The sequence below is a fragment of the Anarhichas minor genome, unplaced genomic scaffold, assembly GCF_050575085.1.
Source record: "Anarhichas minor isolate MPS153535 unplaced genomic scaffold, ASM5057508v1 ptg000017l, whole genome shotgun sequence".
NCBI classification, from domain to species: Eukaryota; Metazoa; Chordata; class Actinopteri; order Perciformes; family Anarhichadidae; genus Anarhichas; species Anarhichas minor.
The window spans coordinates 11,471,784-11,597,867 of NW_027466463.1; the positions used below are offsets into that span (position 1 = coordinate 11,471,784).

Below are 126,084 nucleotides of genomic sequence, written 5' to 3' on the forward strand. Positions count from 1 at the left end.
TCCGCTTCAGAAAGACACAGGTGAGATTAATCAACGATCCCCGTGCCAACACACATCGTTAATGTCATCAGTTACACCTGTTGCACCTCCTGCAATAACGAGCCAAAAACGTCCCCTCTGAAAAAAGGCCAAAAGTCGAACTTTGACGATGTCAATTAAAACCACTTTGAATTCTTTAAAAAAAAAAAAACATTGGGAACTTAAAGTGATTCCTCATGCTATACGTCTACTCTTCAGCTGGAAGAAATCAGTGAAAAGCCATGTTCAAATGAACTGTTACATAACATTCCCCATCTTCCTCTGGTTCACAGGAAAGCTTTTTGGTTAAAAGTGTGGGCACAGACAAAAGCACACAAATTCCCAGGAAGCAAAATCTCTGAATAAAGCCAGCCATGATTGTCATCCTTGAGGAGATGCCCTCAGGAGATAAAGACGGCTTTGTTTTAAATGTGAGAGGTTCAAAAGAAGAAGCTGAGGCTGAGGCCTGAGGCTGTTCGACTCTTGAGCAGTAAACCTTTGGCCCTTCAAGGTACATATTTTTAGCTCTCTTTATTTTGATATGCTATTTTTTCTATTTGTCACCAATAGCGAGTTTCTCAAAAGGTTTGCTTGTATTTTGAATTGAGCACTGCTCTTAAAAAAAAAGACTGAAAAAGTAGCACTGTTCTATAAATACATTCACACACAGACATAGGCAAGCATGCACACACACACAGGCACACACACACACACACACACACACACACAGTCACACCACAGTGGAACTGTTGATTTATTTCTCTAAATTAATCATCCTCAGAGAGAAAAATAAATGGAAATGCTCTGCCTGGAGGACGTGGAACCAAATGCCAATTTTCGTCTCTTTCTGTCTCTCTTTCTCTCTCCGTCCATAACCCACTCGTTTCCTCCCCGTCTATCCATCTCTTCCTCCCTCACGCTATAATATCACCCTGCCCCTCCCCGGCTGCATAATGCCAGTCAGATATACTGCAATTTAGAGAGCTTCTATTCCTGAGGGCTGGACTGAATAAAAGATGAAGCAACATAAGTATTGGCTGCTGGCTTTGAACTTCTCTTTAACTCCCTTAACCTCCAAAAAGAAAAAAAAAAACTTGGACAAGCCCTATACTTTAAAAAAAGTCCAATGTTTTGTTAATTACAGCCCTGAACATAAGCAAATACGGTATTTACGGAGATTACACATGCAGATGATAAACCTGACAGGTTGGAGAGTGTAAATATTTCCACCAAGCATCCTATATTCGTTCCAATCCTTCTGTAGTTCCTGTTCTCTAGGGAGTTTCCAGCTAAATCTCCAGTGATTAGAGAGCTAATCAATTATTGTGTGTGTGTGTGTGTATGTTTTTTAATTGTGTTTCTCTACCTGCCAGGCAGCCACAGGATTGCATTCCTTTTACTATGCAATGAAATAACGTTGCAATGATGATGAAAATCCTGTCAATCACCGAGCACGTGTAGTAAAGTGCATGCAACACTAAACAGGGCTACCGCCAAGTCCATAACTGCACAAAAGGGAAGCAGAAGCAGGTTGAAATGTCACACCCGTAATATAGTAATATGCCCCAACATACATATATATATATATATATATATATATATATATGCATATATATCTTTTACAACTCCTTATGGAAAATTCCATTCATTTCTGAGAGAAACAGCACCGCCAGAGGGAAAACGTCCCTTCCCCAAGATACACTGCTTATTCCTCTCCCTTTACACGCAGACAGCCACGCTGTGTTTGTTGTTCTCTCACCCTCTTCTGATGGGAGGCGACCACTGTTTCTGTTTTTGCTCATGTCGGATGTCCAGCCGACCGCCCTCCATGATTCATTATGCGGCAGTTCAGTTAGATTTGAGCGGCGCTGTGTGTCGCTCGTCATCGACGTCTGTAGGGCCATTAAGCTGCCGCTGCTGTATTCGTGTGTGTGTGTGTGTGTGCGTGCGTGCTTAAGTGTTTCCGACGTGAGGCGAGTGCTCCTCCAGGGGTTGACGCGACACCTCGATGCAATCAAAATCTCTTTTTTCGGTCTCGTTAAGAAAGCTCTGATTGATCCGAAAGCCAGCTGCACACGCTACAAATAAACAACTATAAGAAAGAGATGACAGGACAACATAATGACAAACAAAAAGGATCACAAAGGCTGTGTTAGTCCGTAGGCACATGTGAGTGTTTGTACAAGGTTTGTTTTTGACGGCGTGCTGAGATGGTGTCTATCTGCAGACATGAGACCTTCCAGCTATGCCTCGGAGAATCAGACTCACAACAAGGAAACAAAAAACACGGCCCGATCCCTGTGATGCGCCAATAATCTGTCTTCTCAACTCGAACGCATGCAAGCCGCCTTCCACTCAGTGTGAACGCATAGTGATGAGCGGAAGAGGACTGAACTCTAACAGATTACACCAACAGGCCGACTACAGCGAAAAAAACAACCGGTCTGACGTCAGAGACGTGAGACCGGACGAATCCTCAACCTGTGGCCCGAGAAGGAAGCTTCAAGTGTTCCCTCAGACCGCTACTTTGTGGAGGACGCGTTCACTTTTCTGTCTGTAGTGAAAGTAAGAAACTAGTGAGAACGCATTGTTATAAAGCTAAATGTGTGATTGTTACTAAAAAGGTGATTTGGGTAAAAAAATACTGCAGTGTGTAAGTCACGAAGGAGGCGTTGACAGCTGCAGCGCCCCATGAATCATCTTTAAAGAAGAAAAAAAACGATCCCAATAAACTGCTGCTGTGAAAAAGGCCAGATGTATTAACATCAACTTGTCTGTGCGCCCCGAAGCATTCTCACTCTGACAGCTCAGCCCCAAATGTCCAATTAGCCCCCCCCTCCACCCCCCTCTGTTTACCTGCTGACTGCGACAGGTGTTTACTCAGCAATTCAGAGTGAAGATTAGGAAACAAACATCTCAACCGTACACTTCCTGTTTGTTAACTTGCACAGCGTGAGTAAAAGCAACACGGCTACGCAAGCATGCGAGAGCCTTATGACGTTTGTGATGAGCGTACGTCCTACTCACGCACCAGCAGCCTAAGTGAGTCTTTTTTCTGTACGTTCTTTGTGTTACTTGACATCCTTTTCATCCTGATCAAAACACTTAGTGACCTCGGTAAATCACACTTTTCCCAAAATAGCCTGTGGTTATTACCTCTACCGAATAGCTTAGACCTCAATTTCCCTCCTCCGATTCCTTCGTAGGCTGTGTGAATGAATCCATAGAGCCGGAGCCCCTCATCACATCTCTGCCAGCTTAGCCGCAGTGCAAGTAATTCAATCCCTAGAAAAGGGGGACAGGGTAAATTTGTTCTGGCCAGCTGTTCCAGACAAGTGACTGTGATGTGAGCAGAGACATTAATGAGCCATTAAAGCGCCCAAACACCGCAGCACGACAGCCATCGCCTTTATTTGTTGCCCGAGGCGGACCACGACTAAACGTTGGACTGAGCTCCGAGGACGGGACAGTTTATAAGACGCATCGGGTGGAAAGGTTGACTGCTGCTTACAGCACGCAGTGAAGGACGAGCCCGACCAACGATCACACAGCGGCTCCATCGGCCACAGGAAATCCAGCACTGCTGCCCCGACAGCATGATGGTGATGGTGACGACGCTTTCATTGTCTCCGGGGGAACATGAATCATCTGCTATGGGCTATCGGTTTGCACACATTTCGGGATCCAACTCCAAAAACGCAATACACACAACCGCTTAAAACCACGAAACTTGAGAAAACGTTCAAGTCCTCCGCAGTTCATTCAAATTCCAATTTTGTTTTTTTACAAACAATGGCGTGGATCTTTAATGACTCCAGTGATGAGAGTTAAAAAGGGAATCTAGGCGCCATATTTAAACTGAGATTTAATGTCTATCTCCAAAGCATAGAAATAAGGTATGGCATTCTACTTCCTCTGACTGTAACGTGACTCAACGCTATGCTATATGTAATATCAGTGACATTGTGATGCAGACGTAGATGAGGTGCCCGCCTCTACAAAGATGTCACCACACACCTGGGTTTAACTGTCAACACATGACAGGTGGTGTCATGGGACATTAGACAGGACTAATCTAATATTGAGCCCCACTGCATGTATACATGTCTCATTTTCTGTGTGTTTGACTATTTCAATAAACATCCACATCAGCAAATGAGCCTCTTAGGAGTTCAATACTGCACGGAGACAGAGGAAACGTGAGAAGATGATGTGAGGCATTCAAATGAAGCGGCAGTATCGCCCACTCTCCGAGCAAATTCAACTCAAGTTGAATTATCAACTCAAACGAGTGACAAACCCCCCCCCCCCCCCCCAAAAAAAAGGGAAAGTGAAATATGACACCGCTATGAAAGTCAACATCAGAGTCACATGAAGACAATAATATAATATCATTGACTAATGCTGGAAACTAATGGTGGTGTCTCCCTCTAGTGGCCGAATGGCCGCCACTCTGAACCCAATTTACCCGTCCTCATCGTTACGATTGGCCTTTTCTTATCGACGCCGAGTCAGCAGAACAGTAATTGGAATGCACCAAAATGTCAAAACAATTACTGGTTCTGCTTTTTCCGTTGTCATCTGGAAAAAGACAAACTCTATTACAATCATGTTGATTGGTATAAATACTGCTGTGTGTCTGTGTGAGCGTGTGTGTGTGTGTGTGTGTGTGTGTGTGTGTGTGTGTGTAGTTGGACACAAAAAGAGAAAGGGAGGACAGACAAATTACATCACATATGTACACTTACACACACACACTCACCAAGATGAGACTCCAAAAGAGTTTGTCTAATAACGGAGAAGGTGTGTGTGCCACGAGTATAACTACGTCGCTGTTGCGATGACTTCCCAATGAGTCACAGGCCGGAGCCGAGAGCTGAGTTGCTCAAGTCAGGAACCCCCGGTTGCCGTTGTCAGTGACAGGTTGGCAACCTCATCGAGCCAGGGGCCAAAGGTGATTCAACAATCACCGATGCGTCACTTGTCAATACAAGACACGAGGTGGGGGGGGGGGGGGGGGGCCGCTGTACTGACATACTGTAAATGGATGGTTCCACTTGACAGGTCGGGGCGTAGTGAGTGGGAGGGGAAAAAGCACGTAGGCACGCGTCCCCTTCCTGGGTATGAATTATACATGTTGCATCTACTCGCGCCGGTGAGAGATGGGTATAATGAAATGACAAGGAGTGTGTGACTCACACACTCACACACATACTTGAATGAACAGTCACAGACAGCAAGCACTTGACTGTACTGTACGCGCACACACACACACACACACACACACACACACACACACACACACACACACACACACCCCCCGGAGACACAATGCCAATCCTGTTTGTACTATCTGCAGAATGTGCTGCTGAGAAGAATGGGGAAGAAGAGGACATGCAGTCGAGAAGAAGATACAGCTCCCCATGGCTCGTATCACGCTCGGCCCGGCCACAGCAGCACTGACGAGGAGGAGGAGGAGGAGGAGGAGGAGGAGGGGAAGGGATGTGTTTGCAATGGAGGCTACTATTTGGGGAAAGAAGAAAAGCAGGTTTTGAAGGAGAATAACACCACACGATGAAAGCCGAGTAGGCGAGAGAGATAGATAGTGAGCTAGCTGGATAAACAGCTAGATAGATAGATGGATAGATAGATGGATGGATGGATGGATAGATCACGTCTAGCAGTGTTGTTTAGAGAAGTCCCCCCACAGAGGAGGACCAGAGGTATGTAGGGTTAGATAAATCAGCTCCCCATCCCCCAACAGTGTGAGGTTGCCTGCACACAAGTCAGTTTGGTTATCTCTCCTCTGTGGCATCATTCCCCTTTCTTTCATTTTTTCCGCTGACTCACTGTTTGAAAAGGAGACGTGGAGTAAAAATGTTCATGTCTAATTGTGTGCCTCGGAGGATTTGTGTGTGCAAATTTACCATTCAAATTCATCTTTGTATTCCCTGTGACTGTGAAGTCGTGTGTGTGCGTCTAACCCTGATTTTCCAACAACTCCGTTCATGAAATCTGCAACCGCAACCTCTCGCAAGCTGGATGATGATAAGTTCTGTTTTTGCTCAAATAAATAAGTAGGAAATAACAGTCTTTTAAAATGCCCAGACATGTTGAGCTGTAAACCTTCAAGCTACCGATCCACCCGTCCCACTAAAACAGTGAGGAACACACAGCATCTGTTTAGATGTCACCAGCTGCCAAAGGAGGTGTCCATTAAGAACAGAGCGACTGGGCTTGCTTTCAATTTCTGTCAAGATGTTGTGTTTATAACAGTCAGTCCGATCTTCATGCTTCCTTTTCAAACGTCCTCAAAAACACTTAATTACAAACCTTCAGGACAGTTCTGTCTTTTAAAAGGTTCTTTAAAGTGGTTTTAGAAAACTAAAGGCTTTGGATTGATTATATATACATGTATTATGTTGTGAGGATTGCATTGGGACTTGAGAAACACTGCATATATGCATATATATATATATATATATATATATATATATATGGAGTAATCTATAATCTGCTATATATGTGGCTGAAATGCGTCTCCAGTCCCAGTGCAATGCTCACAACACCAGCGTGGGCAAAAACAGTTGCAGGAAGACCCAAAATAGAGACAGGAAGTTCATTCAGTAAACACAATAAAACACATGAACAAACTGTGTCAACGCTGCTCTAAAAATATTACACAAATAAGTATTTCTCTTACTCTATGAGTTGCTCCATTCCAGCACCCCGGGTCTCCAGTGGCTCCCCAGGTTTGGTTTTTGGTAGTCCTCCTCTTACAGTGTGAATCCTGGCTTTCACCTGGGAACACACACACACACACACACACACACACACACACACATATGTGTGTTAGCCTGGCAGCAGATAGACCTAGAAGTATGTGAAAGAGAGAGAAATGATGAATGAGCAGACGGGGTACTCACTCATCAAAACCATCATTTTTAAAAAAGCAGAGCTTTTCATTGATGTTTCTGGAAACATCCAGCACGTACAATCACTCAAACCATAGCCTCGTCTTTGTGTCGCTCTTCTCCATCCGCCGCCCCTCTCTTGTCTCTTTAAGGGCCTCTGCAGGCCTCTCACATCTTGAGGTGTTGAGTTTCAAAGTTGTCTTCATACCGTGTGATTTATGATGTAAACAGAGCTCGCCTTGGATTCTCTGACCTCCCTGTATTCACAATGACTATCCAGGATCTCTGTACTTAGACGTCTTGACTTTGAAGAAGTTCTCTCCATCTTTGACGATTCATCCTGACAGAGGATCCTGTTCAACTACCATCGGTTTATGTCTGATATTTTTACATTTGGAATATACTTGAACAGCAGTGACAGTGAATGACTTTTTGACACGCGCAATAAAATGTGCGTGAAAGCTGCTTTCCGACATAAAGAATGTCTTAATCACCGCCCACAAACCTTCCAGTGCGCCAGTAACACTGCGGCCTATTTCCCACTGAATCTAATGAATATTATGTTGTGTTAATGTGAGCTAATTATGCAGAGCTGCGGCACCTGGGTGAACCGCGTACGGGTGGCGACACCTCTCTCGCCCCGAGCCTGCGTGTTCATTAAGCAGAACATCTGGCGAGAAGGGAAACACATTGTCGAGTTGAACCGACGGCGCTCTCCCTCGATTCCAAAAGTGCCGAGTGGTTTTTGGAAGGTGAACTTCACTCACATTTGGGATGCGCGCGTCTCTCGGTGCCAAGAAAGTGCCACAGTCAGAATTGATGCGCAGCCGACCGAGCTTTCACTCATTTTAGAATCCTGGCGAAGCAAGGACAGCCGATGTCGACAGAAATGCATTTTTCAAGATATTAATGATGACATGTTTTGTATAAATGATCAATACAATACAGAAATAAGTTGTATTGGCTAATTTGACTGAATTACAAGAACTGTATTTATCACCTCAGGGAAATTCATATCTTCACTCTCTCTTGTTATTTTTTTAGAAGCCAGAATGTCTGATGTGGCATTTTTTGAGCAATTTCTTAAATGTCCTTGGACTGGTCTTAATCCTCGTCTGGGAAACGGGCCGATACACTTTTTGTAACTGTGTCACCAGAACGACGAAGTTCGGCCTACAGACTGACAACCGGACAAAAGGGACTTAAACCAGCTGCTCACGGCAAAAAAAAAAAAGGCCAACAATACATCAAACAGTGGGGACAAAAGACAAGTGCACAGAGAGAGTTCTGAACTCACTAGTGTCTCAGCTTTATGAAAGGCTGCGGCTCTATCCTCAGCAGTGAGCCAAAAACGTCATCTAACGCAATTGTACAAAAGAAAGAGCGTTCAACACATTCCTCGTGTTGCAGTGCTGCTGTCACACATCTGTTCTGTATCTACCTTCTGTCCCTCGAACAAAGTAGTCCACGTCCACGGCTTTGCTTCCACCGAGTCATGCATACTAATCTGTGCCGGAACTTGGAGCGGTGGCCAGTCGCTGCCTGCCTGTCCCATCAAACATGCATAAGGAACAGATGTATCTTTGATGTAGGCTTGTTCATGTTGCCCCATGTGCATGACTGTATGAGTGTGTGTGTGTGTGTGTATGTTTATGTGTGCTTCCAGGCCCCGCGGGTGAAAGCCAGACGAGAGAGATGTGGATGCATGCCCCAACACACAAGGAGCGCGGGAAGGCTGACATACATGGATACTTGGCGGGACGAATATAAACCAATGTTGCACGTCGTTGCCATACATTATCTTCAAATGCATAATTCATATGACTAGAAGTAATACTGTGGCTGTAATTTATTGCTATTTAAACATACTGCATATATTGTGGATTCTGTATTAATTCAGTATTTTCCGTTTTCTCTTGCTTTGATTGAAAAGATTACCATCGCAAATATATTCACACCTCCATTTGAAGTGGCACTGTTCTGATTTCTCGCATTTCATCCTTACATACAGTGTACTGTTGTGTAGATGTGTTGAAAAGGACACATCTTCACATCTAAAAGTGTCCTAACAAAGCTGAAACATAGTCGATCGGGAAAAATACTTGACTATTTTTATATACGGTTTATTGTTCATGTCAATAATTCAATCAAAAATCCCCTCGTTTATTCATTATATGTGACAGTAAACTGAATATCTCTGGGTTTTGGACTGTTAGTCGGACAAAACAAGCTAAGAAGAGCTCTCGATTAATCCATTAATGAATCCACTTTTTCACGGTCACAAATGATCTGCTGTTTATCTCACAGCAAGGTCCTACTGAATGCCTGAAGCTTTGTGGCTCTGGTGTGGTTAAATCTTCCCAGTGTTTTTGGCCACCCAGTGTTTTTATGTATGGACAGGGGGAGGATAGTTATCCGGCACTGGTCCATAAAACTGTCATCTTTTAGCATCTAGACATGTGAAAACTTCCCCTGCACGAGATTGTAAACAAGAATAATCGTGAGTCATGAGAGGTGAGAGCTTCTCCTGCTCGTCATTAGCAACATTCATGCCGGTAGCTGCCTGATTCTGTACTGTACTGCATGTGTGTGTGTGGTTACATCAGCGGTAGTGATATTAAATAAAGCCCCCGCACACACACTCCACTACCCTGGTGTCCCCTCATGTCCTCTCACGAGTCCATGACCATGTAAAGTGACCCTGACCCCACCTTCCTACAATCCACACACACACACACACACACACACACACACACACACACACACACAAGTGTAATTGTGAAAACCCTATGAAACACACACATTTTTGTCCCTCATGCTATCGTTGCCCCCCCACCCGCCTACACAGACATCTTTTTCCTTTTCCCCCTAAGACAATTGTGTTGTCCACTCTCTATTGTGGAAGCCTTAGTCACTTCCACACACGTGTGTTGGCCAAACAGAACAGAGCCGACTTAAAGCATCCCTTTCCTGGCTAGCAGGGTCACATTTAGTCTCCTATAAACACAGGACACACCTTAGCCCAACAGTTTGCACATATCCTTCTGACCCCTTGCTCTTCTTTCCTCTGACACAGGATCAGTTCCCTGTCTCTCTTTGATATAGAATAAAGGGAGAATAACACAACACTTTCTTGCGGTGTTGTGGCAGACTTTCTGTGAACTTTCATGGGAGTTTTTTGGTCGCGAGAGAAAGCCTTAAACACTGAGGCTGGCGTCTTTTGTGTCTCCCAACGTGCCTCCGCGCTGGGTTTCCCTAGCATTGTCATGACAACAGTCTGTACGCACCGACACTGGCCACTGAAAACAATAAACCCACGAAGAAGAGTTGAGTGAAGCGGGCTAGCTACAGCAACTTTCAGTCGTTTCTGGGAAAAAAGTTAGCCCAAAAAGGTAGTCCACACACAAATATAAGTCGCGACTGAAATTATCTCGCGAAGAACAAGTGCACACGCGTCTTATCGAAGACACACAAAAAAGTAGTGTACAAAGATGCATTCACTCGCATACCTTCTTGACGAAGAGTCCTTCCTTTTCCTTCCAGGCGCGTTTGTTAGCTTTGCTCAAAAGATAGTTTTGTCACACCGGTAACGTTACTAACATTTTCTAAAGTATGTATCCTGTAGACACGAGTACTACACGCGAGTACTACAGGATACACGTGAACAACGTCCAGCCGTAACTTTCTCCGCCCAGAGACTCGTTCTCGACTCCTCTGCTTCTATCTATCAAAGGATGCTTTGCTCCGCCTCGCTCAGCCCTGAAGATAAATCACTGTAATCACAGACATGCATAGATTGTGTTTCTCAGCTGATGGGAGGATGTATTCCCTCCACCCCCCCAACGGATGTTGAAGGATATTTCTGAGATTGATCATTATTATTCATTCGTTAACTTCCTTTAAGGTTACTATAATCACTCACCCAGCACAAACCCTGGGCTCATTCCCTACAATGATTCAAACACACCTCCGAGTATATTCTGGCGACTGATTGCACACAGGGAAATTATATTAATAAGAGATTAATAGGTTTTTAGAATTCACTCATTATTTCGATATTTAAGTATACTTACCCTTATGATATTGGCCTAATCCTCTGAATTTCCCCGGTTCAAACAACCCGGGTGACACCGGCATTAACAGAGATAATCCAGACTCGCTTTGTTTCACATGCTACTCTTTATCCTAAGGAAATTTACATTTCACTCGTGGTTTTAAAGGAATGGCAGGCAATTCAATTTGGTAAACAAAACGATTACAGTAAAACAATACATTTTTCAATAAAATTATATTGTGTGGACAGCTTTACTGTTGGAGTCAGCAAAAATCAACTCAAAATATTGTAAAAAATTAGGAAAGTTCTGAACAGGAATTAAGCTTAGTATAGTTTGCTGAAAAGTTAGATCCCTTTAGGGAAAACTAACTTTTCAAGGTACTAAATGAACCCAAATATAAAAATATAATCCATACAGCAATATCCAAGTAGGCATCTCTAGCTATAATACTCTGTTAAGCACAATATATTGCCATAAACTCACTGATTGGTATAAAAACAGTAGTTCCTTATTTTAGAGGCATATTTTAATACTTTTTATTTCTATTATCATGCTGACAAGGCAATTAGCATTCATTTAAGAAGCATTTGGCTCACATCCATACCTGCTGATGAGCCCACGAGCTCACTGCGTCGGATCGATGGGAATCGGCTACATGTGAAAAGCTAAGGTATGGCCTGCCACTGTGGTTGATAGAGTTAAGGCTATTAGAGTCCCAGCCACGTGATGTTATTCTGCATTCAGTAGAAGTAATACTCTCCACAGTAGTAATATACTACACTATGTCAAACAAAGGAACATGTTTCCTTGGAGCCAATACATTTTATGCTGCAGTTCAAGGGCTTCAAAAGCAATCACACTCAATAGATCAAAGTACAGCATCTACAGCATCAATTACACTTGTGGTGGCAGTGGTGGTTGCAACAGCAGGCATAACTACCCATAGCATTGTACTAGCACCAACAAAGGCAGTAGTAATATTACAAGCATTTTATAGGTTGTCACAGGGACTTATTTGTTGAGCACTTATATACAGTCTATGGTTGAGCCTAAATGTTACTCTTTTGTGGGTGTCAGTGCTCCTATTTACACATATTCTCTATGATCCCCGAAGTGATAGCCAGTGAGAGAGAGCCTTTATCCACTATATCGTATAAAAATAAAACTATCATTTTAGAAACATATATAAAGAAGCTTGTAGAGGACATGTACATTTAAAAAAGTGAAATGATGTTTTGAAGCTCCTCAATTTGCTGATACCAATGGCTCAGTTGAGACGGTTCAGATTGAGAGCCACTAGATGACACTAGAGCGCTACTATCTGACACTGGCCTGAGGCAGAAGGGCTAATCTACTCTGAGATTTGAAACTCAAGATTTAAATCTAGCCACAACAAGGGTATATGTACAATATATGCTTACTAGAGGAAGGGGAAATCACACATTTAAAGATTTTTTTTAGGTATAGTATACACATTTATAATTATATATATATATTTGGTTGTTTATGTTGGTTAAACGTGACGACACTCGAACCCGGATATCCTTGTTGAAAATGCCCGTGTTGATTATGGGAAATTGAGTTGCCTACTCTCGTATTCTCGATTGCATTTTACGTACGTTTACGTGCGCTGGCCGGCATCAGCGGCCGCCCCTTACGCATTTGACGTACGTGCGGTGCTCTCCTTGCTCCTTGGAGATTCCCCTTCCTTCCTGGGCTGTTTGAGGTAAAAACCGACGCGGTCGCATCAGTCTCGCGAATACCTGACTGAGTGCAAAATAAAAAAAACTGTCGCCTTACATGTACGCGTTTGTCACAAATGTCTGAAACATGCGGCGGCGAGCGCGGAGCTAAAGCCTGGAGAGGTTACGGCGGCTGAAGTACGACCCGGGGAAAGAACTTATCGTCTCCATGGCTGTGAAAAGTTAACGCACCAGACGAGCGAAAAACAGGAATAATTCCCCCTTCGACCGACTTGAGGTAAGACTAGCCGACGTGTGAGTGGACTTCACGGAGTCCACGACTGTCGGGCAGCGTCGATAACGTCGACCAAACGGCTGAATAAGAGTGTCTTTGTTTACAAGGTTCCCCCGGCGTCCTCGGCTCGCGCCGCCCGTCTCAATGGGATCGTGGAGAGAGTTTTCGTGTGGGTAACGTTAATGCCGGTGACAGGGCTCACGGGCTTACAGTTCGGCCACAAATAGAATCGATTATGTGACAGTGCCTCGTAATTAAAACGTGGTTTCGCTCCCCAACAGTGGAGATCGCGTTATTCCCGCCGCTTGGCTGCACATAACAGGGTAACAACAACATGGGCATGTCTTCTTCTACATGTCTGTTTAGGGGGATGTGGGCAGGTCAGAGGTCAGGTAGATGAACTGGTATCTGGAGATGCTAGAGACACATCAGCAGGGTGGATGATGTGTTTACCTGTGAGGCCTGAACTCATAGTTTATCCAGTGGAAGAATCAACATCAGAATATAATGTAATGTGTTCACATGATTTGGTGGAGAGTCTCATCGTTTGTGTTCAGGGCTTTTTTGGGGTGGTGTAGAAATGACAACTTACAATGTACCGTGAAATCAGCTCACATCCTCCCTTACCCTTCTTCTCCCTCTCTCCCTGGAGAATAGAAATGAAATCTAATCTCTCTCTCTCTCTCTCTCTCTCGCTCTCTCTCTCTCTCTCTCTCTCTCTCTCTCTCTCTCTCTCTCTCTCTCTCTCTCTGGCACTGACTGTGTCAGCTGCTGTGTCTCTGGGTGCTGACTTACAGTGGGACAGGTGGCCTCTGGACAGGTGCACCCCTGACAAAAGGGTTGCAGTCCTCTGACTTCCGGGGTGGTTTATGTGCAATTTGTTTCAGTGTAGTTTCTGCTGTCCCGTGTCTGCAATCTGTACAAGCTGCTTTTAGTTATCGTGTCCTTTTAAAATACGCTTTGTAATTGTGAGTGTGCTGTTACATGGTTAGGCTGAATTGAAACAACCCAAATGTGATTGCACAACCTGGACTTCCTTGTTGTCATTGAGTGGAGTTTAGGTTATACAAGTGAGCTGTTTGTTGCCCAGCTTTTCCGTGTGACGCAGGCATTCTTGACAGCAACAGCCGTGCCCTCTGGACCCGGGTTTGGACTTGCAGCACGTCTGTCAACAGCTTGCGTTTCTTAGCCGACGCTGTTCTCTTTGAATTTCAGTGGAAAGTCAAGTATGCCAGACAAACCAGTTAGGAAACAGAAGCGGGAGTCGTGCTTGAAGAACACACCCTTTCTGTGAAACCAAGCAGGAGTTCCAGACAGATGACGCCACGCAGCCGGCCCTGCTTGACCTGCATTGGTATAGTCCACAGTTAATGGTTAACCCACATGCAGCAAAAGATGCTTACAAAAAAAAAAAAAGTGGTATATGGGTATTTCCATATCATGGGTTAGGCCTGCTGTGCTCTGTGCATTGGTTCTGATGGTGACATGTCAGAGAGAGAACGAGGGATCAGAAAAGAGGTCAGCAGAGGGATATGAAGTGGAAGAGGAGAGGAGAGGGAAAGTTTGAGGGCTTATCTCAGTAATGTGAGGGGACAGTTGAGCAATGATGGGTGTTGCAGTCACCACTGTCTTCCAGTTAACTCTTTCACTTCCTCCTCCTGGCCTTGACTATGAAAGCTGAGGCTCTTATCAAAGAGGGCCAATTGAAAAAAAACAACTAAAAAACAGATTGTTAGACAGTTGTGTAAGGTTGACATGTGATGTGTTCTCCCGGAATGAGCATGCCGCAATCTGTCATCACACTGACTGGAGACCTCATTCACATTAATGAGTGAGGTCTCTGACACTCTGGTTGTGGTTTTACCTAAATCTCTTGAACGCAGCCTCCCAGCTTTTTCCTCTTTGCTCGCCGGGGCCAGTGCGCCTGCGCACTGCATACACTCCAGTAATCCGCTGTTATAGGAGGAGATCGCATCCTCGTCCACTGTGCTCACGCTATACCAGCGAGGGAGAATCAAAGCCCCCCCGTGGACGAAATACAGAACGGGGTTAGGGGGGTGGGGGGGGGTGAGGATAAGAACATGTAACGGGACCACAACAATGCCCGAAATGACACCATCACACACTGGCGTTGTGAGGATGGAGCAGCTTTGCAACACTACGAGCAGGCGACAGCGGGACTGGAGCGAGGCTGTCTCCTAATATGAGGCAACGAGGCTCGGCATCTACAGCCCCCCAAAAATGCAGGAATACGTGAGATGAACGCAGGCTGCGAAGGACCCGGCGGAAGATGGTGAATTGGGCTGCTCCCTGGACGAGACCTCCTCGGCTATTTGGACGCTTCTTCCGGCTGCATATGTCGCCTCTGGACCGCTGTGTGGGGACGGACACAGGCTAATGCTTTGCAGTGCTGTTAATGGGCTTAATTGACAGTATATGCGTTGTCAGTGATTCATAATTTAACATGCGGTGTTTGAAGCCCACGAGCTCACTGCGTCACTGTGAAATAAAGCAACAACAAACAAAAACCACGGGTATATCTCCCTACTTAGACTTTTGCCTCAGGGTTCCATAGCTATCGATACTCGTAAAAACGTGAATGCTGGGATACTCGTTCCCCGCAGAGAGACGAAGAGCCGCGACAGGCTGACGGGTCCACGTAAATCTCAGCGCGAGTTGATGAACTATAGACTGCCCGGCCTCGGCGGTGGGATCAGACAGAAATTAAGCCGTCTCTCTCTCTCTCTCTCTCTCTCTCTCTCTCGCTCTTTCTCTCTCGGACAGCGGAAACCGGGATCATCTCCCGGTTCTCTCACGCGCTGGCAGAGCACCGCAGCCTAAAAACGGTACATCCCTTCTCTCCGGGATTTTGTCGGATTTTACACAGAACTTGGAGTTGAGCTGTAAACACTTTCACGCTGTGGCGACTGCTGAGGGTTTAAAGAGCAGCTCTGTGCATCCGTGGTTCAATTTTGACGTTCATGTGAGGTGGAGGAAAATTCTGCAAATACCAGAAGTGGTGTAACTCGTGAGAAAGCCCCCCCCCCCCCCCCCAGCATGAGTTTTTATCCTGCTGGGTGTTTCACTGGTACACTTCCACAGCAGCTGTTAGTCCCACTGGAGGTCTGAAAGATGAGACCTGGATGCTAGCATGCTTCCCCAGCAAATGCAATGCATTGATTTTCACCGTTGCCCACATTGTAAATAACTCTGTGGATATATTTTGTGCGACTTTTATTCCTGCACGACCCATCGATCACTGTCTTTATGGACCGTGATGCTGTTGTGCGGTCCTGGATGTTGTTTTCTAACGATGTTTGGCTGCTGGGATTCTGACAGACCATGAAAATGTTGACGTCCGTGCCGCACCTTTTCCTGCTTTGGCCGATCGATTGATTTCTTTTTTCCAAGCAAAGGAAAGATGGAGCCGGCATGAGACTGCACAGACTGGGGGTGCGTGTCAGGAGGAGCGCCGGAGGAATTATGAGTGGCAGCGTGGAAGACGTGCTGCAGAGTGTTACGAGCTTAAAGTCTACGAGAGAGAGAATTACGAGCCTTTGCTGCGAGAAAACAGAGTTTTTATTTAGTTCTAACTCTAGCGCTCTCAGGGGTCTCTCTGAGGTCTCTCTAAGGAGGGAAACGCTTCCTATTTGAAGTAGAAAGTTGTCAACAGGAAGTTTACAACAAACACAAAACGCATGATCTCAGTTGTGGTCCGGACGAACCCTTTCAGTCTCAGTTTGTCTCGCCGGACGCAAGTGTGGATCCCTCGTCCGCCTGGGTGCTCGAAGGAAAAGCAAAACAAACATTTAGAGAGCGACTTCCTGTTGCAGCGGCGATGGGGAGCTCGGCCTCGTCTCTCACTGCGGAGACCGAGTCGGACCACGGCTTCCGCAGCACCCCGTACCCGTCGTCCCCCCCGGTGGGCTGGCTCAGGACCAGCCACAGCAGCCCGGTGTGGGGCACCACCTTCATCAGCCGTCAGCAGCAGCAGCAGCAGCAGCACCCGCTGCCTCACCGGGAGCGCAGGTAAGAGCCGGGTGCCAACACGTTTACTCAGCTGAGGAGATGAGACCAGGTGTTGTGTGACACGGGAATGCTGCCATTAGTGAGCGTAAGCGTACAGACTGCCATTACTGTCTAAGCTTCAGTATGAGCGTTGTTCATTTAAAAAAAAGGTTTTATTTCACGGGCTTTTAGAAAGCTCTACTGAGGATTCAATAACCTCACAGCGAAGGATCAAATCCCTGTTTCATCAAAGCTTATCCAATCAAAGCCTGCATTTTGATGTTTTTTTATTTCTTTATATGAAGCACCCAAAATCTGGCTAAGCCGGATTTGTGAACCAAAATCTGACCCCGTTGGCTCCTCCCAGCACAGCTGTACAGTATGTGCTGCCCACGCGCTGCTGATTGACTGGACAGATAGTGACCTGACCTCTGTGAGCCCAATGAAAACCAGCCCACGGGTAATTAGAAGATGAGTTTTGCTGTCATTGTTACCAGTATTCAAAACCAGCTTTGATTCAGTCTTATTCATTTTGGAAATGATTAAAAAACGTGGCTACACTATGTTGGTGAATGTGGCTACAGACTGTGGTATTGTTTCACTGTGGCACGATCTCAAATCTGTTTGTTTTGCTGTGGATAGAAGCTCTTTTTCAGAATGTAACTTATTAAGAGCGTCTCTAAAAACCGACAGTTTATTGAGCTAGCAGCAGCTGTGTACTCGAGTGAGGCAAACTATTTGTGGAGGCAACGTGCTATTCATATGCGGCGTTTCGTCAGTATCGACCGCTTTAAGAAATATGTATTCAGTCACTGTGACTACGAGAAGGACCTCGCTGCAGTGATCCATTGTCCCAGTCGCTGCCTTGTGAGGCCTATCGTCAGTAAGAAGCTCAGGTTGAACGTGCGGCTCATCCGGCTGTTTTGACTGACTTCCTTCAAACCGCCCTCACACAAAACCCGTTTGTAGGCGTTTCCAGTTTTCCTCCTCCTTCTTCTTCTTCTTCTTCTTCTTCTTCTTTGCGTCACGTCTCCCGGAACGAGAACGGGCAGTTTTGGTATCGACCGCCTGTAGCTGTGTCGAAGTTGTTGCTGAGTCACTCAAGGCATCTCGGTCCGGTTGTTAGTTATTGATTTTCAGAGAGCCCCGATCACATTTCCCCACAATGGATGTCATTACTTATTCAGCATCGGTCTCCAGTCTTTCATCTGTCTTGATCCCTGCTCGCCGCCGTCGGTGTGGTGTCCTTCCAGCTGCTCTGCGTGTACCAGTTCAGGCGGCCATGGTTTACACCGCTCGCATGAATGAAACTCTAGTGTAGCTCGTACAGCTTTGCATCATACAGTCAAGTTGTCTTTTTTTAATCAAGCAGACTCTTCCATTGCGTCCGTGCATCTCTGTAGCAACAAGCCTCTGCCTCCATCACCAATCAGACTCCACCCCCAGTCAGCTGAGCACACAAACACAGAGATGTACAGCACTCACCGAGGAGAGGGGCACACACACACACACACACACACACACACTCATGACAATAGATGTTTTAGAAACACCATGCAGTAGCACTTGAAACATGCCCTCTCTCTTTCACACACACACACTCACTCTCAGTCTTATGCATATATACACACACGGCCGTGTGAGCCTAACAATGTTAGGCAAGCTTTGCTGAGCTGTGACGGAGCATGAAATATAGAAACAACAGAACACTGTGGGCCCAGCTTAACGTCAGCCGTCCTCTCCCAGTTTATTCTCCAATATATTGTCCGACCAAAACGTTTTCTGTTTTTCTTAGCTGGGAGACCGCATGAGCGGTCTTGTCCTTGGGTAATTTAAAAATGTGTTTTCATCCAGCTGTGACCCGTTGACTCTGGGAAGTGTTTTGTGCGCAGTGAATCAGTACCTCGGCGGGGACGTTCCACTCAAGAACACAACAGCCGACAGAGACGTGCAGCAGAGGTGTGCCATCACTCTGGAATCTCTTTTCACCGCCCCCCTTTAATAGCAGCACGATGTTTTAAGTTAACAATGTGACGGCGCTCCGTGTGATCTCGGCCCCATCATGCTGTTGTGTGTCCCGCTGCACGTGTGGCCTTCGCAGCCCTTTTTTTTTTTAAAGTTGCTGCCTGCTCTCTGCAGAGTCCGTCCCGATGCCTCCACTGTCCCCCAGCATGATCGATGGGGGCGTTTATCGCAGCTCCATTCCACTGGCTCTCCTCCTCCTTTAAAAAAAAATTGGATTAAAACGACCAGCGTGGTCACCGGCCGTGCTTGTGTCCTCTCCGATGAAGACGGGACTGTCCTCGAGCCTCCGGAACAGATTCTTCCACGCTGGCGTTGTCTCACCGCGGGGCTCTCTTTGGAAAACGGAGCATCGATGCGGCAAGAACAAACAAGCCCACTGGCACTGAAACTGAAACCCCCCCCCCCCCCACACACACACACACTCTTGTTGCCATGGAAATCTGTAGCATATGTTCAGTAACCCATTTGAATTGGGCCCCAGATAACAGCACACACATGGTAACCTGGCAGCCTCTCACACAGGAAGCAACACGTGCTGGAGAATTGCCCTTCTGGAGGAAAACGTGTAACCAGCTGATTACCAGGTGGAAGAGTGAGCCGGAAAGGCAACCGGTCGGCCTTCCGGGGTTGAACGAGTGTCTTGGAAACAGGAAGTAAAGCTCCAACTCTGCGCTGCCTTGCCTGAGAAGTTCCCCCTCTGGCTGAAGGCAGCAAGCGCTGTGTCAGCAGTTCTCCTGCCCTCCAGGTACCGGGTGCCCTCAGGAGCCTCAGATATAATAAGCCTCTGCCCTTTCCTCCCCGTCTCTCGATGCTTCCTGCCGCGCTTCCTGCTCGCTCTCTCGCTTTGCTCCGGGCCTACTGATGTCTGCTGAAACCCAGTCAGACAGTTTCCTCTGTTTAAAGATTCAAATGTCTGAAGCCGTGTCTCCACCGCTGACACATTCACTCGTCAAAAATGAGCCCCGGTCGTGAAATATTCACAGAGGGCACAGCCAGAGGTCAGGAGCCTCTGTTATTCTCTCTCAGCTTTCCTTTCCCCCCTCTTTTGACCGGTATTTGCATTATTCGGTCTCTTATTCAGCAGAAAAAGATTGTTGGTTCATATCTTATTTGGGGTTATGAGGCCTTGATCGTCTGGGTCAGGCTTGCATAAAAACGTCAACTTCCCGTCTTGAAAAGCGTAACCAGACCCAGATATTCTCATGCGTGTCAGTTCCATGACATAACATTGACACAACAACACCCTTGTTTCTACAGCATCACACCCTTCTCGTGATACAGTCTCGGCCTGGGGGCGCTTTTTCAAAAGATCCTTTTTGTGTAATTTGCTCTGGTCTTTGTGCTGACACCATAACATTCTATAAATCTATTCTAGTCTCAGAAAGCGTCCTGCTCAATGTCAATACTCGCGTCAAAACTTCCCCAATTATGCTGTCGCTCCGTCCCTTATGACTCAGACTTCAGTGTCACCAATGTGGCCTCGTGTGACGCCAGCGAGTCTTGACTCCGGGCTCTCGATACTCCGCCTCAGATAAGTTGCAGTCGTTGACTCGGCTCCGTCATGTCAGCTGGAACTAATTCATGTAATGAGTCATATTAATGCCGTAGCACATTACCTGGCAGGTAGAACCGAGACTGTTGCAGTTAATTCTCAAGTCTTCGCCATTTTGCCCCTCGGCTCGGGGGAAAATTGCTTTTAAGTGGGGAAAAAAGGTCTTCTGATCTGACGAGCGAAGACAAATCCCACAACGAAAGTGACAAACAAAACCTTTTTGCCAGCAAACAGACTGCGTTCAATTACTTAAGTGGTGAAAAATGAGTTCTCAGTTGTGTTTGCTCAAGTGTGGTGAAGAATGTGTGAAGGCGCTGATCTGATCCCTGTCAGAGTTCTGGGTGTGTTCAGCTGCAGCACAATGTTTCAACATTTATTATCTGTTTTATTTACAGCTCGTCTGATCCAATAACCAGCTGTTGAACAGGAAGCATCATCGGTCTGTCTGCTAGTGATGTTTGTAGTAAAAAAAAATATATATATATATATATGTAAAAAATGGCATTTCTCTAACATAAACATTTCATGAGCTACAGTATCTACGTCTCCAGCTACACACAACCGCGCCTGTAAACGTTAGTCACAAGAGGGACTCATGTTGTTGGAGCGTGTTTTGTGTGCGGGGGGAGGGGGGGTGGGGGCGGGGCTTCATCTGGAGCTCAACACAGCTGGGCTACCTTGAGTTGTCTCACACCGCCTATTAGTAATCGCTGATACGTGTTGTTACACATCTGAAGCAACGGAAGTCGCAAAATGATTCATAAGCAGTTATAATATTGTCCTTAATACCTTTATGTAGACATTCTACAATACATTTAGGTGCATTGCAAAACACTGTGACGGTAACACTGAGGGAAGCAGGGGTTACTGGAGGACGTTGCTTTTTACAGAGTAAGCGTAAAGGTTAGGTAGTATTGATTATTTGCAGTATTGATTACTCTATTGATCATTCATTAGGCTCAGTTGACCCCACACGAGGGTCTTAAAATTGCTTTATCTTGCAGCCCAAATATCCAATAATCCAATCTAAACCTTGTGAAGCCGTTGGCATGTTTGATGTTTTAACTTTTACTCGTTGCTGTTAAAACTGACCAGTTTATGATAATAAAATGAGGAATTATTTAAGGTTTTGAATCGTTTTTGTTGTAGCAATCTGTTGTGCGAGTGGAAGTATTTGTCTGCTGGGCAGAAGTCTATCCAACACTGTATGGGTTGGTTACAATATTAATTAGGAGCTCCTTCATAGAGGCAACCACATTCAAGTTCAGCTAGTTGGCAAGTTGACTTCACTACGAGGATACTTTAAGTTGTACAAATACACACATGTACAAATACACACACCCTTTTCCTTGTGGTTAGCGTGCAGCTTTGGTCAAGATCCACAGTACAGTTTGGGAGTAAATGTTGTCGGGCGTGCTCTCATACCAGGAAGTTCACTCGGTGTGTTGCTCTCAGATACTCGAGCACGTAAGATAAGATGTGTTCATTCATCAGTTATCAGTCTAAAGCATCACTAGAGAATACAGTAGACAGTATTGGACTCATTAGTTTTATGGCGGTCATAAAACCAAACAGGTTACTCGTGTTTACAGTCGGGGTTTGGAAATTCCCTTTTTGTTTTTCGATATTTCCAGAAGGTAGCCAGTCACCAGATGACCCGTCATCTGACTGCTGTGTTGTGTAACGTCTGTGGAGCGCTGACTGACTCTGTGTGTTTGTCTGATGCCAGGATTCATTTATTAGACCGCCAACGAAGCGTTTGAATTGTTGTGGAGGAATTAATAGTGTGTCATGTTTTGTCCTTTTTGGTGTTCTTTCATTATTAATCATGTTCTTTGTGTTTCGTTTAGAAGGGAAACCAAAGGCACGTCTGTACTGTAGATGCACCATCATCTGGTGATGACATAACACAAATAGAACTGACGTGGAGGAGATGGTCGAATGGAAATGTTGAAGACAGAATATGAAAATACACATTCAAAACAGCTTCTACAGTTGTGTGTGGATGTTTGTTTTTGTGTTGAGTGTGTAAAGCAGATGCACTCTGCCTCCAGTGGCCAATGGCTCCCCCTCCCAGCCCTCGGAGAGGCAGCGCTAATGACTGTCGCACAGAGGCCAAATGTCTCACAGCGACGCAGGGAGAAGCTGGCGAGACTCGGTTCACTTGATCACACAACCGCGTTCAGGAATGAATCCAAGCAGCCGGTCGTAGGTGGCCCGCACGCACACACATGAGCATCCCTGCTTTTCTGTAAAGATGTCCTTGCTGGTGCCTCAGTTGTGGCAGTTACTTAAACTTTTTATTTTTTTGTTACCGGTTTGCTTGTTTTCACTGAGCGTTGTCGGGCTCTCGTGCCTTGTGATGGTCTGCTGAAGTGCTCCATGATTGCCTTCCAGCCAGCGACGCATTGAAAAGCTGTCGATGCTCTTACTTTAATTCATTTAGACCAGGAGCCGGTACTTTATGGGCAGCGGGCTGCATTCAGAGGTGAGCTCTCTTTCTCTTCTCTCTCTCTCTCTCTCTCTCTCTCTCTCTCTCTCTCTCTCTCTCTCTCTCTCTCTCTCTCTCTCTCTCTCTCTCTCTCCACGCTGTAAGCTATTGGCTACTCGCCCAGGTCTGCAACACTAAGGAACTTAGGAGCTGAAGTGGGCACTTTTAGAGCAGCTCCACTCTCCACTGAGCACAGGGCCAAGGACAAAAGGTTTGTGAGTGTGTGTGTGTGTGTGTGTGTGTGTGTGTGTGTGTACACACTCCTGGAGCATGTACACGCAAAGCATCCTTTTAAGTCGGCTTCAGGAACCACAGGCTGCAGTGGGTTCATCGTCCGCTGCAGGCATGTACTGTACATACAAAGGTGTGTGTGTGTGTGTGTGCACTCATAATACATCCTTTTAATTGGTCGACAGAATATCGGTTGTACAGTAGCTGTTCGTCATGTGTCGTGTCGATTACGAGGGATAATAACGAGATAGTTCAGATAAGATAATTGCGAGGCTGATCGCTCCAGTGAAAAGCTCGTTCCTCGGCTGCTGCAGACATAAATGAAATTGCGACGCCTGCACTCCACCGAGAAGCATCCGTGCGGTTGATAGTGTGGCTTTGCTCTCTCGCGTGAGACGAAAGAGGGCCTGACAGTTATGAAAATGGCCACAGGGAAGAACCTGTCATCAGACACGACGTGTTGACACTTGCTGCCGCCGCCGTCGTCGCGCCGTTTGCGGCCCTCGGATAGGCCGGCCTCTGGAGGGCTAAGCATGGTGTGAACGAGTGCCATCAATGCTGGCATGCTTACTTCACCCGCAGTCAGCTGAACCGGGGATGTGTCGTAGTATGAGGACGCAGCACATGGTCGTGTGGGGATGGATGGAATATTTTCAGGGCATATTAATTCATGTTTTCAGGAAATATATTTACTCAGTGACTGATACTGCTAATGTTTAAGGTTATGAACACTTATAATATTGCATAACTACCAGGGGGGGGGGATGAAAGACGAAGCAAAACAAAGAGCCGGGTGCTGATTTCCCAGTGTTTGTGTGTCTTGATGAAAAAGGTGTTTTCCTCGTTTCGCTTATTGTTGTCGTTGGCAGACTGAGTTTCCTCCTCACACAGCGGGTCCTGGTTTGTGTTGGAGTGAATGCAGTGCTAATGGCTCCTCACATGAAGCATCAGGACTTCTGCTTTCTGCTGCCCTGGGCACTCACACACACTCTCACACACACACACACACACACACACACACTCTAAGGCTCAAATATAGTTTGACATTATAACAAGCAACTATGCTACGTCTACAAATAGATGCGGCTACATGTCTGCATACACACAGCCAGCGGCAAGGACACACAAAGACACCCAGAGAGCCCCTGCTGTCGTCTTCCTCCTTACCTCCTTACCTTAGGGAGGAGCGATGATGAGAGGTGAGGACAGTGTGCTGAGAGGTGTTCTAAGAGGTTCCCCCGGGTTCTGAGGATTCGCCTGGTTTGAAATGGTTTAATGGAGTTGAACTAAGGGCAATTAGCAGGACACAGGCCAGCCAACCGGCAGTCGTACTTCATCAGTGGAATTAAAACGTCATATTGACTGTGAGGTTGTGTTTTAGAATATGTTTTTCAGAATATGTTTTTCATGGGGGGAAAAAATAGGCTGGTTCCGCAGGGAGTCTAGACATTTTACAAAAAGAATGCCACAAATCAATCTTAGCAGCTTTAGATTTGGGCATTGTTCTCTCTCTCTCCGACTAAAATATAATAACAAGGGACACATGTGACCAGATCCACAAGCCCCCCCCCCGGCGGTCATTTTGCGGGCAACATCTTTGCCCCGGCCATCAATGCGAAGAGCATCGCAGGAGTCCAGCTCTCGGTGCCACACCGCCCGACAATTCCCACATCACCATCTCCGTGTTGGCGTTCACACATGAGCAGCTTGAGTGACGGTGACATTTATGGGCTTGTCCAGACAGCGGCCCCATCCGTCCCTCGAGGCCGTCCCTCTCCAATAAACCCCCCCCCCCCCCCTTTGCTCTCTGGAGGTATCCAACTGTGTGGCCCTAATATACCCACTGTCAATAAGTCAGATTGACTGAACTGCAGGCCCACAGAATGAACTGTCTAGAAGTCGATCCATTATGTGTAGGAGCAGGAAATGATAGATAAAACGCTTCAAAACATTCTAAACTGGATTTATTCTCTTCCCCTCACATGTTCCTCCTGCACCACAGAAGTCCTGTAATAGATGTTGATGGTTGCTTTTATATTGTGAGTGTGGATGATTTGCCAGAATGATCCTCGTTCATTAGGAAAGGATTGACCCGACCCTTAAGTTGCCCCCATCTACCCTGCATTTACTGAGTCAAAGGGGAGAGAAGCGCTCATGTGAAGTGGAGGAGATCCCTCGTGTTTTTGCCATTCTAATAACTGTCAGTCAGGAGGACCGAAGGGAACGCTGTCCTTGGTATTCAGCCTCCTCTCCTGTAGCTCCTCCTCTCTATGTGCTTGTCTCCCTGACTCTAATCATGTGGCCATTGTGTGTGGATTTACTGCCCTCCGAGCCCCCCAGGAGGGAGATTTGATTTTTCCCCCTGCACTGGCTAATCTTTCCCTCTCACGTTCTATTATTCTTTTCTAATTCTGCCCGTCTCTCCTCCTCTTGCAGTCTCCGATATTTTTCCGCTGTGCTCTCTTCCTTTTTGAGATAATCCCCCTTAGTTGACTGGCAGCATTTACTCGTTCTCTGGCTTCCTCAGGTTGGCGTCTCACTTCCTTTTAAACATGGCACAGCATATTGGTGAATGATTTGAACAGTGCGTTATTGCTAAGCGATTACAGTTACATGGCAGAATGTATTGCTGACTCATGTGGTTGCTGAATTTGTTTTTGAGCCGTTGTTTTCTGTTTTCCAGCCACTCTCACTCTCCCGGCTCCATGGCAGCGACGGTGCGAGGTGGCGACTGGTCGTGTGGACGCTGCACCTTCCTGAATGCCGGGGCAACGCCTCGCTGCTCCATCTGCGAGGCGCCGCGCCAGAAACCCGACCTCAACCAGATCCTCCGGCTGAGCAGCAACGAGGAGCACCGCTGGGCCTGTCCCCGCTGTACCCTCAACAACCCTCAGGCATCAGGAGCCTGCACCGTCTGCGGCTTCGGGCCGTCCGCGCCCACGCACACGCCCCCCACGACCACCATAGCTGCTACTGCCAACGGGCTCCCGCCGGCCCCGGTCGAACCCTCGGCACCCCCCGTCGCCCCGCAGGTTCTGCTCGAGCCCCAAGGACAGCACCCAGCCAAGGAGGAGGTTCTGCGACGGTCCGAGAGCAACGGGGAGGTGTGCGGCCTGGAGGTGCAGCACTCGGGCTGGGCGTGCCCGCGCTGCACGCTTCACAACACGCCTGTTGCGCTGTCGTGCTCGGCCTGCGGTGGGCCCAGGAAACTGTCTTTACCTAAAATCCCCCCCGAGGCACTGGTGGTCCCCGAGGTGCACACTCCCGTGCTGGGGTTTCCCGTTCACACTGCAGGGGCTGCCCCGCTCCTCATAGACCTGACGGACGACTCTCCTCCCGCCCCTCCTTGTGATCCACAAGAGCCTCCGCATGTCCCCTCGCAGTCCCTCTCCTCCCCCTTTGCTTCCTTCTCCTCCCTCCAAAACAACCCCGTGCCTCGCAGCAGGAGAGAGGTGCCCCCTCCGGGGCGACCCCCGAACCCGGGCGCCAACACCCCCAGCCCCACCTCCCCGTCAGCAGCCAGCGTGCCACCCCAGCCGGGCCCACAGCGGCCGGCCAAGCCCAAACACGCCCAACCCCAGGAACCTTCTTACCCCAGCAAGCGCCTCAGTATCTTGGAGGAAGACGTTCCTCTGCACCACCCTCTGACCCCCCACCTCCCCGTTGCCTCCTCAGCCGCCCCCACCTGGAAGTGCCCCGGCTGCTCGTTGCCCAACACCGGGAGTTCATCGAAGTGCGACACCTGCCGCTCGTCACGGGCCGGCGCCGACCTCATTGACCTGGTGGGCTGCGAGACGGTGCGATTCACCCCAGCCAGCCCCTCCAGCCCGGACTTTAGCACGTGGGCCTGCTCCAAGTGCACGCTGCGCAACCCCACGGGGGCACCCAAGTGCTCGGCCTGCGGCTCTTCCAAGCTGCATGGCTTTCAGGAGCAGCAGGTGGCGCTGCCCCGCTGCTGTGCACACTGCGGCGGCGGCGCCGCATCGTGCTCCTGCACGCCCTCCTCGTCCTCCTCGGGTCACAAAGCAAGGAAGCAGGCCCGGGGCTACCCTCCCTCCTCCTCTGCTATTGCTTCATCTAGCTCCTCTTCCTCCTCCATCTCGTCGAGCCTTCAGGAGAAGCCGGGGCAGTGGAGCTGCCCGGCATGTACGCTGCTCAATGACATTAAGGCCAAGAACTGCGCGGCGTGCCACACGCCGCAGCAGTACCTCACCCTGCGCAAGGTGGTGAAGCCTCTGAAGAGGCGGGAGAGCATGCATGTGGAGGCCCGTCGGCGAAACGATGAGGGCGAGGCCAAGGAGCTTCTGGAGAACATAGTCACCTTCTGCAGAGAGGTAAGAGAGAAATCTGTTGCAGCTGGCAAACACGACACCGAGATCGTATAAGCTACTTTATCCCTTTTTTAAAAGTTATTTCTTTACATTTTGTTGAGGCTTCCTTGACCCCCCCCCCCCCGAGCAATCTGCTCATTTCGATGTGCGATGCGTCGCAGGGCGCACATTGCCTTTCAGAGCACAGCTCCCCTCATTGTAATTCCTCCTTTTTTTGTTCCGTCTCTGGCATTGTTCCCACTCCCTCAATCTCTCTAATTTCAGAGGAATGCTAATAGGCTGTGTCATCGCCTCTGTTTGCACTCGCTTCGTTAGCTGACTTTTAAACGGCCGGCGGGTTGAATCTTGAAAAGGAGCTGCAGATACAGAGTGCATCATACCGTCAAGCCAAGTCGCTGCGTTCAGATTCAGGATATCAGAAGTGTGTTTCAGAAGTGCAACTCACGTTTCAGTGAGTCCATTGTTTGTTGTCCACTGATTAGACTTACTGTATGAAAGTAGACCTTTCTGGAAATCAGAATGTAATTTCCCTTTTAATGTGAACGTCACTGCATCAATTCTGCGAAGTAATTAACTGAGCTTCATTTGAAACGAGACAGCATACTCCTTTATTTCAATCAATATACATCGTGAAACAGAACATTTTCATTAAGCTGCACAAATGTCAGATGTCACAAAGTTAATTATTAAGTGTTTTTTTTTTCTCTTTCGGGAGCAAAACGTAATCATGCTCGTGTAATTACGGGCTCGTCTGTAGTCGTAACAACCTAAAATAATGATGCGTTTTTTACACGCTCGAGCACATCTGCATTAATCAACATCAGGATCAGGAGGAGTTTCAGATCAATCGTGGCATTCATGAGCCCTGATTGGTCACAGTGTCACAGCTGTTCGGAGACACCGATATGTCTCTAGCAACCGTGATTAAGGAGACTTGATTGGTTCGATGGCGGGCTTCTATTCTCTGAATTGAATTGGTTGCTGTGCTCCTTTTACTACAGAGACACGGCACCTCTCACACCATGTTTACAATATCACGAAGTGTGCTTCAGAATGCATTATTAATGACTCCTTTGGTCTCGTGGCTGCGAGCGTGGGAGGGAAGCTGGCTCGGTAGGTAGGAAGGAAGGACTCCACAGATCCCTCCTCCCCACCTTCTCCTTCCTCTTTTCCCAATTTAAGATCAACATTTAAGCAAGTCTTTCTTTTACCGTCTTTCGTTTTCACCTACAAGTATTTTAGGCCTCGCTCTCTTGAGCTCTGCCCCTCTGAGCTCTTCAAAGTACTTTCCCCGTCTTCATCTCCTTTTTATCCCGTCTCCCTCCAACACATCTATCCTCGCTCGCTCATCCTGTTTTATTTTTATTTTATTTTTTCCCTCCTCCAGACTGCTAATATCTGAAAATATGCTTTTCCCCTTGCCACCCACCGCACCCCTTCCACCCCCATCCCACCCTCTCCACACGACTGCACTCAATTCTCCAGTGTAGCTGTCGGTGTGTGTGTGCGTGTGTGTGTGTGTGTGTGTGTGTGTGTGTGTGTGTGTGTGTGTGTGTGTGTGTACGTGCTAAGGTGAACACAGGGGCTGGCCTATTTTTAGAAGCAGAGCTGGAGAGGAGAGGAGCAGAAATGATTCCCTTTCCTATAGCGAACACAATCACTAACAGCATCAAGTGCTGCTGCTCGGTTTTAAGGGTCAGAGAGATGAGCGCGGGGGGGTCGGGGGGGGGGGGTTCGAGTCGGTGAGCAAGCGGATCCATCACTGCCGAGGCACTAACACTGTTGCATGCACCAAAACACCATTATTGAACATTTGGTAATGATTTAAAGCCTTCTGGTTTACCCTGCTACACGGCGTGTTGAGTCTACGAATACAGTGACAGTTTCAGGGTTGCGTTTTTTTAAATTATTATTAGTTTAGCTCAGATTTTCTTTCTAGATTATAGCAGATGGTGTTGCTGATAACGTACACTGTAAACATTACTCAAGAACAACGGTAGAGACCACAACGAGGGCTGGAGCCGTAGTGTAAGAAATATTATTCTCTCTTTGCGGTTTGTTTCTTCTGCCTCCTTGCTCTCTACTCTCCTTGATTGGTTTTCTAAGCGAGGTGTGTGTGTGTGCGTGTGCGTGTGCGCGTGCGTGCGTGTGTGCGTATGCCAGAGCCCAGAGCGTGTCCGCTTACTCACTGTGCCAGACGAGTAAACGCTCCTAACAGCCATCAGCGCCTCTTGTGAACTGTAAAACCCAGCGTGGCTGAAGCTGGTTCCTCTGTTGCCTCTCCATGCCACCCTCTTGGGGAGCAACAAAAAGATGCTACATGGCAACAGATTGACTTCGATTTGTTTTATTTCCCCTCTTAAGACCGCTCTTTACTTGTTGCTTGAATTTTTGCCACACAGAGGATTTCCCCCCCGTGGTTTAGGTCTTGCATGTTGGATTGTGAGTTCTGACGGCAGCCTGTGTTGTACGTACCAGGCTGTTCTGGGACGCCTTTGTTTCTGGTTTAATATGTGTGGCACTTCTCCAGCTCTATAGTTCCTTGTAAACACATTCTCAGAGATCAATAGGTTGTCTGTAACTTATAGATACATCTAGCTACGAGCTGCCGGCTCTGTGTGGTCCGGGAGATGGCAGGAAGGCAGAAGCAGGTTTTTTTTTCCTGAGCTCGGCGTCGGAATTGGCTGATCGCTGACTGGTCTGGTTTGCATGCTGGCGTGCGCCCCAGTGATAGAATCAGAGACAGCAGCACCGGGCTCACCGGAGGAGGACAGACGGCTAGACTTACGCCCGACAGACGTCACAACACGGCAACCTGAACGTACACGAACGATACTCATCCTCCTGTCAGCTTCCCCGTTGGTACTGATGTTATTTCATAAAGGCATATCCCATTTTACATACTCTCCTTCTTCTTCTCTCCTTTTTCTTCTTCTTCCTATTATTAATGCATAGAAGTATAAAGTCAAAAGCTCATAAAACCATTATGCACATATACCACCCAGAGGTGAAAAGGCTAACTGCAGCATGTGCAGGTTGTCCACACGATGCAACAGGATGCTCAGCACCTTCTTGGGATGCTAACATGCTATTGAAGCTAACTTGTACCTATCCATCACAACTAACAGACTTCTTAAATGCATCCTCTTACCTTCCCAAATGATGACGCTACTTTAATACCTCAGATTTGAATGCAGTATACATACTTCTGTGCTTGTTTGGAGCAGTTTAGTCTCTGTATGTGTCCAGGGCCAAAGCTCTCTGTGCTAAATCCACAGTGGCCCCTAAGCCCATACAATAAAAAAAAGCCAGCACGAGGGTCACTGATAAGCCCGTGAGCTACAGAATCGGGAAGCTAACATGGAGACCTTGGATGGGTGGGGTGGTGAGGTGATTCTGTCCGGTAGCTAGTGCTGCCTCCAGACCACAGAATTGGATTGTGGGGATGGCGGCTAATCAATTTGCTTCGCTGTGAGCCAGCAGCGGGCCGCTCGCATCACATCCCCCCCCCCCCTTCCTGCCCTCGCAACACGACTGGCCCGAGCCCACTTCTCACACCGCAAACAGGAAACCAGATAGGTTTTGCATGTGTGTGGCTGTCGGCCCTCTCAGGCATGTGTGTGTGTGTGTGTGTGTGTGTGTGTGTGTGTGTACAGGAGAGTTTAAGGCAGGCAGATCGTGTGTCAGATTGAGTGTCTTGATCCCTTAATGTATCCATGTAGTCCGGGTCTTGTGTACAGTAGAGAGGCAGCCACACTATTTCTAAAAGTGTCAAAATCCAGTGTGTCATTTCAAGTGCTTTTTGCTCCGCGGGGGGGGGGAATGTGTCGGAGAGAGCGAAGCGTGTGAAACGTTTGATTTGCATTCGTGTTCTGTATCCTGGCTGCTACACGGCGACACACTTGGACTCCCGCTGTGCAGACGTGCGACGCCACTCGGCAGAAGTAATTCCTCCCGCCACGCGACTGAATGCGGGAGGCAGTAGTTTGTCCTTGTTCCACCCCGAATCGAGGGCTCGTGTGGCGGCCTGTAGTGTCCCATATTAATCATCCTCCACCTGCACAATATGTCGTTTTAGAAATGCAGGGAGGAGATTAACAGTTGCTGCTCAAAAGTGTCCTTCAGGCTTGTGTTATGTGTTTGAAAAGCTTTATTTTTGATGTGCTCTCATCAACTCCTTTGGGAATGATTTTAAAGTAAGCTGTTGTCTCCTAACAAGTGACTGTTTTTTTCGAATCTATTTTAAATGTGAGTTCACAGTCGTCTCACCCCCTTTTGTCTCCCTCTCTCACTTTTTTCCTCTCGTCCCAGAACTCCGTGAACTTCGTGGACGACAGTTTCCCCCCGGGACCTCGCTCCGTGGGCTTCCCCGAGGGCGACAGCGTCCAGCAGCGCATCAAAAAGTGGCTCCGCCCACACGAGATCAACTGCAGCAACTTCAAAGACCGGGGCGTCAAGTGGTCCGTCTTCCGCACGCCGCGGCCCTCCGACATCCTGCAGGGCCTGCTCGGAAACTGCTGGTGAGCTGTCGGAAAAACCGCACGGGACACTAGTCAGCGTCGATAACAATCAGACACATTTACATAAAGATTTTGAAAAAGAAGGAGACACACGAATAGCCAAAGAGCCCCAAAGTAAAGGAAGAATTTTCATTCCGTTCAGTACCTGAGAAAGGTCAGAGGAATACAAAACAGACAACGGATAGTGTTTCATGTCGGGTTCAGATGAAGCTTGCAGAGAGAGGGAGAGGCAGACGGTGACTGAGAGGCAGCGAAACAGTAAGTTAAGAAGCGGAGAGCGATAAACTGAAAAATTGGGAGGCAGGGAAAAATAGAAAAAGAAGGCAAGCATTAAATGAAAGAGGGAGCAGGGCGTAGTTAGACAGATGTACAGATGCACCTGACAAGGAGATTATTCACGCAGATGTGAGTCTGGACACATGCTTTATCTCCCCGTCCTTGTTCTGTGTCCTTTAGGGGGGGCGGTGTGTGTATATATGTGGGTGTGTGTGTGTGTGTGTGTGTGTGTGTGTGTGTGTTACCATTTACCATCTTCCTCCACACACACAACAATAAACAGTCACAAAGTTGTCCCAATACAGCTTTTCGCTTCATCTCCAGCACATGCAGCTTATCAAAAAATAACTCTCCCCAGAGCCAAATCCTCTCACTTGCGAAAGGATATAACCCTAATTCATCTCTCTAACTCACACACTCTCTCTCTCTCTCTCTCTCACACACACACACACACACACACACACACACACACACACAATAGGACACTGTCCTAAACCAGCAAACAACCCGGCTCCCCTCAGCCAGCCGATGACAGCAGCAGTGCCAAAGTAGTGCCAGTCACCCTTGTCCTTGAGTACAAGCTGACATTAGAGTCACATTATGACACGCCTAATTGGATTTTTATTTGATTCTATGCAGCCGATTGGTTTTTCATCAGCCGCTGGACGTGCTGATCGGCCTCACTCAGCTGCCACTTGAACAGATGGGATATCACTTTAATAGTACACATTTCCAAACCCCACACAAACGGTCTTTAAAGGCTGCTTCACTGACATCAACAGCCGGCAGCCGGACTGAAAGGGATATTACTTTCATCTGTCATCTGCGGATGTAGCGGCAGCGCTACCACTTACACAAGTGATAAAGCGAGTCAGGATGCGTACCAGGAGAAATATTTTTAGCTCATTGTCCCAAAACCTCCGCTGTTTGTAGCCATTTCATCATAGTGTGTGATCTCTTTCCACACTTTCAGATGAACTAATGTTCACTTATATATATATATATTCCTTTTAAGTTGGATCCGCGCGTCCCCAGTCGCGCTTCTCTTTTGTGAGGAATTAACATTTTCTCATGTATCCGGAGTTTTTTTTATTCACTAATTTCTCTTGCAAGCTAATTAGAGGAGGCGAGCTAGTTTGTCTTTGCTGCGGGGGGAATTAACAGTAATGGGTCGGTAACCAGAAGGCATAGAAGCTTCACTCATCACATGTGATTGATTTTCAATGAGGGCAAATTATGTTTAAAAAAAAAAAAAACCTGCTTGAGGTACCTTTTTGGGGAAAAAAGCATGTTTTTAATTCCACATTTACAGCCTCACGGCTGCTTGTCAGTCTGTTTCTTTTTGTGTTCTCTGATCGCGTCTGTCAGCCGGCATTCCTTATCCCCGCCCGTCTTTCCGACTAAAGCAGGGATGCGTTCAGCCATCCAGCTGTCCGTCACGATCAGCCGATCATTTATGTTTGGTCTCCTTTTGTTTCCGCTGCTCAATTCCGCTTTGTTTCAGTCACATCCTCTCATTCACCCATCCGTCCGTCTGTCCCGATCCGACGTTTTCATTTTTTCCGACTCATCGAGTTTCTGTTCCCTCTCCAGGTTCCTGAGTGCGCTGGCGGTGCTGGCGGAGCGCCCGGAGCTGGTGGAGCGGGTGATGATCACCAGAACGATCTGCACAGAGGGCGCCTACCAGGTGCGGTTGTGTAAAGACGGGACGTGGACGACGGTGCTGGTGGACGACATGCTGCCCTGCGACGACTACGGCTACCTCCTCTTCTCCCAGGTCAGGAAACGAGCGAGGGATGTGGGAAGCCCTGGAGGGGAGGGATCTAGGAAAGGAAGTAAGGGATGGGGAAGACAGACACTCATAGATATTCAGTGAACGAGATGCACTGTCAATGTCACGGACAGAGGAAGTGTCTGAGCACTTTTTGTTTGACGTATATCCTCTTTGATTAGTAAGTAGTAAGCAGGGCATTCATAGGTTCCCCTGTGCTTGTTCTGGGCACTCATAATGACCTGATTGATGGAGTTGCAGCCTTACATCGCTGTATTAACTTCTTAATGGAAGTTCAAGCTAATTTAATAGCTATGTCTCAAAGGACCCCACAGAGGAGGATCGCACCTGGAGGTCTTAATTAATCAACAGTCAATTACAGGACGAATGGTAGTATTGCGTTATGCAACAAATAAAGCACACACACATCCAGGCACACAAACAAAATGTTATGTGTGGTGATGATATGAAAGAATAAGATAAAGCATAAATAACACCTTTCTTCTTTACAGTTTTTGTTCATAAACCTTGAAACATTTGAGTCACAGCCAACAGGCTCAGAGCCAACACCTCAAAACAAGCCCCACAGCAAACACAACATCCTGTTACAAGTGAGCAATACTCACCACTAAATATTTCCTCTCCCCCCCCCCTCTCCTCTGTCGTTCCAGGCCCAGAGGAAGCAGCTATGGGTGGCGCTGATTGAAAAGGCCCTGGCCAAACTCCACGGCTCCTACTTTGCCCTGCAGGCGGGGCGCGCCATCGAGGGCCTGGCCACGCTGACGGGGGCCCCCTGTGACTCCCTGATGCTGCAGGTCAGCTCCACCAACCCTCGGGAGGAGCCCATCGACACCGACCTCATCTGGGCCAAGATGCTCAGCTCCAAGGAGGCTGGGTAAGAGAGGGAGCGGGGGGGGGAGTTCTGGTGGAATTAGGGTGTGAAGGAACATTGTCCTTGTTGGCTTTGCTTTTCACTAATTCTCCACCGTGTCCCTGATAAATAGCCGAATACACACATCTACAATAGATTGTCCTGGTACAGCACAGACAAAATGATAAATAGCAAAACATCTCATTGGAAAATCAGCGGATCAGCGTTCTCTAATCACAACTACAAACACTGAGGTGTTTCAAAACGACAAAGGAGCCGAGTGCCAATTAGCGGCATGTGTTTCAAATAGAAGAGGTCTGGTAGTCAGCGCTTTGATATGTGAGCTTTCAAAGCAACATGAGGCAGCTAGCACAACTCCAAATCATCTGTGGCCAAACTGCAGGTCCATCTGTCAGAACAACCTGCAGGATTATTCCGTATGTCCAAAGGGGGGAACAGCCCGGAAAAACATGACAACATTGGTGTACTTTACTAAACGGAGACGAGCTGCATCAGCAGAGAAGGAGCAGCAGTCACAAGTTGAAAACAGATTGACGGCCGGGGATATTTGTTTTTCTGTTGTTTATCTGTAACTCTGTATTGCTGCCAATTCTGAGGCTCTCCTGGTTAAATAAAGATTGAATAAGTAAGTAAACGATTAATTAACGTAATTAGCTATGCAAAAGCAGAAGAAGCTCGAAAGGTGGAGTTGTTTCTGACCCTTTTAGTTATCTTTGTTACAGGAAATAAATGGAATAAGGGAATGATTTGCAAACACTGTGAATCTCATGTCTGTTAGGTTTCTGATGGGTGCGTCTTGTGGAGGAGGCAACATGAAGGTGGACGACGTTGTCTATGAGTCTCTGGGTCTGCGGCCTCGACACGCCTATTCCATCCTGGACGTACGAGATGTTCAGGGTTACAGGTATGAAGCCATGTGAACTAGAGGGATAGTCTCTCTCTCTCTCTCTCTCTCTCTCTGTCTCTCTCTCTCTCCTTCTAGTTCTTTCCATCCTTGATGTTTCTCTTTGTACATCTATCAATCTGCTACATCTCCCTCCGTACATCGATTTCATCTAATGTAACAGAAAATATAGTCGACTTTTAAATGAAACAGACAAATTCACCACCTGTACTTTGTCTGCATCCACATCTACAGTTTATTCACTAAAACAAATCCATGGGGTCACCTTAGCTGCATGGGAGGACATCCTATTCATTTCCTCCAAAGGCGATGTGAGGTAACTCTCCCACAGCTTGCAAAGGCATGAAACTCTCTAACAACTACGCTGGAAAACATCCGGTTCCTTGATTTACAAAGTACAAAATATAACACCGTGAGGTGAGAAATGAACCAACACTCCCACAGTGCAGTTTGCAATTAATTCAATTTATTTTAGATTTTGGGTGAATCCAGCAACAAAGGGATTCCTATTTTGTTCACAGCAGAGACAAACAAGAGATTTGAATTCCCTCTCGCTTCTCCCTAACGCCGGCTGAGGCTCATGGGTATTGTAGTATTTAAATACTTTATGGGAAGAAAAAAAAAACCTGATTTCTCAGAAACATCATTTAAATAATTAAAACTGGAGGCCATAACATAAACTTATTAATTCACAACATGATCCGCAGAGTGCTATGTGTCTGTGGTAACTAATCTTGAGGATGTCATAAAGAGAAATGTTTGAAATGGGAATAAGAATGCTCATCTAAGAAACATTTCCTCTAATTCCTCCTTTTTCCTTCTTTATCTCTCCTTTATGACTGTTGTAGATTTCATAGTGGAAACCAATGAATCATAAAATCTGGTCTTGCGGGTCTGTTTCATAGAGATTGTGTTCACTCATTAAATAAGAGTATATTCATAAATAAGCATCCTAGGTTTAGAATGGATTGAACAGAGGTGCTTGAATGACTCATAGGTAAATGGGGCGGAGGCTTGATGCCAACAGGTGCACACCAGCTCAGTGTGATCAGCATCGTGAGTCAACACAACGGAGGGATCCTCTGTCCTACCAGCGAGAGGAGCTCGAGAGGAGCCGTAAATCCCAGATGTAATTTGCTCAAGAGTCCCACACAAGCACTTTAATTTACTGCCATAGAGCAATCCCGAGTGGAAGATTGGGCCACAAGCCCTCGATCGAAAATGAGTTGGAGTCCTCCTGCTCGGAGCCGGAGGGGATGAAAAGCAGCTTGGAAACAGCCGCTCACCTGCATGGAAAGAGGGGACTCTCCAATACGGTTGTCCATTATCCCTCCTACGTTTCTCACTGTAGGGAGGATGCAGTAAAATGAAATGGGTTGTTAAAAAGTAGGCAACGGTCCATAAGAGGAGCCGAGATGGGGGATACTGCATTGACTGAAAGCTGATCCTGCAGTTTGCTCTTCCTCTCCTCCTCCTCCTCCTCCTCCCTAACTGTCACTCTTTGGCTTCAGGTTGTTGCGGCTGCGTAACCCGTGGGGTCGCTTCTCGTGGAACGGCAGCTGGTCGGACGAGTGGACAGAATGGCCGCAGCACCTGCGCCACGAGCTGATGGCTCACGGCAGCAGCGAGGGTGTCTTCTGGATGGAGTACAGCGACTTCATAAAGTAAGGACCACGTTTACAGAGAGATTCTGTTTACTGTTTTGGTGGTGTTTGTGTACATCTCATCTCTCTGAGAACCAGTGTTGGTCGGTGGTTTACCAGGACAGATGCAACCATAATGAAAGGATCTTTAATCCACATGGGGATCGTCTCATAAAGTAGTTCAAAGTAGCCTCTAGAGTCGACGCTGAACCGCTAAAGTGGCTTCGCAGTCAACCGCCGTGCCCACATGCTGCTCGTAATTTGAGCCGCTGTGGCTGCTAACGCTACACTTCCTGTGTTTATTCCAAACACACCACTGTTACAAATGTAAAATTTATGAACACCTGTGAGGATTTATCCCAGGGAAAGATCTACCTGGCACCAGCTGTTCAGCAAATGCCAAAGCTTTTGTTAACTGAATACAGGTGAATAATAACTCTTGAAAATGCCCTTTAATGGTGCCGTGATGGACGCCCCGTAATGTGCTAAAAGTGATTAAGAGATTGACACCGAACGGAATGACGGCGTTGTTTTGTCTTTAAGTACATTGTATTTGTTTGGTGCATCATACACTGGTTCCCACACACACACACACACACAGTGGTGTTATTATGGAGTTGTGTGTGTTTTTTACATCCTTTGCCAAGGATTTGGCAGGCAGAGACTTATGCTTGTAATGGGTGTGAGCGTTACTATTCTGTCATATTAGATTCATCCTGTCACTCAATCACACAGAGCATCGAGTATCGACTGCTCAGTAAACACTGTTGCCTGTAACAGCTTGATTGAAAAGTACATAACAGGGAGTTGTTGCCTCGGACTGCACTCAAACATAACTGACTGACCCATAATGGTAAAAAAGAATAAACAAGTTAGAAGAGAATCCGAACACCAGCAAAAAGTTCTCTCGTGTCACGGACCGCACTTCCCTTAGAAAAGTTTTTCTCTCCCCGTCAGCGAACATCTGATCAATGGGCGTTAGTAGGCTCGCCTAAAGATATACGATGTGTGTGTCGGGCTCTTATTCATGTCCCAACGTGGCTGCCCCCCCCGAACAACTCAAACCTGAAAAATGCGTGCGGCCGAGACCAGAATCCCATCCGTCTTCTGACTGTTTACTGTTTTCTCTGACAAATAATCTCCATTGTGCGATATGACAAAACGACAGCGTGCGCTAGTCGGTATGGGGAAAGAAGAAAGTGGTCGGGTAAATAGCAAGGCCCTTATTTTGACGCAGGTGATGGTGCTGATGTTGATTATTAAAAACACTTCAGAATGAAAACGAGACATATTTATATCTAGTGATATTCAGCATGTCCCCGTCTCTCCTTCCCGATTGTCAAGAAGGCAAAAGTAAGCCGTGAGACAGTTGTCAGTGCGAGGTTAGGAAGTGATGAAACCATGAAAAAACAGACTGAAAGCGAGGAAGAGTCTCTCGGGGCCTCTGTCTTTTAAAGAAGAAGGTCTGATGTGTTACCGAGGTAAATGGTGTTTGCACCGCAGCACCCTCAGAGGCTGCGCTAACGTCAAAGAGTTCCTTGTGATGCGCACAAATAGACTCGGCAGAGCAGCCGGTCAAACTGTCGGCGTCTCACGAGAGCGGCTCCTTACGCAACACTTCTCTGTTGATGCTGTATATACTGTTGTAGTAAAGAAGGCTCTATCCTCCCACAGGTACTTTGACTCGGTGGACATCTGTAAGATCCACTCAGACTGGCAGGAGGTGAGGCTGCAGGGCTGCTTCCCCAGCAAGGCCAGCGGGCCGGTCACCGTCACAGCCCTCACTGTGCTGGAGAGGACGGCGCTGGAGTTCGCTCTCTTCCAGGAGGGAAGCAGGTAAAATAGGACAGCCATCAGTCCTTTGCCTCCCCACCTTTTTTTTTTTTTTTGCGCTAACCCATTCGTCCGTCTCCCCCGTGCAGGCGTTCAGACACAGCCGACAGCCACCTGCTGGACCTGTGCATCATGGTGTTTCGTGCCTCCTTCGGCAGCGGCAACAAGCTGACTCTGGGCCGCCTGCTGGCCCACAGCAAGCGGGCGGTGAAGAAGTTCGTCGGCTGCGACGTGATGCTGGAGCCGGGGGAGTACGCCGTCGTCTGCTGCGCCTTCAACCACTGGCAGATGAACGTCAGCGGGACGGGAGGTCCGCCCACGCCCGGTAGGTGTTACAGACGCAACGTGCACGAGCGTTGCTTTCGTCGCTCGGTTCATCCAGACCCATGAACCCCGTTCACGATACAGTAGTAGGCACTTACCTTGACGCCTGTCTCTGTCCTGCAGTCTCCAGTCCTACCAGCGGGGCAGCACGGCGGCCCAGCCAAGACTTCCCCGGCTACATCCTCGCTATCTACAGCTCCAGACAGGTGATGGTGGAGCAGGTGGAGGCGATGGCCACCACGCTGGCCGACGCCATCATCCTCCTCACGGAAAACAAGGGCGAAAGACACGAGGTGAGACACGTGTGCACACGAGAACAAGAGAATAAGCTCACTTGTCTCTGCTCCCCCCCGTCTCTCTGTCTCACACCTACACACACACACACACACACACACACACTGTTTGAGTATAATGCTTGTGAAGCCGGAGAACGCTTGCAACTCCGTAAGCCACTTCGAGATAACTCTTTGAGATTTCCGTAGCAGAGAACGGAATCCTATTCTGCCTCGACACATGCAATTAAATGTGCATTATCTCTCACACACACACACACACACAGACACACACAGACGCTCACACCCAACCAAGCAAATTGTTCTGGCTCTCCTGAACAGCGCTTTCCCGAAAGTCCCGTTGGCTGGTATTTTAGAGGATGACAGAGCTTTTTAAACACTTGAGATCATCTTTGTTAAATCATTCAGCACTCGAGCTCTCCAGGAATTCACCGCTCACAGTAGGTGGGCCAAGCACCTCGCGAGTGAGTGCATGACAGCCGCTACTCGAACAGTAGTGCTTGAACAATATGGTTAAAAAAAAAAAAAAAGATAATATTTTTGTATTAATAAGTAATTTGAGCTGTCCTGTGTTATGAAACAAGATCTTTGTGTTGCGAGCACATGCATGTGTTGCTGACAGATATTGGGTGCAGTGGGATTACTGGATGCTGTTCCTGGTCCGTAGGACAGCAGCTAAAGCAGTTTAGCTTTTTTAAGAGTCATGCGAGCATACATCTAGCAGTCTCTCTGCTGCCTCAATAGACCAGAATGCACTGCAGCCGCAAAATATAAAAACGTCTTTCTTGCTCACATTTCTGCGTGTTTTTTCGGTGTGTGTGTGCTCTCAGGGCCGCGAGGGCATGACGTGCTACTACCTGACCCACGGCTGGGCGGGGCTCATCGTGGTGGTGGAGAACCGCCACCCCAAATACTACCTCCACGTCTCCTGCGACTGCACCGACAGCTTCAATGTGGTGTCCACGCGCGGCAGCCTCAAGACCATAGACAGCGTACCGCCTCTGCACAGGTACACACACACACACACACACACAGGTACACACACACACACACACGTCTTATTCTCTCTTCCTCACAGACATACAACTCTTCCAGTCTTTTTTTTTTTTTTTTATGAAGCTATATTTCACTTAGGAAGAAAAAAAAATAACCTGAATAGATTTCAAGTGAAGAGATTAAATGCTTTGGGAACATTTGGTGCAGGTGCAGCAAACATCTGGCCCTTAAGACGATCGTATCTGTGCACACATCCACACTTTTTTAAACGCCAGTGATCCCAGAGGATTAGCGCTCTGGATTTCTTTATCTACCTTACGGCTGGTCTCAGCACAGTTAGAGCTGCCTTTGTTTTCTATTGGTCCCCATTGTTCTCTTCACATTAAAGCCAATGATTTAAAGACCTGAAAAATGTCGTGCGCTCGTAGTCGCCGATGAAATTTAGCAGAGTGGAGTTGTTCACACGTCATTAGGTTTATCTGAATCTAGGTTCTTTGGACATCTACTGTGTGGATGTTTCAGGCGTACAGACTCATTTCGGCGTGGATTCATTTAAATTTACGACCTTATCACCTTGAAGTTATGTCCCACACATAATGGGAAACTGTAGCAAGTCACCATGCATGAGCGCCGTGTCTTTTGATGTCATTTCCTCTCATCTATCGATTATGTCAGTTCACCCTGCTGCAATATCGCAGGCTTGTTCTCCCGATGTTCTTACTCACTGGCTATTATACAATCAGTTCGCAGGTAGAAACATTTAGCAGCTTGGTAATCATATTCAGGATTCTCAGTGGGGGGGGTACCCAGATATCGTTATGACTGTGGAAGTGTGACTAACTGTCGCCATGTTACCTCATCTTGTTCTCTAAATAGACCGAAACAGAAAAACACTAGAGTGCTGACTGAGCACCTTGTCTTCCTCCAATCATAGCTTTGCTGAGTGGCTAATACACAGTTCCTAGATCAGTGGCATACTTAAGGACCAAACTACTTATATTTATTTTGATTGATTGGAATACGGAGTGGGGGGAAAGTATTGGTGGGCTCTAGTCCCTCAGCACCTGTTATCTGTTCCTGATTCACCCTTTAGTTAACTCTAATAACTGTTTATTCAGCAGCTCTTTATAAAAAAGGCTGTATTTTTTCCCATAAATATATTATTTGAATATATTAAAGAGGGGGCGGGGGGGTCTGAAGAAACTATACATTTCGCTAGGGAGGGTCTTGTTTTTTTATGAAATGAAATATAGGATTTAGCCCTCCTCCTCAGACAAGTCATTTCCATACAGTCCCTTACTTCACCACACAATACACAATGCACAGCATGAAAAGACCACATTTGTATTCAGAATGGTCACCTGTGTGCTACAGAGGCCTTGAACTGTAACTGCTCCATGTTTTTATTCCCATACGCTCTCTGTCTCCCCCCGCAGGCAGGTGCTGGTGGTGCTGTCACAGCTGGAAGGCAACGCCGGCTTCTCCATCACCCACCGCCTGGCTCACCGCAAGGCGGCCCAGGCCTCCCTGGGAGACTGGACCCCCACCAAGGCCACCCACTGCCCCCAGCTCACTCCGGACATTGACGGCCTGCACCGGCCCCGGCCGCTATGACCACCGCCCACCGTCTCGCACACACACGCTGACTATTATCCAATGAACTGTCAGACCACTGGAAAAACCAGGCAAGGGAGGGCGAGTGGCGTGTGCGGCCCTGAAAGGCGGAGAACACGCACACCTGAATGTAAAGCATAACCGGGCCGCGTTCATCAGCTGTCCTCCTAATGCTCCATAAATGCTTTCATCCGGTCGCTCTCTCCCTTGCCAAACGGATGTGCCATGTCAGGATGAAATGAGGGAACAGGCCACACGGGGTGACCTGCACTTACTCGCAAAACAATTTTTCCCCCGGGCCACCTAACAGGATCTAGCTCAGACTACTTAAAATTCTGGGTGTTTTTTTTTTTTGTTTTTGTTTTTCTGGTACGAGCGCTGTACGAGGAAGGGATGTCATCCCTGAGTTACGAATGCTTGGAGACGACCCTGCTTCCCTCACAGAAGTCGGGGGCGGAGTGCCGTAACTACTGAGCCATTTTGCCGGCCCACAAACTTTGAGCCAATCACCCGCAGCGTTCAGACACTTGTCCCTGTGTCGCCCGCAAGGACGGCGAACACGGCAGCAGACTTCAGGGGGAGTTAATCTCGCCTAGCCCTCAGTACGGTACTTAATGAGCCAAAACCCCCATACTCTAGTTTTACTCACAGTCCTACATGTTTTTCTATTCAATACACGTCAGTCTTACTTGTTTTGTACACGGCCCTTGTTAGCGTCTTGCTCATATTTGTGTGTTGTTTTTTTTTGAGGCCGTAGAGAAGCCATCATTCACACAGTACTGTCTGTCCCCACTCTCCATCATCTCCGCAGTGCTGTCCAGCTCTCTCTCTCACTCTCTCTCTCTCTCTCTCTCTCTCTCTCGCTCAGGACCAAACCCGTGATTTGTAGAGTGAGCTGGGAGTCTGACGTGGCAGGTGTACGGTGCCCAGATAGCTGGAACATCATCTTTCTGGAAACACTTAGCAGCCAGGCCACTCCGGAGAGAAATACCGACACATAATAGAATTCCCTTCCTAGTGTTTCAATAGACTAACATACAATTTGACCTTGTTTCCCTTCAGAGAAACAACCACTGTAGCTCCTTTTTTTTTTTTTTTTTTTTCTGTCTCTCGCATAATTCATTTTCACTCGGCCTCAGTTTGGGGTCGAAGCGCTGGAGGCGAGTCATTACATGACCGGCTTTATAGTTCACCCCTCGGGCACCCTGGCTTTTCTCATCCAGATCGGCAGTCAGTTTATATCTTCACACATCAATTCACGCTTTGGGAGCAACTCTCCTCTCCAGACGCTAGACAGACTGAATTAATGCGGATTTCTCGCACTCTCTCTCTCGGATTGCGACAACCTGGAAAGTTGTGTCTGATCTTCCTTGGTACCGAAGGTCAGTGAGTATTTGTTTATTTTATCACACTCTGCCAGTGTTTTGAGTTACACTTTAGTGTACTTAGGGAGCACCAGAGGAGCCAGTGGCTGTTTGAGCAGTCAGTCTGCCGTCGGGGAGCTCTTACGCTGAGCTGCTGAGTTTACTTTTGGGAGGTCAGGGACCGTCTTTTGTTTGCTCGGGCGCGGCGCGAGCATCTGGGCCGTCCTCCCACAAGGCTACACCGGCCGCACGTCGGCGACAGCACAAGGCGCTCGTGTAATAACAAATTAGCATTTTGTCAGTCCGCCTGCACGCGTAGCAGGAGCGTAAAGGGACCCCTGAGACATGTTGTGACACAGAAAATAGTTTCGTCTGCGTCGTTTCACAGGATGGGTTGCCTACAGCCCGCCCCGCTTCTTTCCGTTCCAGTTCCTCCAGCGTCAAAGCCATTACTCCTACGTCACGTAGGACCTTTCAGTCCTCACCATGGCAACATAGATGTTTTATCAGAGAGAAGCGGGAAGACTGACGCGCTACTATAGTAACGGGATGGAGTGGGAGACTTGTTGATGTATTGTGTCGTGAAATAAGGGGAGGAAAAAACTTGAAAGCTGATAAGCAAAATCGCCGGAGCATTCACACACTGATTGATTGTCGGGTAGAGAAAATTGCTCTTTTTTTATGTCAAGTTCATTTTGAGTTTAAACATTTAAAAGTCCCCACATGAGATGATTCAGTTGATGACTTAAGCTCAGCAGCCTTGAGTTGAGAAAGTGCTGACATCTCACGAGCGTGCCGTCGGTAGCGTTGGTGGTAAATGGCAGCACCGTGGTCCCCCGCACGCTTGCCGTCTTTTACTTATTCTGCACAACCACGACTGATCATCTTGCACTTCAGCACCAGGACAGCTCGTGAGAATAAGAACACACTGCCACACCGCTGTGAACCCTGAAGCTGAGGTCGCTGTAAATATGTTTTCCAAAGAAACATGATGTGTAGTGACGCCCCGTGTGTGATCACAGGCTGTGACCTTTTTAATTTATTTGTACAAGTGATTTTGCAGGCCTGTCGTCAAATGACTATTGCTGAATACTGGACTGTATGTATGACAGATAAAGGAATGTGATACTGTTACGGCTTTAGTCTGAGCCCAGAGGGATTAGAAATGAACCTGCACTGAATCACCTGCAATGACGAGGCACCTCAAAATCCAGCGTCGCCGCTGGATCACTTTACATTTACATGAGATTGTTTTGTTGTTTTTGCTTTTATTTTATTTTTTTACTATGTGTCATTTTTTGGCTCTTGCTGGTGTCCTTGGAACCTCCTCCTCTTCTGTGAAGTTGTGGCGGTGACTCCTCTGTGCGTCGGGGGCGCCCCCTGCTGCTGGAGAGGCTGCAGCCATGAGAAAAAGCGGGTCGCCTTCTTCCTCTCCTCTCCCCTTCTTCCTCTCCTCTCCCCTTCTTCCTCTCCTCTCCCCTTCTTCCTCTCCTCTCCCCTTCTTCCTCTCCTCTCCCCTTCTTCCTCTCCTCTCCCCTTCTTCCTCTCCTCTCCCCTTCGTCTGGTTCCCTCCTTGTAAAGTGTACAGACTGCAAAACTAAAGCCACAGATCAGATAGAAATGAACTGACCCTTTTAAAGTTGTAAAAAAAAAAAAGAAAGTACGATAGAAACGAAACAATGAAAACCTAATGCTGAAAAAAATCAAACTCAGATGAATGTGATATATATTTTATTGATTTTTTTCTGGGATGGGAATATGAGTATATGTGTACAAACATATGTATGTTTAATTTTCAATCTCAGGTTCCGGTGGACCAAATAAATCTTTTTTAAATTAAGGCAACTTGTCATTATTGCGAACATGAGCACTCGGTCAGTCCCCCAGCCCACCCCCTGGCTACTTCCCCAAACTTTGCCTCCGTGGTGGTAAGTTTATCCCCGACCCCAGCAGGGACCCAGTGAAGGCTCCAAGACGTGGTGACGTCCAGCATAAGCTGCCGTCGATCACTTTCTTCCACCGAGAACACTCTGAATCGTCTAGAAGGCTCTCTGCTCGTCTGGAACCAAAGGTATGGCTGCTAAATGATCTGTCCGTGTCTTTAGTCTGGAGTGCACCGAGGCAGGGTGAAAATGTGATAACGCTGTAGCCAGATAGTGAGCAGAGAGACTTTGCATGCTAAAAAAACTCAACACTGTCACGGTCAGAAATGTGAGGAGGGATGAACAGAAGAAAAAAGAGAAAAAGCATTTATTGTGTAAATGAAGAATAGAGTTTCATTGCTGCAAGCCACGTGGAACACAATGTACAGACCAAATATAAATGTCATTCCATGGAGCATATTGAAGACACATACAGTACATGAAGTCTTGGATGTTCATAAAATCTAAAGAAAGATTCTCGGAGCTAACAGGAGTGCCACCACCAGGTGATCGCATGTCTCTCCCCTCCCCCACATTTCACCACATCTCAGGCCCAGGAAATCTAACCTGACATGCAAGTATAGAAGCTTATGGGGGCGGCTGTGGCTGAGTGCTGGAGCAGGCTCGTTCTTCAGAGGTTCGATCCCCAGCCCTGCTATTCCATGTCGACGTGTCCTCGGGCAAGACACTTCACCCCAAATGACTCGGCGTATGAGTGGAATGATCAGTTAGGGTCCTGATGGGCAGGTGGCACCTTGCAGGGTAGCCCCTCGGCCTGTCTGAGAATCTGGGTGATCCTCGTGTCATGAGAGCCTCTGTCGTCAGGGCCAGCAAGCCAGAGTGTATGAGTGAGAGACTGCATTTTAAAGTCCATTGTATCTATGTTGAGACAAGATCAGCTTAGAGAACAGGAATCTGTACTGTCTGTTTATGTATAGCCCACTGTTGCTTGGTGAAAAGTCTGTATCCTTGGAAAAAGTCAAACTTGACAATCTGCAGCAGCTTACTTTGTTATTTATTGTGTTTTTCTTTTTGTTGTTGTGTGTATGCTATCATCGGTTCTGAAATAGCTTTTGTGGGTCCTGGCAGCAGTGATGTATTATCAGGAGGAGCATTTCAAACCCTGTCTGGAGTCTTCTAATAGCAGAGCAACTCTTTGTGTGTCAGTGCAGTGTGTTACTTGGTTGTCAGGGCGCATAGAACAAATAGCTCGGTGAGCTCGGGACTGTATGTTCTTCCGCCAGAGCCAACATTTCCAGCTCTGCTTCTTCTCATTTGTCAGCGCGAGCTCTTGGGTTCGGGGGGGGGGGGGGGGTCCCTGTCCCTGTCCCTGTCCCTGTCCTTCACATCCCACTGACTCCTCTTTGTGTCCGTCAGTAAGCCCACAGCCCACAAACCGATGGATTTGATGTTTTAGAATGTCAAAAGGGTGCTGTGTTGTTTCAGGTAGCTGTGAGAAACACGATCCAGGTCCACGACGACGTGTCTCAATGAGATTACCTGTATAAATGAAGGTGAAATACAAAAAAAATATATAATAAAATAAAAATGTAATACTTCATTCTTCTTCTGGTGGAAATTGAAGGCCAGAAGATGACGTCCCAGATCCCAGCGCCCCCACAGCCTGACACTCCGAGGACTGACAGCGTCTTCTCCATCCTGTCTGGGTTCTACTCTCTGGACTCCGGTGTTCCTGGGCTCTCTAAGGTGATTCTCAACAAGCTCAACATGAAGGACTACGGAGAATACAGGTAAACACTGCCGATGCTAACTTACATCCACCAGTGTTGTAAGCCCAGCTGTGTTGTTAATGCTCTGTTTCATTTTTCGCCAGTCTTTGATTAGTTGCTATGGCATTTACTGTACGTGATAAGTTACCCTTCCTCGATATGTTACTTCTAAACCTCCATTGAACATGAGTCGGGCTTGACAAGTGAAGTGTCTGATCTCTAATAAGGGCTGCTGTTGGGGGAAAGGTCAAAGGCATCTCGTTCCGCAACTACAAGGAGATGTTCAAGAAGATGGAGGAGACCTTCGAGTTTTGCACCAGCTGCAAAAAACTCCCAGCGCATCTCACCGAGGGTCAGACCCTGAAACGCTGCGTTAAGTAAGTGCTATGTACGTCAACATCAACACAGAATAAAGGGTTAACAACAGCGTTGACAATCAGAATATTTCAGGCCACTGAAAAGCTACACTGTTCTCAAATCAGCTGGATCCTCACCCGGTCAGAACGTTTGTCCAATAGCTGTCATGTGTGAATCATTACCAGTAGCCGTTGTGTCAGCGACAGAATGGTAGCCCCCCCCCCCCCCCCCCACCCGCCGAGGTGTGGAACGCTCCACAGAGATGGACATTGGCCAATGGCAAATATAGCTAAATACCCTGATTGTGTTTCATATGCAGCCTACGAAGAGCAGCAGTTCATAACGTCACAACATCACAGAGCGTATGTCAAGGAGTGTGTTGACAATAAGGAGTGGAGTACGGCACGCTTTCTTCTGGCTCTCTGCGTCTCTATCTCTCCCACTGAATCTCACACACACACACACACACACACACACACACACACACACACACACACACACACACCCACGCGCTCACTCACACTGTCTTGCATGTGTCTTCCTTGAAATTCTCAGCTGCCACTGCCTCTCTAAGAAACGTTACCAGTAGCAGCAGATAAATAGAACTCCCTCAAAACCCTCAAGACCTTTGACATCAGAGAATTACAAACATTAGTCCCAACAGTGCCTGCTTGTGACCTTCCATCAACCTTTTTTCGTTCTGATTCACATCTTTTTCCTGCTCTCAAAGCTGAGGCGTCTGCGCAGAAGTGTGTTATGCTTGAGCTTTGTGTGTTATGCTTGACCTTTCAAGATCATGTGTTTTCTCACTTTGTAAGCTTCCTTTGGAGGATTAGTACACACAACGTGTGCCAGGACAGAACACGTAGGCTGATAAATGATTTTATGTAAATGTGTGCGCCTCGAAGGCTGCAAATGATTGCGAGGTAAAGTAATATAGTGTCCCAAAGCACCAACTGGCGCTGGCTGTCAGACCTCTAATCCAACACATTACCTCGCCACTTAAACGTTGTGACAACACAGAAGCCCACATCCGCTCAAAGAGGTCGTATAAACAGTAATAAATTCAAACATCTACCAAAGGCGGCTGTTTTGACCAGCTGTCTTCAAAACAGGACAGAATTCATCTTCAGTGTCATGAGTTTGCGTGCATGGACATATGTCAGTGTATACCGTAGCACCCGGAATATATTTGTGTTAAATAGAGTTTTTTGATATCCCTATTTTTGAACCTCGGCGGTGAGAGGTAATCATCAGGACACAAGGATCTTGATGGTTTCCTTCCTAGCATCTAGAAACCATTACCATATTAATAGAACACAGAGGTGCAGGGGAACCGTATCACCTTCATGTCCTTTATAAAAAAAGAAGCAATGATTCTCCACATGGTGACTTTATTTGCAGAGTTTAAATCTGTGATTTCATCAGGGTGTGTGTGTGTTTGGGGGACTTGCCAACAAAGGGCAGTGGGGGAACCAAACATATGTTTTATTTGTGCGTAAACGTTGTGCTTTCAAAGGTTTACTTCTGTGAAAGTACAAAAATATTATAAGTCAAATTTGCCTAGTTGTCAAAAGCAAAACATACAGTACACACTGGCAGGTTCTGTCAGTGGGACGTTATTATATATTATCTACTTGATTAAATGTATTTAGAAGTTTACAATACCATACGTTACCATTTGTGTTCGAGGTGTTCAACCATATATCCTGGATTAAAATAACCACCAGATTATAAAAAACTAATTGATGACATTGTGAGTATACGTGCACTTGCTTACAGACAGCTCAGAGATTTGATACAGTTTATATTTTGGTAAAAAAAAAAAAATAACATGGAAAATGGAAAAATGAACAAAATCATGACATATCATCAATAAAATGAAAAAAATGGACAAAATCACACAAAATCATCATGCTAAATCAAATGCAATAAAACACCAGCAATGTATCAAAGGGGGTCATCCCTATTCTCCCAGGGTCCTTTGTTATTGATATAAAGTAAGATTGTAAGAGATTGGTAAGGGCTATAGAAGGCTTCGCAGTTTAAATTGCATGAATGAAGGGAGATGAATATTTAAAATGCAGTTTGGATGGTTCGGATTTGAGTGCATAGTTTCCAAGGAGTATAACTGTAGGCTATAAGCTGTGATTTCAACTTTTGACATATCTGTTTTGAGAGAAACATATATTGCTGAATACATGAAACCCCTTTAAAGGTCTTGTTAAGAGGAAATTAAGCTGGGTAACATATGAAACATAGATACACTCACCTTTAAAATGCTTAATAAAGGATTTTATTATGATCCTTAGCTGATTAGGAAATTGTTACACGACACAATCCGTCACTAATGTAGACAGATAGATTCCATCTATCTGGAGACATTTTCCCTCTCAGCTTAACCTCTAACTAAACCTTCTACCGCCATGGAAGCAGCTCTGTGAGGCTGTACTTGAGCGTAGCCGTGCTTTGAGCTAATGCTAACGTTAGCATGCTAACACGCTCACAATGACAATGCTAGATTTTTGACGTTTAGCAGGAGTAATGTTGTAACCTCGCGGTTGAATACCGCCAAAATCCTGCACAATGAACCTTTAAAGTTGTTAATATTAAAAGTGCTCCTTTTTTTTGTTTAACTTGTTCAACTTTTATGTCTTGCGTTGCGTTTCTTTCTATTTATTTTCCCTGCGTTGCTTTTTACCCTCATCTTTCTCTCACAGGTGCCTGAATGTTTACTACTGCACCAAAGACTGTCAGAGAAAGGACTGGCCTCAGCATAAAAAGGTCTGCAAGATGCTACGCCTGGTGGCCATTGACAGATTAGTGGAGTGGCTGATGTTCACTGGTGAGAAATGAAAAGGCGGTGCTGTTGAAACTGAAACGCCTTGATAGCTGTTTGAGTTCACAAAAAAAACATTCATCATCATTAATGAGATGACATATTTTAAAGATGAGCTGCAGAAATGAAAATGCCTGAGAGACGAACACTGACAGAAAGTCACAGTGCTATACTGGTGCGTTTTTTGAAATTTTAATTAAAGTTCCCCAGCCTTTGAAACTCTTTGATTGCTTTTCAAACGCCATGTAAACTTGCCATACAGAATCGTCACTAATCTGCGTCCTCAGCTTTGTGTCACATAAATGTTCTGCCACCCACACAGGAGACCTCCCCCTACCCACGGAGAAGTGGTCCAAGCCAGCTGCTGAGGTGAAGAATTGGGACGACTGGCTTCACATGCAGGGGGACCTCACGCCACGTCTAGACGCCATCTTGCCTGGTGCCGACATGGCAACCCTTTGGACGAACGCCAGCAGGCCCAGGCCGGATGACTCTGACCTGCAACAGTCTTTATGGCGGATTCAGAGCGAGTTCCTCTCCCGAGTTCTCACAGTTGGGATGGCCATGCAACACTTTGGCCTTGACCCGTATGCTAAACCGCTTACTATTCACATAGCAGGGGCGTCTCACAATGAGACCATGGCAGCCAGACCGACGGACTACGATGAGCTGAACAACATGTTCCCCGAACACCAGGGCATAGAGATAGTCATGGTGGGACCAGAGGTGGTGGACGGCCCCATCATGAGGCCTCCTCTCAGCGAGTTTGGCCCCAAGCAGAGAGTCTACATCAGCGCCCACAAGGGCCTCTACCACCAGTTCTGGGAAGATGTGGTGGAGAAAGAGGAAGCAGCCAAGCCAGACCTGGTGGTGGGATTTCATCCCGGTATGTACATGCGAACATCCTGCCAAACATGAACAAACAGCAAGTTAGAGATGTGATTGTACAGCCACTAACATCTTGAGACGGGTCTGGTTGAAAGGAGACTTTCACCTCAAAGCGCGTTTAAATGAAGCAGTAAAAAGCATAATGATCACTGCTGCTATAAATAGAAACTGCTCAGCTAAAGTGGTCAGCCGTCTTGGAGAACCAGTGACTTGTCTCCTCTTTTTTTGCTCATTTGACAATCACGTCTTTCAGAGAACAGAGCCAGCAGGAGAGGTGTAACTCACTAGCTCTGGCCTACTCATTAGCGCCAGGCTTTTATTGGGGATTTGGATGATTAATTGGAGCAGCTGGGAAAGAGTTTGGCTTCTGATTGCTGGACTCAGCATAATGTCAGTGAGCTGCCTCCCCCCCCCCCCCAGTCTGACGAACATTGCAAGCTCCAGACGTGGGCAAAATCACAGATCTCAAACAATTTCACAATTTCCAGACTGAATTTCAATTTTCCAAATGATGGATATTGTTAATACTTTTGGAATTCAATACAAAATTTCATAACAAACAGCCTAAAGACTGAGAGACATGTAACCGTCCTCTCTCACAAACAACCACCTCGTTACCTCACCTAATTTTAAACCCCACACCTCTAAAGCTCTTGCACAGAATCTGCTCGGTGACCCTTTAACCTGCAAAAGCAGCCGTAAAGCCCCGACCCAGCCTCACCCAGAACCCACGGGCTCAGCTATCACCCCAGGCTCCACTGGAGATAAATATACAGGAATTAGTCATCCTGCGAGTAAACTGCCTGAGTGCCTGGCTGCGTTATACCGCAAAGCTGGCAGAAGCACTGCGTTATGACACCGCTCAAGTGACATAGGGGAGCCGGCAGCGTGACGGAAGGAATAAAAAGGGAAGGTGTGTGTGGAAGTCACGATGAGAATGAGGGAGGAAAAGGCTGCTGGAAAGCAGTGGGAAAACAAAAAAACAGACATTGGCAGTAAGAGAATAAGAGACGGAGAGGGATGTCGACTGTCAGCTCTCACAAAGAAGATGGATGCTGGTTAAGTAATGCCATCCATACAAAGATGGACCATTGAAAACAGGCGCCTCCTGATGGCTGCTTGTTATCCGCGAAATAAACTGGATTTTCATACTTCTATCACTTTTTCCCCCCATTACCATTAACATCCGTCCACCACGACGCAAGGCCATTATTGCACTGCCATTACCAGTCAGACCGTATAGCGTCTCTTTGTCACCTTATCTCCTGAGCGGCTAAACGCTTACTCCCTGTTAAATGTTTTATAATGATGAGTACAGTAACCTCGGGGATGTTCGTATCGCGACATGCATTATTCAAGTCCAAATCCTCTCTTTCTGCAATTTGAGTTCCCCAGAAAGATGTTGCAGGCGGTGGATAACGTGATACCGTCTGCGTGTGTGTGTGTGTGTGTGTGTGTGTGCCAGTATCACGTGTCTTACAGTTCTCTGCATCTGTGGCATGCTCCGGGCCCCCCAACATACTTACAACCATACACACACACACCGGTTAATGTGCCGAACAGCTGACGCTTTTAATGAATTCATCACACGCTGAGCTTTTCCTTGATGCCGATTAAAATTTAATCCGTGATTAGGTCGTTCTCTCGGGCAAACTAATAATGTGAGACTTTATTGATCAGCGCAGGGACGTTCTGTTTGCTGCCTGGTTTGGCTCACTCAAGGATGCTAAAGCCAGATGGGTTTAGAGTATTTGCTGCCATGGTGGCTTGAACCTCACTGGTTGAAGGTCGAGCTATTCACCACGCTACCCTGCTGCTCTGAATAGGAAAAAGGAAATACTACTGATACAAACCCGAGTCAGGGAGAAAGTGAATCTGTCAGTTAATATGCTGAAGGATTAAGAAACCCAATCCAGCGTGAATATAGCAGGGCTGTCCTGAATGTCCTCAGTTTTCAGCCGGTGTGGTGCACGGTTGAGCTAGAACACGCTTTCTCCAGGCCAGCTGCAGGTTTTTGAACGAGGTCAGCTTGTTTGGAGCGAGATTGAATTTGTTCATACCGACTGATTAATTAGGCTGACCGCAAAAACAGTCAGTGACACGTCCTGAAGGAAATGTATTCCAACAAGAGGACGGCATGGCGGCTGGTGACTAATCAAGCTTCATCTGTACGATCGTCACCTCGCTGGCGAAGAAGACCGGGCTTTTTCACTCTGCAAAGACTGGTTTTGTTTTTGTGTCAAATTCCTTCAGCTAAATTATTCAGAGAGGTACGTACGTTGCAATTAGCTTCTTATGATTTATGGAATTCAATATCAACACACCTTCCTCTACCAAAGTATAACGTTTTGGTTCCTTAAAGATTTTTTTAATGTGCACTTCTGGCTGGGTTGAAGTAGGTTGTTTCACACAGGTTCATCCAACCAACTACCAAAATGGAGAACTGATGGTCTGGTCGGTGTTTTCGCAGCTCACTCAAGTTCACTTTGATCTTGTCTAAGCGAGGGCCTTATCGAGTATCTCACACATGTGTTTTTAACACAGGGTTCCACGCTAACCAGGGTCTGGCAGAAGGTTGGCTGCCCACCCTTCTGCTTCTCAGAGACTATAACATCCCTTCCTTCTTCACCATGTACAGGTTAGTGACATTACTGCAACTCTGAAACATCCGCTTGTTTCAATAGTAAATATGTAATGTTCACATTGCATGCCATGTGCCATCCAGAACTGCTCTACTGCTCTAATTCTGCCCTCCTCAATGGCACAGTTGTTGTTCACCCACATACCATGTGTGATCTCTCTCGTCCTCACCTACCCCTGACCTCATCACCACAGTGCTCAGTCTCAATCCACAGCCCGATCACACCCCTCCTTCCACACTTCACACTCCCTCCCTGTGGTGGCAAATATACTGTTTGTACAACGGCCAAGATGGAAGAAAAGATTTATTTATTTTGCTGCAAGTGTTCTCAGCACACACACCCCTGTAGACTCTAATTTGATGATATAGCGAAGTATTGATGGAGTTTAATCTCTCCTCGGCCTCTCATGGACAGTAAAACTCACGTGGTTAATTGATTCCTTAGCTCTGTCTTTGTCTCCGCAGCGAGGCGGAGCTCAAGTCCTCGCTCCAGATCCTGTTGGAGTTGGAGATGCACATCGGGGACTGTGGGAGCAATCCATTCACCTCACAGAAACCAGAGCAGGTCCAGTCTTGCCCAAACACAACGCCAGTCTTCTGCAACTCTCACTACGTCCGTTTCCAGGGATTGCTGCCTCAAGAAGACTTAGAGGAGCCTGGGCTGGACAATTAAGAGAACGTCATGTGGAAAACCCAAGCCTGTACAGAAGTTTGTGCTCTATTGGTTCCCTGAGGTAGCATGGTAGTTAGATTTAAAGGGTCATGGGTGTGTACATATGTAATGAGGCCAAAATGAGTTCATCTTTTTACGGTTCTCTGTAATTTGGTCTGCGGCTGGACGTATTCCCAAAACTCACAATAGCGGCATGAAATCAGATCATATGCATACTAATGTAACACATTATGTAAAATTACACCTAAATAAATTAGACACTGCCGCAGTGCCGGAATTTAGTTTATTTTACCTTTTGTGATGCTGCTTTGTAGCTGTTGCTGGACTCTGAGTGGTGAGTGTGTGTTCTGGATTAACACCACCGACAGTAGAATAGTCCTTGTGTGCCGAGTGGAGACTCTCCATAAGCTATTATGCCTTTTCCCTGATGCTTTAAAATAAAAATAAAATCATCTTAAAAATGACGAGCCACGTTAAGACAATCTTTATATGACAGACCCGCTTTAGAATCTGCTATCTGTGACAAGGAAAAATTAATTTCCCTGGAGTTTATTGGATTAATGTGGGAAAACAACTAATAATGCTGAATCATGACACTGATACAAATGTGTTAAACACACCATCACACCTGTGTGTGTTCATTGTTTTGCTCCATCGGCAGGACATGTTTTACAGTCTGTATTTACAGTGAGACTCTGCCCTCTAGTGGATGACAGTGGATAGGCAAAATATAGGTCGCGTTGTGGTTGTAATAGGGGGCCTCGGGGCTTTTTTTTTAAATGGCCATATATGTCCTGGTGAGTTAGATTTAGAATTAATTAACTTCAATTAAAATAATTCTGGGTTGGCATCCTGTCCCCACAGTAATGGATGTGTGTCTGGTGTTTTTCTTGCAATGAGCACGTTGTTTTCTGTGAAGTCGGGAAGGGTCTGGAGTTGTCAGAGCTTTCTAGAAGGAAAAGCACTGCTGCTATATGTGGCACGAGCTCGGATGACAAACCAGAAGAGACGCCGAAGAAGAAACTGCGAACAGCGCGCGAGCGGCAGACTCATTCACAAATGTCGGAAACTGAGAGGTAAGTAGGTTTGTACTAAGTTATTGCTACTTTTTTTTACTTACATCTTGGAGAACATGTCACTACTCGAGCTTCAGGCAACTATTATGCAAATTTGTTTTGCATATAAATTGGTTATGAATCTCTCCATGCAGTCACTCCACTGCTAGTCTGCTGTATTTGTGTCAGCACGTGCTGCGCTCCTCCCCTCACACTGAAGCACATGTTTCAGTCCAAGAATAGAAACGTGGCCTATAGGTTGCACCTATGTGGTTGTCTAAAATTGGTAACGTTATGTTAGCTTGTACTAATGAGTTACTGGTCATTAATTATATATGTTATGTATGCTGTTTGTTTGTTGTTGTTGTCTCTCTAGAGCTGGTCTGGAGACCAGGGTTAAAGCCCTGACCTTGCAGTCTCAAAAAGACATGTTTGAGAAGATGGAGGATTCTTTTAAAATCTGTGCCTGTTGCGAGAAGCGTCCAAATCAGCTTTCAAAATGCCAGAGCCTGAAGCGTTGTACCAGGTAAAAAAAAACAAAAACAAAAAAAAAACAAGATCTGAGCCAGCTTGATATTTCTTCATCGGTGTGAGTCATGTTACAATCACAGATCGGTCACTTAGCTCGTGTCTTTGCACAGATGTCTGAATGTTTACTACTGCTGTAAAGACTGTCAGAAGGAGGATTGGCCCAAACACAAGAAGTTCTGCTCACAGCTGCGTCTGGCTGCCATTGACAGAGTCGTGGAATGGCTTTTATTCAAAGGTAACACGCAGACGACAGACAAACTACCACAAAGGCCAAGAGATTTCTTCTTCTTCTTCCAAGAATGAATGTGTAATAAAGGACAGTTAGCATAGCTCATGAACTGTCTCTCCTTCTGTTAAACTACTAAAGTAATTGTATGCTTTTTTTCATACCTTCAGGGTACCTTCCATTCCCGACAGAAAAGTGGTCAAAGCCCCAGTCAGAGGTTAAAGGCTGGGATGACTGGCTTGCAATGCAGGGAGATCTAACAGCTCGCCTCGATCCCATTCTGAAAGGAGCGAACATGAAAGACTTGTGGACCAACGCTGGCCGGTCTCAGCCCGACGACGAGGACCTGAAGCAGTCTCTGTGGAGGGTTTGCAGCGAGTTCTTCTCCCGGCCGCTGACCATAGCCTGGGCGATGAGACTGTTCGGCCTCAACCCTTGTTCCAAACCTCTCACCGTTCACCTGGTGGGGGCGGGCCACAGCGAGACCATGGCAGCCAGACTGACGGACTACGATGAGCTGAACAACATGTTCCCCGAACACCAGGGCATAGAGATAGTCATGGTGGGACCAGAGGTGGTGGACGGCCCCATCGCGAGGCCTCCTCTCAGCGAGTTTGGCCCCAGGAAGAGAGTCTACATCAGCGCCCACAAGGGCCTCTACCACCAGTTCTGGGAAGATGTGGTGGAGAAAGAGGAAGCAGCCAAGCCAGACCTGGTGGTTGGATTCCATCCAGGTGAGAACATCTTTTCCATCACAAACTAGCTGCTGAGAAGGAGTGTCTTCTTCATACTGACCTCATTTGTTTTCCTTCACATCTTTTTGTTCCAAGGGTTTGATGCCAGTCAGGGCCTGGACCAGGGCTGGCTTCCAACACTTCTGCTCCTCAGGGATTACGAGATTCCTTCCCTGTTCACTGCTCTCAAGTGAGTGTCACAGAATAGCAGCCACACCCGCTGTGAATACACCTCACAGGGCGGCGCAGTGGCTGAAAGTACCCGAGTACATTCACTCAAGTACTGTGCTTCAGTGCAGTTTTAATTTCTACCTTTATTTTACTGCTTTAGCCAAGACAAAGATTCGACACAATACACAGTAATATTGATCCAATAGTATAATACTATAACACTGACAGGAGCCAGTCAGCTTAATGAGTACTTCTACTTTAATACTTAAAGTATATTTTGGAGTATTTTGATATATTTGTATATGATATGTAAACACTAAAAAAGTACAGCCGCTCTATCCTCTCCCTGCTCTCTTGTCATCCATGTGAATTCCCCCATGGTGTGTGTGTGTGTGTGTGTGTGTGTGTGTGTGTGTGATGCCTGCTGACGCTCCTTGTCCTCCACCCGCAGCGAGACAGAGATGACCTACTCCCTGCAGATCCTCTTGGAGTTGGAGATGGACATGAGGGGAAGCGGAGCCAGCCCCTTCGCCTCGCTGAAACCAGAAGTGGTGGGCTCGAGTCCGAACAAGCCTCCGGTCTACTGCAACTCCCACTACTTCTGTTTTCAGGGCCTGCTGGAGACGGTGGAGTGTGAGGAGCAAGAGGAGGCCTGAGGGAGCCGAGTGCTGCAGTCTACCCTCTGTTGTCTCACAGCTGGAACTCTTTTCTTGGGACAATGAAGCATTGTTTGTATATGCCTATTTTTACTGATAATGAAATCATGTAATGTGTCTAAATACATAAAACGTTAGTAGTATTTTACTTTGGTAACGGCTGTACGTGTTTGCTTTGACATTTGCATTCACTATCTCAGTTTCATGGCATGTAAATGCCAGAGATGTGAGGTTTGAATACACTGTCTGTAAACTATATTGTTGTGTTAGCAGAGAGGCAATAAAACATCGCAGAAACAGTCAAATGTCTGACAATAAAAAAAAATGTAAATGATTAAATACGGGTGAGACTGCATTGTCCACTCTGGTTAAACACAGCTTGGACATCATTTCAAAATAAATGACGCGCCTCTAGTCATTTCAATTTGACAAGAAATTCTCGAAAAATAAATAATTCGCAATTATCTGTGAACAGCTTTTGAGAATGAAGTATGCAAAACAATATGACATAGTCAAAACAAACAAAAACAAAAACATAGTCACCTGCTGAAGACTTCCATACCGCAATGCAGGATTTATGATATATATTTCACATGTTTGGTAACATACAGTACATATAGATAGCTACTGTCCATTGAATATTTTCCCTCTCACTGAAGTAATTAAACAAACAAATCAGTATCTTCATCTTCACCTCTACATACATCTCGTGTCCGTTTCTAGCGAGATCTGAGGGTTAAAACCAGGTCCACGACGTAAAAGACAATATTGACGATGGCTCCGATGGTAACAGTATTCATGTTTACCAAAGAACACTTGTCACAGGTGTAAGGATTGTACATGTAGCGCTTGTAACCGAAGATGCACCAGAGAATGACGGCCAGCAGGTACAACAGCACAGCCACGATGTTAAACACAAGCTCCATCACGCTCAGCTTGAATGAGAGCAGATACTGCAGTAGCTTGAGCAGATGGAGGACTATGATGACCACGGTGACCAGGAGGCAAACGGCAAACACAGTGATGCTGCATATCATCCCGGGAGGGCGAAAGGACCATTCACCATCCACAAAGTGGTCAGCGGCAGCAGTGAGAATGATGCACGCTGTAAAGGCCTCTGTGGTCCGGAGTCGTCCTCGCGGGCCGGATAGGTAGCCGCTCGGAGACATCTTTTTTTGCATTACACCGTCGATCAGGAAGACAGCGGTGGCGACCAGGGAGGTGATGAAACACAGGATGTTGGCGAAAACGGCTGCAAAAATGACCGTGGCTGAGGTGATCATCACGGCACACAAGGTGGTGAGCCCGCACGTCAGGTCTGCCCAGTTGGGGAGGAAGACAGCCAGGAGGATGGGCCTCATTTTGGCCTCCACCACGCTCAGGACCAGGGGCACAGTGATGCAGAAAACCCAGACGAACTCACACCAGACACCCCAAGGATTCACCGCCCTGCCTCGAGAGATGACGATAATGAAAGATAAAGCGCTGAAGATTATTTCCAGGAGGCGCAAAAGGCCTCGACAGCCCTTGAATGGGCCACACATGGTGCTCAAATTTAGGAGCCCCGGATTTTGAAGACAAAAAGTTGGGATTAAAAGTGTCCTCAGTTATGCCAGTACTCTGCAAAATGAACCGCACTTCTGAGTTCATTCCTTGTTGTGCTGCTGTTCCGTTGTCGTATTGAGGTAGAGCCACGCGTTCACGACAGGCAGGCATCATTTGCATAATTACTTTTAATCAAATTTCCAGATTCATGAATTCCTCAGTGTGCCAATGTGTTTTCCACGAAGGTCTGAATTGGAAGGAGACTGCTTTTGCACTCTTGACTCTTTCTAGTATGTTCCAGTTCTAGTATGTATGCATGTCCAGTATGTTGTGTTAAAACCCCATAGCCGAGTTTTTCTGCAGTTCATGTCTATATTTTTAATTTATTCAGCAAAAAGTAAATTGACATTTACTCTCTTATGTGTTCAAATGAACATGCCCCACCCCTTTCTTCTCATCTTTCATCTGTTACCTTTATCTTCTAAGGATCATAGGCTCAAAATGATATGAATTGTTTTATTTTACCATAACCAGATCAATAAGTGTTTTTTTTTAGATTTTACCTTGAAATTCAACTGCAAACTGACAAGTGTATATCTCTCTGTCTTATTCCTATACAAATACATACATATTTCTTCTGTAATTTGTAGCCTTTTTTTAATCTAGTATCGGAAAAGACGAGGTCACAAATATGTCATTATGAGAGCGTCACTTTATTTTCATTTAGGTACTCCCGCCCTCACCGGTCTGTGGCTGACAAATCTCAGGACACACAGGTGTTCGTTCATGTGTAATCTCATTTCAAACAGATGAAATGCAACACATTTTTACACCTTTAAATATTCATTGGCAGTGCCATATGCAGTTTATATTTCACAGCAGCACATTAGGGAATATAAAAACAGACAGTGACATAAAAATATGCATAGAGCTGAATTGTAACTTAGGGTCTAATTGTACATCATTCAATAAACTTTACATTGACTCTCTAATAAACTGGACAATATCCGACAGATTATTGTAAAATGTTGGTGGTATATGTAAATTACCTTTTAGCTCTGGCAGTATGAATGTAATCAGAAATCGATGTTGAAAACCAAAATCCATTATTAGTGTACAGCCACAGTTTCTGCTCAGCTACTATTTGGACATAAATGTGATCATGTGACTTCAGGGCAGAAATGGCACTGTTCACTTGAGACCAGACTTTAAAAGCATTATTGAAACTAGAAACATCTGTTTAGCTAGAGTAGTAAACAAGTTGAATAAAGGTTAAACAAGTTTGGAGGTTGGTAGCTAACCTGGGAGGGTAAATTTGAATCCTAACCGCGGCCCTTTGCTGCATGTGGGCCCCTCTCTCTCCACCATTCCTGTCTATCTGTCCCATCTGAAAAAAACCCCAAAATAACCTTCACCACTATGTGCGTTTAAAGCCGCAGATACCAAGCAGGGTGAAAATGAGGTCCAGTGTGAAAAGAATGAGATTGACATATGTCATAAATGCAACCATAAACTGTATGGCCCAGATACAGAAGCTGGGTGGACATTCACTGGGTCGAGGGTTGTTCCTGAACATAAAAATGGGCCACACGATGGCAGCAAATATATACAGCACAACAGAGATCACCAGGAATATAAACACAAACCGGTCCAGGTTAAAGGGCAAACACTTCTTCAGTTTCTTGAGGATGTTGGTGGCTATGATTAAAGGGAGGATGGGGAAAGGAATGGCATACGCGATAACGCACAAGATCAGAGCTGGCTTGTCTCTGTAGCCAGTCAGCGATATAAAAATCATGCAGCTCACAAAGGCCTCCATAACCTTCCAGAATCCAGGCAGAGCAGCCAGGTAGCTCCCTTTCTTCTTGTCCATGAATTTGTCTTTCACCACCTCAAGTGTGTAGACAAAGGCACACAAGAAAGCAAATATAGTCACTATCCAGCCGTACAGGCATTTCAGGCAGGCATAGAAGTTGGCATAAGTGATGGCGACAGAGACGGTCATGAGCGTAGAGGACATGGCCATCCCGGTGGTGAAGTCGGACCAGTCCAAGCACAACAAATTGAGTATGACATCGAGCTTCATCATCTCAATAATGGTGATGATGAGGGTCATGATGGGGCAGAAGGCCCAGGTGAACATGGCGTAGATCCAGTAGGTATGACTGCTCCCTCCTCTGAAGGCAGCCAGGAGAAAGGTGACCACAGACAGAAGGATCTGGGCCATGTGCAGCCCGCCTCGGCCGGATAGCAGGGTAGAAGGACTAAACACCGCCTTGGACACCGTGTCCTTAATATCCCCAATTATTCCCATCTCATTAAATGAGCTGAAGAGCAGTTGAAATGGTATTCCCTCACAGACAGCTGCTAGAAACTGGTTGAGCTGTTTTCTGTCGCTTCACTGCCTTCCAGCTCCACTTTCCACGTAGTCCTTCACTGCCCTTCTGGTTTGCATAATATTCATTAGACCGATTGTGTGGAGGGATAAATGTCTGCTGCAAGAGATATGAAATAACCAAAAAGGAAATTTGGCTGTGCCTGGGACGTGGAAGTACAGGTGTACGGGCCTCAGTGAGGACTAGTTAAAGCGACAGCACATCTCCAATGGCTCCCTGACCAATTGAGTGACCTCTGCTGTGTGCCCATCGCTTCCTGACAAATGCCATTTTACAAATACATAAATATAGACTATTGTGTGTTTGTTAACTATGCTGAGGGATGATTTTCTGTTGATGCTCCGCAGCATTAATAACAGTTTGAATGTATCAAAAGTTCCTTTCGGGAATCTAAACACACTGCGCAAAAGCTCCATAATTAAGTACAGTATTTACTTGTTGCCCAAACTTTAGAGTGAGGAAAAAACTATCTTGCGGCACATTGGGAATTGCTCGCCTATTATGTTTTTACTGTAACAAGTCATAAGAAATAAAACCACTTTTTGCTCCACAAGCCATGAATCTAACCTCGTTTGTATTATTGTTTGCCTCAAGAGGGAAGCAGAGTTCCTACATTCATGCTGCAGACCTAAAATTACCAACACGAAATCACGTTTCTACACGGATGTACTTATTTGTGGCACTGCTTCAAGCGGACCGCTAGTGTGTTTCTCTGTTTCTCATTTCGTTTTAAAACAAATAAGATATAACTTCATTAAAAAACACAAAAAAATATCACATTTCCTTGACGAAATGTGATATTTAGGTACAACATTTTATTCAGTAGGTCAGTTTGTGTTGTTGGCTCTTGTTTCTGGGGAAGGTAAATAGAAAGGACAAAGCGGAAGTTGTTGTCAAGTGTCAGTTCCGCTGCCAGCTCAAAACGTTTAGAAATATGTGTTTACTTTTCTCCGTTTAAAGCCGTAGACATTTAAAAATAACTCTGGAGGAGGCCGTCGCCTTGCTGGAACTATATTTAGTTGTAATGGTAATTTCATTTTCCTGGGCTATTTATTTTATATTCGTCTCGAAGCCATTGTTTGGGAAAAATTAGCCAACGTTAGCAATGGGTCGATGACACAGACTGCACTGCAGCACAAGCGTTTGACTGAACACCGCCCGGCTCCTCGCGCTGGGGAAAGAGAGTGAAGAGGCAACCAAAAAAAAAAATGGATTTCTCCAAATTCCTGGACGATGAATTTGACGTGAAGGACTGGGTGAACGGCGCCTTCACGGTGGTGCAGAAGGACGCGCCGGGGAAGGCGGACACACACGCAGCCACACTGGTCATGAAACTGCAGCTGTTCATCCAGGAAGTCAACAACTCCATTGAGGGTGAGTGTTGGAAGTAAACTAAGAGCGCTTTGCTTTACAGCAGTGTGTAGGGTGGAGTCTTAAGGCTGCACAACGTGTATGTTCTCCACCCATCTGTAGAAGGTGCAGCAGTACGTTGTTTTTTGTTTAAGTGACTGCTGGTAATTTATTCTTAGAATGGCACTTACTATGATATAATGTTATGAAAACTATACTTTTCTTGTTCTGTCCTTCTTTAACTGAAAGACGTGTGTGTGTGTGTGTGTAGAGAGCAGTAATCAGGCCCTGCAGAATATGCCCCGAGTGCTACGAGACGTGGAGGCTTTGAAACAGGAAGCTTCTTTCCTCAAGGAGCAAATGGTTCTGGTCAAAGAGGACATCAGGAAGTTTGAGCAAGACACCGTACAGTCTATGCAGGTGTGCACAAGTTCAAGCACGACGCCATTACTACATACTGTATATAGCATATGCATACTATTAATTTTTATGCATACTTGCATAATTGTGCGGTTCCTATTCACCAGGTCCTGGTGGAGATAGATCAGGTGAAGAGCCGCATGCAGATGGCGGCTGAAGCTCTGCAGGAGGCTGACAAGTGGAGCACGCTGAGTGCAGACATCGAGGAGACCTTCAAAACACAGGTATACACGACAGACAGGATCGCTGGACTTTACTTGCTGTCCTTTGGTCTGCCCACAGTCATATAAATAAGACTGTTGGGAGTGGAATTCAAGCTTTTAATTCAATTTATTTTAATGTTCAAGGAATTGTTCCAATTCATTTAAAGTGTGCAAGACAACCAAGGCAATGGCCATTCAAATATTCATATTCATAAGTAATGATCTCATCTTTCTTTTCCAGGACTTTGCAGTCATTTCCTCCAAGCTGACCAGCATGCAGAACAGCCTGGCCATGTTGGTGGACACACCGGACTACTCTGAGAAGTGTGTCTACCTGGAGGCTCTGAAAAACCGACTGGAGGCTCTGGCCAGCCCGCAAATAGTAGCGACCTTTAATTCCATGTCGATGGGTGAGATGGGCTTTTTGTTTCTCCTATTTATTCCAACTTCACGTCCTTTTTTTCCCACTGTAGCTCACTTTCCGCATGTTGTCTCCGCAGGCCAAGCCAAGCTGTTTGTTAAAGTCTTCACAGAGATAGATAGAATGCCACAGCTCCTTGCCTACTACTATAAGTGTCACAAGGTAGGTCCTACAGGCCTCTCCCTTACCTTAATACTGAATTGATACAATTGTTTGGTGTCGGCATGCTCTAATGTTCCTCTACGTCTGTTTGGGCATCTCCAGGGCCAGCTGGTGAGCATGTGGCAGGACGTCTCTCAGAGTGAGCTCAGTCTGAATCAGCAGCTGTCTGAATTCTACGACACCTTGCTCTCCTCGTGGCACTCCCAGCTACAGTGGAGCAGCCAGGTGAGACGCACTGTAGACACCGTAGACAACAATGCTAACACACTGTTTCAAAGGGCTGGATAGGGAACAGTAAGAAAAGTAAAACACCAAATCATGGGGGGGGTATGTTTATGGTTAATGTTGTTCATATAGCAATAAGGGAGGCGATGTTTGTGAATACTGTCAGTGAGAATGCTCTTTTAATTGTTTGCACATCACCTGCACTGATCCAGGTGTTCAAGAACCCGAATGAGGTGGTGACAGTGTTGCTGATCCAGACCCTGGGGGCCATGGTCCCGTCCATCCCCGTGTGCTTGAGCTCAGCCGTGGAGCGGGCGGCCCAGGAGCAGCGCCTCGACACGCTGCTCGAGCTCCACCACACCACGTCCACCTTCGGACACAGCCTGGAGGCCGCCATGTTGCCGCACCTGGGTCTGTGCAGAGACGCGACTGCAGATTGCTCCAGATGTGGGCGGAGTTAGGTCCTTACGTTCTGTCTTGTGTTTCCTCCCCCCCCCAGGCGAGAATAATCTGCTGAAGGTGAATGAGCTGGTCTCTGCGCTGTACGACCCCTACAAACCGTATCAGCTACTGTACGGAGATCTGGAGGAAGCTCACCTCCTCATCCAGATCAGTGCTGTACCTTTGGTAAGACACACACACACACACATACACACACACACGATAATAGTTTCATTAAAACGACCATAGCCACAACTGTTTTCCTTTTTTCTCTCTCTGCGTTTGTGTCGCCTCCCGTCTCCACATTCTCTCGTCTCTTCAGGAACACGGGGAGGTTATTGATTGTGTGGAAGAGTTGAGCCACTCTGTTGGCAAGTTGTTTGGCCTGGCCAGCGCTGCTGTGGACCGCTGCGTCAAACTGACTGACGGACTGGCCGTGTGTGGCCTCCTCAAAGCCCTCAAAGCTCTTTTCACCAAGTAAGTATCCTTTATTGTCAACTGTCTGAACACACTGCAAACACATACTATGTAGTAACCCCTTTACTTATTATACTTAGAAATAATGTGCTTCCTTTTTGGTATGTGTGGACCTTACTTTCTGTTGCCAGCTTTAACATTGTCCTTGTTCTAGGTATGTGTCGGACTTCTCCACAACGCTGCAGTCGATCAGAAAGAAGTGTAAACTGGAGGATACACCAAGTGCATCGGCCTTCCAGGAGGACTGGACAGCCTTTCAGAACTCTGTCAGGTTAATTCAACCTTTTTAAATCTTTTACATTTTGAGACAATTTCATTAGAATGCAGAAAATAAGCAGAAATGCATGCATGGATGGATGGATGGATGACTGGTTTTATGTTGTGTTCTGCAGGATTATTGCCACTTGTGGAGAACTGCTCAGACAATGTGGAGCCTTTGAGCAGCAGCTGTCAAACAAGTAAGAGACGTGTTTATGCTTTTATATTCCATAATGTTCTAGTTTTACCCTAAACCATTCATCTAGTTGACATGTAACTCATGGGCCACCCTGCCAATAAGGCACAATGTCAGATTCTAAGGAGTCACGTGCGCTCTCTTAACACAATCAATACTCCCCATAGGATCATGGGCACGGCCGGTAAGTACTTGTCAGAGTCGTATAGCCCACGCAGCCTTGCAGGCATCCAGGAGGCGAGCTCTACAGAGAGGAGGAGCACCACCAGGAACCCCTGGCAGGAATACAACTACCTTCAGAGGGGGAATATGACGGAATACAACAGCCTGATGGAAGTCCTGTACTCCCTGAAGGTACGGCGCAGGGCAAGGTGTCGGAATGATTATTAGCGAGGTTCCTCTGCAGCTGTGTTTAAGGCGTGTTTGCGGTTGCGTTGCAGGAGAAGGGCACAGGTAACTCCAGCCTGCTAACTGAGCCCAGAGCAGCTCTGGCCAGACTCAATCAGCAGGCCAACCAGCTGGCCTTCGACTCCGTCTTCCTGCAAATCAAACACCAGCTCTGCCTCGTCTCCAAGATGGAGGTGATTAAGTGTCAAGTTACCTCGGGATTTGATTTTGAAATACTGATTGGCACCATTTGAGTGCATCGCTGAGAGCTTTTTGGACTGCCTTCGTGCGCGTGCATTCGAGCGCTGCACGTACTGCGTCTATTTTAATCTCACCTCGTGGTTGTTTGATTCCTTCGTGTTTGTGTGCAGAGACAAGAGGCACCTGGTTTTGGAGAGAGCTACACGGAGGACCTGCCTACTTTCAGCCTGTCACCGCAAGAATACATCTCAAACGTTAGTCTGCTTTGGCTGGAATTAATACGTCATGATATTCAATTAAAACAATTCCCAAATCATAATTAAGAAGATTTCAAATGTGCAGTGCAGACAAAAGAACAAGAGGATAACTTGCCTCATAAGATGCAGTCTTTTTGTACACATTCACAGCTTTATACTGTAGTTTCTCTAACGATGAGTCTGTCCTTCCCTTCCAGATCGGGCAGTACCTCATGTCTCTGCCGCTCCACTTGGAGCCATTTGTGACTCAGGAGGACCCGGCCCTTGAGATGGCCCTCCATGCTGGGAAGCTGCCTTTCCCTCCAGAGCAAGGTGTCTCGCCATCGACCGGCCTCCCAATCTAATGTTCCACATGATGTATTTCTTCTCTGTGTCCTTCCTCCTATTTCTGCACCCTTTCTTTCCTTTCTGTGTATATCTTAAGCCTGAAACTTAGTCACTGATTTTACTGTGATCCTCAATATACAAAGTGAGAAAGTGTCGCTTACACAACATGAATGAATTATCATGTAACAGTTACAGTCAGATATCTGTGATTGTATATATTATAAAACATGTCCATACACCAAATGCACAATTCAACATTAATAGAAAGGAAAGATAGCGAAAGTTAGATGTAAAATAGGTATTTAGGGTAACGTAACATATAACGTGAAAAAAGTGACACATTACAGTATTCTTTACGACAACCGTAAATCCAAAGAGCCGAGAGGTCAAATTTTTATCTGTATAAATGGTTCAAGGATATTTTATTGTCGTTAGCAGGGTTAGCTTAGCATCCATCTCTGCTCTACCTCTAGACGTCTACCTTTCTGAATCACTCCCCTCACTCACTGTTCCCTTTACACCTTGTGCACTTGTGTAACGTCACCTTCTCCTGTCTCAGGCGATGACCTTCCCGAGCTGGACAACACTGCGGACTATTGGCTGGGCTCCATTGCTCGGGCCACCATGCAGACCTACTGCGATGCCATCCTGCTCATCCCCCAACTGAGCACTCGTTCCACCAAACAGCTGGCCACAGATATCGGTACAGTCGACCAGAACGCCGGCCGGACACACGTGTAGTCAGCAATTCTCTGTGATGGTTTAGCAAAAAAACAACGACATTGTTCTTCATTAATTCCATGATATGGTGGATTTAATGTGTTGTGGATGACTCCTGTTCCTGCTCCACAGACTATCTGAGCAATGTGATGGACGCTCTGGGCCTGCAGCCGTCCCGCGCCCTGCAGCACATCGTCACCCTGCTGAGGGCCAAACCAGAAGACTACAGGCAGACCTCCAAGCTGCTGCCTCGTCGGCTGGCCTCCACCATCGCTGCCGTCCGGTGCATCGACTACTAACGGCAAAGGGGGAGAGGAAGGTGGAGTCTAGGTACAGTGGCTCTCGGAGCGGCACTGGGGACTCGCAGGCATGTTTTGAAAATGAAGAAGAATGTGTCGTCAACAGTAGCTGGTAAACATGTTACAGTCCCTTAAGTCTCACATGTGGGGCTGCAGAATTTTAGGATAAGAGTCCTGTCCAAATAAGTCTGGCATTTATGGTATTGTTAATAGTTTGAAATCAGGGTGGTTCAGACTTTTTTTTATACTGGTTGTTGTTGAAGTAGTGTGACTTTGAATGATCAATGGTGAGGATGCCTTTAACTAACTAAATGTAATGCATCAGGGGATGTGTGAGAGCATTTGAAATCTATATGACTGATATACTGTACTCGATTATTTGTCATACTAATATGATATTAAATTATATTAAGGTAATATTTCTGATATAAGCTGTATTGTTTTTGGTCAAATGAGCTTCACATTCAGCAGTTTAAAATTCTCTCTCTCTCTCTCTCTCTCTCTCATATATATATATATATATTCAGAATCATGAACATCTGTACATAAAACATTTACATCAACACTTAAATGGCGCCTGTTGTGTTAATCATATGAAACCCTTTTGATCAAACTATTTGTTAATCAACGAGGTGAAATGGGGGGTTTGAATGAGTTTGTAATGTAATCTTTCTAGTTTAATAAATGAATGGCCTCTTCTGTTAAATACGTCACATGTGCCACATTTTTGCCTCATTTTGTTCTTTACTAATGGTGAATGTATTTGCACCCTTGCATCATTAAACTGGCGTGTCTATCGCAGTCGAGTGTCGGGTGAATATATGCAGAAATAGAAGACTCCACTGTGACACACTGGTAGGACTGAGCACTGTTACACCATGGGGGCTTCTAAGAGTTTAATAAAATCTTATATTTGAAGTAGTGCTTAACATAAGACTGGTTGGGAGACTTTGATGGGCTTTTTCACCATGTCAGACTACAAGATTATTTGTGCTGAAAATATACGTTTATTGAGGGAAACATGTTTTGATGATGGACTATTGATTTAACTTATTTAACCAAACATTTCCTATTTCAGGTGTTTTCCAGTGTTGCTGCCTTACTGTCTCAGTGAAGATTAAATATCTGTTTCAATCGCACTAAACAATTTGTAGACGTCACCTTGGGCTTTACCTAATAGTGATGGACATTTTTCACTGTTTCCTGACATGTTAATTGTTATAATCGGCAGATTGGTAATTAATGATGATTAACAATGAAAACAATTATTTATATAAAAAAAAATTAATTGTATTAATTACAAATAGATTTTACGATAGTTTGTTTGTGGAGGAAACGAGCAATTTATATTGACTGATAAGTACACAAATAAAATCAAACTCCTTGTAATACCCCTGAATGGGCACTATAATAATTAACCATTGCTCCATAAGGTTGTAGCGTGTTGTCTCTAGCGGCTCCCTAAATCTATCCGATGGTCCCCATTTTCAATTTCCGTAAATGATAATGTGATCTCCTTTCTACCCATCTGGCGCTCAGAAGTGTACATGCCGTCCAGAGGCGGGGATGGAGCATCATCCGGCATCACATGCCGCTGTACCTGCTCTCCTCCAACATGGACCAGTGTTTGGCCCTGACGTCAGCCGTCACCGCCCTGCCTGCAGTATCGGTGCCCACAGATGATGAGGATGATGGAGACGGGAGAAGCGGCCTCGCCATGAATCCCACCCGGAGGGGGAATTAAAGGCGCACGGAGAGTGAGACAACAACAACAACAACAAAAAACACCGAAACGTGAACCTTTCACATCTGGCCCCCGCGAAGAGATATACGGCGGCCAAACGCGAGGGAGTGACGGGCTGTTCCTCAGTTTGGCAGAGCTCCTGCGAGCGCGCCCACGGTGGAGGCGATTTTAGGGAAGACATCCACCGGGTAAATACACCACCAACCGGACGGTTTTCAACAACGCGGGTGGATCCGGTGACCAGAGGTGAATAAATGCCTTTTTTAAAAGGGTGGAGCTGCGGGTTTCTTTAATAAATGATGAGGAATTCCGCTCGCCACTCTCAGCCTTATTGTGAAAGGTTGATTTGATGTTTATGTCTGGCGGACACTGATACCCGACCACGGCGACTCGGTTTTTTTTTGAGTGTGTGTCTGAACAATGACACAGGTGATGTTATGTCACCGGACCGAGCGCTAGAGACGATGGCTGCTGCCCGGTGCGGGACTACCCCGAGCTTTCACGTGAAGCGCCCCGACAGCGGCTCTCCACGGAGGCTGTTTATGCTATCCGACGCAGCGTTGCAAGTGGGCTGATCTGATGCTACTCCGCTGTCTCCCCGTGTGATACGATCAGCCCCTGAAGAACTGCCGGGCCTTCTGTGTTTCTGTGAAATGTGCTCGGGCCTAAACATCACAAAGTGAAGGAGCTGTCACGGCGCGCGGGATGAGGCGATGCTCTTGAAGAAAAGGGGCCATTTCTGGATTTAAGGCGTAAAAAGCGCGCGGTGGTCGTGGGAGCGAAAAACAGCCATCATGTCGAAAGTTGTCAGCAGCAAGGAGAAGAAATCCTTCAGCAAAAAACTCTTCCGGAGAAGCTCGGTCCGCTCCGTTGGGAGCTTCATGAACAGAGTTCTCCGGACTCTGTCGACTCTCTCTCATTTCGGTACCGACGAGCAGGCCGCCGAGGATGAGAAGGACGACGCCTCTCTGAACCCGACCACCACGGGAGGGTCGCTCCCGTCTGACGACAGCGACTGCGGGGGGTTCCCCTTCGGCGACAAGGTGCCGGGGGTCGCCGGACTCAAGAACCACGGCAACACGTGCTTCATGAACGCGATCCTGCAGTGCCTGAGCAACACGGAGCTCTTCGCCGAGTACCTGGCTCTGGAGCAGTTTAAAGGCGGGGAGACGAGCAGCAGCGGCGGCGGCAACGACAAGGCCAAGTCCAACGGGGTGCTGGTGCAGAAGAAGGGGAGCCAGCAGCAGCAGCAGCAGCAGGACTCCGGGGAGGTGACCGAGCAGCTGTCCGGTCTGGTCCGGGCTCTGTGGACCTTCGAGTACACGCCTCAGCACAGCAGGGACTTCAAGGTAGGCTGTGCCTCATGCAGGGCTGCTAACTGGGAGCCTAATTAATCTCACAACAGCTGCCGAAGAGACACCATGTGCATATATGGGTACAGAGCAGTGCGTATTGACGCGATTTAGATTCTGACTGGAATAAAGTTTCCATACTTTCAACAGTGGAACTTGAAACAAGCCGAGATGTCAGGAGAGGATATGATCTTCAGGAGCCTCAGTTTAAATGTGTTATTTTCTTACATCGTCCGTGTGAGGTATTCTTAAAAGAAGAAGAGTACATACATGAGGGGGGGGGGGGGGGTCATAGGCATCTAAGATGAACTCTGCTGCACAATCCTACTTTTTGAATAATCAGTAGTGATTAAAAACACATCTTTTCTGTGCTGTCAATGCGGACATCTGTAACAGCAGATGCTTTGATCCGACCGGCTGGTACAGATGTGACTGTGAGTCTATTTAATAGAATAGTTGCAGACAGGGTGTATAGATGCAGTGATTATGCACTGGCCTCGAGCGACTGCTTTGCTTGTCAACAAGCCTCTATAGCAGCACCCCTCATGCAGTATAGTGTTGAGTCTGTCCTCTCAAGCAAACTTGTTTTATATGTGAAAACACAAGTTTCTGTCTTTGGTCAATAATCATATTCCAGCACAGCTCTGATTACAGTTTATTTGCGACTACAACTAACATAGGAGAGCACATCCTAATGAAACGGGTGAAGTCCGTGTTCCTGGACTAGCACTTGATCAGCTGAGTCTATAGATCTGAGCCGTTGTTTTCGGAGCCGCATTATTGTCCGTGTGCCACACTTCTCAGCTGTTGTTGCCGCCCCGTCTGCTTTTTCATCGTTTCACCTCATAAACTCGTATTCCGGCGCTTAAAAGTTTGCCTGTCACGATCACAAAGGTTTGTTCTTTATTTTTTATATCTCTAATAACCTATTTTCTTCTCTCAAAAGTTCAAAAATACATAATGGGAGGAACTAAATTGACCAGGGCCATACAACGCATTGCTTATTCTTGACAGTGATACTATTTCTGTCCACTTATTATTTCTTTTTTCTACCTTGGTTGCCAGCCAAAGTACAAACTGTCTTACTGGAGAATAGATTATTCTCTCCTGAGTGTGAGGCCTTGAATCTGTATAACTCGGTAAGGAAACGAAGCGCAGAGCCAGACTATCAGAGTATTCCTCAGCTGTGGTGTCTACTTTGTGATAAACAAAGAATCCCGTGAAAAGCTTCAAAAGTTCCTTACATGTTCATGCAGCAGAATCTTTCCTTTCTCTTGTCGACAACATTGCTCTCCGACTTATACATCACAACCTTGAATGCAGCGAGTTGAACTTCAGCTAAACATGCAATTTTTTTGTGGTTAGTGGGGATTACAGCTCAGCACGTGTGGGTTTTGCGCTTCTTTCCCTCAGACCACAACATGAGGCTAAACTGAGTGCACTTAAAGATCATTAGGAAGGCCTCCGTAATAATAACACGGGGGAATTATCCTCTGTGACTCAGAGTCCAGGATTGGTTTGAGGATTATCTCGTTGTGCACCATCCAAACCGCCCCGGAGCACGATCTACACAATAAATAAATTGTCGGTGAGGTTAAGCCGTCGATTTTCATCCCGTTTCCTGCTTTTAAAAAGCTTCTCCGCGCCGGCTGCGTCTCACCGTCACCCGCACCTCTGCTGACCTTTTCGGATTGTGCTGATCGACATCCCTGGTCAAACGTGCTGAATATTTTATGATGAGCCAGTGATGTCAACGCAACCATTTCTGTTTTTAGGAGCAGCTCGTCCACTTGAACCGTACTTTGTTTGTCCTGCTGCAGAATGTGGTGTCCAAGAGTGCCCTGCAGTTCAAGGGTAACTCCCAGCACGATGCCCAGGAGTTCCTCCTCTGGTTGCTGGATAGAGTTCACGAAGACCTCAACCATATCATCCACCCTGACAGCAGACCCCCCAGGAAGGTAAACAGCGACTTGGAGCTCAGCTGTCGACTTTAGAGAACTCTACATTCAGCCAACAGACCAGTTAGAGTGAATATCAGAAAAATGAATATGTTTTGACAGGACGTTGCCCCTTTTGTGTTTCCCATCTGAACAATATCGTAATAAACTGCATGTTGCGATACTATAAACTGTACTACTTTGTAACTGCCTCTGTTGTATAACATGCATGATATTGTATTGGTTTAACTGTTGGGTGTCTATCGTGTTTCCCCAGCCTCCAGTCGAAGAGGAAAATGCCCCTGAAGGATCTCCACTTCCAGCACCTGGCTCTTTCGTACAGGAGTTGTTTCAGGCACAATACAGGTGAAACTTTCAAATATATGATATTAACTATCTGAAAGTCACTGAAGAACATTCAAACAAAGTACCCAACATACTGTATCTTCTATGTCAAGGGTAACTTTTTCCTCAAGCGTGTGCGTTATTGCGTCTAACTTCTGTATTATTAACTACAGTAGTATAAAGCACTGACGTTTATAGCGACACACCAATAATATGACATCTTTATGCTCTCCTGTGATCTTTCCGGCAATCATAACACTGTACAGATCATTGTGAACACCCTACTGGAAGTCGATGCTAAGCTAAGCTAACCTGCTGCTCAAATGAGAGCGGTGTCAATCACCTTATCCAACTCTCGCCGATGAAGTGAAATGAACATTGAACCATTGCTTTAAAATGATGCCAGCTGCTTTTAATTATTCTCATCGTGTCTCTGTGTAGGTCCTCCCTGACTTGCCCTCACTGCCAGAAACAGAGCAACACCTTTGATCCTTTCCTCTGCATCTCACTGCCAATCCCCGTACCTCACACACGGTAAGGTGACTCTGCATCTAGCGAGAGAATATCTATTAAAAAAACAGTCCCTGTCTCCCAAAATATAATGAGACAAGACCCAGTCTGAACCCGGCACTAAAAAGAAGTGTCAAACCCAGCCGAGACAAACACCGCGAAAGATCCGACGGGAGAAAGTTAAAATTAGAAGACGCTGTCTGTCTTTGTAAAACATCAGTCCAGCCGTGGTTATGAAACCAGCCAATTAATTTCAATCTGTCTGTGTTGCAGGCCCCTGTATGTGACAGTGGTGTACCAAGGAAAATGCTCCCACTGCATGAGAGTCGGGGTGGCCGTGCCTCTTTCTGGCACCGTGTCCAGGCTGAGACAAGCTGTGGCCACAGAGACCAAAATCCCTGCCCAACAGGTGCTGTCTCATTAGACACTTCCTCTTTTTAAAGCCGTTTAAGGCGGCAACATTAAGAGGATTAAAGATGGGGTGTGCTACTTTGAGGAAACTGGAGGGTAATGTTTTCAGCGAGCCATTAGAGCATTTGGTGTTCAAGTTTGTACTTGGAGTGCAACTATTTTATCATCAGTGCTTTATGAATATCAATATACAGTATTTGTATTTCAGAAATAAAAGCCTCTTTTGATGTGTGGAAACACCCCCTCTTGTTCATCCCTGCTGTTGTTCCCCGTCTCTGCTCAGATCGTCCTCACTGAAATGTACTTTGACGGCTTTCATCGCTCCTTCTGTGACGACGACGACGACCTTGAGATCATTCAGGAGAGCGACTCCATCTTTGCCTTCGAGACGCCTGAGCTCTTCAGACCGGAGCAGATCCGCTCCAAGCGTGGCGGTACAACTTCCTGTCTGTTCCCCAGAAATGAGTTTAGCCATTTGTACGCTGGTGTAGGAGTCCATATTAGACAAGAAATGGACTAATGTTGGTGAAATGCTTGAGTCAGGGAGCTGCTACGCACACTAACCAGCGAATTGGATCGACGTTTGTGCATTGTTTCATTGAATTTTGTATCTTTACATTTTGTGTTTGCTACAGGGAGCCCGCATGCAAATCTCAACCATAACAACCTAAAGTACGGCACAGATAATAATCGGATATCCACACAAATACAAGAGCCGACAACACCGCCTCAGAGTCCCAATAAGAACAGTGGACAGGCTGAGAAGATCGTCTTGCTAGTGTCCAACAGAGCCTGCGCTGGACAACAGGGACGCAGGTATAGAACAACACTTCTAGAGGTTTGGATTATTATCCAAAAAGATATCTTTAAAACTGATGCAGCTTTTGTTTTTTTTGTAATTCCTGCAGGTTCGGTAATCCATTCATTCTGTATCTGGAGCGTACGGTGACATGGGACGTACTTCAGAAAGAGATCTTGGAGAAGATGCGGCATCTATTGCGCCCTGGAGTCTTTGTGCAGGTATACCCACTCATTACACACTCTTTGATGTGAATTACCTTTCCGTCTGTGTGTCACGTTTTCAATGTCTCATCTTTAACGGTCTGTAGGTAGGGCCCTTCACTTTGCGTGTGGTAGGAGTGGTTGGAATCACGTATCTCTTGCCTCAGGAGGAGCAGCCGCTCTGCCATCCCTCCGTGGAGAGGTAATGTCACTTGTCGACCACCAGGGGCGGACGTGTTACCGCACTTGAATAGTCGTTATGTAAACCCTGCAGTGAGTTCAAATCCCCTAGAAGTTGATTGAAGAGCCACAGTATGTAGGCCGACTCTTCGGCGGAATATTGATGTTAAAATATCTCCTGAGATGTGTAATAGCTTGTCTGGTTTTTATAGATTTTCTTCTAAAAATGTCTTGAGCTCTGTTGTTTTCGCTTGGATTTTTTTTTTCTCTCTCTGCTGCCACATGAAAAAAAACAAAAACAAACAAAGGAGCAGAAAAGAAATCCTCAACCTCACTTAAGTTAAAGTTTGCCTTAATGTTAAGCTTGTTTGTCAGTAGCTTTCAGATCCCCACGTCTATGAAGACTACCTAGAGTCCAATGTGCACTTTTTCAGATATGTGCTCCTACAGTCATAGATAGTGCTGGCTTGTGGTGGCAGTCTTAACTTAAAAACTCTCGTGTAGCCTCTAATAATTCTGTCCTGCTAAACTACGAATATCAGCTAAAAAACAAAAACTATAATGTGCGGTTCTCTTAATCTTATTTTCAACAGGGCATTCAAGTCGTGCGGTCCTGGAGGGCCACCTCATGTCAAAATTGTCGTTGAGTGGGACAAGGAGACGAAAGACTAGTAAGTGTGACCTGAAGCAACAATCCTACGCACTTTATCAAGCTCAGGGCTGATGTGTGAGGTCTCCTCTCAGAGCTCTGCATTTTAATAACACACATGCATGTGGTAAATGTCTTTTGAAGTTCCGGTGTGATCCCTCTGGTGACTTGTGCGCCGTGTTATGCCTGCAGTCTGTTCAAAAGAACTGAGGATGAATACATCCCAGACGCTGAAAGTGTGCGTCAAGCAAAGGAGCAGCACCTGCAGCCCCAGACCTGCTCACTGGCCCAGTGCTTTCAACTCTACACCAAAGAGGAACAGGTAGGCGGAGACGAGGTTAGGCTGCCGTAGTCCTGAGAATCTCACCGATACTGAAGACATATTAGAATTAAAGATGTGTTGCTGCACACTAAGTGACAGTCTCATTTCTATCCATTTGATCTCGTAGTATGTCAAGATGCCAGGCTTGGGGCAGTACAATTAAACGTTTACACCACTTCTCTTTTTTGCTATATGATATTGTTTACCTAATGTTTAAGACATGGCATCAAGTCCGACCTTTTATTACACAGAAAACATATGTTAAAAGGTAAAAAAAGAACACAAACTGGAGTTTAGTTGCTCTTTAATAACAAGATTTTACTTCACGTTCATTTCAGCTGGCTCCTGATGATGCATGGCGATGTCCTCACTGTAAGCAGCTTCAGCAGGGCAGCATCAAGCTCAGCCTGTGGACCCTGCCAGACATCCTCATACTGCACCTGAAACGCTTTAGACAGGTACTCTTCTACACAGTCTTAATAAAACAAAAGGTGCCGAAATGCTCCGATTTCTAAAAGTGAAAGAAATGACCAGTGGCCCCCTTCCCCCACTTCCTACCCCCTGCTTCAAGCACCCTTTGCCCGGACCACACTCATCTTCGAATTCTGCCTTCATTTTGATCTCATCTACACACATGTAAAGTTTCCATGCAACACTATCGCTATGTATAAGCTTACAGAACAACTTGATTTCCATAAATGTGTCCTTAGGACGGGGATCGACGGATGAAGATGCAGAACATGGTGAAGTTCCCGCTCACAGGCATGGACATGGCGCCCCATATGGTGAAGAGGAGCCAGAGCAGCTGGAGTCTTCCCTCTCACTGGTCACCATGGAGGCGGCCTTATGGGATGGGCCGTGACCCGGAGGACTACCTGTATGACCTGTACGCAGTGTGTAACCATCATGGGACCATGCAGGGAGGACATTACACAGGTAATGGAGCAGCAACAACAACCAATAATCTGAATCAGAAGCGCCAAATGTACAATGGAAAGACCAAGAAATGTAACAGGTTAAGTTCAAAAAAGTTAGAGACAAGAAGTATATACCGCTAAGAATAATGAAATGCTACAAATACAGATTAAGAATAATAACCAATGGCTTGTGGTTGTTAACTGATTTTCTTTCCGAGATATTCATAACATTGACTTGCCTTGTGTCTTGTAGCTCACTGTAAGAACTCTATAGATGGACAGTGGTATTGCTTCGATGATAGTGATGTTCAGCCCATATCTGAAGACGAAGTCTGCAAGCAGACCGGTTACATCTTGTTTTATCAGAGACGTGCCACAATTCCATCTTGGTCTGCCAACAGTTCTGTGGGAGGTAATCGTTATTGATATAAGCTTGTACAATCTCTTCTTTTCATGTTTCAATATTATACGTGTTCAACCGCTGTCTGTTTCGGGACTTTAGGATCCACCAGTTCCTCTTTGTGTGAGCACTGGATCAGTCGGCTGATGGGCAGCCGTCCACCGAGCCAAGCCTCATCTGGTTCCTCCAGACGCACGTCGCTGGCCTCCCTCTCCGAGTCAGCTGAGTTTGCTGGTGAACGGAGCGAGGATGATGGTGATATAGACTCCTCCAAATCTGAATTATTTTCAATGCTTCAGAGGTGACACATGTTTACATTGATGCTTGTCTTTCTACCACGCAGGCTTGTCGATCCGGCCAGCAGTAAGGGGCATGCAAAGACAAACATTCTCCTCAAGATCTTCCATTGCCAGCCCGCTGGTGCTCAGTGAAAATGTCACTAAACCATCCTGGTCCCACTCTGCTAAGCTCCAACTCCGTTCCAACTCTCCCTCACGCTTCTCCCTGGAATCCCACTCCTCCTCCCCGACGCTGGAGAGGATAGGAGAGGTGGTTGATACCAAGCTGTCCCCAAAGCTGGACAAAGCGTCAGGGGGCAAGTCGGCCCCTGCGGCTTTGGAAAGCAATCCAGGCAGTAAGAGGCTGATGGAGCAGGTTCACTCCAAGACCGTGGCTCAGGCAGAGCAGAGGAGCTCCACCCAGACCGGGGACAACAACAATGCGGCCACGGCTGCTGAACAGCTCAGTCCTCGACACGGGGCAGCTGCAAAGGACCCGAAACAAAGAAACGGGGCTGCAGATAGCGCTTGCGTTAAAAGGACCTCAGCAAGTCCCAAGAAGCGCCCTGCCACGTCCTCAACATCGTCCAGCTCTCTGTCTCCTGCATCCCCAGCCATTGACAAGTTAACGTCTCGAACTCAGACCAAGAGTGCAGCATCAGCGTCATCGCCCAAGGACAAAAGCGATGGACCACCTAAAACTAGCAAGGCTGGTTCCTCGAGAACAGCAACCCCCTCGAAGAAAGGGTCATCCCAAACCCCGGAGGTACTATACCCTGACTCTGCCCAACAGAGGAAGAGTGGTACTCCAGGATTACAAAGCTCACACCCTCCGAGGAGGACATCGCCCAGAGGGGGAGGCGAGAAAGGCTCAGCCTCAGCGAGGACTAAAGCAGCAGACAGGAGCGCTAGCCGTGAATCCTCACGGAATAACGTGGTCACAGAGAAGAAGGTCAGCCACGGAGGGCCTCCCCGGTCGAGTGCTGCTAGTAGAGCAGAGGGCAGGCCGGGCCGTGCTGTGGAGAACAGGGCACCGGGCCGGAGCTCGAGCAGTAGCTCCTCCATGGCAAGTCTCCGATCTTCGAGTGTCGGTGTTTCATCTTCAAGCACAGCCCCGCCATTACGGGGACCTCGAAGTAACAGTAAGACAGAGGACAAAGGTTTATCCTTCTTCAAAACTGCTCTGAGGCCCAAAGAGACGCGGAAGTCAGCTGATGGTGGGAAAGCAGGGGCGGGAGAGGCTAAAGCGAGTCCGGAGGACGGTGCTGGGGACGCGTCTAGAGAGGGAATCCCACACGGAGCAAGCAAGAAAGCCCAGAGTGCGGCTTCAGAGGCCCAGGCTTATGGGACCACAGCCAAAGACAAAGAATCCTCAAAGGCGTCCGCTGCAGCTAAGCATTCACTGCTGCCCTCCACAAAGTCCAAGCTCTCTGGGGCAGAAACGGCCACCCAGTCCTCTGCCAATGCAAAAGACCCTTCGAAGAAAGAGCCTGCTAAAAAGACAATGCCGTCCAGGAAGATCCCTATCAGCTCTTCACAAACTAGCCAGAGGGCCAAGTGACATTCTTTTAAAATCTCTCAATCTCTCTCGTGCAGCTCTGAGGTGTTTTAACCATCAAACCAGACCCGGCGTCTGACAAACATCTTTAAAGCACCTGTAGCTCTTCAGTGGTTACTGGATACCAGCTGCCATACCGGACACTTACTGTCCACATTGTTAAATAGTTATTTCGGAATGGATTTTAACGAAGCACTTTGTATGGATTGCATTGATTTTGAGGAATAGTATACTGTCTTATAATTTCGCATGGACTGCACATGTATTGAATTATTGCCTTGTTCTGTCTGTAGCATAGTTGGGAGGAGTACATCTCAGATGGAGGTGAAAATAAAAGTGACTTTGCACAAGACGGAAAGCAGATCAAATGGTGGAAAGAAACTTTTGAGATACAACAAACACGGACTACTCAGTCACCAGAGGAAGTTTACTGGCAATTTTTTGACACGCTGATACAGTGAAACACTGAATTATTTCCAAAAATCTTCATGTACAGCTCTCTGTCAATATCGAGAGCCATATGTCAACAAACATCAGTGCCTCAGATAATCAACGTATTTAATCGGAACCATATAACTGCGGGTTGTTGGTAAATTTATAATTCAATTTTAATATTTATTATTAAGCACTGAAAATGTAATTACAAGTCGACACACGATTAAGCCTATTTAACCTGAAACCGCTGTTTACATATGCTCCTTGATGTAGTCATCGTGCAACAGCCTTTAAGAAGTCCTTTTGTGCAGCCAGAAACAAGACTCGTGGGGGGGGGGGAGTGCAGGAAGGGAAGCATGTGTTGTTGGTGTTAAATGTCTGGAGACGTCCGTTTTGTAATGGTTCCTAAATGTTTGTGTTTTATTTACCAGTAATGACCCGTTACCCCCCCCCCCCCCCTCAAGACAACCTCACACCCCGTCCCCCACCTCTGCCCTCCAGCTGCTGATGCCAACACTTTAAACCTGTCCATGTAACCTCACGGGGATCAGCCTCTTCAAGACTGCCAGACATCTCCAAAACATTCCTCTCAGATGAACACAGGGTTTAATGTAAAAAAAAAAAAAAAAAAAAAAAGCCACTATACGCACACACATATTCAAAGACAGCTGGGTTACCTTCGTTGAAAAACACCATACGTGTACATAGAGCATTATTGGTATGCTTGAGTCAGCCCCATCTTCTGTCTTCACGTGTGACATCACAGCTGGTGCACATCTTTTAGCTTGCATTGCAGAGTAGATCAACACCGAGCGACTGAGAGAAGAGATCACCTATCCATGAAGTATACGACAGTTGTTGCATGATAAATTGCTTATGCATGCACTTAACTATGCAAGCAGATTCTTGCTGATGCCCACACTGAGTATGTAGAGTACGTGCTACTCTTGGATGTGTATATATTTCTAACTGTATATTTTTCCAAATGCCGGCATCAGAGAGCATGTTAAGGCATCCTTTATTAAAGCTTTGTTTGCACATTTCTTCAAAGTAATATACATTTTGTATGAATGATAAGTATTGCTCATTCACCCTCTCAAAGTAAATCAACTCACTTGCAAATGAATCCTTCTGTATTGTATTCATTTGTCTCACATTTTTTTCCCCTCACAATTTCCTTTATGCACCTTTTAACGGGAGAGTTTTTACAAGTGTACAAGTCGTGGTTTAACTTTCACTTATCATCTGTCATACGTTTGAGTTTCATAGCGAACATGTTAGAAATCCATAAGTTCTGAATCAAAACATGTGGACCGGTTGCACCGAGAACATTCCAGACACGATGCTGAACTCTGCCTTCATAACCACGCTGTCTTCTGCTTTATGCCCAGTGTATTCTCTACTATTTAATATTGTTTTTAATTCAGTTATTGTACTGTATGATCAAACCTCAAACCTATCTCAGAAAACGTACATACAAATGGCAGATCAGCTGTAGATTTTCCACTGTGAAAGACCGCATGACTCCAACACAAATCAAAATCTTAATCATAATTATAGATTTACTGAATGTCAGTGTTCACCACAAACTAATTTACTTTCTGACTCATGGTGCAGAATGAAACAGAGTATTATCTTGAGTGCCTGGTGGCTACAGCGTGTTGATACTGTGCTGTAACATCCAACACATGCAGCACTGACAAACTGACTTATGCCGAATGAAAGGGAATGAATGAATAAAACTAAACACTGCGGGGAAAGATTTATTTTCACGAATGCATGAGAACGATTAAACCGTTATATTTTTCCATTCATATCCTGCGATGTAAAAATGTTTGACGTGTACTGTGTTTATCTTTTTGTGGAGTAGCAGTGTGTGTCGGCATTGATTCAACGATGCGAGACAAACAACAAAATAAAAATGTCATGTTTTTCTTTTTTCTTTTACATGTAGCTTTGTATGATTTGTTTTACATTTACAGGTCACAGCTTTTGAGCTGGTTTTTATTTTAATTTTATTTTTTTACAATCCTCATTTTCTCCACTGGGTGGAGCTCAGTGTTTGCCGAAAACCTCAGTAGACACCAAATATAATGAGTGAGGGAAATAAAGCAACATGCTGAATTTGTCCCAGACAAAAAATGCCCTTCAATTCCAACTCAGTGAGATCACTAAGATATATAGTACCGTCAAACGCGTCAGTGAGGGAGATGATGTGCTATTAAACTACAGCACCATCATTTATTTAGAGCTGATTCAATTGTGCTGTTATTAGTTTGGCCCAAGGCTGGGCATATTAAGAGTTAATGCTGCCTCTTTCTCTTTCTATTCTTTCTTTTATATAACAGTCATCAGTTTTGGGAATTAGATTTTGACCCCTTTCACTTCTCACCTCGTGTGCAGAGAAGTGATGACATTAAAAAAAAAAAAAAAAAAAAAAATGGCCTGTGGTGCGACGGGGCTGCGACATGTTTCTCTTCACATTGCAGCAGGAAGGCTCTGCGTCATAAAGCTTATCAGAAATGAACATGTTGTCTGGTATACTGAAAAGCGTGAAGTGGTCCCATTAATATGCATGTAATTAGAAAACTCACTGACTGCAACCCGGCGCAAGATCATCCTGTAAATGAGCCAGCCTCCTCTAGTGCTGCAATCAATAATCATTTGCCAATTGTATCAGTTCCAAGAAACCATCATCAGCAAGACCTCAGTGGGGAATTCAGCAACTTTTATCTGGATTTAACACGCAAACCGTGACATCACCCCTCTTGACTCCTGAACATCATGCTGAATTAGTTTATATGTTTTGCTTGCGCTATGTGCCCGATGCATCGGAGAAAAAGCAATCTTATCTTATTGATCAATCCAATCTTGGTATCTCCTGTGGCCAAATTCAACCCTTATACTGCTGTTGCAAAGTCTCCCATTTTGAGACGCTCCCTGGATAGAAGGAGATGACGAGCAGGACCTTTGTGATTAGCTTTCACTCTTTCGCTGCTTGCTGTTTGGATGGATTGATGCAGTGATTACTGGGGTGAAGGCAGAGTGGGCCACAATGTCATAAACACCACTGTGATACAATACAATTTAATACGGTTTAATAACGCTTCAACGCTGCGAACCTCACAAAGTGTGCCTGCAAACTGGGCATTTCATATTTTTTGTCGGCCCAAGCTATATGTTTATAGTACATACTGTGATGCAATAAAAACACAGTGTGGAACCTCCATGATACAATTTCAACAAATTGCTGCCGCAGCGCTCGTGAAACCGTATACAGATGTTTGTGCTATCGTGTCCACCCTCTGATATTTCTACACGGTGGTGTTTCTTTTGAAAACACAAAGGCGTCTTTAATATTTTAAAAGCCTGACAGAAAACACAAGAAAAAAGGAGTGAGCGACTAACTTTATAGGTGGTAGCAGCTGAGTTGGGAATGTTGGTATTTATAGATCAGAAAGCATTCTGACATGCTTTTTTTTTTTTTTTTTTTACAGCAAATAGAGCCTTTTAAGCAATTAAATCATTCCTATAGCTTTTCCTTAAACAATTGCAAAAATAATCTTAAGGAGATGCTGCCATTCACCCAGTTTCATTCAAACATTTTCTTAAATTCAATTTTTTTCAAATGACAACAATACCTTAAACTAAGTAAGAAGAAATAACATCAATTAATTCTCATTCTCTTATAAATAAAAAATTCATGAGCACTAAAACGCACTAGGAGTTTTGCTGCTACAGTCTTGCAACACCCGCAAACCCATTTCTCTGCTTCTCGTTGAAAACACTGATAATGACTATTCAGGGAGTGCCGTTAGTGACAGTGTGGGCTCCATGGCTGCTCTGACAGCTTGAGGGAGTTGCAGCGGGGGCGGGGCTTAGCAAAGGGTCACTTGTATGCCAAAGTGGCCTCTGCTCAACAAAAGTGAACTAGCATTAAATGAACGGCTGTTCACACCGTTTCTGAAAACAATTCAGCAGACAACATTTATTAGCATTGGAAGCAAGATATTATCCAAGATAATATTTACAGTTTTATTAATTTGCGAGATTGTAAACTCTTTCCTATCTAGAAGTATGTTTCAGACAGCAGCTGTTTTCTTTTTTGTTTGTTTGTCTTACTCAGCAGTTCTGGTTCAGTTGTCCATCTGCTATTTCTAGTTATTTTAAAGTGTATGAGCCTCCCTGTCCACTTAAGTGTCCTCAATACGTCCAGCAACCGACACCTTGCACAGCAACAACTAAAATACTACAGAAAAGAATCTCATAAACAGCACAAACTGCTTCCTTCGGGATCTCCTGATTTCTTTCATTACTTTTCATTTTCCTCTTGTTGGCCACTCTGAGAGTTGGAGGAAAGTACATTTACCAAATGACCACATTTGTCTTCATATTTCTTTTGATTTCTTCTTGGTGTGGGACTTTCTTTTTTCTCTCTCTCTCTCTCTCTCCGCCGAATTAAAAACAAATTCAATTATTCACTTGTTTCAGGAGCGAGCGTGTCAATTATTTCTCTTCTCTTGAGTCCAGTGATGCAGTTCTTTCGTTCCCTTTTAATTGGAGATGAAATATCTAGTGAGCCTTGAGTGCAGTAGGAGAGAGAGCTGCTCTTTAGGCAATGCAATATACATGAAGCGTCATGTGGGACATCCACGACTGAATTACGTAACCACGAGTGGTGCCTTGAAAACAACTTTAACACCCAATGAGACTGTGCTGTTGTTTGTGGACCAGAGGCAGCTCCCATGAACTGTTAGAGGAATAGTCCTCGTAGTATCTTTCAGAAAGCATTTTGGGGTCACAAAGCTATTATTTATGCAATAGAATCCTCATACAGCATACAACCAAGCTTTATTCGTAAGACAGCTACAACTTTAGGGCTTTGATTTATTAATTCATTACACATTTGAGGCAACTAAGTGCTGTTTCTGCTTAAGAAGGCAGAGGATATACTTAAAACGTTAACCTGTAAAATGCCTGGGACCCAGCAGCCATATTCCTCCCACTCGCTGCACATTCATTTCTCCTACATAATGCACCGTAGTGGGTTGCTGGAATCCCAAGGCCTTGCCAATACAAGAGGACTCATCAGGATGCCGGAGAGCAAGGTGCGAAGTGTCAGAGTTGGACATACAGCCAGCGCATGTCTGCCACGCTTCCTCTGACACTCATCCCACACCATTGGCTGTGCAAGGAGTGATTGACTGCGAGGTTGATTATGCTTCTTCCAGCCAGGTGGTTGGCAGACAGACTCATATCACCAGATTGCTGCATCAGCCAAAGTGTGAGGCCACAGTGTCTGGCATCAGTGTGTCTGGACGAACATCACAGGAATAATAAAAAGATGCAGAGATGTCAATCATCACCCAAAATGTTGGGTTTTTTTCTCCCCATTTTGTTGGCAGCAGTCTCTCCATCTTGTATCTCGTATCATTAGACGCTTTTGCCTTTTGAGCACTGCTGAGATGGGAGACAGGCAAGGCTGCACGGGTAGAAAAAAACAACAACTCCAGGATTCTTGGGTTCTTGTGGGAGAGGAGGGGAGTCTTTGATGTTGTGGAGTTTCATGGAGGCAAATAACACACTTTGATATTTCATAAACCATCTCTGCTCAAAAAAAGAAAAAAAAAGAAAAGCCGGCACAAACATCTGCACACACGCTCAAATGCGTGGTTTGAATTAACACCCGGCTTAAAGGTTTGCAGTTATCTTGGCCGCAGATATTTGTCTTGAACGCAGCACAGTCTCCGAAGCTGGGGAGTGAATATCTGTCCTGTTTGATTTTCCGAGGAAGATAAATCAGCGTTTGGATGAACATAAAAGGTAATATATTCATAAAAGCTGTGATGAGTGCAGCTGTCTCCAGCATCTGACATCCAATCTGAGACAAGCCGCCTGGGGAGGTTGGACCATCCTCCACTATGCAAGTGTGAGCGTGTGCATGTGTTCACTGATGTCTACGGGCACAACAAAGAATTTATTGTCTGATGGAGTACAATTTAAATTTCTGTGAAAGAGAGCGCTGCAGGTGTATTTCCAAAAGTACGAAAGATGAACTTATATTGCCTTCATATCTTAGATTGACTAATGGGCATATCAATAGTTGATGGAGCTCCTATTTGAATGAATCTGACATTTTCATCAGGGTTGATTATGAGTAAAGATGGCCAGTCAATCACGATGTTATAAGATAAATATTTGTAGACCCGTCAACTTTAATATGTTATTTATATATTGCTGTGCATGTATATTATCACTAATGCTTATAATTCAACCCTAGATCCAATACAAAGTATTTTTATGATCAGATATCGTTTTAAACGTAGTCTTTCTCCCCACATTTGGGGAGCAATTCAAACAAAACTTCCCCTTTTCAAATCTAATTCTTCTTTGCAAGACAATTAGTCTTAGCCTAATTTAGTCTTTAAAATATGTGTCAAGGCATTTGCACAACAAACCAAGACTGACATGCAATTTAAAATAGCTCCACATCGGAGACGGCTTATGCAGGATCATCCCATAATCACAGCCCCCGAAATGTCATCCAGGTTGTTGGAAAAAACACACCTCGCTTAGTGGAATGCGGCATCGAAATGCCCTGCTGATATTATTTGCAGTTTGCTGACGATTGGGGTTTGAAATCTGTGTTCATTACCTAAAAGGCACTTAAAAACAGGAGAGCAGAGCATCTCTACCATGGCTTCCCTCATTGTTGCTCCAGCTTTTGCTCGGCCTCCTGCTTCGAGAGCGCCGCCGCACGATGTAAACCTCCATCAAACTCCTAATGCACCCGCATGTCGACTCAGGTGCGGTGTGGATTCCAGGTCGTGCTGATGCGTCAGATGTGCGTCGGTTTGCCGGGGAGATGCGAGGTTCATCTGGATGCGGCCCCGGGATGAGGCTTGTTATTCTCCTCAGTGAGACACGAGGCACGCTCTCTAATTAGAACACATCTCCTGGTGAGAGAGATGCTGAGGTCTGACTGCTCCTCCAATCTAATCAGCTTTTCTACCTCACTTTTGCTGCTTCCACAACAACACAGACTCGCGCTCGTCTGACAAAACGGATGCAACAACGAGGAGACGGCACTGAACAACTGTTTCCAATTTGGAGGACTTTGCAGAATTTCCCAGATGTCAATCTTGAAAGGGCGCGCGCCCAATGAAACCTCACATATCTGTCAAAGTCCTCTCGGTCTCAGCTGGAGACGAGTTACAAAGGGGTGGCTGTAAATGTAAGTGTAAATGCAAAAAAAAAAGCTTCTTTTAGACTGGCCCCGTGACATTGTGTCATCAAATGGCCTACATCTCGACTTGAAACACTTCACTTCTTCACTTCCCTTTCCTCCATGAGCTTGATAGAGCACATGCAGAAGCTTATTAAGCGTCACCCCCACAGACTGCAGTTCCAACATTGGTCTGCAAATAGTTGAACATGTATCATTACGTATACTTGCGACTGTGCCACAGTTGTCAGCGCTTCATTTTAATTTGGCTACTAAGCCACTGGTGATTTTGACCACTGGGACATCCTGTCGGCTGCAGAAGTTAAACTATTCTGAAGCATTAGGACCGAACGAGGTTCACTGCTGAATCTCTGCCTCTGCAGTGTCAGCTGCTGTCTCACTCGGGTACCAGGGAACCTCATTCTCTCTCGTGCGAACGTCCCAGGCACAGGACGAGGAATTCTGTGCCAATGTGTGTACTATTTTAATTCGGTGCAGCTTAAATAGACCGTGCATGTAAAATGCATTTTCCTGTAGGCATGCAAAACATATTTTTTCATTGCATTGTTAACAATCATAATGTTAAAATGACTGCAACATTACCGTTTCACGGAGAGATTTCTTTTGAAACATTCCTTTCCCAACTGCTTATATTTCCCTTCTAAGCTCATTAAAAATCCAAAAAGAGTGAATGTTTGAAGCTACATTAACCAGCGAGAATTCTGCAGATGAACTGCATTATGTCCATGATGGATGTGTATGAGGAACATCAGTGTGACATTTGAATATATAAAGTCTGTCTTCAGCCAATTTTGTATTTTTTTGGTGCTTTGGAGAGAATACCTTTTCTATTTTGATTTTCACCCAACCAGTACAAAAACCATATTGCTGCTTTAAGCATTAATCAAGAGCAGATCACGATGTTCAAATGTTATTATCAAGAGAGCTCTAAGCCTCTTTGTAAAACTCGGTGGAAGATGCTCTTGTCCTTGAAGTCTTAGTAGTGCTCATCAACAGTACACCGTAGTTCTGTTCCCTTCAGCTCCTTCTGGTATTTTGAGCATTAAATCATGACCGGGCTGCTCTACAGCAATGACATGAATCCCAATATACGAAAAATCCAAATGTTCAAAACATGAAACATAACATATTAAGGAAATGGCTGATAAAGTCATATTGTTTAATATCAGCAAAGAAAAAAACATCGGTTTGAACAAATACTCATTAAGCCGAACAAACAGCTAATTAGCTGAAGTGCAAATAGGTCACTTTGTAGTGCTTCAAAATGCAAAGAGTTTTGTGATTTACATTGGCTGGTTCCTGAGGGAGTTCATATTTGAAAATAAAGCTGAGTTTGTGTGAGAGAGAGAGAGAGAGAGAGAGAGAGAGAGAGAGAGAGAGAGAGAGAGAGAGAGAGAGTTTTGACCTGCACACAATCTCTGGAGAGCTGCTCACATAGCAGAGTCTAATCAGACTCTGGCTGGTGCTTGTTCTCGGGGATTGCTCCTCTCCAGCCCTCAGGCCTAATTAGGACCCATGTGTACGATATAGAGAGTTGCAGCTCTCAGTGACGACTGGATACGCGCTCACCTGTGTGTGCTCAGAAAAGCCACAGAAATGAGCTGCCGGCGAGTATGATGAAAAAGAAGGGGCATTGGCGGCGGTGCAGCCACACTGCCGATATGCCCCACCTGGAGGTCGTGGGAGTTTAATGAATGCTGGGAGAGGGAGAGAGAGACACGGCGGGTGAAAGAGAAGCTGTGAGGAGAGAGAGAAAAGGCAGACGTCTGGGCTGAGCGAGGGTCACAGAGAATGGAGCATGATCTTTCTCTTAACAATGTGAGCAAATGATGCAAAGAACGAGGAGAGAGTGTGAACATACAGCGAAAACAAGAGCAGATTTTAGGCTTCCCAAGCTCCTCTTTATTTGGGTGTCAAACACCAAGAAATCTTCAAAGTGTTACACACGAATTTCAATGGTGCTTCAGATGAAGTACTATTCAAACAGATAAAAGCACTAGACTTCTGAGGTATGTAGATAACACAGAGGACCATCATGTCCTGCATTTCATTGGGAGCGAAATCATTATTATTAAGGAAACACATTCTCAGAGTTCAATGTTCCAACGTCCATTACTTGTGATATTAAAAGACAAAATGCTGAGTAAGTTTCTGCTGTTTTGTATGTCTGTACTTAAAGTGAACCCTCTCCTGCTTAAAATCTAATGATACTGATATAATCATTGCTGAAATACTTACTGATTATGTAATAGGGAAGAAGCAGAGGGAATAATTAGGTCAAAAATGTACATTCAGAACAGACCTAGAACTAGTGCATGTGCATGCACTTCATACCATACAGTAAGCTGCACTGGCACTGAGACCGGGCTGTGAGCAAATGTTGCTAATAGTTTAGCATTCTGCTCACAGGCTAAACTATTAACATTTCCTCTTTTACCTACGCAGGCAGTGGTGCCCTGTATAGTAAATAATAACACTTTAATTTCAAGCATCAATTTAAAGTGCAATCTGAAGCGTGACCTGTAGGCTACCATCACGATGTGTGATGTGGAAATTGAGTTCCGAAATCATTTACGACGCACTGCTTGAAACAACAAGACAATCTTCCATGTCCCTGTTTGTGCATCACAAAGTGATTTTCCCATTTGTGTTTACAGTATTGTATCAGTCTGGCTCCAACTCAGACAGCGTGGCTTTAGTATTCATAGCATGTTATAGCCAAATCCAAATTTTTCACTGCAATCACGTGACATGCAGTCCCAGATTCGATTTGATAACCTGCCACGACTAGGTGTTCCCTGCTTTGTCATTGAAATTCCTTACACCTACGCCCACTCATCCACCTATGCCGAGGCACACAACGAACCTTACAGAATGCAAATAAACCTCAAAGGGTGCGTTTTCAGAAGCAACGCCGGCGACGGATGTAAGAGCTGTCAGCGGTCTAATCTGCTGGAAACAATAATTCTACAGACTAGACATGAAAAGGGAGGTAATAGTACACAATCCACCATTTTTCCAAGAGGTTCTCATTCAAGGACGGAACAAGGGATTCAACATCAAGGTCATAGTTTCAGATAAGACAAAATAAAAAAATGTGTTTGTGCTTCTGTTTCATTCAATGAAGTTCACGGAGAAGCATTGTGGCAAAGGTACCGATTAAATAGCTTTGTAAAAAATATATAAACATGTTTTTTTTGTTGCAAAGAAAGCACAGAGAACAAAGTGAAGTGCTGCATGTTACGGCATCTACTAACTTACCCGATGCATGCTGGAAAGAAGGACGCAGAAAATCTCCCACCCTGTATAGAAACTGATGAGACCAACAGTATGTGATATTAGGTGGTTCACACTTGCGTTATGGCTTTACATTTCAGATTTACCACCACAGTGCTGCAGCTTAATTCTGCTCTCCCTGAAGACTTCACTGACATTTTCCAAGGTCTTGCTTTCAAGCCCTGCCGTGATTAGTGAAGCAGGTTTTAAGAGGAACTAATCCCATTCCCTGGAATTTCCCCTTTTTTTTTTTCAAATAAACCAGTCAGCAAATGGGGAATCTAGTCAGCAATAGCACACAGGAAAAAGAAATCATGTGATCCTGAGGCTGAAATGATGTCTGTATCCGGCAACAAACAGGATGCTGATGCTGGCTGATCATTACCAGCGCATAAGCAATGTCATCTTAGATTTAGCTATGTTCATTAGCGTCACTTCAAAAAAAATAATGCCGCTTTTTGCAGTTTCACCCAAAAATTGATAGTTAGCTATCCGGCTTAACCATGTCATATTAATGCAGGCAAACCATCTTTAGATTTGTGGAATACATTAATCTTTCTTGTGCCATTTAGAAATATCTCTCAAACCTCTACTCCCACTTGAAATCGTGACCCACCATTTCATAAAACTTGACATTGTATGGTCTATAGAAGTCTCGCAGTTGCTCAATAGCGTCTCTGTCTATCTGCACGTGAGTTCTGCCCTTGGACTTGCCCAGGCAGCGAGGCGAGCCGCTGCTCTCCGGCTTCTTAAGGCAGGGGAAGCCCTTGGTGCGGTTGAAATAGAAGTGTTTGTCTGTGACAATGCGCTTTAGACCAAGGAAGTCTTGCACCCGAGCCAACTCCCCTGCCGGGTCCGTGATAAGACGCTCCCCGCTCACGAAGTGGATCTGAGCCAGAGGGAAGTAGCGGAGCCAGTTTTCAAGGTGCAGAGCGTACAGGCCGATCCGAATGGCGTTCCAGGACGTGTCCACAATGCCCAGGCTCTGGTTTCTAAAGGCCAGATCCTGGAAGCTCGGTAGGTCGGGGGTTTTGGATAAAGTCTGAGTGTAATCAGATATTGCACGAGTGACGGGGTCACGCACCACCACAATGAGCTTGGTATCTCGGGACATGGCGGAGATCCGGTGCGGCGTCTCCTTTGTCACAAAGTAGCTTGGCGTCTTCTCCATCGTGAGTTGGCTTTCGAGAGTCCTTGGCATTAAACCTCTGAATGAAAGAAACACAAAGTAAAAATTTCCAGTCAGAGAGCGGTTTCTCATTTACATTCACATTTCTTTCAGTGTATTCTTATGTGATTTTCTTGCTGGTTTGAATTTCTCCCATTAGTACAAAGACTAACAGATTCAGAGAGAGAGAGGACACTGCGTCCTTGCATTCACTCCGTCGAAAGGAAAACGTGTGTATTGGATGTCTATTTAGGGCAGGATTACAAAAGTGAGTTTTCAAAGGCACAAAACCCCTCGATAACTGAGAAGCTCCAGTTTGGACGTGAACCCAGTTTCTCGATGTAAATGATAATAGGACGCAGATTCATAGTGGTCTGTTGTCACAGGAGACTTGTCTCGCAGACGGCTCTCCTGTGCATCAGCCCAGCATGGCTCAGGAGTAATAAATCACTGTGAATGCAAACAGAACACACAGAGCAGAGTGACTCTGGTAGGTTGCTTCTGGGTCTGGAAACTAGGCCAGTGTTGTTTTTGAAAGAAATGAATTGATCAGGTATGCCTTCAGAGTCAAAGTTTGAAGTTTGATTGGAAACCACGAAAGACCAAAGGACAGAGTTTAAAAATAGTCTGTCAATAGAGATTAATCTGCCAAGTATTTCCTTCACCAAGCAATATATAATTTGGTCTATATAATACAGGAAAGTTGTTGTCTCTTGTTTGGGTGGAGCAGAAACCTAAATATATTTAATTTACTATCATGTTAAGACAAGGAAAAAGCAAATGTTCACATTTCAGAACCTTAAACACGAGAATGTTTGGCTTTTGTACTTAAAATGACTTAATTAATTACTCAAATACTTGTTGATTCATTCGATTGACTAATTGATTAATCAGCTAATCGACCTGTAAACTAAAGCTCCTGCTCTTACAGCATCTTCCAAATGATTCTGATGGTTTTTGTTTTGAAGAAAAACAAGAAAAACATTGGTGTAGTCTGTGTTGCACCAATACTCCCACAAAGGGGCAACATTTCAGAAATGTTGTGATCCTACACACAGTGGCTTTAACGAGTGAATTTGAATGATGACTGACAAATACACATGAGCGATGCATCACGTTATGTCTTAACGAGCTGGCGTCACGGTCCTAGGGGTTTTCGTTACAGTTTGTTTGCTGTTTTGGTTTGAAAGTCTTCTACTCTTGTGTCTCGTCTCGTCCGTTTCCCGCCTGTGGGATTGTCGGCCCCACCCCTAATGAGCTTCACCTGCTGCTCGTCAGCCCTGCTGTCACCTGTCCCTCGTTAGCTCCCTCCTTTTCTTGTGTATTTAGTCTCTGCGCTCCCCTTTTTGTCGGTTCTTCATTGGTATCTTCTGTTGCTGTGTGGTGTTTTGTTTGCCTGCTTCCCATGTGTTGTTAGCTGCCTTCATCTTAGACTCTCAGTTTCAAAGGCTTTTTTTTTTTTTTTTAATAATGTCTCTTCCTCTGCTGCTACCTGAACTCCAACCACGGCAGTTGCCGATGGAACTGGTACAACAATGTACCACAGTATGAAGTTGGTTGAAACAGAGGAGAAATGAATACTGGAGCATTCTTGGAAGGTTTGTTGCACCCAAAACAACCTGTGAAATAACGTTTTTTTGTTTTTGTTCTCCACTGGAGTGTGAATGCCCACTCCAGCCTTCAGCACTGCTAACTCTGACTCATTTTTTTGCATTTCTACTCATTTGCATATTGAGAATGAGACTGCACCTATTCAAAACAATAGTTTGGGCTTCATTGATAAGAGTCGGAATGTTTCCTGAGAAGCAACTGTTTGTTTTCAAAGCAATCCTCAAAAGCTAGTGGGTTGACATTCGACCTTTTCTCGCCAGCTTTGACAGCTGACAATCAAACTGCGGTAATAGACGAGGGTTCACATCTCCGAGACACATCTCTGAGATAAAAAGGGCTTCAGCTGCAAACCGCCCTGAAAAGTGCCAATTAGTGGGGATATTTTCAGTTTATAATTGTACTCTGATACTACTGATACACATCCCTTCTGTAGGCTGCATGACAGCCAATCATTAGCATGAGTGTGATTGGTTGTCTGCATGTGTGCGGGATATTTCACGACTAAACCAGAATATTTCTGATCTAAATCTGTAAACAAAGAGTTTCAATATACGACGTGGACGTTTCATGTGTTGAAACTGTCTTCGTGAGTTGCACAGAGTAAAAGATGCTTCACGTGGCACTTTAGAAACAAATCCTTTACTTTGACGTTCATTTTGAGATTAATTTAATTGCCACATACAAACAAGTCAATAGCTCAGAGGCCTGCCAGCGACAGCAGGCCTGCATGCTGCAGCTTATGCCGTTTGCCTCGAGAGGTTGGATTTTTATGAGAAATCTGATGAATTGCTCTACGGTACATCAAAACAAGAGGGCCACTTTTCTGCCGAAGTAAACAGAGCTCGGGCCTCCAAAGTTTCCTGCAATAAGAAGGTGAAATGAGTTGTGAGACTGCAGAGGAAAAAAACAAACACACCCAGGTTGTTTATCCACCTCCAAAGATAATGTACACAGAGCGGCACCAAGGGGAGGGAGGGGGACAAATCGCATATTTGACAGTCAGCAGCTGATTTAATGTGATTTTTCACTTGCAGTACTGGAACTGGCAGAAGGCAGAGGCCACCATTTGTCTCAGCTTTTGCTTGTGTTTGAATTACTTGAAGTGTTTGTCAGGGAACACCCTCAGGAATAGACGGGCTCGTAAAGACTTCTTTCATTTTGAAAGAATAAAAAAAAACATACCATAGATATGAACTACAATGAACTCCCTTTAAATTCCATTTAAAGAAATTTGGGATTAAATTAGACATCTGTATTGGCCAAATATCGTCATCTTCATGGTCATTTGGCAGTATTTGATATCATTCAGTTAGGCTGAAGAAAAGCAGATCTATGGATTTATGGAATACAAGCACAGTCAAATGTCCAGAGACTCCCAGAGGCCCCGGCCAAATGAAAAAGGCTACACCTTTACTAATTAAAGCTAATAATTACTCATCCCTTTTACAAAACTGCAAAACAGTTTCTGGTGTAATTCAGTTTTAACTGTCCAAGAGTAGAAACGTGTACAATTCATCTCTGATTTCATGGCACATTGTAACTGTACTCGTGGTGCCATTTGCAGGTCATCTAATTTGATTACAGATATACATACACCTGTGCAAGTGAGTCATGCTCTTACCTGTACCACTCCAGGCCTCTGTCATAGTTCCTGTCGAAGAAGTGCGTCTCGGTGCCGGCCGCTCGCACGTCCGGATGGATCCTTATGAACTCCAAAACCGCTCTGGTGCCTCCTTTTTTCACACCGACTATGATGGCGTTCGGTAACTTTTTATTGCCGAACTTTAAGTTGCCCATTGGAGGACTGGGCGTGTCGACGTGGAGAGTCGAGGGGGGTCTTTGGTCGGTTTTCGGCCGAGATGCCTCATCGCTGCTCGGTCTCGCGTCCAACGGCAAAACGCAGGACGACGGTGATTTCTGAATGCGCCTTTTGGCTCCATCGGCCAGGGCGCGCTGACAGCCGGGCGTCGGATCACCTGGCTTTTGCATGACGGTATCGGCAGGGAATAGCGCACAGTAGCACACATAAGACAGGAAAAGCGACAATAAGCAAATGGATGTTCTTGTGAGCCGGTGTGAGAAGGGAAGGATTCGACTGAAGAGGAGCACGCATGCCATCTCTCCATGGATATGAACAGTGCATGGTTTTCTAATAGATTTTGCGTTCCGTCCTTTCTGATTGTTGAAGTCGTTAAAAGTGGCTGAAGTGTCCACTGTCTCCAGAGCAGAAGCAAAACAAATAAGACAACTTCTGCGTCTTGTCAGTTGGCAGTCACCACTTGCGCCACTTCATCGCGGAGCACATATTCACACAATCCGTCGGCGTCCCATCTCTTCAGTTCGTTAATTGAACGGCATCCTTCGTTGCGCACTGAGTTTGGAAATGACATCCTGCTGTAAAACTCACGGACGACTCCATGGGCACCACGCACGAGTAAGAAGCAGCAGGAATGCGCTCTCTGGGTCTGACAGCTCCAAACCGACACAAGAATAATTCAACACGGTGACGTCACAGCATCTTTGCATTCAACAAAAAAAAGAAGAAGTATTCAGCTCCTTCCTCATTCACCCGACTGTACTCGCTTTCCATCATGTGGGTTACAGGATCACAGGATATAGCTGCTGCATAGTAAACATGCAGGCTTATATGATCTGCCAAATAAATGCATCACTATATGTGAATGTTTTTCCATCAAGATGAGATTCAGCGTACAATTTGAATGAGTTTAAATGTGGCTGATGCAGGTGACAAGGATGAACACATCAGTGTTGTGACATTTGATCGAAGGATTGGTTCACACATTCACACCAAACAGCACGTGAGAACACATCCATAAACATTTATAGCTGAATACTTGCATGACCGTAACCACCCAGAGGGTCATTCAGTGTAGTTTCCTCTTTTCTGTTTATGTGTTTCATTTCAAGATATTGCACTAAGTTGTGGTTTTACTTTAGGGTTTGTCCACAAAGCTTATGTTCAAGCTGTCAGTTGAGTTTTACTTGAGCCAGTATTTCTCAGCTTGAAATCTGTCCTTTAAAGTGCTCAGAAAAAAAAGAAAAGCAATCTTGAACATCAATAATTCAACATCTACAAGTCAACAACTGGGTGGACTCCATCTGCTGATGAAGATCATGAAATTTGATCAAAAGTTCCAGAATTCCCACGGTAATAGAAGAATGGTGAGATTGCTGCTTCACTGCTGGTTCAAAAATAAACCGTGCACCTCAGAATAGCACTCAGGTTGTTGATACTCGACTATCGGCTAAAATTGAGTCATTATTGATATGTTGTTGCGCCTAAACAAAAAGTCAAGCGACAAGTAATCTCCATTCATTTTGGAAATGCCCAGAAATTCACATGTTTAATCTTCAAATGATATTTCCTTAATTTCTGGAGTCGTATTTCATAAAAGTAAACTGAATATTTTAGAGGGATTTATTAAGTCATACAGCAACAGAATTGCCAGGAGTTTCTTGGAGCCCCCCCCCCCCATTTTGGAAACCAGAGCATGGCCGGATTAACCTGCTTGGGGGACCCTGGTGCAAAACAAATGGGCCCCTATTAACCCCCTGTTCCTCCCACTCTGTGTTTCCCTCTTTGCCCGGTCAGTAAACCAGCTCCTGATTCTCTTGCAGCCTCAAACCAGTGATCTCGTCCCAGGTCTCCTGTGGAATCGCTGCCCTCCTTGACGAGGACGTGTTTGGGGTGCTGTTGAGAGCACAGAAGTGCAGGGCAGATCATCCCTCTTAGTTTCCTCGTGACTGATACAAATGCAGACAAGGCCGAGGAGGAAACAAGAAGAGGGTAAAAACTCCCCGGACTGCAGAGACGCTGCAGGGAGGAGTTGAGGTGTCACAGCGGTGCTCCCGCGGGTGTCTGCGCCCAATCTCAGAGGCCTCTGATTAAAGAATGATTTATCGGGGCCGGTCGCAGAGGCCCGCTCAGCAATCCGTCTAGTGAATGAGATTTTTCCCCAGGAAGAGGGCGGGTAAATCAAACCTTGGGGCGAGAAGCCTGCAAAGCTTGGCGATAGGGCTCAGTGATTAAATGTTATAATCACCTCTGCTGAGTGTGCGGCTTGTTTCTGTCGCTTGTTTCTTTTTATTTTTTTGATCGGTGTTGCTGAAAGCAGCTTAACCTTAGTTTAATTTACAGAACATATGTCTTGTTTTAGGTTATTACAGAATAGAGTGGCATCCTTTTCAGACTGATGTACTGCGACAGAGGAACAATGAGAAACAATTTATTTCAACATAGATCATATAGGAAAGGACGCACTACCCCTGTAGAAAGATTTAAGCCCTTTATACTGAGATAACCTAACTCAGCAATGTTGCATTTTGAAGAAAAGAAGGTTGGTTTTACAACCAGGCAGTCTTGCACTGGAGCCTGCCATGACATGCCATTGATGTAGATTTTATGGAAAACAAAATCAGAACAAACCTGAGTGTCATGTGAAAGCTGAATGTCCTTTTCTTTAATATTGCTGGTTGCATTCTGGACCTCGCAGAATAAAGGCCATGGTTTGCCCACTGACCGCTCCATCAGCACCGCTGCTCATTTGTCAGAGGTAAGTGAAGCCTGAGGTCGGAAGCGTCGGCTCGTCCTGACACGCTCAGTGCAGATACAGACGACCCAGACAACTTTACACTACAGATGGGTGAAGAATCACTCCCAGGGATACAGATTACACCCCCTTTAGAAACTGTTTTGTTTAGTGACAAACATGCAGTCACGGTGATGTTTGTGTGCCAGTGTTATGATGCGAATGCAGTTTGAAAGAGACTACTCAAATGAATGATTTACTCCTGACCGTAGGCAGTCAAGTGGTCTAGTCGTCCAGATACTGAGGGTGTGAACAGATGTAATGCTAAAGCCAGGAATATAAACCAGTACGTTTGACTGCAGCTGCTCTACTGACAAACGAAGATTGTCGGTCAGAGCTGCTAATTAGAGCGTCACCACACATGTATGTTTCAATTAAGATAACACCTCTAGATATCTGCTGTGATATAAATCTTTAATTCTGACTTAAGTATAGGCTATGTGCTGCCGTTCAGGTCAAACAGCAACGACATCCCAACAATGTCACAACACTGACACCTGCCGGTCAGACCGCAGCAATGCATCTGTATTTTCACATCTGATCTGAAGTGAAAGTGAAAGCTTCAAAGGCCGATAGATCGGATTTCCTGTCGACTTCAGAGACGGAACAACTCGATTTTAAAGCAGTAAGTTGACTCGATATAGCCTTTACATCCATATTATTAACGATACGGTGAATGCTACGGAGCTAAGTCTCGATCAAGTGGTGATCAAGAAGTTCAAAAATATCAGAATCAGAATCAGAATCAGATTTATTGGCTCCTGTCAAATATGTGGTGATCTACTTATTGCCTTTTGTGAAAAACAAAAACAAAAAACGTTTAAATACCTTTTAGGTCGCTGTGGGTTAATTAATGAAAACGTTGACGATGATGTGGACAGTAAAAGTTAACCCTTGTGTGTTAACATTGGCTTTACCTGGTCATTGTTTGGGCTCTCTCAGACGCCACTGCTAATGTGTAAGAATAACGAAAGTACTGAAGTGGTAACACTAAGGTGACAAAATGTTATTGCACAAAATAAGGAAATATTTCATGTTTTATTTTATATTAAGTGTATGAACAAATATTAATTTTGTTTAATTGCATTCACTCATTAACAGGCAAGAAGTGTACTGCACATTATCCTGCATAGTCAGTACATCCAGTGTATTTTACACTCCCTGTTAGACCTGTTGAACAAACTCGAGTAGAGCTGCGTAGCAAGTCGCAGATATGGAGCATTATGTGACATCACAGTCTGCAGCTAGAGTCTTTTCTGTAGCAGATGACATCAGTTGATGATCAGCTATTCTCATCAAATGAGGGAAAGTAATCATAGTATCAAGCTGATGGAATTATATTTAGTATGTCTTTTGAGAAGTTAAAAAGGGCTTGGTGTCTCCAGGATAAGATAGACTCTGTCAATTTCTTTTTTTTGTTTTCAGGAAAAATGACAAGAATTTACGTATATGTAGCCGGAAAGACTCTGAAGTCTCACGAGGCGTTTCTACAAAAACTCACCAAGAAAGGAGCAAAGGTAGTGGACTCACCCGAGAAGAGTGACGTGATTATTGTCTTCTGCCCCATTGTCAGTCGTTATAAGACTGACATTGACTCAGCGTTATCCAACGCCCAAGGTAAACATGCAGAAACCCCAAAATGCACATGAAAATGTTCTATTATGTTTTGTCTTTTATAGCTACAGAATCTGATCTGTGTTTTATGTCTGTGCAGAAGGTGATGAACCTAATCCGAGAGTGATCCTGGTGGCGATGCATCACACTTTTGACAAAGACTACATTTTGCCGAAGACAGAGCAGGAGCGCGATGACGTCGAACTCCATGTAGACTGTCTGTTTTATGAGGGAACGGGACTTTTGAGTTGCCCTTGCAATAAAGAAGCAGTCAAGAAGGTCTGCACACAGGTGAACAAATGAAGCATCCCTTTTTACATGGTGTAGTATTATATTGGTATGGATCTGTTTTGCTTGATAATGATATACCCAACACTACGTTCCCATGTATGTATTTACTCTCTTATGTATAACAGATAAATTATAGAGTCTGACGATTTTTTGATCTTTATTTCCAGCTCCGTCTCGGAAAGCATTGTCCATCATGCTTTCCGTAGGCTAAGGAGAAAAAGGCGGCAAAGAAGTGCAGGTCGAAAAAAGATCTGACAAATAACGAGTGACTCCTCAGATGGCCTCTGTTGGACTGAAGAGAACAACTCAACCGATGCTCACATCAGCCTTATCTAACCACTCTTTAACTTCTGCTACAGCGCGTGACTATGCAGTGTGGGGCATTCTTTCTGTCTAATATTGATTTTATATGTAAGCTTTTGAGAATCAAATGTAAATGTAAGCTTGTAGAGTCCAGAATAATGCAATCTAATGCTTACACTCTTATTCTTGTGTTTGTGATCTCATTTACGTCTCACAGCCTACAGTGCTAACAGCACTAACAGTGTTAACAGCACAAGCCTTTTTATACATCTATGAGTGCAAGCTGCTGGCAGTGCTCACAGTGCTTACCTGAGGTGGAACCAGAGGGTGGGTGGGACGACACGGGGAGACAAAGTCATGCCCCTTCCAGTGTCCCCACGTGGGACCTTATTTTGGATACATTGTTTAAATTGTGCCATGAATTACAGATATGATGTTTGTCGATTTAAAAGATAATTAACAAAGTCGAGAAAGTCGCAGTTTTTCATAGATTTTGTCGTAGTGTCATTTAGTTTTGTGTGGAACCGATCAGGGAACTACATCTCTCATCTCGTACAATGCACATCCCCAGCAGGGCCGTTACCTCGGCTGGCTAGCTTGGAGGTAACTCAGCTCTATGCATGCACAAATGTAGCATTATCCCAACAGATGGGTTTTATCCAGTGACAGTCGGGAAGCAAAAGAACGAGTGAGACCCTTTGTCCTTGTGAGTACATCCTGGTATGATTGTAGCTTCAGCGAGAGACTTTTGGTTGTGCAGTCTTCCATAATTATGTCTTATACATCAACAGTTTTAGGACAAAAATTGCAACTTTCTTGATGTGCAAAATTACTTTTCAAATCGACAAACATCATATGAGTAATTTAATGGCAGCATTAAAATGGCATCGAACAATTTGTCCCTCGCCATTCACTACTGTTGGTATTTTTCCCCGTAATTAAGTCCCATGGTGGTCAACCGGAAGAGGCGGGACTTCGCCTCTCTACTGTCAGCTGTAACCGCCTTATGAGAGCAGTGCAGAGCAGCGGCCGTCAGCCAACCAGTGGGGCAGGCTGGCAATGCAACAACACGCACTAAAAGCATGCACGGCCGTAGAGGCTTTGTCAACAAAGCAAGCAGAAGCCCTGACAACAACACACTCAGAGGGAGAGGGACTTCATTCTCTGCTCAGCTAGACATTACGTCTCTATATCTTTACATAGCAAATGGTTGTTTGCTGCTATGTTAATGTTCAGAATGTTAAACGCAGCTCCTCTTAAGACGCTCTGTGAGCCGCTGCTTTTGCACATAGACCAGCAGGAAACCAGGAGAAAAGGGGTAGAGCTGCACAGCCCCATCCCCTGCAGGTACATCGAGCCTATCGATCACCTGACTCTTATTCTGCTGGTCACTGTAAAACGTTATATGCATCTGCAGTTTTTGCAGTTTTAGCTCACTGTAACACTGGATTTTCTGGGCAATATGTGTGTCGCGGTGGCCTGCCTTTGGGCTTGCACCACCACATCTTTTGCTGCAACTTCCCCTCTGCTCCATTTGATAGAGGGTACTTTAATGATGAAATTGCGTGCTTGAATAAGAATGCTTTGCTGACGTGTACATATTCTGCTGAAGCATCAGCTTGGCACAATGTTGGACACTGCTTCCCCTGGGATATCTTGTTTATCGTATGATGGGTCTGACTCTTTGTGTTGCTGGCTTTGTTGATTCATACGAGACTGGAATAGTAATCCAGGCCTACAAGGTTTAAAGCTCTGTATTCTTTTATGTATTATTGACCCAGATTTGTGGCAAGCCAGAACTCTTGTTGGCCTTTTTATTTTCCGCGCATCTTTTGCATCTTACAATCATGATATGAAAAAAATTGCCCTGACATTAGATTATGATGCCTTGTGCACCTCTTGGCTTTCATATGCTGTGTTCACTGGAATGCACTTTCTGTAACATCAAGCCCCTGACTGTTAGGGGTCACCAGTCAGTTATCTTTGAATCCTCTGCTGTAATCCCAGTAGAGACGTTCTTTCTTGTTGCTGGTCTTTGATAATGAGGCTTTTTTAGTTTTCTTTCGGTTGTAGAGTATTTTCTCTTTCTGTAGCTGGTAAACACAATATTGGCCACACACTTTAACGGCGTCATTAATCTCCCTGTGTTTTTGGTAGTTCCTGCTCGATGCATCTGCAAAACAAAATCATTACCTTCAAATGCATTTTGGGGACAGATCTGTTTCTATGTAAGAACAGCTTTTTCAATGTCAGTGAATGCTTTAGAGGCAAATTCTATGTGGCCGCTGTTGATCAAACAACACTCAGCCTTACATGCGTCCATGTGTCATGATCTTTCTGGAGACGGTCGGCATCTACAAGTCCCTTATTTCTTTCAGAAATACTTCGACATTTTGGCAAATACGCTTATTCTTGTCAAGAGTTTTTTTTGACAAAATCGATTCTCATATGTGTTTGCTGATTTAGAAGCTACCGCCAGCAACTGGTAACTCTCAACAGAACGAGGCTTGTCACATTACATTAAAGTCTTGTAGTGCTTATCTATTCCAAATGTGTAGACTATGATACAAAATATCTGATGTTTGTATAAGCTGAGAATGTGTAACATTGTAACATGAAATAAGAGTGACTTGGAACAGTTGAGAGAGGATGGATTTCTGGTTGCACTTCACTCCTCTGCTCACAAGATGGCAGTCGAAGATGACAATTTCTCTGCATTAGTACACTGAGGCTTGCTTGCTAGGCCGACATGAACAGCAGACTCTGTAGATACTCCATTACTGACTTGGCTGTGAAAGGACAAAACATATACTCCACATTAGTGACATTATGTCTACAGCAAAGGTTTTTGTGATACACGGTACAGACTATGTTTATTGACTGAACTTTAAGCTATAAGAAATGTCTTTCCAATTGTTTCAAGGAAATAAAAAACATTTAGAAACTATTAGTGTAGGTCTTATGATTTCACAGCTCCATTTAACATCCTATTTTCTAAAATGATAATTCAATAACAAACAGACTTAAAAGTCAAAGTCAAGGTAAAATTTTTATGGCAGAAAATTACAGACTTTTTGAGTTTTTTTATTTATTGACTTCAAACAGAGCGACATTCTTGAACGCACCGCGACTGAAACACAAGAATACATCCTGTTTGCATCGGTGCACATACTGCAGGCCCACATCTGCATATGAGCATGGATACAGGCCAACACTCACACACACACACACACACACACACACACACACACACACACACACACACACACACACTGTTGTGGAAGATTTCTATGATTAATCGGGAGAAGAGTCAAAGTTTTCAATCTATGTCAATAAACAGAGTCTTGAGAGAATCAAAGTTTTCGTCTTTATTACTTGCGAGTAAGAGAGCGGTTCAGCAGACACGTATCTCAGTGTGCTGCGAAAACGCTTCTGCCAGTGATTGCTGGACATGTCATTTTATGCACATACAGAAAAAGTAACACCCAAGATGAGTCATACACAAAGCAGAAGTTCTGTATGCACGGTAAGCAGAACTGGGTTCAACTGGCCTGTGTAGGCGCTCCAAAACTGATCTTTGTGCTTAGCTTAGTTTTCTTGAACCTCTAAGAAACAGAAGTTGAAAAACAGGAACGAGTTAGTTTCTGGGTTTCGACAGTTCACAGGAAGGGCGGGCAGTGTTTTCTACTTGCCTCTGCATTTTCCTGTTTTTGCTTAGCATACACTTTAACATACATTTGATTAGAAGCACATGGTTAAAATATATTTTGCCATTACAACACACGCACACACACACACACACACACACACACACACACATGCCCTCACGCTCATACGCACAAACACACTGTGTACAAACCAAAAGTAAGTTCTCTCTGATAGGAAATGATGTCAGCTCTTGTCTCCAAGGAGATGGAGGCAGTTGCTAAGATACTGTGACACTAGGATTTTTTTTCTCTATTTTCTGTCCCTCTCTGTCTCTCTAACACGCACGCACGCACGCACACACACGCACACACACACACACACAGGGATGTCACCATGAATAACTCGAAACTCTCCCTTGCATGTCTCTTATTCTCCTGCACAGATGGCAATGAGCACAATGCTTCAACATTTCTAAAAATAACCATCAAAAATATCACTTTGTTCACGTACCCTAACTGGACGCTTGGGGCCATTAAACAGATCACTAATGCTCTTCATCCAAATCTAACGTCAGCGCTACTGCTACAGAAATTATCCACATTTTTAATCTTTGCTTTGAACTGTGTGGCAATTACTCAACCACCCACTTCCAAGAGTGGCGAGGCCTGCAGCTAGTATCCCGAAACGATGGAAGTGATGGATGTGTATCAGCACCCCTCTAAAGCTTCTTCACAGTGTGAGCTGCACCTCTCTGGCGCTATCAGCATGCCACATATGTCTTGGCACTAGCATGTTGCTGCCAAATCCTCATCGCCCTCCCCCTCCTCTCCCCGTGGCTCCTAACACAGCATTAAGAGTTTATGGGGTTTGGATTGTATTGGAAATGCCACGCACTCGTCCTCTGGATAGTGGGATTAGCTTTCTCCGCTGTATTTCTACTCCAGGAGCCTTCCTGTACCGATGACACAAGCAATACAGTGATGGGTGTTTGTTCATTTACTGTGCACAAATGCATGTCCCTCTACCTCCCTCCACTCCAACGCTCTCACACACACACACACACGCTCAAGGGTGCCAGCACACACACACACACACACACACACACGCACGCACGCACACAAGCATACCATACATGCGTACGGGGAATATCAGATTCAATGTACAATGACACAGTGAGGACATAGAGGAAGAGGGGAGAGGAAGGAGAGCAGAGGCACAGGGTGGGTTTGTCATGGGCGGCGGGGAATCGTTTTAAATGGCGCGGGGGTTGGATGGCAAAAAGATGCACAGAGAGAGGAGACGCCGAGAGTGGCACTGAAAGGCAGCCAGGGTCGGGCGAGAGACTGGATGTGGGCTAAGATTTCAGCATGAGTGAAAGGGAAAGAGGGAAGAGGGAGAAAGAGGGGAAAGGAGGAATATCCTCTGCACCACTGTGTGACTGGAAATTTAATAGAGGCAGCGAGATAGAGGGAGAAGGAGAGGGAAGGAGAGAGAGGTAGATGGGTGGGAGAGAGAGAGAGAGAGAGAGGCAAGGGAGGGGGAGGGGAGAGGAAGAGCGAGGCGAAAGGCACAGAGACCTCATTGCTGTGCAGCTTTCAGCAAAAGCTAGTGGTCGTGAACAATGCTCACTACGGCATTCACAGAGAGGGAGGGGAGGAACGAGGGTGAGGGAGAGAGAGAGAGAGAGAGTATATATCTTGGGGGTCTTTCTGAAGCATAACTGGCCTTCTCTGTCCTTTGACCTTTAGTGTGAGCTGAGACAGAGCAAAGATCTACTTGGATTTATTTATACCTACAAAGTCTTTGGTCGCAGATACAAGGCTACAAGGGATACAAGGGATGCTTCTCTTCTTCCGCGCACATTCTGGGCTGAAGTGAATGCTTGTGAAGGGCAAATGATGATATAGGAGCTAAAGCACTTGCCACATGTGGACATGCACATGACAAAGATCAATATGGGGAGGCCACTTAGAGAGGACGACTGACTAAAGCTTTCTTTATTGGCTAATAACGTGCTGGCATTCTTTGAAATTCACTTATTAAAACATGCAGCAGCCCACTAGTAGCAGCGAAACTGTGGAAAACAACGTATCTAAACATATCTAAAGGTTTGTGAAAATCTCACAGGGAGTGTTTGCTCTCAATGTCTGGATACTGACAGCAATGGAAAGGTGGTGGTGGCTTCCTTATGTGTCGCTTTAAATCCACCACTGAGAACTGCTTTAGGGAAAAAAATAAATACACACTCATATGCAAAGATTGCAGAAAACAGACCTCATTAGATTGAATCTTAGCTGGCAGCTGCTAAAGTGCATGTGCTAGCACTGCACGTTCATTAGGAATATGGACATTTGTCAGACTACACAACTCTTTAAGACTCAACGGAGCATGGATGTGTGTTACTGCAGATGTTTTGGCCTGTTGGTTCAACAGTGAACAGGTGTTTGTTACATGACTAAACCCTGAAAAGGGACAAATATGCACGACACTTCAAAGTAGAAGAAGAAACACAGTGACTCAATTCACCCAATCAGTGCTGCTGAGTCATATTAATGAATATGTGACTATATTCATTACATGCATAGAGCTCATATCGCACCAGAGATCTGAAATAAATCCTTACAGACTGAAACAGACCAGAATGAAATGCAACATTCAGCGCTAAATGCAGAGTTGAAACGTTTAAATCATCTACGTCCATACACCGTTTGGTCCATCTATTCCTCTAATGCTACCTTAGTGGGATTCAGACGGAAACGTACGGAATGTGCGTAAAGAGCCGCTTATGCTGGACGCAAAATGCTCTGCCCACCGGGCGCCGTCGCGTTTGCTGCCTGCGTTCCTCTCCAAGGATGATAAGGCGCATGGATGCACTCGCCCCAGACCTCGTTCCCTAAATGTGATAATACCGACATCGTTTTCTCCAACGATCCTTAACCTCATCTCTGTTTGTTTGTTTTTCCCCCCCCCCTCGTGTGTGTCTGGATTGTGTTCATCTTTAACCTGCCACCACCGTAGCCCCCCGCGTTGCGTTGGCGCTGCGGAATAGCCTGCAAGAACAAGAGCCAGCTCACAGCCGTGGAAACAAGCGAATCAATTTAGAGAAGAGAAAAGGAGAGAGACAGATAGCGAGGTTGGAAAAGCGGCGATCGGGAGAAGGGACGAGTGGAGAGAAAACATCGACCTTATACGCCGCAGCCGACCAAACATTAAGGTAGGTGTATAATATATTGGTTGTACAGGTAGAAGGGACTGAAATGGCCGGCGTAATTAATGCATATGATACCTAATCTGCACGGATGCTGAAATAAATCACGAGACGACAAAGATTGGATAAGGAATTGTGCAGAGGCTGCACAGATTCATAATAACGTAAGTAAATAAATAATATCAGCGAAAGATACAGTCGATGTCAGTGGAATAAAGCTGTGGTAGTCCTTATAAATTGTATTGAAATAACATGCTTCCTTGTGTAAACCTGTGTGTTTCACATGTTCACACAAAAAAAAAACAACAACAAAAAAAAGCTTAATCTATGGATTGTTTTTGGGTGCAGTCGTGTGTTGTCATTACGACGAGGAGAGAATGGATGCAAGCCATTTTGTAATGCAGCATGTGCAGAATTAGGCCTATTCAGAATTTCAATTGCGTTCCCGAGAAGGTGCGCCGTAGTGAGCGCAGCTGCATAGATGAATAAGGCCATTCTGTTGAATTGTAGGAGATATAATGCCACAGGCTATAACATGAGCAGAGATTGCAGATTAGAGGTTGCGACTGTAGGAGGAACGGTCAGGTTATGGCTGTTTATTTTTCCCCATATCAGAGAAATTGGAAAATAAAACTGTCATCAGATGAAAGTGTACGAGAAAAGTATGAGAACATATGAGGCATGCACCTGCAATTTTCCCTTTCTTTTAAAGTGCCAGTTGTTACTGGTAAACATGTGTCCCATTCTACCCTGATTCCCACGTCCTGAATCAATCTAGTGTTGTCATAGTTACAGCAGATGATGTTGGCCCTGCTGCACCTGTGTGGCTTTGTGTTCATCTCGACCATCTGTAAATGCATGAGGTCTAATTGGGCCTTGCGTAGGCACACAGGAAGCGTCCCACAGCCCTGAGCCTCGGTGTTTATTGAAAACAACGCCACGGTTTTTGCCTCTTCATAAACCTTGATGACTCTGTTGAGGAGATCACGGCGTTGATACAATCAGGCGCTTACGATGATGCGATTGGTTTGTAGCAATTGGTCAGCAGCTTGCAGCTAATTTGTCTTTTCACGACTGAGCGCTTTCTCAGGCCTGATCGAATAATCAATACCTACATGGTGGCAATCTGCTTTTGACATGGAAAAAAAACGGCTAAGATCAAGAAAGAGAAATACCTTTGAGTGAAATTGGTTGGAAAAAATACAATGCAGCCGACGTCTGAAACCACGTCATGAGCCTAAAAGAAACACATTTTGCACAACGATGAGGATGAAGGCCTCTGGCGAAGGAACTGGCACTCAGATGAGTGAAGGTGTGATAATCTAAAAATATAGCTGTTGTGTGCTGTTGTTCCTTGAGAACTTGACAATGGGAGGTCAAGGCAACAGGCATCCTGCTGGCAGATTCAAGGTCTCTCCCTCTATACAATTTGACCCTGTCTGGTGTTTTACGCCTGTGAATTTTACTACACAATGTACTTTTTGTACTTCTCCAAAGCTATATTGAGGAATAAAAATACATACGACTCATTGATGACAACTGCCAAATGCTTTTGTCTGCATGGGAAATGAATCTTTCCTTGATGCAATGGAGAAGACAAGTTTTCATTTTTACAACATCAGAATGAATCGTTGCTGAATACAACTGCTCATATCTTCAATTTAAAACAAACCATTACCTCTGTATTTGTACATTTCAGGAATGGTGGAAGTAGCAAGAAAGACAATGGAATGGCTTTCTTGAAATCACATTCACCTGCTAATATTTTTGAGACAGCCCCATCCGAAATAGAAAATAACTGTAAAAAATGAAAACAAACACTGTTCTGAGAGCACTGGTCGGATCAATTCTTGCAGCGAGACATTAATGACGTTCTGTTTTGATGCTTCCATGAATCACTTTCTGTTAAACGTTGCAGCGATCAAACCGTCAGCCTGGATCACATACGATTCTGACGTCTGGGAGAAAACATTTTATTTTCAAATAAGTCAGATTATAATAACCTGCTGGATGGGGAATGAGACGAAGACTGTTCAGGGAAGGACGGCAGTGTAAAGAACACCATAATGAGGAGTGCTGCAAAGGGGCTGCATGCAGTTAACATTTAGGTTTTTGCATTTGTATCCATGAAACTACATTTTCACATTGGAGTTGAGTAATGTGTTGTTATTTCTCTGTGGCAGTTACAGAGAGAGAGAGAGAGAGAGTCTGTGGGATGAACAGGGCATCTAAAAAGTCTATTTTTAGCATACACTCCCTTATGAGCTTCTATAATAGCTGCTTTAAAAGTTATCAGAGCTGTTTTTAATAAAGACTGACGTTGACCTAATCCTCAGACCTTGTAGATATTAAGATTCATGGCAAATGTGTTGTGATATTGAAGGCCAAGGTTCAAATGTGTGCTTTCTCAGGTCTCCCTGCACTTATGTGAATGTATATTTTCAAATATATTCAATTTGTATTCCTCTAGATAAAGGTATCTACTGAGTAAACAACTGTTTTATATCTCGTGTAACACCAAGTGTTGTGAATAATCCTTAAGCGTGAAGTCAAATATAAGCTAAATTGGACCGCAGACGTGCTGCTGATCAGTTTTGAACAGCGAATGTTCATGAGGCTCAGCTAAACACAGTAATGTGGAATAGGGCACTGGACAGTAAAAACACAAGATGGTGAGGGAGCAGGTTGCCACAGCAACCGTGTTTCTAGGAGCGCATGCATCGTCGCTGCATAGGAGAGGCGATGTTGAGCACCGCCATGGAGCCTTTTTGAAAAACAACCTGTTTATTAGAGAATGAAATCATTTGGAAAAATGTATCCCAAGAGTTATCTGATGTAAAAAAAATCAATAAGGGCAACACAGCGGTCATGTAAGTGACAGGGAACAGAGATGTTATATGTTTTCAACAGTTGTGACTGCGAGAGTCGAACATAACGCGCTTTGAAAACAATCAACACTTTCTTCCTGGTCTAATCACTGAAAGGGAAACAGCCAAACCTCTTCTCTAAATTTAGTGAGTCTGCTGACGCTTGCAGCCATTTCTGTGCGACACCCTCTTAACCAAAGACACACAGATACTCATTTAGGTATAACAAAAGCCCCAAAGGTATTTTTTCCACCATCCTTTATTTACTTTATTCACAATCTAGTTTTCATTTTCATTTTCGATTCATCAACTTTACTTGCTAGGGATCTCGCCTGAATTTGCGTTGCTTATTGTACACAGCATGTGCATCGCAGTAACATTTCAATAATCAATTCCTTCATATCTTAATTGCTAGATTACTGCTGCTGCCTCGTGATGGATTGCACGAATGTCTGCATTAACCTTAGGTCTAGATAAATCTCAACAGCAGTTGTAATTGCATTCAACATCTTGGCCTAATTTTAAACGTGAGAGTCGACTTGTATGCATCTGACTAGAAGCATAGCAGTATCATAAAGTGGACAGTGAGACTGACATCCTAATGGGTCTGCTGCAGCACTTGCGACCCAGCTTGGTGTTTAAGAAATGTGTGGCCATTTCAGACCATGACCCAGATGTTAAGTTCAACCTATGAAGAAAATGGCAGCTGACTCACCAGTTAGTCTACAGGCCACAATTTGAGAGGCACCTCTTCAGAAAAACAAGCCTGACCCAGCTCGTCACACACTGGTGATATCGGGTATTGTAACATGTTGAGATTTAAATTCAGTTCTGGGAATACATGCATGTATGTGTTAGGCTAATATCTGAAAGCTACTGCACTGCACTTACTTGACCTCCTTCCTCTCTCTCCTTTTCTCTCTCCCCCCCTACAGTGAGAAGCAACAGCATCCACAGAGACAACACATCCAAGAGCAAACCCTCCCCCAAATTGGATTTCTATTCTAATAATTGTCATGGGAACAAATGATACAGAGTTCCCTAAAATGAGTTGTTGAAAAGAACAAGGAGTTTGATTGTCAAAAAAGCATGAGCAGAGTAAAATAAGAATCTATTAATGATAGAGTGTTTAATATAACATTACGCTTTCCCCTCTCCATTTTTAAACTGACTGCTTGAAAGACAAAAACAGAATACAAGCATAAAATATGAATATCAAGATAAGCACTTAAATCCCCCTGTTTGGAGGTGACTTATCAACTTCATAGCAATAGGGGTGGGTCATGACTCAGTTGCCATGCGTGCTGTCATGGTGACCAGCCCCTGTACCCCTTCCCCCCTCCTCTGGTTGGTCCAGCTTTTGTTGTGGTTTCACAACCATGGACCACAGCTGACAGAGGCAGCACCTGCGTGCCCCAGCCTTTGTACCTGCTCCAATCAGGCGAGCCGTGTCATCTGTACAAGGAAGAGTTTAGATCAAGTCCCAGACAGTATTTCAGAGAACACAAGATACCTCAATCTACAAGAGAACACAATCCAGGTAAATATGACTTTGTCTTCAAGCCGACAATGCATTGAGACTGAATTGATATATGTTGACAGCAGTAATTCTGATGTTGCTACAACATGCCTCCGTGTTTTTGTTTCCACACCAGGTGATCAAGTCTGACACATTTAAACACCTGCGGCATTTGGAAATCCTCCAGCTCTCCAAGAACCACATCCGGCAGATTGAGGTGGGAGCTTTCAATGGCCTTCCCAACCTCAACACGCTTGAGCTTTTTGACAACCGTCTCACAGTGGTACCGTCACAAGCCTTTGAGTACCTCAGCAAGCTAAGGGAACTATGGCTACGAAACAACCCCATCGAGACACTGCCGGCATTTGCCTTTCACCGTGTTCCCTCATTACGCCGTCTCGATCTAGGGGAACTCAGGAAGCTGGATTTCATCTCAGAGGCGGCCTTCGAAGGTCTGGTCAACTTACGCTTCTTGAATCTTGGCATGTGCGGCTTGAAGGACATCCCTAACCTCACCCCACTAGTACGACTAGAGGAGTTGGAGCTGTCAGGGAACCAGCTGGGGATAGTCAGGCCTGGATCCTTCCAGGGCCTAGTGTCGCTTCGCAAGCTGTGGCTAATGCACTCCAGAGTGTCAGTCATTGAACGAAATGCTTTTGATGACCTCAAAAACTTGGAGGAGCTCAACCTCTCCCACAACTCCCTGCATTCCCTGCCCCATGACCTCTTCACCCCTTTGCACCAGTTGGAGAGGGTACATCTAAACCACAACCCTTGGGTCTGCAACTGTGATGTTCTGTGGCTCAGCTGGTGGCTGAAAGAAACAGTTCCCAGCAACACCACGTGTTGTGCTCGATGCCACGCGCCCCCAGGTATAAAAGGCAAATACATTGGGGAACTAGACCAGAGCCACTTCACCTGCTATGCCCCAGTGATTGTTGAGCCACCCACTGACCTCAATGTCACTGAGGGCATGGCTGCTGAGCTGAAATGTCGTACTGGAACCTCGATGACCTCTGTGAATTGGTTCACTCCGAATGGCACTCTGATGACCCACGGATCATACCGAGTAAGGATCTCAGTGCTTCATGACGGAACACTGAACTTCACAAACGTGACCGTGCAAGACACAGGGCAGTACACTTGCATGGTAACCAACTCCGCGGGAAACACCACTGCGACCGCCGTGCTCAATGTGTCTGCTTCAGACCCCAGCAACAGCTACAGCTATTTCACCACTGTCACTGTGGAAACAGTGGAGACAGTGAGAGGCGACGAGGAAAACTCAGCAAGACAGTATATTAACGAGACGTTCATAGATTTTCTTAATCCTACTGGCCAAAGAGGAGTGTTAGAGGGCCGACCTGGTATCACTATATCGCCTTCTCTCTCCTCTCTTTCCTCACTCTCCCCACGAGCCAACAGAGCCACTGAAAATGCAGTGACTGTGTCCATAATGGATGTAACTAACATTCCAGGCCTAGATGATGTAATGAAAACAACTAAGATCATCATAGGTTGCTTCGTGGCCATTACCTTTATGGCAGCTGTAATGTTGGTCGTATTCTATAAACTACGTAAGCAGCACCAGCTACACAAGCACCACGGCCCTGCCAGAGCCATCGAGATTGTCAACGTAGAAGATGAGATTGGAGCCGGGGCCGGGAGTGGCATCTCAGGCGGTTCAACAATGAATTCTGGCAGTGGAGAAGGAACCCTAAGGAGACATCATCCAGAAATAGTCAACCTCCCCAATATTGGTCGCTCAGATACTCTCAACCATTACTACAAGACCCATCATTTCAACAACAACGTGATGGGTCTTAGTCTCGGCTCCGACGGGATGGGACCAGGGATGATGCTCAATAGCAAGAACCAGCAACTCCAGGATATCCCCATCTCCTGTACGTCAGTCCCAATCTCTACGTCTAATATGCTCTCCTCATCCGGCAATGGCACCAACATCCACCCCTGTTCTATGTCCCCACCGCTGCCGATGTCTCTCCCCATGCCTACCATGGGCTTACATGGATCGATCAAGGGTTTCATGGGCCAACACCAGAATCCCCAAATGGAGCCACTTCTCTTCAAGGGGAACTCGAAGGAAAACGTCCAAGAGACTCAGATCTAAAAACAAAAGCGAGAGTATAGAGAGAGAGAGTGAGCAAAAGTTGGAGACAGAGAGGGGATTGATGTTGGGTTTATGCGCGGAATGATTAGACACTAGAGTGCATTGACATTACACCAGGAGAGAGGATAGACTGACACGGCAATACACAAACACATAGACTTATCCGTGACAGTGTACTGAGCCAAGGATTACCACAATGGGCCACTTGTGTTTGTAGTAACGATCATGGCCATGGAGATCAAGGAATGGACATTGCTACAATGTAAATCTGTGCCAAAGCAAATGTTTTTTGCAGTTTCTACAAGCTGTGTTCTCATAGGGAAAAACTAGCCTTTAGGAGTAATCAGTCCCCAAATCGCTGTTGGCCAGCAGAGATGAAAGACATGCACAGCACTTACCACACTGAAGATCGGAGATATTACGGAACAAAATCCAAGAGACATTTTTCTTCCACACGAAACACAAGCCACACTCTCTCTCAAGTGACTCAATAGACTCCCTCAAGGTGACAATTATGTAGGCATAAATAGATGGACAAAAAGGTACAGTGCAGTACAAACTACTGTGAAAAATCCACAAATTATATAAATATATTTTCATTTAAATATGTATCATTGCAGACTCCGATGCAGAGATATTTTGGGGTGGATGTAGTTTGTTTCTTTGTGGATAATCAGGGGCGGTGATAGTGGAGGTTGGTATTGATACATGTTTTAAGTTTGGCTACTTCTCAGAAACATAAGGGCTCAATTGCAACACTCATTGTGAATCTTTGAATTGGCTTTGTGACATAAAGTCCATTTTGGTTGTAGAACAGTAAATGCAGATCTCTGTTTGACAAACTTTTTTCTGTTGCTTCAGTAATAATCATTACAAACTTTTGTGTTCTGAGAGTGTATTATGTATTTTGTAAAAGCCAGCTACTTGGTATTTGAATTGACAATTCTGATACTTAAATGCCAGCATCAAATAATTGTTGAAACGATGTTCCACAAACACGGAAAGCTAACCCATTGCAAAGACCTGTATGGGTAAAATAAAGTGTTGACAATGTGTTATTTGAATCAGATCAGTAGCCAGATATTTGCTTTTAGAGAGGAATTTGATATGATCTCCTTGCTCATGGTTACCATAATCATGCCATAAAATGCTGTCATAAGGATGATTAGACATCTCTCTGCAGCATCATTCAAGAAGGGATTAAACATCCATCTTAGGATGATTGGAATGAATGGAAATGTACAGTATATTAATAATAATAATGTCTGGTTGTATGACAATTGTAAGATCCACATTTTTACAGTGTAACTTTCATATGTTAAATGCCATTTACGCTTCTTGCGTTTCAACTATGTATTTCTTTATTTTTGTTAGTTTGATATAATGTGTACAGTTGTCTAGCCATGTATCATTACGTGTGAAATAAATCAATCATATATTGGGTTGTGGCGGGTCAATATGGCAACCACATTAGTAAAGAGTGAGACATTATGCAGGCCTCTGTGCTAAACCTGGATTGAATGTATGGTTTGTGGTTTAGCCATTAGTCATCCTGGTAATGATAGGTGCTGCTTTATTAACATGTTCAGAGAGGCTTTTAGATGTTTCACAGACATGACTGGTTTTGCAAAATTAGTGTTTTTAACAGAACTAGATGATAAGTTATTCTTAATGAAGGCGCTTTTGTCTGACATTAGACCCCAGTATGCTTCTCCTATGGTGGTTCTTTTGTGCTAGTCTGGAAATCGGTAGAAGAATTGAGAAAAGAAGTATAATAAATAAATTATCTCTTTTTTTTTATAATTATCAAGCAGGAACCTAAAATGTTTGTTGCAATTGAGCACAAACTGGACCAGTTATTCCAGATAAATGTACCTGAGATAGTATTATCAACAAAGTCATATCAACAAGGTTTTCGACTGTAATGCGGCTCTGTACGGGATTTTGCTGGTTTTTTTTTCTGTTGCAACCCTCCATTACAACTGCATTGCTTATATATAGGAGCTGTTTTATGTGATTGATGATGTTTTTTCTTATCAACAACAAGCCCACACTTATTGGACGAAGAGGACACTATGGAATAGTAATAATAGTGATGATAATATGAGTGATGGTATCAGACAAAACCCACCCAGAATGCACTGTCACAGAGGTTAATTGAAATGATTTCATGTTCCATGGAAAGGAACATCTTCTGCATCAATGCACATCCCGTTCATCCTGTTTAATGATCTATGATAATATGCCTGGTTATACTTGCGATACCACATGTAAACTCATTGATCAAACAACTCAGTATGTCTAAATTACAGTTTTCTCAACTTGGTGTTTTTTTGTCGTGAATCTCACCGAGAAGCATCGTAAATGTAAATGTGTTGCAACCCCGCAAACAGATCTAGTGGGCAGGGTTCAACTGTAGCCCCACAGAGACACAAATGGAATATAAATGAAGGCTAAAGACACAACATATGGGCCGCTCCCTTGATGTGCTACATTTGGTGGCTCTGCCGTCAGATTTGAAAGAGCATACTAGATATCTGCTCGTGTGCTGCGTGTGAGGGTGCATTGCTGCATGTTAACTGTGGAACAAGTCTTTTTACCTGAACGCCGCTTTGGCAGTGTTTTATTACGATGGTGACTCGCCTAATGGGCACAGAAATGTTCCTTTCATACCTCTGGACATCCGTTACATGCAACATGTAACACAATTATCATCATTATTATTAACATTTTGAGGAAATGCAGAAGCTTTTTGTTACATCTTAGTATAGTGGCTGCCATTGTACACATTGATGCGATTTAAAAGGAGGCTCATTCTGCAGCAGTGTGACCCCTTTTAATGAAGATCACAAGCTTGAGACTAGAATCTGAATATGTGCATATTGGGCAACTGTACCTCACTGTTTTATATAGTATATGGTGTTGAATCGATGCAGTTTGGCTACAGATGGAGTACTGGCATATGTGTATCCTCTGCACCATCCGTTGCTTATAATGGATGCTTCAGCCCAGATGACATTTCTTGTTTTGTTGGAAGCAAAGCTCCTTAATGAAAAGGATTATCAAATCTGAGACACCAAATTGCAAGACAAGAAAATGGACTGAACTTTTGGTCTTTTAAAGGTAAGCTGTTCTGTTTGATAAAACAATGTAAAAAAATGACCTGGGTCTGTTTTGAAAGCTTTTTAAAAAGAGAGCGAGAGAACAGTGTTAAGCTCTAGAAGAAATTAGATTTATTTCATACAAAATAATTATGAAAAAAGTAATTTTGTGTAGTTTTGTTTCCTATTTTATTTTCCAGTTGTTGGTTGTATCTCGGTATGTGATATTATCAATTTGGGTCTTTATGTATTGTCATTAAATGTCATTTTTTTCATGCCTTCATCCAGGTACAATGTGGCAGAAGAGTGTATTTCTTCAATTATAGCAAAATCAACATGTGCTGCACTTGCACTTCAATGACTGTCATACAATGACTGAGAGGTATATTATTTCATTGTTTGCTACTTCTGTGACTTCAGTCAGGAGTTATTCTGCTATTAGAAACATATGTCACTTTTATTCTTTGTTGTGATTTTAACCAACAGAGCACCACAACTAACTAAATCAGAAGTTTAACATGATGATGTTTCAAATAAGTTATTGCGTGAAATTTTATAAAACAAAATGAACAAAGTCCTAACATTTACTGTGTTTACACTGTATTTTGTTACTTCATTTATTTTGTCTTCTCACACTTATTTATCAAATCAGGAAACAGGACACACACTTTCAAAATAAGGTCATAGTTGGACGCAATGGCCCCTTGTATTGCTGCTACGTCCACACTTATATTCTGATAGCTGGTAGCTTGTTTTATAAAAGGCCCGTGCAAATGTTACGGCATTACAGCAAATGTAGCGAGGGAATTTAAAACAGTGCCAGCAGCTAACAAACTGTCAAAGAGTCGACCGTTTTTCGATGGTGCAAATACATTTCTTGAACTGTAAACTGTTATCACGAAAAATGAACAAACACAAACTGATCTTACTGATTGAAATCCTAATAACAAATTGATTTATAGCAGCGGGTGTAGAAGTATAACCTTCTGTAATCACTGCAGCATGACAACCGCCTTAATAAATCAAGTGGTCCATCATGTTACATTAGTGTAATTGTACATAAACCCGCACTGCCATTTTTGATTATTTGCATATGTTGGGCATTTTCAAATCCGACAAATAAAAGGCAACAAATCAGATCCTTTCGTGAATAGTTAAACATTTCCTTCGCACTGCAAATCTAAAATCAACTCAGTCCATTCAGGGTTTTGTTCCTGACATCTCCAGATCAAATACACTAACTCATTTTTATGCTTTTATGTGCAGGCCTTCAATAACATCATTATCACTAGTTCTTATCTTGCTTCACTGTGTTGTATTCTGTTCTTCAGTTCATCTGCATGTTCCAGAGTTGACATTTTTAAACTTATTTAGAACCCCGAGGTGAGGTGGAACTCTATAGACTATCACAGATGTCCCCTGCGCAGTACAAGCGCAACCCTCGTTACGAAACAGCAACCTCAAGGGATTCATGTAACAACAAATGCATCAGCCATGAACCGTGACAGTGAATTTGAATGATATGTTTAGAGAAAATGTGTGGGCCTTACAGCACAGGGAATTTAATTTGAAATGTCTTTGGGGGCACTATGTAAAGTTATTTTCTTGAATGTAATTGTACTTGGCTTGTACTCCGGTCCCCAAAGACCTCAGTCCCCATGAGACTTCTTGGAAATAAAGGCCTGTATGCTGAAATAGCAATGGAAAAGACAGCTAGAGTATATAATGATTACATCGTAGTATTTTCTGAAGACTTTAACGCAAGGATTGTAATAAACAAAACGACCTGTAACACACAGATATTACATGTTCTGCACTATCTGTGTTTTGCAGCTTTTTGCTGATCCTCAGCTTATACATACAAACATACAAAATATGAAAGGGGCGATATGAAGTGGGGGGTGTGAAGTGAGCACAGAGTGTGTGTGCAGCAGAAAAAAAAATGCATTAATATGCACTAAAGATGAAAGAGAAATGCTCAAATGCAAATACATTTAGAGCATTCTGTGATCTAGACATGAATGTAATGTGATGGAGAAGGGTCATTTCTAATAAAAAAAAAAAAGGTGGAATTTAAAAATGCCGGTTTTAGCCGTTGCAGCATGAAACAACAATATAACTCCACCTTGTAATTCGAAACTACGTAGTGTATTTAAAAGAGCAAAACCTGATTTCTGTTTGGAAAATGCAGCAGTGCATTGACGTCTCCTTTTGCAAGCCTATGGTGCAGTCATTTTTTATTTATTTTTTTAAATCTACTGTGCTCTCGCACTAGCCTCTCCTTTTCCCTATGCTGTCTTTCCCCTTCAAATTCAATAACCTCCCAGCTGTGTGTTCCTCCAGGGATTCCCCAGCTCCCCTGGCTCACAGACAGACTGCAGAGTCTGTGGGGAACCTGACACAACATAAACTCCACCGTGAAGCAAAGGTGTCAGTCTGTGGGCTGCATCTCCGCTGATCGAGGAGCCATGAAAATGTGACAGCTTTTTATTCCTTCACACTTCCTCTGCAGCAAAAAACAACAACATGTGTTTAACATGAGATGTAGTGTGTTCGACGCGGCCGTGTGGGCTGCAGTCATTGCACAAAAAAAACCAAGTATAGATTCTGTGGCCTATTTAGGCATTGTTTATATGAGGATGGACTACGCAGAACCGTTAGCAGGCTTAGCTCAGACTGAGAATCCAAAGTATTATGGAAAGTGTGAGGAAAAGATGACAGTGACCCAGTTGGACCTACTTTGTGTAGATTGATAAAAGGAAACCAGAAGCCTTTTGATTTAAAGGCTTCTGATTCATCCTTTGACTGTTATTACATGAAACTATGTTGGTGAATTATGAGCCTGCTGCTGAATTCTCAGAGGGCTTTTTTCATTCTGTACTGAACATACTTTGCTTTTGTTTCAGTCTATATTTAGATTCCTTCTCTTCTCCCAATATCACTAAGAGCCATGCAGCAGATCATTTGGATTTAGGAATATTGTTTCCTTCCTCACCCAAATATCTCAATTAATAATCCAAAGAGAGAGGATACACTAACATACTTTAGGGAGGCTATATGTATCTAGTGTACTTGGAAAGCACTCAGGAGCCCTTGTAACCCCAGACAGTTCTTCACCTCTTATGAGGATAAAGCACTCAACCTGACCAACAAGGCATGTCACCCGGAAAAGAGCTGTTTGTTTCTCTTCCCACTAAATGCTGCTCAGGTGTGTGTGAAACACAGCTGCTGTTGTATATGGTGTCTGGACTTGGATGGATTTTTCCTCATCCTCATGTGTATCAGTTTTATTTGGTAATGTGTATTATTACATAACTTACATGTTCACCCTTAAAAATTAAATTAGTCCTACTATTCCACAGACTCTAATTTGCTACAATGGGTCAGAGATAAAAATATCCCTCTTGATGCTAAAATAATGTTTAAAAAAAACACAGCGCGTAATGAGCTACTTCATAATGCAATCTAATCATATTACATGTTACCAGAAATGACGAAAAAGAAAACAGTTTGTGTATTAATATCTCACCGATAATGCTTGTTTCACTGTAGACTGTGAGATTTAATTACTTTCCTATGAATATTTATTTTTCCAACATTTATTATGAACAGACACTTGCCTTGTAATTGCTGGAGGGACGTACTGTAGGTTGCAAATTGTTCCCCAGTGCATGCACTCCCACACACACACACACACACTTTTCAGGCACTGCGCTGATGTTGTTACTTACTTGAGTATTGATTTACCATAACTGCAGATAGGGGTAATGGTTATACTCTGCTTGGTTAATGTTGTGTGTGTGGTAATGGTGTCTTCATTTTATGGCACTCTGAATTGTATCGTGACTTTTACTTACCCCGTTGATGCTTCAGCAATATTCACATAGTCAGCTCTGGCACTCGTGAATTGTCATTTTGGGAAATATAGTCATTTGCGTTCTTGCTGAGAGTTAGATGAGATGATTGAACCCACTCTGTAGAATAAATGTGAAGCCAGCAGCAGGTCATCTTAGCTTAGCATAAAGACTGGAAACAGCTAGCCTGGCTTTGTGCAAAGGCTAAGAAATCTGCCTACCAGCACTACTAATTAACGTCATATCTCCTTTGGTTAATCTGTACAAATGCACAATAAAATAAACAACATGTGGAGTCTCCGCTGGTTGCAACCTTACAGTGACAACAAGACTCCAATAAGTTACTGGTTCTGTCCAATAAATAGTCCGACACATAACCCCTTCCTGTTATTTTTACATTTCAGCTTTTGTACAGTACGGATTAAACAAATGAGATATAATGTGTTGATTGGTGAGCTTTAGAGGAGCTCGTAGGTGTATTTTCTTAACTTCAGACAGCTGTTTCCCCCTGTTTCCAGTTTTTATGTTGCGCTACGCCAACCAGCTGCTGGCTACATACTTAACTACAGAGACGATATCGGTGCAGTATCAATCTCCTCATCAAACAAAATCTGCGAAATGCTTCAGTCTTTTTTTGAAGTGTGATTTTTGGCATTAAAATGAGTTTTTATATGTGGTATTGACCGACTGTTTAATCAAGTAAAAGATTAGATGAGAGCTGAATTCAGAGGAGAAGGAAAGCAAAATGATGGATTTCCTGTTGTTGTTTTTTTTACACATATTTTGCTTTACAAGTGGGAAGATATGGCTTCACAATATAGTATATGAAGCAACGTCTCAAAAACGGCCCTGTCACGCTGTCTGTCAACAGTGTTTTGGCTTTGCTCTACCCAGGAGGACATCAGCGGGTATTTCAATGAAAGGGAGATTCCTTGCATCGATAAAACAATGACATATGAAGACAGAACAAACTCATCTTTCTATTTCTCACATCCCCTTCCTCCCATCTTGCTTATCCTCCTTTTGTCCTAAAGAAGGACATTTTCATCCCATGGGGAAAACAATATTGACGTCAAGAGATGAGTTATTGATTGAGAGGAGAGGACAGCGAGACAGTTGACATGCAGGAGATTACTCTAGGTACCGAGAAGCTTAAGTATTCATACGTGTATGTGGCATGTATGAAGGAATATTAATTTCAGTCAGTACTGATGTATCTACTGAGTTTTCTACAACATGTCAAGCCAGACAAACACGTGTACTGAGGGAAGAGGAAGAGAATGTGGGCGTTTGTCTCCTCTGCAGGCCACATGAGCTTTGCTGCTCGCTACATATCTTAACATGTTGGGATATTGATGCAACACTGCTCTTGTTCTAAGGCCTTACGATACATACGTGGAGATAATGAGATTGCGTTGCGTCCTGAGTGAATGGGATGATGACATCGATATGAAATAGCTCTGGTCTTTCCATGGCTGCTGTACTTATTTGACCTGCATTGATTTGAGCCGATTGAAATATTGGAAAAGAAGCAGCTCAGTTCCAAACTGCCTTATATTTAGATTTACACCCATCTGTTTGCTTTTATTCCTAAATGATGCTCAAGAAATTGGATTCAAGCTCGGCAGAGTTGGTCAATGTCACAGAGAAAAACAACAAGAGTCAAATGTCTAAGCGGAGACAGTATTACTTTGTGGAAGACGTCAACGATCATAGAAACATAAAGATCATATAGATTCCCACTGGCAATTATGCAAATGTGGAAGTGACATGTGAGTCTGTGCCCAGCGATGATGCGACGAGACCGGAATTCGCCAACATTTTGGCTGCTCTGTCGCTGCTGCTAACATTAGCATTAGCATTGTTCACACATCCCCTCATCTTAGGCCGCTTCCACACCCCTCCCCCTCACTCCCTACCACCACCACGTCTCCATCCTCCCTTCCTCCTCCTCCTCCTCCTCCTCCCTCCCTGCGTCCTCTCTTTCCTGTTCTCGATGCGGTGTTGCTATAGCAACGGAGAAATGTGGGAATACCTCCGTCCTTCAGAGCGCAGGGGAGAGAGAGAGAAGGGGAGAGGATGGGAGACAGATAGAGAGGGAAGGGGTAGACAGAAGAAGAGACAAGAGGAGAGGAGGGAAGGGAAGGAAGTGTGGAAAAGACTGTTAATTAAAAGACGGAGGGCGAGTGGCTGCGACTCACTGCCTGAATGGACACCATTGCCTGTCACTTAGCCCCTGACTCTGAGCATTTGTCCCCCTCCTCCACCGCTCACTCCCTAAAAGCTACCCTCCCATTGATATTCAGTCTCTGTGATGGAGAAGACGCCGCTGCTATCCGACTGGAGGGGTGGGGGTGGGTCTGACTGCGATGGCACGGTGTCGTACAGCCATGGCGTAGCTTCACGCTGGGCCCTACGCACGCCATTTGTTTGACGATCCATGTGTTCTGGATGTCTCCATTTGTAGTGAGGCTGCAGTTTCCATGACAACGTCCGGACTGAAATAGCACCCCCGGTTTCCTCCCTCTCTCCCTCTCTCGCTCGCCCTCTCCTCCGCTCACAATACACTAGTAACTGTTCATTCCTGAGTCTCAGGCCTCCTTCTATCGGTCTAAGACGTCCCGTACTGCTCATCTCCATTCATCATGTGGATTGTAGTACATGGACCCCCCCCCCCCCCCCCCCCCCTCCCCCCCACACACACACATATACATGAGCGCACACTTACACAAGCATCACTTCTCCTCCCACCTCTTATCTCCCATTTTCAGTCTCTCGGTCGCCCTGCAACAGACTCTGTCAACATGCATCAACCTCTGTGTTGCCATGACAACAGTCTTGAAAATCACTGCAATTATTTCAACAAAGACAAAAAAAAAACACTACAGTCACTTGGGGGAGAGGGAGAAAAAAAGGATGGGATGTGTGTGTGTGTGTTTGTGTTTTATGTTTGTCTCACTGAAAAAAAGAGAGAAAGAGATGCAAAGATGGAGAGTTGTGAGTCTGTGCAGCGTGTTTATTGACCCTTCAATGAACTGGTGGGTATCAACTGTAGCACAAATTATGCATACAGTATGATGGTGTGTGTGTGTGTGTGTGTGTGTGTGGGTGTCTATGTGTGTATCTTGGCCTCGTACTCCTTTCTTGTCCGCCACTCAGACCCTTGAGTTTTTGTTCTGGAGATCAGTGTAGGTGGACTCACTGACCCATTTGTACACGCGTATGGTTTTATAAAGCCAACTGTAGCAGCTACAGTACCACACGTGCGTGTTGTGTGTGTGTGTGTGTGTGTGTGCGTGTGTGTGTGCTATAGACAGTGAGAGCATTACTATGCAAACAGATGGGCCGAGAGAGATCTGCACTGTGGTGGAAAGTTAAGATCTCCCAAAGTACTTTACTTTGACGTACTTGTACTTTACATGATTATTTACACTCTATGCTACTTAATATGCTACATTTATTCATACTGTACACTATAGTGATGTTCTTTATTTTTGTTATTGTAAACAAATTCCAAAAAAAGACCAAACATTTTGACTGTCTGCCCCATGTCCATAAGTTCCGAGCAAAGATGTAAATCTTTAAAAACGGGTATTTTTTTAAAAGGCTGAATGATTTCCTAAAACAGCTGGGCATTTTACCAGATATTAACCAAACACAAGAGGACACGTGTGTGGTAATGACTCAAAACAAGTACAATGCTCATGTTTGTTGTGATAAAGAAACACATCACGCAGTCCAGTGGTTTGGTTTAATCATGTGTATTTAATAGTTTTTGGATGACGACGGCACAGAGGAATAAGCTATATCTGGCAAAAGGGGATTTGTTGACAATAAGAAAAACTGTAATTGTAATTATACAATTTGGATTTACATTCTGATATTGTTACTTTAACTTTAGTAAAAGTGAATACTTGCATGTGTGAGACCATGTGTGCTCTTTTACTTCAAATCAATGTCATTTTAGTCTTAATTTAATGCTTCAAACATCCATGTTACCCCTGTGAATATTGCACTGTGTATCACTTAGTACAATAGATCCTATCTTACACTTATCAAATAAGATGTCTACGCTCTATAGCTCTAAATCTTCACACTCACTAATCCCATTGTATCCCATAAAGCTGCTTTGATACTAACAGATACTTACATGTGTGTCGAGTCAGGGAAAACACTCCAGGCCTTGTAATTTTGGGGCCAAACCCACGGCGGATGACATAGCAAGTTATAATGAGTGTTTGTGGCCCAGGGCCAGTGTGGAAGTGTGTATGTGTGTGCTTATGCTCCAGAAGTACAATTTAAGAAGCCAGGTGGGCACGTCTTAACTTAACCCATTTCTTTGTCATATTGTTGCTCTAAAGCCAAAGTGTCCTTAAGAATACGGGGCTTTAAAAGTGGAGCTATCCACATTGAAGAGCCAAATATGTATCCTTAAGTTCAAAAGATGACTCAAATATGTCTGCCGAGGGGGGGTTGTCAGCGGGGAATTGGCAGAGACAGTGATTTGGACTTCAGTCGATGATGAAGTAGATTGGGATCAGAAATCCTTGGGGAGAGAGAGAGAGAGAGAGAGAGAGAGAGAGAGAGAGAGAGAGAGAGAGAGAGAGAGAGAAGGAGAGACGAGGTCAGGTAGGAGGGCTATAAAAGCACTCCTTCTTTTACTGGAACATGCACTTAATGTCAACCGGGTATGACTGGAGATTTGGGATGCACAGCAGTCCTCCTCTGTCTATAACTTGTTTGATTGAAACAGCAAAATGTGTGAACAACAGTGCTGAGGTAAGTGCGTGTGTTCATTTATATGATCGGTTAAATCTCTTTTGACAAGGCATTTTGTTGGACATGAACTCTGCTGTC

General features: G+C 45.0%; 9 protein-coding genes across 12 annotated transcripts; 6 read left to right on the plus strand and 3 right to left on the minus strand.

Annotated features, from left to right (window-relative positions):
• Positions 1-12,715: 12,715 nt before the first annotated feature.
• Positions 12,716-45,872, plus strand: capn15 (calpain 15). 3 transcript variants are annotated; one of them, XR_012954607.1, is made up of 14 exons: positions 12,716-12,967; positions 16,798-16,993; positions 25,955-27,605; positions 31,914-32,122; positions 33,992-34,175; positions 34,841-35,064; positions 35,840-35,965; positions 37,477-37,629; positions 39,283-39,444; positions 39,531-39,766; positions 39,889-40,058; positions 40,889-41,067; positions 42,491-43,275; positions 43,537-45,872. XR_012954607.1 is itself a non-coding variant. In XM_076093594.1 (13 exons), exons 2-13 carry the CDS (start codon positions 16,803-16,805, stop codon positions 42,666-42,668), a joined length of 3,663 nt encoding a protein of 1,220 aa, XP_075949709.1. In that variant the 5' UTR covers positions 12,716-12,967; positions 16,798-16,802; the 3' UTR covers positions 42,669-45,872. The 3 variants fall into 3 exon arrangements, 1 of the variants encoding a protein (XP_075949709.1); XR_012954608.1 differs by having other exon boundaries at positions 42,491-43,270; XM_076093594.1 differs by having other exon boundaries at positions 42,491-45,872.
• A 1,096-nt stretch (positions 45,873-46,968) lies between these two features.
• Positions 46,969-55,843, plus strand: LOC142951424 (putative protein MSS51 homolog, mitochondrial). Its single transcript, XM_076092946.1, has 6 exons — positions 46,969-47,705; positions 47,912-48,061; positions 50,762-50,886; positions 51,203-51,766; positions 54,313-54,406; positions 54,875-55,843. The coding sequence occupies exons 1-6, from the start codon at positions 47,548-47,550 to the stop codon at positions 55,080-55,082; spliced, it is 1,299 nt and encodes a 432-aa protein (XP_075949061.1). The 5' UTR covers positions 46,969-47,547; the 3' UTR covers positions 55,083-55,843.
• A 298-nt stretch (positions 55,844-56,141) lies between these two features.
• On the plus strand, positions 56,142-58,455 carry LOC142951723 (putative protein MSS51 homolog, mitochondrial). Its single transcript, XM_076093463.1, has 6 exons — positions 56,142-56,158; positions 56,514-56,663; positions 56,779-56,903; positions 57,065-57,628; positions 57,725-57,818; positions 58,251-58,455. Exons 1-6 carry the CDS (start codon positions 56,142-56,144, stop codon positions 58,453-58,455), a joined length of 1,155 nt encoding a protein of 384 aa, XP_075949578.1.
• Positions 58,456-59,174: 719 nt separating this feature from the next.
• LOC142951276 (myeloid-associated differentiation marker-like protein 2) lies at positions 59,175-59,999 on the minus strand. Its single transcript, XM_076092772.1, has one exon. The coding sequence runs from the start codon at positions 59,997-59,999 to the stop codon at positions 59,175-59,177; it is 825 nt and encodes a 274-aa protein (XP_075948887.1).
• A 1,257-nt stretch (positions 60,000-61,256) lies between these two features.
• LOC142951239 (myeloid-associated differentiation marker-like protein 2) lies at positions 61,257-62,358 on the minus strand. Its single transcript, XM_076092736.1, has one exon. The coding sequence runs from the start codon at positions 62,312-62,314 to the stop codon at positions 61,418-61,420; it is 897 nt and encodes a 298-aa protein (XP_075948851.1). The 5' UTR covers positions 62,315-62,358; the 3' UTR covers positions 61,257-61,417.
• A 920-nt stretch (positions 62,359-63,278) lies between these two features.
• Positions 63,279-69,446, plus strand: cog7 (component of oligomeric golgi complex 7). 2 transcript variants are annotated; one of them, XM_076093596.1, is made up of 17 exons: positions 63,279-63,770; positions 64,018-64,166; positions 64,274-64,390; positions 64,611-64,779; positions 64,870-64,952; positions 65,055-65,177; positions 65,390-65,588; positions 65,677-65,804; positions 65,941-66,095; positions 66,250-66,366; positions 66,488-66,553; positions 66,717-66,903; positions 66,990-67,130; positions 67,308-67,391; positions 67,592-67,706; positions 68,281-68,424; positions 68,574-69,446. In XM_076093596.1, exons 1-17 carry the CDS (start codon positions 63,605-63,607, stop codon positions 68,738-68,740), a joined length of 2,310 nt encoding a protein of 769 aa, XP_075949711.1. In that variant the 5' UTR covers positions 63,279-63,604; the 3' UTR covers positions 68,741-69,446. The 2 variants fall into 2 exon arrangements, with proteins under 2 accessions (XP_075949711.1, XP_075949712.1); XM_076093597.1 differs by having other exon boundaries at positions 63,632-63,770; positions 63,996-64,166.
• A 1,832-nt stretch (positions 69,447-71,278) lies between these two features.
• On the plus strand, positions 71,279-80,419 carry LOC142951418 (ubiquitin carboxyl-terminal hydrolase 31-like). Its single transcript, XM_076092930.1, has 16 exons — positions 71,279-71,833; positions 73,657-73,794; positions 74,051-74,139; positions 74,560-74,652; positions 74,902-75,037; positions 75,323-75,473; positions 75,675-75,855; positions 75,948-76,059; positions 76,149-76,243; positions 76,815-76,892; positions 77,063-77,192; positions 77,531-77,650; positions 77,903-78,128; positions 78,363-78,521; positions 78,612-78,764; positions 78,853-80,419. Exons 1-16 carry the CDS (start codon positions 71,279-71,281, stop codon positions 80,346-80,348), a joined length of 3,912 nt encoding a protein of 1,303 aa, XP_075949045.1. The 3' UTR covers positions 80,349-80,419.
• Positions 80,420-91,891: 11,472 nt separating this feature from the next.
• LOC142951366 (heparan sulfate glucosamine 3-O-sulfotransferase 2-like) lies at positions 91,892-96,199 on the minus strand. The gene is made up of 2 exons (XM_076092869.1): positions 95,703-96,199; positions 91,892-92,510 (listed from the first exon to the last, which is right to left on the minus strand). The coding sequence occupies exons 1-2, from the start codon at positions 96,197-96,199 to the stop codon at positions 91,892-91,894; spliced, it is 1,116 nt and encodes a 371-aa protein (XP_075948984.1).
• An 11,232-nt stretch (positions 96,200-107,431) lies between these two features.
• On the plus strand, positions 107,432-115,713 carry LOC142951795 (leucine-rich repeat-containing protein 4B-like). The gene is made up of 3 exons (XM_076093600.1): positions 107,432-107,761; positions 111,558-112,162; positions 112,278-115,713. The coding sequence occupies exons 2-3, from the start codon at positions 111,920-111,922 to the stop codon at positions 114,270-114,272; spliced, it is 2,238 nt and encodes a 745-aa protein (XP_075949715.1). The 5' UTR covers positions 107,432-107,761; positions 111,558-111,919; the 3' UTR covers positions 114,273-115,713.
• Positions 115,714-126,084: the final 10,371 nt, after the last annotated feature.

What these genes read in the sequence shown, in the direction of transcription:
- capn15 (XM_076093594.1), top strand. Translation starts at nt 16,803, where the DNA reads ATGGGGAGCTCGGCCTCGTCTCTCACTGCGGAGACCGAGTCGGACCAC. An exon ending in GCTACCTCCTCTTCTCCCAG is followed by an intron (nt 34,176 to 34,840) that starts GTCAGGAAACGA and finishes CTGTCGTTCCAG; the next exon opens with GCCCAGAGGAAGCAGCTATG. An exon ending in AGCGTACCGCCTCTGCACAG is followed by an intron (nt 41,068 to 42,490) that starts GTACACACACAC and finishes CTCCCCCCGCAG; the next exon opens with GCAGGTGCTGGTGGTGCTGT.
- LOC142951424 (XM_076092946.1), top strand. Translation starts at nt 47,548, where the DNA reads ATGACGTCCCAGATCCCAGCGCCCCCACAGCCTGACACTCCGAGGACT. An exon ending in ACCCTGAAACGCTGCGTTAA is followed by an intron (nt 48,062 to 50,761) that starts GTAAGTGCTATG and finishes TTTCTCTCACAG; the next exon opens with GTGCCTGAATGTTTACTACT. An exon ending in GGTGGTGGGATTTCATCCCG is followed by an intron (nt 51,767 to 54,312) that starts GTATGTACATGC and finishes TTTTTAACACAG; the next exon opens with GGTTCCACGCTAACCAGGGT.
- LOC142951723 (XM_076093463.1), top strand. An exon ending in AGCCTGAAGCGTTGTACCAG is followed by an intron (nt 56,664 to 56,778) that starts GTAAAAAAAAAC and finishes GTCTTTGCACAG; the next exon opens with ATGTCTGAATGTTTACTACT. An exon ending in TCCCTGTTCACTGCTCTCAA is followed by an intron (nt 57,819 to 58,250) that starts GTGAGTGTCACA and finishes CTCCACCCGCAG; the next exon opens with CGAGACAGAGATGACCTACT.
- LOC142951276 (XM_076092772.1), bottom strand. Translation starts at nt 59,999, where the DNA reads ATGTGTGGCCCATTCAAGGGCTGTCGAGGCCTTTTGCGCCTCCTGGAA.
- LOC142951239 (XM_076092736.1), bottom strand. Translation starts at nt 62,314, where the DNA reads ATGGGAATAATTGGGGATATTAAGGACACGGTGTCCAAGGCGGTGTTT.
- cog7 (XM_076093596.1), top strand. Translation starts at nt 63,605, where the DNA reads ATGGATTTCTCCAAATTCCTGGACGATGAATTTGACGTGAAGGACTGG. An exon ending in CTTTAATTCCATGTCGATGG is followed by an intron (nt 64,780 to 64,869) that starts GTGAGATGGGCT and finishes TTGTCTCCGCAG; the next exon opens with GCCAAGCCAAGCTGTTTGTT. An exon ending in ACTACTATAAGTGTCACAAG is followed by an intron (nt 64,953 to 65,054) that starts GTAGGTCCTACA and finishes GGGCATCTCCAG; the next exon opens with GGCCAGCTGGTGAGCATGTG.
- LOC142951418 (XM_076092930.1), top strand. Translation starts at nt 71,279, where the DNA reads ATGTCGAAAGTTGTCAGCAGCAAGGAGAAGAAATCCTTCAGCAAAAAA. An exon ending in TGCCATCCCTCCGTGGAGAG is followed by an intron (nt 76,244 to 76,814) that starts GTAATGTCACTT and finishes TATTTTCAACAG; the next exon opens with GGCATTCAAGTCGTGCGGTC. An exon ending in TCTACACCAAAGAGGAACAG is followed by an intron (nt 77,193 to 77,530) that starts GTAGGCGGAGAC and finishes CGTTCATTTCAG; the next exon opens with CTGGCTCCTGATGATGCATG.
- LOC142951366 (XM_076092869.1), bottom strand. Translation starts at nt 96,199, where the DNA reads ATGGCATGCGTGCTCCTCTTCAGTCGAATCCTTCCCTTCTCACACCGG. An exon ending in AGAGGCCTGGAGTGGTACAG is followed by an intron (nt 92,511 to 95,702) that starts GTAAGAGCATGA and finishes TCTTTCATTCAG; the next exon opens with AGGTTTAATGCCAAGGACTC.
- LOC142951795 (XM_076093600.1), top strand. Translation starts at nt 111,920, where the DNA reads ATGCGTGCTGTCATGGTGACCAGCCCCTGTACCCCTTCCCCCCTCCTC. An exon ending in TACAAGAGAACACAATCCAG is followed by an intron (nt 112,163 to 112,277) that starts GTAAATATGACT and finishes TTTCCACACCAG; the next exon opens with GTGATCAAGTCTGACACATT.